We start from the raw sequence: 118,505 nt of genomic DNA on the forward strand, positions 1-118,505 counted from the left end.
TCACTGTGTTGTCGTCTGCCTTTCCCTTTGTCACCCATCACATTCCCTCTTCCTCCTTAAAAACCAGAGCTCCAGCCATACCAAGCCAGGGGACACTTCCTGGACACCCCGTGATATTTCACATCTATGATTCTGTGATTTTCATTCTATCTTATGCATCTGGAGTGGGCTCCCCAACCTGGCCGTGAACCCTTTAAAGGGAAGTATTGCAGTTTTTCACCTTTATAATTCCAGCACCTATCTCATTTCCTAGAACAACCTAGGCACTTAACAAATAATTGTTCAATTGAATTAACTACAGTGTGTGATAATGATCAATGTGAATAAAACTATACACTACCAAAGAAGAGAAAAGAGTGAGTCATTCTTCACAGGGAATGAATCACGGGAGTTTTCCCATGGGAGCTGATGGCTTAACGTGTGAGCTCTGAAGGCTAAATTCATCAGGGGACAGAGGTTTGGTGTGCACAGTGCTGTGGTTGGCTTAAGAAAAACAGGAGTGTGGTGTCTAATGTGAGACGTTGAACAGAGCGGGTGCCCTCTAAGCAGTGAGCTGGACAAAGGAAAAATGGAGGCACACGCTTGTTTTCTAAGCAACAGTCTTTTTCATGTGAAGAAAAAGCACAACCTGGATTGTTTGGCTTCATTTTAGCTTCTCCCCTGCATCAATAACATTATTCTTGTAAACTCGTGAGCAGAGAGGAAGGAAGTGGCCGTAGCCATTTCTCAGACTTTAATAGATGGATGGGCCAAAAGATAACAAACACTTCTCACTGCCACTGCATCTCACCCATTTTCCCAGCCTCCCTTGCCCCAGTGCCTTATTTTCCACGGCCATGGTGACCTCTTCTTCATTCCATCCATAACCCACACTTACCTACTGTACCACATCTTCAGGCCTGAGCTGGTGTGGAAGGCAACGTTAGCAACCTGGCGTGCAGAGAGAAGAGAATTTTTGCCAGAGTCACATCTTCAGAAAATGTCTACAAGACAGATCAGCTGTTTTCCATTTATCCATAGGCAACAAAATGTTCCCCTGGACGGTGCACGCAATACAAATCCTAAGCCAAGGCAATCAGCAAGCTCCCGTTAGGTCTGCCTCTGCAAGCATGACCAGTGGTTGGCCAGAAGATTTAAGGGTCTGAAGAAAGTGAGGAAGGGGCCCAAGCAGAAGGATTGGCTCATTCTAAGCCCTGCAGCAGGAGGTACATGGTGTGTTTGAGGAACATCAGGGAGACAGGGGAGAGTGAAGGGGGTGAGGGTGAGAGGAAGACGAAAGCAGAGAGGTCCAGGGCTGGTGGGGGAGGGGCCCCAGACCGTGCAGGGACTGGACGGCCATGGTAAAATCTTTGGATGCACAGGACAGACATACTCCCTTCCTTAGAGCGACAGTCAACCAGGGAAGAGAGACGTCTGAAAAAGAGTCATCATCAGCACGATAAGCACCATGGAATAAGAGGGCAGGAAGTGGAGGATCCTACAGTAAAGAGCTTTAGTGAGTCAGGTGGGTTTAGGAAACACTTCCCAGGTTCTTTAAGGAAAGGATCGGTCTGGCAGTAGAAGCCTTGGGGCAGGCGGTAGAGCATTCCAGGGAGAGGAAACAGAACAGCAAAGGCCCAGAGCCGAGAGTGTGGGGTGCATTGGAGGCAAAAAGCTCAGAGGAGCGAGCACTGAGTGTAAGGAGGAGAGCAGAACTGTGCAGTGAGACTGGACAGCAAGACAACGCTGCATCTGAGGAGCTCTCGGAAATCATGGCACAGGTTTTGGTCCCCGTCCTAAGAGCAAGAGGGAGCCACGGCAAGCACTGGAGCGATTTCATAGGATTGGAGTTTTAAGAAGGCCACGCTGGCAGATAATTTAGTGTGGCTGGCATAGAGTGTGGAAGGGAAGGGACAAAAGTCAACACTGAAGACGTTAGCTGGGGCCAGGTCATGCAGGAAGAGATCTAGAAAGGTTCTTCTCTCCAGAATTTCTTTGAAAAAGAAAAAGAAAAAAGAGAGGCAATCCTGCGTGCACTGAGGAAAGAATCGTGCATCTCTTGGGAAGTGTTCCTTCCTTTCCTACTAATGTCGTCCTTCTGCATCTTATTCTCAGCGTCACTGTAACTGCCAGCATATGGGCCACTTATACTAGGGCTTCTCACCTGAATGTGTGTAAGAATTTCCTGGTGACCTTATTAAAATGCACACTCTTATTCAGTATACTGGTCTGAGATTCTCCATTTCTAACATATTCCCAGGTAACGCCTAGGACACTGGTCCATGAACCATACTTGGAATAGCAAGGCCATATACAGTTCTAGAGCTAAACAGAAGGTATATTCTGGCTTTCTGATCACATACGCCATACCAGAACTGCAAAAGAAGCGAACAGAACCAGCATGCTATTGTCTCCAGTACTTTGCTGCCTGTTTTCAGAGAACTTGGATGTGACATGTTTTTCCACGAAGAGACTTTAGGAGATGTTCAGTGTGTAACATAATTGGAAGCAATTCAGCTCCAACAATATTCCTCTGGGAAGCGCAAGTCTGGAGCCTTCTGACTGTGACCCTACACCACACTGACACCTGCTGGTGAGTTGATGGATTACATTTTAAGCATATTTCTGTAAGGAGGCTTTGAAAACAATTGAGTCAAGCCAGAAAACGTTTCCACGCTTATTATGGCTTTGCCTGAAGTGCATCTTCTAGGTGTGAAAGAAAATAATAATATTACAATAATATATTTATAATATATTATAATTATATAATATATAATTATAATTTGTAATAATATATTATAAATAATATATACTGATGGCATAAATGGAGTTCCAAGATGAATGTTGGTTAACATTTCTGTTCCCATTAATGAGTAAGGCAACAGTGAAACAACAAAGACGTATGTTAGAGTCTCCTTCCTCCATCAATACATGGGCCTGACTTCTCTGTGGAACCGGCTAATAGTTTTAATCCTGGAAGACTGTTCCTCCAATTTGGGGGTCATCTGTAATATAACAGCTCAGCCACAACACAATTTTAAGTTTAATTCACATTAACATTTCTCTGTCATTTTCTTAAGTCTAGATAGTCAACAAAACAGTAAATCCAGCCCTTGTTTGTAGCATTTTTCCAACCTCCTTGTTATAAATACTTGCATTATGACCAGTTTCAAGCTACCAATGCGAAATCACTGAATGTGGAGTTGAGAGGACATACGGCAGCTCACCGTTCTACAGTGTTTCTACCATAACATACAATAGATAGAAATAACCTGAAGAGTACAGGTAATAGAAAACAGAGGTAAAATAATTGCAAAGTAATGAATCTTGAGTATTCTTAACCTTTGTTTTTAATATAATTGATTTAGTTATATGTTCATATTATTTAATTTCCAATCATGACTGATTTTAACAACTACTTCACAAAGTTTCTAAAATTTAACAATTGGCTCTCATGAGCCAGTAAGAGCCAGCTTCAGCACACCGCTGGGTCTGTGGGATGGGGAGGTTTGCGGATAACATAGAAAGCCTGGGGGGATACTGTAGGGATTTTGTCCTAAGAAAGGCCTATGCCATCTCTTGACCAGGTCGATAAAAAGTGGCAAGGTCAGTGAAATATAGAGGAACTGTTGACGAAAAGGGAAAGGAAGTAGGGAGGACAGACTCCTAGTGGAGGCACTCTCTCTAGACCCTCCCTTGCTCCTTTTATCAGGTTACAATAGGGTGACCAGAATGTTAGAAAAGGTCGGCAAACATGTTCAGCCCCCATAGCCTGTTGGCCAGCAGTGTAGAGAGAGAAAGAAAAAGGCAGATGGTAACCCCTGAACTCCACCACTAACCTAGAGCTCCTCTAAAGGGGGATAGGACAAGGAAGCCTCTGTCTTTAGTTTAACGTGACTTTTAATCCATTTACTCCCCACCTAAAGGGAAGAGTGGCTAAGTTTGTTTAATTAGGACTTGGTTGTTTTAAAGCTGGAAAATCTATAGACCAATGGACTAGGAAGGGATTTTTGAAATCATCTAATCCAGTCCTCACACTGCACAAACAACTAAAAATTAATTGAGACTTCTGCTCCTAGGAGGATAGAGAAGTAGTTTTTCATATTTCTTGTAAAAAGTACAAGATTTGCCCTTTATATTGTATATAAAACAAACATAAGGAGATGCTGAAAGATGAAAGGGAGGTAGACTGGGAAGGGAACTTAGTATCCGAAAACCGGCCCAGCGGAGAGTCCGCACGTTTCCTGTTTGCCTGGTGCACACCCGGGTTGGAGCTGAAGAAGCAGGGAACTAGGATAGGCCAAAGGACCAGGAAAGGCACCTTAGCAAGGCAGGAAACTGCTAGAGAATAACCCCTCTACTCTGTTCAACAACCACAGAAACTAAAATCAGAAATAAAAGGACACACTACTACCAATCTCACAGAAATAAAAATAAGTGAGTAATATGATCAATTGTAGGCCAATCAATTGGATAGCCTGGATGAAATGGATGAATTCCTAGAAATATACAACCTAACAACATTGAATTATAAGAAATAGAAAATCTGAATAGACCTGTGTATTAGCTTGCTAGGTCTGCCATAACCAGATATCACAGACTGGCTCGCATAACCAGTGGAAACTATTTTCTAACAGTTCGTAAGACTAGAAAGTCCAAGGTTAACGGATGTGTAGGTTTGGTTTCTTCTGAGGCCTCTCTCCTTTGCAGATGGCCACGTTCACACCGTGTCCTCACCTGGTCTTGTCTTTGTGCACACACATATCTGGCAACTCTGTTTATGTCCTAATCTCTTCTTAAAAAGGCAATAGCCATATTCAATTAGGGCCATCCCTAATAATCCCATTTTAGTTAATTACTGCTTTAAAAGCCTCATCTCCAGATACGTTCACATTCTGAGGTAGTGGAGATTAGAGCTTCAATATAAGAGTATGAATAGAGAGACAGACACAATTCAGCCCATAACAACCTATAACTAGTAAGGATACTAAATTGGTAATCAAAAACCCACATGGCTGCACTGGTGAATTCTACCAAGCATTAAAAAAAGATTAACACCAACACTTCTTATACTCTTTCAAAATATTGAAGAGGATTTTCACACTCCTTCTATGAGGCCAGCCTTACCCTGATAAAGCCAGAGAAAGAAACTACAAGAAAAGAAAACTGCAGACCAGTATCTCTGATAAAATAGTGATGTTCAACAAAATATAAGTAAACAGAATTCAGCAGCACATTAAAAAGATTGTACATCATAGCCAAGGAGATTTATTCTTGGAATGCAGGAATGCAAGATTTTTCTACTTCAACACACAAAAATCAATGTAATACACTATATTAGCAGAATGACGGGGAAAAACTACATGACCATCTCAATAAATGCAGAAAAAGTACTTCACAAAAAAAATCAACATCTTTTTGTTATTTAAAACACTCAACAAACTAGGAATAGAAGGAAGCCACCCCAACATCATAGAGGTCATATAGAAAAATCCACAGCTAACACCACATTCAAGGTAAAGAATGAAAGCTTTTCCCCTAAGACGAGGAATGAGATAAGGGTGCCCACTTTCACCACTTCTATTCACAGAGCATTGAAAGTTCTAGTCTATTTTATAGAGCAATTTGCTAAGAAAAAGAAGCAAAAGTCATCCAAATTGGAAAGAAAGAAGCAAAATTATCTCTGTTCAAAGATGACATGATCTATTTTTTTCTAAATTCAGTGTAAGTCAAAGACCTTTTTTTTACTGAAACATAATTGATAGTACATGTCTATGAGGTACAGGGCTGCATATCAATAACTATGTGCAATACATGACGTTCAAATCAGGATAATTAGTATATCTAATACTGCACAATGTTACCGTTTTTCATGACCCTTTTTCAGTACCTTCATTAACCACCCCTCCTCCTTTCCCACCTCTGGTAACCGCAGTTCTGTTCTCTCCTTTTCAATGTTCAATGTATGATTGTAATTATTATATCCTTCTTTCTTTTTTTTCCTTTTTCTTTTTTCTTTATTATTATTATTTTTTTTTAGCTTCCACTTATGAGTGAGGACATGTGGTATTTCTCTTTCTGTGCCTGGCTTAACATAATTTTCTCCAAGCCCGTCTGTGTTGCTGCAAATGGCAAGATTTCATTCTTTTTTATGGCAGAGTGGTATTCCATTTTGTAAATGTACCACATTTTCCTTGTCCAGTCATCTGATGACAGATATTTAGATTGGTTCCAACTTTTGACTATTGTAAATAGAGCTGCAGTAAATATAGGTAAGCAGGTACCCCTTTGACACGATAACTTCCATTCCTTTGGTATATACTCAGAAGCAGGATTGCTGGATCATATGGTAGTGCTATCTAGTTGTTTGAGGAACCTCTATAATAGCATTTTCCATAATGGCTGCACCAGTTTACAGTCCCACTAACAGTGTAGGAGGGTTCCCATTTCTCTGCGTCCTCACCAGTGTTTGCCATTCTCTGTCTTTTTAATAATAGCCAGTCTAACTGGGGTGAAATATCTCAATGTGGTTTTGATTTACATTTCCCTGATAAGTGATGCTGAGTATTTTTCATGTTCATGTGTCTGTAGGCCGTTTGCATATCTTCCTTTGAGAAATGCTTATTCAGCTCCTTTGCCCATTTTTTAACTTTTTTTCTTTTTTTTTTTAACTGTTAATTTGAGTTTCTTACATATTCTGGATATTAATCTTTTGCTGGATGCATAATTTGCAAATATTTTCAACTCCATACATTGTCTTTTACTCTGTTAATCTTTTCTTTTGCTGTGCAGAAGCTTTGTAGTTTGATATAACGCCATTTGTTTATTTTCCTTTTTGTTGCCTGTGCTTTTGGGGTCATATTCATAAAGTCTTTGCCCAGTCCCACTTCCTGAAGTGTTTCCCCTAAGTTTTTTCTTTTTTTTGAATGAGTTTTACGGTTTCAGGTCTACAAGACCTGAAATTTTACCAAAATTGTTTACCAGCTTTAAAAGGTTTTTCATACAGTCTTTAGGTTTCTGTCTATATAGGATCATGTCATCTATAAACAGGGACAATTTGACTTCATCTTTTCCAGTCTGGATGCTCTTTATTTCTTTTTTCTTGCCTAATTGCTCTGGCTAGTACTTCCAATACGATGTTAAATAGGAGTGGTGATAGTGGGCTTCCTTGTCTTTTTCCTGTTCTTAGGAACAAGATATTGGCAGTGGGTTTGTCATATATGACTCTTATTGTGTTGAGATACTTTCCTTCTGTACTTAATTTGCTGAGAGCCTTTATTATGAAGGGAAGTTGAAGTTTGTCAAATGCCTTTCCTGCCTTTATTGAGATAACCATAGGGTTTTTGTCCTTGATTTTGTTGGTGTGGTATATCACATTTATTGAATAGCATATGTTGAACCATCTTTGAATTCCATTTCATCATGATGTATAATTTTTTTGATGTGTTGCTGTATTCTGATTGATAGAATTTTGTTGCAGATTTTTGTGTCTATGTTCATCAGAGATATTGGCCTGTGGTTTTCTTTTTTTGTTGTATCTTTGTCTGGTTTTCATATTAAGGTGAAGTTGGCCTCATAGAATAAGTTTGGGAGAGTGTCCTCTATTTCAATATTTTGGAATAGTTTGAATAGAATTGGTATTCAGGGCCGACCCCGTGGCGCAATCAAGAGAGTGCGGCACTGGGAGTGCAGTGACGCTCCCGCCGCGGGTTCAGATCCTATATAGGAATGGCCGGTGCACTCACTGGCTGAGTGCCGGTCACGAAAAAAGACAAAAAAAAAAAAAAAAAAAAAAAAGAATGGGTATTCATTCCTCTTTAAAGGTTTGATAGAATTAAGCGGTGAAGCCATCCAGTCCTTGGCTTTTCTTTGTTGGGAGACTGCTGATTACTGCTTCAATCTCATTGTTTGTTATTGGTCTGTTCAAGTTTTCTATTTCTTCTTGGTTCATTCCTGGTAGTTTGCATGTGTCCAGAAATTTATCCATTTCCTCCAGGTTTTCAAATTTGTTAGTGTGTATTTGGTTATAATAGCTTCTAATGATTCTTTATATTTCTGTGGTATATGTTGCAATGTCTCCTTTTTCACTTCTGATTTGAATTTGGGTCTTCTCTATTTTTTTGTTAATTGAGCTAGTAGTTTGTCTATTTTGTTTAACTTCTCAAAAAACTAACATTTTGTTTCATTGATCTTTTGCATTGTTTGGGGAGTCTCTCTTTTTTTTTTTTTCTTTGTGAACGGTAAGGGGATCGCAACCCTTGGCTTGGTGTCGCCCGCACCGTGCTCAGCCAGTGAGGGGAGCCTCTAATTTAAGTCTGCTCTGATCTGAATTATTTTATTTCTTTCCATCTACTACTTTTAGGATTGGATTGTTCTTGTTTTTCTAGTTCTTTGAGGTATAATGTTGGGTTGTTTATTTGAAGCCTTTCTATTCTTTTGATGTAAGAGTTTATTGCAATAAACTTCCTTCTTAGTACTGCTTTTACAGTATCTCACAGGTTTTGGTGTGATGTGTCTTTATTTTCATTATTTCAAGAAAATTTTTGATTTCCTGTTTAATTTTTCCTTTGACCCACAGGTCATTCAGGAGCCTGTGGTTTAATATCCATGTATTCACATAGTTTCCAGATTTTCACTTATTATTGATTTCCAGTTTTAATCTTCTGTGGTCTGAAAAGATACTTGACATGATTTCAGTTTTTATAAACTTGTCAAAACTTGATTTGTGCTTAATATGTGGTCTATCCTAGAGAATGTTCCATGTGCTGACAAGAAGAATGTAAATTCTGTAGTTGTTGAATGAAGTGTTCTGTAGATACTGCCAAGTCCACTTGGTCTAAAGTGTGGTTTAAATCCTCTTTCTTTCTCTTCCCCTTCTGGAACACCCATGATTCAGATGCTGGTGTGCTTAAGGTGGTCTGCTTGTTCTCTTAGATATTCTTCATTTTTAGAAATTCTTTTTTCTTTTCATTTTTTGTTTGTTTGTTTTGTCTCCTTGGATTATTTCAAAAAGACTGTCTTCAAGATCAGAAATTCTTTCTTCTGCTTGCTCTAGCCTGCTGCTTATAATCTCAGTTGTAGTTTTTATTTCATTGAATGAGTCTTTCATTTCCAGGAGTTCTGTAGTATGTATCTCTTTGTAAATTTCTTCCTTCATGTCTTGGATTAACTTTCTCATTTCACTGTGTTGCCTACCTGAGTTTTCTTCTATTTCATTGAGTTTCTTTAAGATTGTTACTCAGAATTCCCTTTCAGACATATCAAAGGTTTCCTGTTATATGGGGTCTGGTATTTGAGAATTACAGCATTCCTTTTGTAGTGTCATATTTTCTTTTTTTTTTTTAAATTTCTCCTATCCCTATGTTGGTGCCTAGTCATCTGGCAGTTGATTCTTTTATTATTCTGGGGTGGCTTTTGAGGAGAAAGATTCCCTCCTATAGATTTGTTATATATTGCCTATTGGGTGGAGTGTTTTAGCTTTGGTTCTGGGTAGATGCAGTAGTTTCAGTAGTTCCAGGTAGACTCAGTTGTTCTGGGTAGACTCAGTATTTTCAGGGCATATATATCTGTGGTTGGGGGTACATGTATGGCTGGGCCCACACAGGAAGGTGGGGGTTGTGTGGGCAGCTGGGGAGGCTGGGGCCACACAGGCAGCTAGATAGCTGGGCCCATGTGTGTGAGTGGGGCCATGCAGGTGGCTCTAGTGGCTGGGACCATGTGAGCAACTGGATGTGTGAGGCCATGTGGGCAGTCAGGTTGGCTGGGATCACATGGGTGGCCAGGTGGCTGAGTCCACATGGATGGGTGGGACCACATGAGTGGCTGGGAGTTGGGGTCACCTGGGTGGCCAAGGCTGTGCAGATGGCTAGAAGGCTGGAGCTGTATAGGCACCCAGCACTGCATGGGCAACATGGGCCACACAATGAGGTGACGTGCACAGGATGAATTCCTGTTCTGAAAGAAGGGCCACAGCTCTGGGAACCACAATGGTGGAGGGGGCACGCTGGGGCAGGTGCAGGAGGAGGGTTACTACTGGGAAGTGCTCACTGTAGAGCAGATTATTCTTTCTACCACAAGAGAGAATTCCTTCTGGCTGGTCCTGGTTTGGAAGACATGGCAGCTAAAGCAGCTTGCCTCTTTCTCCTCTACACCACCGTGCTTGGTTTTTGTGCTCCACAGGGTCTTCACCAGGCTTCCCTTGCCCTTCCACACTCTCCTACTGATGCTTTCCCTCATACTTATCTGTCCTTTCCTTACTCTTGTTCCTTTCTGTGGGAGGATCGTGAACTGAGCACCTCTAGTCCACCATCTTGCCCTGCCTCAGTCTGACATGATCTTATGTATAGAAAACCCTAAAGATTTTACACACACACACACACACACACACACACACACACACACACACACACAACCTGTTAAAACTATTTAACAAATTCATCACAGCATGCAAAATCAACATGCAAAAATCAGTCATATTTTGATACAATAACAATGAACAATCCAAAGAGGAAATTTTTCTAAAAACTTTACTCAAAATAGCATCAAAAAAGAATACAATACTTAGGAATAAACTTAACCAAAGACATGAAAGTCTTGTACAATGAAAACTAGAAAACATTGCTGAAAGAAAGGAAAGAAGACATAAACAAATGGAAACACATCTCATGTTCATGGACTGGAAAATTTAATATTGTTAGGATGTCAATGCTTCCTAAAGTGACTACAGATTCTATGCTATCCCTACAAAAATCCCAATGGCATTTTTTTTTTGCAGAAATAGAAAAACTTATTCTAAAATTTATATGGAATTCCAAAAGACATCAAATAGCCAAAACAATCTTGGAAAATAAAAACAAAGCTGCAATGCTCACACTTCCTGATTTCAAAACTTACTACAAAGCTACAGTAACCAAAAACAGTGTGGAACTAGCATAAAGACAGATGGGTAGAATAAAAGAATGAAATGCTATAAATAATCCATCACATATATAGTCAAATGATTTTTGACAAGGATGCCAAGACCATTCAATGGAGAAAATCTAATATTTTCAATAAATGGTGTTGGGAAAACTGAATATCCATCCAAAAGAATGAAGTTGGACCCTTGTCTTACAACATATGAAAAAATTAACTCAAAATAAATTAAAGATAAACATAAGCTAAAACCATAAAAGTCTTAGAAGAAAACTTAGGAGAAAAGCTTCATTACATTGAATTTGGCAATGACTTCTTGGATATGACACGAAAAGCAGAGGCAACAAAAGAAAAAATAGGTAAATTAAACTTCATCAAAATAAAAACTTTTGTGCATCAAAGGGCACACTTAATAGAATGAAAAGGCAACCTCAAGAATGGAAGAAAATATATGCAAATCATATATCAATAAAGAATTAATATACAGAATATATAAAGAACACCTACAATTCAACAACAGAAAACAAGCAACCCAATTTAAAAATGGGCAAAGGACTTCAATAGACATTTCCCCAAAGAAGATATACAGATGGCCAATAAGCACATGAAAAGATACTCAACATCACTAATTACAGAAATGCACATCAAAAGTACAATGAGATACCACTTCACATCCATTAAGATGGCTATTGTTAAAAACACATACAGAAGATAAGTGTTAGTGAGGATGTGGAGAAATTGGGGTCCCCTACATTGCTGGTGGGAATGTAAAATGCAATAGCCACTACAGAAAACAGTATGGTAGTTCCTCGATATATTAAACATAGAATTATCATGTGATCCAGCAATTCCACTTCTGGGTATATACCCAAAATAAGTAAAAGCAAGGAGTTGAACCATTATGTTTACACAGATGTTTATATCACATTAGCTCCAAGGTGCAAGTAACTCAAATATTTATTCATAGATGAATGGCTAAAAAAAATATGATATACATGCAATGGAATGTATTCAGCCTTAAAAAGAAATAGAATACTGACACATACTACAACATGGATTAACTCCAAAGACATTATTGTCAGCAAAATAAGCCAAACACCAAAGGCAAATATTGTATGATTCCACTTATATCTAGAGTAGTCAAGTTCATAGAGACAGAAAATAGAATTGTGGTTCCCAGGTGCCAGGAAGAGGAAAGAATTGAGAGGTATTAGTTAGAGTTTCAGCTCAGAAAGATGAAAAATTTCTGGAGATGGATGGTGGTAATGTTGCATAACAATGTGAATGTACTTAATGTAACTAAATTATACACTTAAAAATGGTAAAGATGATAAGTTTTATGTTATGTATATTTTACCACAATAAAAATAAAATAAACTATGACAGAAAAAAAAATGTGGTCCCAGCCCTACTAATGTCAGAGGAATCCAATTGAGGAACCTAGACTTCCACCCTTGCAAGGCTGTTATGAGGTGTCCCAACATCCATGCCTGGATGGGGCTAGGAAAGGCAAAATAAGGATCTGGGACTTGCAGTCTCACTAGCTGGTAATATAACCCACCCTCCCACAGTATCAGTGGAGACCACATGGAAAATGTATACTTCCACCCCCATAGGCAAAAGTAAGACACCCTCTCTCTTCTTGCTGGGTATTTTTATTGCTCAGTAGTAATAAAACAACTCTAATGCAGTATCTTGGAGACCACATGGGAAGCTGAACTCCCACCCTACCCATCAGTAACAAGGAGTTCTCTCAAGGGTTGTCATCAGAAGCCAAGTGAGATGCCAGTATTTCACCTCCAACTGGCAGTAATAAGGCAGCACACAGCCATCCTTCCCCTGCTGGAGCAATGTTAGGAAAAACCAGTTAAACCGAAAGTCTTAAATAATATCCAGATCTTAAAACATAATTTTAAAATATTTTAGTTACTATAAAAATTTTTTCATCAGACCAAGAACCAGAAATTTCTCAAACTGAATGGGAAAAAGACAATCAAAGGATGTAACTACCAATGACAAACATGTTAGTATTTTTTGGAAAAAATTTTAAAGCAGTTATGGTTTTTTAAAAAATCCTCCAATGGGTGGTATGAACATGCTTGAAACAAGTAAAAAAATAGGAAGTTTCAACAAAGAAATAGAAAGTTTGGGGGGAAAATAGATGATATAAAGGAGAACCAAGTGAAAATTGTAAAACTAAAATATACACTAGCCAATATAAAAAGCTCAGTGAATGGGCTGACTGTAGGAATTAAGAGAACAAAGGAAAGAATCAGCAAACTAGAAGGTAGAATAATAGAAATTATTCAAATTACAACAGAGAAAATAGATTTTTAAAAATGTACAGAATCCTCAAGAACCTGTGGGAATATAATAAAAGATCTAACATTTATGTCCTGGAGTCCTGAATAAAAGAGTCAGGGCTGAAAAAATATTCAAAGAAATAATGGCTGAAAACTTCTCAAATCTGGAAAAAGACATAAATCAACAGATTCAAGATTACCAAACACCAAGCAAGATAAACTAAAAATAATCCACATCAATACATATCATAATTAAACTTCTTAAAACTAAAGAAAAAGGTAAAAATCTTGAAAGCACCATAGAAAAATGATACCTCACCTATATGGAAAAAATAATTCAAATGACAGTTGATTTCTCATCAAAAACCATGGTGGCTGGAAGGAAGCATCATAATATGTGTCAAGTGCTGAATGGAAAAAACTATCAACCCAAATGCTATACTCAGTAAAAATATCCTTTAGAAATGAAAGGGATATCAAGATATGTTCAGATGAAGAAACTAAAGGAATTTATTGCCAGAAAATCTACCCTAAAAGAATGTTTTTTAAAAGTTTTATAAAAGAAAGAAAATTATAAAAGACATGTTGGGAAATCAGGAAGAAGAAAAAACACACTAAGCAAGCAAACAAAAAAAATGTCAATTTTTCTAATTTATAGTTGAAGCAAACATTATAACACTGTCTGATGTGGTTCTAAATGTATGTTGAGGGAATATTTAAGATAATTATATTATAAATAGAGAAGGGTAAAAGGAAGTACAATTTTTATACCTCATTCAACCTGGTAAAATGACAACATCAGTAGATTGTGATTTATGTATATATAATGTAATATCTACAAAAACATTTAAAAACAATAAAAAGATACATTTTAAAACACTATAGGATAATTAAAATGGAATTCTAAAAAATGTTCACATACCCACAGAAGGCAGAAACAAAGAAAACAGATAAATGAAAATTAGAGAGAACAAGCCAAAAGCAAAAAATAAAATGACAGATTAAACATATACATAAATTAAGTTAATAATTAAATTATTCCTATAAAATTATATTAAATATAAATGATCTAAATACACCCCCTCCCAAAACCAGCATGTGGATTTAAAAACATGACCCAACTACATGTTGTCAAGAAATTGTATTAAAATATAATGATATAGGTAGATTAGATGTAAAAAGATGTAAAAATATATATCATACAGACATTAATCGAAAGAAAGGAGAGGTGGCTATTTTGATATGAGATAAAGTAGAATTCAGAGTCAAGAAAATTACTAGAGATAGAGACATTATATAATTATAAAAGGGGCAATACACCAAAAAGACTTAGTAATCCTAAATGAGTGTGCACCAAACAACAGAGGTACAAAACATGTGAAGTAAAAACTGATAGAATTGAAAGGAGAAATGGATAAATATACAATTACAGATGGAGACTTCAACACTTTTCTCTAAACAGGTGACAGAACAACTAGATAGAACTCTACATGCCATCAACCAATGGAACCTAATCAACATTTACAGAAAACTCTTCTCAACAACAGAAGAATACATATTCTTCCCAAGTGCTCAAGGAATAAATACTACATTACACCTTACCCTGGATCATTAAACAAAGTCAAAAAATCTAAAAATATTGAAATTATACAGAATGGGCTCACTGACCACAGTGGAGTCAAACTAGAAATCAATAACAGAAAGATAACAGGAAAATATCCAAACACTTGCAAACTAAACACCCTTATAAATAATCTCTGAGTAAAGAGGAAGGCTTGACAGAAGTAAAAAATACAAACTAAAGCAGTGCTGAGAGAGGAATTTATTGTATTAAATGTATACATTAGATTAAGGGAAAAGCCTAACATTAGTAATATAAGCTCCCCCTCAATAGAAAAAGAAGAGCAAAATAAATCCAAAGCATACGTAAGAAGGAAATAATAAAGATAAGACTGAAAATCAATGAAATTAAAAACAGAAAATCAATAAAGTCAATAAAATATCTAGTTTTTTGGAAAGATCAATAAAACTGACAAATCTCTAGCAAGACTGACAAAGAAGAAAAAAGTGAGAACACACAAATTACTAATATCAGGAATAAAACAAGGTAATCACAACAAATCCTACAGACATCATAAAGATAATAAGGGAATAATATAAATAACAACACAAATGAATTTGACAGCTTAAATGAAATTCACCAATTCCTCAAAAAACATAAACTACCACAATTCACTCAATATGAAATAATTTGAATAGATCCATAACTATTAAGAAAATTGGATTTGTAATTTTAAAACCCTCAGAAAAAAATCTCCAAGCCCAAATGTTAAAAGAGAATTAACATTAACTCTACACTATCTCTTCCAGAAAATAGATGGAACATTTTACCTTATAAAACTAGTATTATCTGATATCAAACTATACAAAAACAATACAAGAAATAAACAAGAAAACTACAGATCAATATTCCTTATGAATACAAGCACAAACATTTCTAACAAAATATTAGCATATAGAATTCATCAATACGTAAATTATATATCATGACTAAGTGGAGTTTAATTCAAGGATGTAGAATGGTTCAATATTTGAACATCAACCAATGTAATCCAGTGTATTAACATGCTAAAGAAGAAAAATCACATGATCATATCAATTAATGCATAAAAAAGTATTTGACAAAATTCAACACCTATTCATGATTTAAAAAAAAAAAACTCAGAAAAATAGAAAAAAGGGCAAACTTCTTCAACTTGATAAAGAGCATCTACAAAAAAATCTATAGCTAACACACTTAATGATTAAAGACTGACTACTTTCCCCCTAAGATCAGGAATAAGGCAAAGATATCTACTCTTACTGCTCTTATTCAGCAGAGTGTTGGAAGCACTAGCCAGTGTAATAAGGCAAGAAAAGAAAAGAAAAGACATACAGATCATAAAGGAAGAAATAAAATTGTCTCTATTAGCAGATCATGATTATCTACATAGAAAACTCCAAGGATCCCACAAAAAGAGCTCTGGGAACTAATAAGAAATCTTTGGGATCTAAGGCTAGGCAAAGAGTTCTTAGATTTGACACCAAACACAATTCATAAAAGAGAAAATAATATATTATTAAAATAAAGTCATAAGATGATAAATTGGACTTCAGAGTTAAAAATTTTTCTTCTACGAAAGTCACTTTTGAAAAGATGAGTAGACAAACTATGGAGAGTGAGAAAATATTTGAAAATGACTTATTCAACAAAAGACTAGTATCTAGACTATATAAAGATCTCTCAAAATTCGATAGTAAAAAGTGAATGATCCAATTAGAATATGGGCTAAAGACATAAAGAAGATTTCACAGAATATATACAGACAGCAAAGAAGCCCATGAAAAGATGTTCAACTTTGTTAGCCATTAGGGAAATGCAAATTAAATCCAGTAACAAATCACTACATAGGTATCAGGATGGCTAAAATTAAAAATAATGACAACACTAAATGTTGATGAAGATGCAGAAAATCTGGATGGCTCATATACTGTTAGTGGGAATGTTAACAGCCACTCTGAAAAACAATTTGTCAGTTTCTTTAAAAACTAAACATGTAACTACCATATGATCCAGAAATTACCCCTCTGGTCATTTACCCCAGAGACATAAAAACTTATTTTCACACAAAAATCTATATCAAGCTTAATTTTAAAACATCAAATTGATTTTGGGGGTTACACAGAGGTATAAAGACAGTCACAGGACCAGATCTCTGTCCTGTTCTCTGTCCTTCACTATATATCTGTCCCTCACATCTGGAATGGCATTTAAGTTTTTTCTTCATCTGATGGGTAATGGCTATCAAACTTCTGTGCTGAGAAGCATTCTAAATCCTTGGGATTCCAAGTTCAGCAGAAAAAGTTTTCACAATTGCTTAGAGGTGTCTGCCATGAATATAACCAGCAAGAATGGCAACATACAAGCTTAATATTTGCCAATCCTAAATTGAAATATGCTGCCTCTGCAATCATAGAATACTCAAACCAAAAGAGGTATTAGCAATTACTAAGTATACAACCTCTTTATTATACTGATAGGAAATGAAAGAAGTAAAATAAGAGAGAGCCAGACCCCAAGTTTACTATCTCATGCCTGCATTTTAACAAGTCCATCTTTGCTCTCAGGAGCAGTTGTCTACATATTTCAGATCAATGAGCTTTCTCTTGTGTGAAGGAATTTCACTGGTGCACTTATTTCTCACAAACAGCTTCTTGATGCTGGAGTTGTCCTAGAACTATGGAAGATAATCAGTCTAGAAGAGAAAATATCCAATTCCAAAATTTGGAGCAGAAACCCTTTCCCATTAATCTTGAAAGTCAAGCTGAAGTTTTCTAAGCCTGTCTGGTCTTTTTTGAAGAAGTAAATGTGCTCTTCTCTTGCACTGTAGGAAGTGGTAGAGTGGAAGCACACAGAATGGGGCATTAGGATCTCCAAGCCCTCCCTTCCTTATTGCCCTTTTGCTTATGCAAATCATCACCACATTGGGCTGGGAATGCACAGAAGTCTTTTCAGGATTCCAGGATGAACAGATTCCATTTTTCCCTGCTAGTTCCTTTGCCAGTTAAATATCAAAGAGATCACTGAGAATGTTAATAAATGAAGTCAAATTAAAAATTTCAGGTCTTGATATGTTTTTAAAAGAAGGAAAGAAGTCAGCTTCTTAAATGCTTTACCTCTTAGAACAAGCTATGCTAAGAGAGCTGAATTCATTACTGGCTACTTTGGTTCTGTGTGCCCTGAGCCCTTATAGTCTGAAGCCTCTGTATGAGCTCCCCGAGTAACCACATATCGATGGTTAATGAATATGTAAGGATGTGAGGATCAGGCTGGCGTGAGCAGGCCTGACACTTGATCTTTTGAGTGAAACTCATAATAACAGTTCACAGTGTGCCCCCTGAAAGCTTTCCATGGCCTTTGAGGCTGCCAGCCTTCTGCCTTATCAGCAGGCACCAAAAGCTTCAAATTACAGCAGCTAATTGGATGAAAATGGAAATGCATCCTTCTAATGGAGTGAGAGATTAATGCCCTGATCTTTTCCCTTCGCTTGCTGAGGCAAAACAAAAACACAGATGAAGGTTGTGATGCAGAAAAGTAAATTAGTTCACTTCAGAGCCATAATGAATGTTCCAGCTAAAATCTAAGGTGTCTTAGAAACTATAAACACATATCAAAAGGACAGAACACAACCCAAGATAGCAGTTGCCAAATTATCTGAGACAAACTGCCAAATTCCTTGCTCAGTAAAAGTCAGTACCACAATTTACCTTCATAAAAAGATAAGTTACTTTGTACCTAAAGATAATTTCATTTGTGGCCTGGCTTTATGACATTTTTTTAATTGTGTCACCCTATGTGAGTTAGGAATAAGTAGAGTTGACTAATAAGAGGCATCAAAATAAAGAGTTAATGTGAAATTATGTAATGCAATTGGGACTCATGATAGAGCCAATAGGGCATATTTTTCATGAGCATTCTGTTGCTCCAGTAGATTTCTTATGGACTGATATAGTTTGTGTTAAAAACACACTTGCAGTTGATTCAAGAGAGACTCCTGTGACATCAACCTATTTTATCTAAAGAGATGCAATTTAAAATGCATATGGAGCAATTTCATCTTTTTATTAAATTACACTGAAGAAAGGAGCAATGTTTCCATAGGGTGACCGAGAAACTAAAATTCAAAGGAGCTTGAGAGTGAGATAAATTGGATTTGCACCATTTAAAAGACAGATCTGAATCTGATGTATTCATTCAACCATTCATAGTTATACAATCAAACTCTATAGATAATGTAAAATGTGTCTTTTTTTAACCCTGAAACTTTATTTTCAGAAAGTTAACCAATAATGGATATATGCAAAGTAAGATGTAATATCGCTAACTGTGCAAAACACCTAACAAAAATAATGAATGAGATCCTGTTACTTATGAAATATTCATTGTATCTCGATATCATTTGACATGAGACATGTATTCAAGAGTATCTTTTGTATAGTGGATAGGAACAGAGGCAGAGGTAGCTCCTAGGGTTAGGAGCAAAACATCTGGGGGCTCTCCTGTCCGTTTTCCTATTTTAAAGATACCTTCAGATCTACTTCTGTGCTATTTCTTTGCCTCTTTCAAAATGATTTTACCATCCTGCTGATCCCACCATATATGGCCTCTTGGGAAAATGCTGGGAGCCTCCATGTGTGATCCTTCACAACTTGCATATTTGGACAGAATTATCGTATTGCCTCCATGCTGTGTATTGGACTCATGTGTGTATTGGACTGTGGGCAGCAGTTGTGTGAGATGATCTCTCCAGACCATTTGCCTAAAAACATCATGAAAACACTTTCCTCTGCTTGTTTTTTTTTTGTTGTTGTTGTTGTTTTCTTACTTTCTTGTAGTCTTAGGTTAGTGGTTAAGAACATAAGCTAAGGAACCAGACTCAAATCCTGGTTCCTGTACTTATTTGCTGTGGAAATGTGAGAAAGTTAAACTTCTCTGTGCTTCAGTTTTCCATTTGTAAAGTAGGAGAAATAGCAGTTTTATAGAATTTTTATGAGGATTAAGTGGAATAATGAATGAAAAGTAACTTACATCAGTGCCTGACATGTAATAAACAGGTAACAAATGTTAAATAAACAAACAAATAAATAAATAAAAGGTCTGAGATCAAGGCCTTGGGTGATTTTCTTCTGACAATTAATCACCACTGTGGTATATTTTAATATGTTTTTATACTTCATTTTGAAGGGATGGAATTTGTGAGTGCCTTAAGAAAGTACCATCGTAATGACAGGAGGAACAGTGGAGAGCAGAAAGAGGGAAGAAAATGGTAATAAGGCAATTAAAGAACTTGGTATTTATTATATTTTTAAATAATAGCCCACCACCCAGTGCAGGAAAAAGGAAAAAAAGGAAAAAAAAGAAAACCCTGGGAGAGACACTCAAATCACCTAACTGTGAGCTAAATTTCCTTAGTACTTTCCTTACTGCTTTGGATAAATGTCTAGATCAATGGATACCAACCAACTTCTGTTGTCTGAGGATTTGGTCCATAATGTCAGCCAACAAATCCATCTCTATTAAGCACCAATTAAAAGTTGAGCCTTGGATTACACACTTCATGAATGACCAACATGGGACAGGTATAATATCAAGTGACATGAGAAATAGACCAACTTTATGACTGGAAAATGCTGCTTCTCCATTGTATTTTGCCAGCTAAAGGACCACTAAGTATGTTTTTTGGAATAATTCTGTTTCATGAAAAAATATATTGCAGAATGATCATGAACCTTGGTCTAAATCGGGACTCTGCCACTTGTTTTCTGTGTATATTTGGATGTTATTTGATACTGTGCATCTGTTTTCCCATCTGCAAGAAATCGAAATGATAATATTTCCACCTTACAGAGTTATTTTGAGGCTCAAATCATATCATAGCCATATGGAAAAATGTTTGGAACATAGCAGATATGTACTGAGCTACAGAGAATTGCAAAGAAAACTATGAACCCCTAGGACGAGATAATGTAGTAGGCAAGATACAATTTGGGATTATTCTAAGGCATCATATAAACATACACAATATAAATATAGAGAATAAGGACAGCCCACATGAACATTACAGTTACTCAAAGCAGGCAAAGGGTCGTCATGAGGTAGGTTGGTTAGAGAAGACTTCCATGAGAGTTTAGCCTCTGAAGGGAATATATCTCTCCATAAAATCTAAAATTATAGTAAACTATTAGCATTTGTAAGGCATATATATCTCCAAAGGACTTTTTCAATGCTTTATCCAACTCTCTGACACTTAGCAACACAACCTATTCTTCAAAACATTTACCAAAAGCCAACTGATTTCCAGGTGTTCCTTCTCCTGTACCTGTCACTGTTTTCACAGAAACAAGAGAACTCCTCCAGAATCTTTCAATTTCTGAGGAAAACAAGCAGCCCCCGCTTGATCTCTGCAATCAACATTCTGAACTGATGGTTTCCTCTTTTAAAATTTCTAATGAAAAAAACCAAACACTGTTTGGTTGTATTTTCTCTGACAGTTTATTTTCTTCCTTTTTAATGTACCATAGGTTCTCTAAGTATTGCTTGTACCTATATATTATGTCTCTATGTCTACCACCAGCAATAAGACTCGGTTTTAATCTCTATTTTAAAGTGTAATGCATTGAATTAGAGGCATCAGTACATGAAAACATTGCCTATGCTTGTTGTTAATTTAAAATGGGAAAATGTTTTAAATTCAAACATATTTGTAGATATTCAAACACATTTTCATTTTCTTATGAACAGTTTTTTAATTGAGGCAGAACATGCTACTTAACATAAATAATTAATTTTAGTAATAGTATAGACAGGTTTTAAATTCATAAATTCATTCATTGATTGATTCTGCCAGGCACTGTGCTAGGTAGTAGGAATGCACAGAGAAAAAGATACCACCTGACCTTCAAGAAATCCAGTCTGCAAGAGACAAACATGTGAACGGATTCTAAAAATTACAATATAGTAAGTCCTTTTATAGACATTGCAGGATCAGTTTTTCTCTTCTCATCTTTCTCCTTTTGATGCCAGGTGCATACCAAAATAGCATAAGAGAAGGTAACAGGAGACAGGTGATCAAGATAATCCACAGAACACACCTATGGTATTGCAGATGGATGCTACATAGTCCAGAACATTGGAGACAAAGAACAACTATCCCCAAACCAGTGAAAGAAACTGGAAAAGAAGAGACTAAGGAAATGTGGTAGAAGAATCACTCCCAATGTTCCAAATTCTCATTAAAACTCTTCAAGAGCCAGAACGTAGAACATCAACCAAAAGTCAGAGAGTGTTATGTGCAGTTCTTCCGTGTTTCTTGCAGGTACGTGAATGTGCACACAAGTGAGCATGTACTCTTGAACTAACCAATTAACTGTTAAAACCATGTGGGGAATGGGTTGTACTGCCCCCTCCTTTTCCATGCAGGACTATAACCCGGCGATTACGTGGGAGAAATACACAATGTGTAATGAAAGAAAGGAAGAGAGAGCAATGGCCTTTAAGAATATCAGGGCAGACTTCACTGAGGAAATAGTGTGAGGTGAGTCTTGAAGGATAAATAGGGATCATCAAGCTGATATCCTGGGCAGAGGAAATAAAACAGGATATACAACGATGTAGAGGTATGAAGGAAGCATGGAGTGTTCAGGATCATGTAACTAGTTTGGTATAGCCAGAACACAGGGACGCAAACGGGAGAAGCAACAGGTGAGCCTGGAACTCAGAAAAGGGCCACATCAGAAAGTCTTTATCCTAAAGGTGATGAGTGGCTCTTAAAGGATATTAAGTTAGGGAGCGTTTGATTTACAAGAGAATGGTTTTGCTGAGAGAAAGGACCTGACAGGAATATAAAGTTCACACCATATACGTATATTGGGAAACGGATATACAAAGGTCAGCTGAGTTGGGAGCCAGAAAAATTGGGATATGACCACAGGAGAGAACTGGGGAGTCTAATATGTGTGTGTGCATCTAGGGAGACTTCACAGAAAGGAACGGTTCAGGTCCGAGTCTACCCACTCTGTTGGCAACCAGTGCCAGATCGCTGTAGGAGCTGAGCCAGTGGCCATAGGCCATTTGTGACCATTCATGAGAGTGGCTTTTTTCCTGGGAAAGTAGCCATGGCAGCTGTTCATCCCCCGCTTTTTAACAAGGGCGTCCCATCACTGGCTCCTGGAACATTGCCTCTGGAGTGCTCTAAATGTGAGATTCTTCCAGGCCTGAGGGTTTGTGGAGCCCCACCTGAAATGACCCATATGGCCACATCCTTTTCCAAGGCCCTATGTTCTCATATGCTGCCCAAAACAGAGGGTGGGGTACTGGACACCCAAAAGGACAGGAAAAAGTGGAAGTGAAAATCCACAACAGTCCTTTGGAGTGAATACACTAAGGGGGTAGACATTGAGTGGGATGGATTAACACGGGAAGAGAAGGCATGGAAGAACCATAGGCTGATCCTGAGATATGTAGTTGGTGATTAGACAGGTTAATAAGGAAACATCCTGATTTCCAGTTTGCTAAGGTCAGGGGGCCTGTGATGCATCTATGTCAGATTTCCCAATGGGTGGTTTCACATACATTTTTGGATCAAGATTAGAAGCATGGCTTTGAGGAGAAAAAATGTCTGGTATCAGAAAGCAGATCAGTGATTGTCTGGGGCCAGGAATGGGGGAGTTTTGACTATAAAGGGAACTAAGGGACTCACTGGAGTGAATAAATGTTCTAAGTCTTGAATGTGGTGGTGGATACACATCTGTATACATTTGAAATAACTCACTGTATCCAAAATGAGTGAGCTGTATTTCATGTAATTATAATGCAGTAAAGTTCATTTAAAAAATATTCTAAGTCATAAGTTTATTAATGAGAGTTGAAAATGTGAGATGAACAAGATAGGTGAGAAAAGTTACATAGAGAGTGAGATAAGGAAAGGATAGAGGTTAGAACCGTGTGCAATTGGCAGGAGATGAAAACCAGCAAAACCATTAGCCAGTGTTGCGCCACGACAGAAGGGTATTGCTTTAAAGCTCTGTGGGAGTGTATATGTCATCTAGTTCCTCTTATCGTCCATGTGGAGGAACTGGGGTTCATACTGAGGCCAAATGCTTTGCTCAAGGTCATAAAGGTAGTTAATAACAAAAGCAAAACTAGATACAAGCCAGGACTCCCGGCCCTAGGAGGGTTCTGTCTTGGACTGCTCTGTCAGCGGGACTCAGTTTTAAATGACACCCTGCCCCACAAAAAGAAGCTCCACTTGTGTCCCACTGAGGATGGGCCCTGAGTTACTGCTCTCTGTGTGTCATGTACATTAGACAGCCACGTGACCCTGTGAGCTTGTAAAAAGCCTTAGAAAGCAAACCACCTTAGGAGGAAGGACAGAAATACTCCCAGCTGCCACCACCTGAGATTATGGAGTTAGAAAGAAACAAGACGTGCACCACTAGGCCTGAGAATAAGGGGACCACTTTTTGTGACACAAATACCTACAAAGCAAGGGATTTTACCCCCCGTGATGATACATCTCTGCATATTGCACAGGCACTTTCTGACAAGTCCCGTAAGTGAGCATGTTCACGTGCCAGTGAAAATTAAGAAAAAGGAAGTGTGAAGAAAGTATTTAACAATTTATCAAGCCAAGTACCACATTTCAAGTTTTGTCTCATTGTTAAAAAACGAACTCACTTAAATGTATTCCCACTTATAATGAGAAAGGAGATGAAAAGTTGACTTCATCAGTGAATATCTAACAGATGGAACCAGAAATATCTCGGGGACAGGAAATAGACAAATATCGTTGTCATGGTTTCTTTGATATGCAGTAAACAAAGGGGCCCAAATGGAGAATGAAATCCCCCATTGGGAAGAGCCACATGTCACTCCTTCTTTCTTACTTAGGTAATTGCCAAGCTCGCTTTGAATGTCTGGAGTCAGTGGGAGATGAGAGGCTAGAGATACTGTCACTCACCGCTGGCTATTTTCAAATTAGATTTACCCTGGGACCTTCCTCTCCTCCTATATAACAGACATCAAACAATTAATGATTGCCTCAGATTAATCAATTATCCCCATGGGCAGTGCCCAGAGGAAACATGGGACATATGTAAACATGAGCAAAGCTGTGCACAGCCTGAGACCACGTTCTCTGCTTAATTGGGAAGCAGCAAGCTCGCATGAGAACAACATTTCAAGAGACTTGTAAATCCTGGTGGGCATGTTAGGTTCCCAGTCCCTAGTGCCACTTTCCAGTTATCTCCAAATTCATCTAAACCCACCTCCACTGTTATCTGGTTAAATACAGGAAGAGTACAAAAGCTCGATATATCTGTGTTGTCACATGTTTCCCCATAACCTGTTCCTGGAGGTGTTAGAAAAAGAGGAAATGGGGGTAGATAAAAACAAGCTTTTTTGAGAGTAAAACTGAAGCCCAGCATAATGAAGACTGTGCCTACATGATGCCAAACAGGCAAATGCTGGAAACACTCATTTTGGCTGAAACTGCACGTTTTGTCTAGAGGTTCTGATCAAGTTGACACAGACTAAAAGTCTTTTCTAAGGTCATCCCAGAGGCTGCCAGAGCTGAGATCACTGTTTAATAACCTCCTGGGCTCTTCAGCAGTACCCCCGCCCTGCCCCTTGACTACCGTCAAAACAGATTCTGTAGTCTGCACAAGATTAGGGGCTGTTTTCTCCTTGTCCTCGTGCCCCTCAGGAATGACCTTCCAGTCAGCTAAAGGATTGTGCAATTTCAGCGGAAGTCCCATGAGGATGTGGGGAATGCGGTCATGTTGTTGATGAACACCAGTTCTGGGATGATGGGTGGTGAGATCGTGGGCACTCGAGCCGGCTGCAGACACAGGGAGGAAGGGTGGCTTCACCTTGGCTCAGTTACATGTCCTCAGAAGCCGAGAAGTCACCGAGCAGTGTTTAGGTTGCTGAAATTTATCTCTCTCATGAGTCTGCCCCCAAAGCCCAAAGCTTGCAACATCTTATTTCCTGTTTGGGAATTTCCTGAAACTAAAACTAAGACTTTGCCTCTGTAAAGAAACTCATAGAAAGCCTCTTTTTCTGGAACTATGCCATGTGCCTCACCTTCACTGTGTAATTCTGCTTCACCAATTTAACACCATGTTTGTATCTCTTCAGAAAGTGCAGTTTTTACTTTTTATTTATTACCCATACTCCTCTGTTTCTTGGTATTGTCATCCCCCTAACTTTGTGAAAATTTGAATGCCTCTTATTATAATATAATAAAGTTTATTTGTGGTGTTGGTTTTTCAAACAATGGGGCAGAATATGAATTTTGGAGAGTCATGTCATATTAGGGAGGTCCAGAGAAACTGAACCAGTAAGACATAGGCATAAATACAGATATTGATGCTGATACAGATGAAGAGATTTATAATGGGAATTGGCTCATGTGATTACGGAGGCAAAGAAGTCCCACTCTCCTGTCTGCGGATAAAGGAACAGGAAAGCTGCTGATGTAACTTGCCCTGAGTCAAAAGCCTGAAGGACCAGGTGAGCCAATGGTATAAGGTCTGGTCTGGGTCCAAAGGCCTGCGAAAGGTGGGGGATGGAGAAGGGTGATAATTCCCAGTCTGAGCCCGAAGGCCCAAGAATCAGGAGCAGCAGTGTAGGAGGACAGGAGATCATGGGTGTTCCAGTTCAGGAAGACAGAGAGAACTTGCCCTTACTTGGCTTTTCTGTTCTGTTCAGGCCCTTGATGAACTGGTTGATGCCTGCCAACACTGGCAAGGGTTATTGTCTTTCCTCAGTCTACTGATTCAAATACTAATCTCTTCTAGAAACACTCTCACGGACATACTAAGAAATGTTTACCAGCTATCTGGGCATCCTTTAGCCCAGTCAAGTTGACAGTTAAATTAACTCTCACACATTATCCTCTATAACTGTAAAATTACAAGAAATTTTGGATAGGAATCAGATTAGAGGAAATAACAGTCTTAGATTTGGGACTTGTATGGGGAGGGGCATAATAAATAGGGCATGGGGTATGACATGATGTGCTATTCTCCTTTGAACTCTAAAGTCATTTTTCATAACCATGATCATGGCTTACCATAGCATTACTTCCAAAATCCCAACATTATTTTTTTCTGAGCTTTTGTTGTCCGCACAAATATATTATTATTACTTCACTGTCCTTTGTGAGCCTTGCTCTACCAGTACTCATAATGGGGATGTGAAACTACCCATGTATACAAAATGACATGGGCACCCTGCAAACAAATCAGGTGTGAAACCACCAAATCTAGACCTTCCCATCAATGGTATTATCTTTTAAGGCTAACACAGATGTTATGGGTTTTCCCAAGTGTTTAATACATGCATACTAAATTATTTATAATTCCAAGACCATATCAAAGTTTCTGAGGAAAGAAGAAATAAAATAATTTATAGGCACTGACACAGGCTACCCTCCATCCATAAAAAAATTTTATGTTTATTTTAAATGTTTAATGTGTGGAACTGGATTCTTTGATATCAGTGGGGAAAAATGGACACTTTTTCAAAGAATTGTAGAAACCTCTGCCTTTCCCCATGGGAGACAGTGATCTTTTTTACTCAGTCTCCTGATTCAAATTCTAATCTCTTCTGGAAACACCCCTACAGACACATTCAAAAATAGTGTTTTACCAGCTATCTGGGCACCCTTTAGCCTAGTCAGTTGACACATAAAATTAACCATCACACATTTCTGTGAAGAAACAATCTTGGGTTTGAAATTTGAACCTGTCATTTAATACTTATAAAACATTGGAAAAGTGCTCTGGGTTGAATTGTGTCCCACAAAGCTTACGTATTAGAAACTTAACCCCCACTGTGACAGTATTAAGAAGGGGAGTAATCTTATTACGGTAATTGGAAGGTGGGACCTTGAAGAGGTGATTGGATTGTGAGGACTGTACCCTTATGAATGGATTGATCCATTCTTGGAGTAATGGGAGTGCTTCTGGTGGTTTTAAAAGGAGAATGAATGAGGAAGTTAGCTCTCTCTCTGATTCTGCCATTTTGCCACGTGATACCCTGAATCATTGTAGAGATACCAACAAGAAAAGGCACTCACCAGATGTGTTCCCTGGAACTCAGACTTCCCAGCCTCTTAAATTATAAGCAATAAATATTTTTTCTTTATAAATTGCCTAGTTTCAGGTGTTTCTGTAATAAGCAACAGAAATGGATTAATATAATAAGTTATGTATATAACTGATACGTCCCACTTCATCATCACAGATAATAAAATAAATTCATATTTATTTTAATGTGAGTTTTCATCTTCTCTATCTCAAAAAGGTTTTTATCTAATAAGTCTAAGAACTAATTCTAATACATCTAGGAACTTTAAGGGCTTATTAGTCCAAGGAGTCATTCTTGGTTATAATTGCCTTACAGAGATAAAATGGGAAAAATTAATCTGTGTACCGGTAAGCCCCATTCTCTACCACCAATTACTCTCTTGATGTCATATATGCCTGTATATAGCTCTTTAGTTTTTTTTTCTTGCTCCTGCTCCTTTTCCTCTGAATTAATTTCCTTCTTCTCATTCTATCAATCTCAGACACTCATCACACACACACACACACACACACACACACACACACACACACACATCACTGCATAAAAACATCTGTCTTCTAGACCTAGGTATCAAGCCTGAGCCACCACCCTGGACTACCTTTTCCCATATAGTCTCCACTTGGGGCCACTGTGTCTTCTCTGACAGGTGGCCTCAATCAGAGTCTCTTCAGTCCATCAGAGACATTTTAATAATGTTAAACCTCAAAAGAGAAGAGGGCTATGAATCTAATCATGAGAAAGCAATCAGATAAATCAAATTATGGGACACTGTACAAGACTCTTCAAATATGTCAGTGTCAATAAGACCAAAAGCAAAGCAAAACAAAACTAAGTAAAATAGGAGAACTGTCCTAGATTAAAAGAAATTAAGGATATATAAAAAATAAATACAACGTGCAACCTCAACTGGATAGATCTTGGATTGGAAAGAAAAAAGAAACAGCTGTAATAATCTATCATTGGGCCAATTGAGAAACTGTGAATTAAATAATTTTATTGTATAGGTGCTCAGTTTCTTGGGTGTGATAATGATATTGATTACTTAGAAAAATGCTACCATGGTCTGAACATCTGTACCCCTTCCCCAAATTTCCATGCTGTAATACTCACCCCCAAGATGATGGTATTAGAAGGTGGGCCTTTAGGAGGTGACTACATCATGAGGGTGGAGCCCTCATGAATAGGATTAGTGCCCTTATAAAAGAGACCCCAGAAAGATCCTCACCCCTCCTACCATGTGAGGTTACAGTGAGAAGACAGCTATTTAGGAACCAGGAAGTTGGTCCTCACAAAACGCTGAATCTGCTGGCACCTTGATTTTGGACTTCCCTGCCTCCAGACCTGCGAGAAATAGATTTCTGTTGTTTGTAAGTCTATGGCACTCCATTACAGCAGCCTGGATGGACTAAGACAAACACCCTTCAGAGAAGATGGAGCGGTGAAGAGTCTCAATGTCTGTAGCTTACTTTTGAATGGCAAAAAAAGTAAAAGAGAAAGTAAAAGAGATAAAGCAAATTTTGCAAAATGTTATCAACTGGTGAATCTAACTGAAGAATATTCAAGTCTGAATTATATTATTCTTACATCGTATTTGTAATTCTAAAACTTTTTCAAAACAAGATGTTATATGGGAAAACAGGTTCTGTAAGGTGAGGAAAAGGTCTCTGAGTCTCAATAATTCTCCTCCCAAGAGAGTCCATAGCACCTATTCTACTCAAACTTCTACTCCTTCCAGTAACTGGCCTCTTACTTTTTCATACTAAGGCATTTGGTGAAAGCACTATATGTTCCAAGCACAAAAAAGTACTCCCTCCTTCCAGAACAAAGGGATTCCAAGCACTTTATACTGCCATGCACAAAGGGTCTGCTCAAGAAGGTCTTGCTGGACAGAGCATCTCCACTCAGAGTACCTGGGGATCTCTACCACTAGAAAAAGAAGCTATCGGCAAATCTTAAATAATGGCTTCTTTCAATTAAAAAAAAATGTTTAAAATTTTACCCCATCATGGTTAAATTATTTGAGTTTTATTTTGTTTTGTATTATAAAAGCAGGGAAAAACAAAACTATCTACCTTAAATGGTTATTGTGACAATTGTCATTATACATGACAGCATCTAGTAGAAGTGCCCAGCACCCAAGAGACCCTTAGTAAACATTAGTAACTTTTCCTTATTAGAGTAACCCGTCCTCAGAGACTCTTTCTGAACACAGTGGTGCTGAAACAGCCTGTTCTCGCTTACACCTCCTATAGCTTGGGTGACCACACATCCCAGTTTAGGCCTGTTGTTCTGGCTTAATCAAGTGTCCCCTTTCACTCTCAAAGTGTCCCAGTTTGGATGATAAATTTTAAGCTCACCCTACCTTTTGTCATTGTCTTTCCAGAAAATGTTTCCTGCTAAAGGGCACAGAGAGCTGCACTGTCTTTCTGAATAAAGGTTACCAAAATGTGCTTTCAGGGGCAGCCTTAAGGCTACTGCAAAAACAAACAAATAGGGAGGGGACGCCACAGCAGGTGTGTTTCGTTTCCATCGTGCTCCATCACTTTCACACTACTATATACTTGAGGCCCACAAGTATATTTTAGAACATGAGTACAGGAAGTAGAAGATGTCTGTGATTAAACTTCAACACTTAAAGATGCTAATCTAAGTGACCCATAGTCCCTGAGACTAGCAGATTATTCCAGTGGTGGAGTCGTCTTATTAATGGTGTGTGAACTATACACACGATGACTGAATGCAGCCTTTAAGATAAAACTCTTCACCCTTTCTGAAGCTAAGTAAATATTGACTCTCCTGGCCTCTGTACTTAAGGTGCATAGATGTAGACTGGACAAAGCAGAACGGCTTGCCCTGGTGGGCTGACGGTGTTATTTCCATTCCCCGAGTCAGAGTTCTTATTCCCGCCAAAAACCACCCTGTGTTGATAGAAGAAATGCCTCCTCTCCTGGGGAACAGGAGTAAAGAATGAAAAAAAAAAAAGTATTTGCTTCTAGATTTGTGAACTCACTTCAAATTTGAACTTTTAGTACTTTTAACACATCTTGTTATTAATACAGCCCACTTAACACACTCTATAAATATAACCTATTTGTGTCACTTTTCATGTTTCAAATAGAGTTGTAGGGACTCAGGAGGTAAATCCCATCTCATGGGGCTCTTACAAAATAAAGAAATAAAAGCTTCCTCAGAGTGCCTTACACTGATATTTTGCTAAAGCATTTCATTTTTCATTTCCTGCTGGAAGTAGAATGCTGAGGTTTTGTGTGTTCCATTCACCGTGTATCCCCTTAGCTCAGAATAATTCCTGGCATGTGGTAAGTGCTCAATAAAAATACATGGACTACATTAATAAATTCCAGGCAGCTTGACATTCTGAGTGACCCTAAATAATTATAATTTCTTTGATATATTTTAAAAATATTTTTCTTGTCCCTTAATACATTTTCCTTGTTTCCCAACTGAAAAAACAAAAGGCTTCTTTTCCCTCAATGATGACTCTTTTATCTTACCCCAATTTTCAGATGATCAATAATTTTTAAAACTTTCACTTATGATACTCTTCAACTAAAAAAAATTAACTTTAAAAAATTGCTCTTTAGTACATAACACTATCTCTTCCTTTCTTAGAATTACAAAAACAAATGATAAACTAAATATGTTCTTATACATCATCATCTTTGCTATTATTGTGTCAAAAGTAATATTTGTTAATATTACCCCCAATCTCAACAGGAAAGTCTTTAAATATCAGGAAATTGTCAAGCTGAAAGTGGTGGATATTCGTTTTCCAAAATTTTAATTTTCATGTGAAAGCTGAAATTTTGTCATCGGCAGCAAACTCTATCAGTTTTATTACAGTGACAGGCTCACTGTTTTCACAAAAATGACTGACAAAAACCCAAGACTGAATAAACACAGTTTGCAAAATGTTCTTTTGAGTAAAAGTGGTGTTTCTTGGAAAAAGCAGCTAGTCCAGCTCACAACACAAACAATCATACCAGTGTTTTTCCTCTCGTACTTTGGTGAACATACATCTTGTCATGCAGAATGTAAAACAGACATGTACTCAGAGGTCAAGCTTTAACAAAACTAATCATTTTTATTGCTTCATCAAGGACATTAAGTAAAACTGGCTTTTTTTCTGAGTGTGATTCATCAGATGAGTTTATGCTGTATGTATAAGAAGCAACTTAACACATTCTAAAGTCTCTTGGGATAATGCCCCTGCCTCAAAACAATTAATGTCACCCCCTACCTACAGTGACAGCCTTTAAGCTAATTTAATTACCTCCTCAATCAGTCTATTAAAAAAAAATTAAGGAGTTCACTCATGATAGTAAAATTTCAAATATTCATAATGACCTGTTTGGGCGGTCTGTATAATATGCTCTGGTGAGCTGAGCTGGATAATGTGGTCATGGCTGCATGGGAAATAAAATAAAGAACAAATGTTTAGCCTAATGCTCATAATGCCCTTGGAGGCATTGTTTTGCCCTGCAAAATCCATGCCTGGAATCGCCCAAAAAGTGGTGATGGGAATTCCCACCAGGGAGTACCCCAAACTGCCTTGAGATGGGGAGGGTTGGGATTCCCAACAAAGAAGTACTAAGTGCCAGGGTGATAAGTCCGAAGTGTTTATTAGAGGAACTTATGTACAGAGTGCTTCAGTGTTTCCTTGCAGTGGAGAGAAGAGAGAGAGATTTTACCCAGATGTGTCCACATCGAGGGAGTCAGATATGGAGTTTATACGAGGGCTCAAGGAATTTGGCCCACCAGTTTCTTTCAGTGTTTTGGCCTACAACCTAGACACCTCTATCAGTGTTTGAAAATGTTCAAGGCCATGGTTCTATTTAAACTCTGCTGGGAGAATCCTGCAGCTGTCACAAAAGAGTAAAGGTGCTTTGTGATTTTTGGTCAGGATACAGAAAGCAAGCGAGGGGATCTGGGGGACTCTATAGGCATTAGTCAACGTCCACTTCTGACTCATTGCAGAAGCTTCAGAGACAATAATTAAACTGCTCATGTCACTGTTCCAGGGGCATACAAAGACAAGAGTGGATACCAGGGAAGAAGCCCCAGGAAGATGAAAGAACGTCACTGTTGGTCACAACTTGTGATTTCCTCTCAAGGATACAGCCACACCTCTGATTGACTACAGGCTTGGCTGTTAAGTCCAGTGAGTTCAGAGGACAAAACCTCTGGAGAATCATCTCTGCTCCTCCCCACGCCACTGCTTCTGGTCCATCTCCTCACCAAGTCCCACGACCAGCACCAGTGGGGCTGCTAATTTAATGGTTTAGCTCCCAGAATATTGATGGGGCCACAGTTTGCTAGTTAGAGAGGTTAATATGACTTAAAAGTAAGCTCCCACTCATCGTACCTCATATTCTTGCATCCACATCATGTAGACAACAAAATTGGCTTGTTTCCTCGAAGTTCTGCTCAAGTTCTGCTTTTCTTCCTTCTTTGATTGATCTTCAGTTAATGAGTGCTATGGTCTGAATGTCTCCCAAAATTCATGTGTTGAAACTTAATCTCCATTGTGGTGGTATGAAAAGGTAGGGCCTTTCAGAAAGTAATTAAGTCATGAGTGCTTCATCCTCATGTATGAATTAGTGCCATATAAGAAGGCTGGAGGGAACTAGCTTAGTTAGGCCCTTTTAGCCCTTCTGCCTTCTGCCAAGTCAGGATACAGTCTTCACCCCTCCTGCCATGTGAGAATGCAGCAAGGAGGTCCTTACCGGGCATTGAATACCAGTGCCTTGATCTTGAACTTGCCAACTTCTACACCTACTGAGAAATAAATTTCTATATTTATAAAAATTATCTAGTCTGTGGTATTTTGTTATAGCAGCACAAATGGACTAAGACAATGAGTAAGCAGGATCAGGACTTACAGACCCAGTCATTTTCCTGCTCTCTTTCTTGGTATAAGCACATTGAACAGGCTGGTCCCAAGACTTAGAACTGGGAAATGGAAAGGCAGTAAAAGATACTACTTAGGCTTCAAGTCTAAATCATATGCTCAAAACCAGCTTTTACCAGAGATCAGTACACTGGGTTTATTTGGATTTGCACAATTAATATAAAGAGGTTGTTTGAGTCTCATTATGCTACTGGGAACTTTGTAAAAACTCCATCAGAAATCCCATAGAAGGGAGGGGGGTCAGAGAACAACTCCACATTCCTCAGTCCCTGGTTTTAATATGATCATAATATCACAAAGCCCTACTCAGAACCCTTCACACCTCTCTCTCCCATGTCTTATTCGTATCAGCTATGGTGCCTAGCACAATGCCTATTTCATAACACTCAATAAATATGTACGGAAAAACTACATAAAGAACAAAAGGGTACCACCCTGGTACTATCATTAGTCATGCCCTTCCTCTGGACAAGTCTTAATCAAGGTCTTCAGAAACAAAAGGGCAATGTCTACAGATAGCTGTAACCACCACAGCCAGCATTTATTTAGTTATGTATCAATATTAGCTTATTTAATTAACAGAATAATTTCACAGAAGATTGGATATTATAATAGATATTATAATATTCATTTTATAGATGAGCAAACTAAAGCTTAGAAATGTTTAATAACTTGTCCAAGGTAATAAAGACAGCATATTTCAAAGTGGGGACTAAATTAGGTTTTTCTTACCCTAGAGTCATAGCTCATAAGTCTATATTCCCTCAGTTTTTCAAGCATTTTAAAAATTTCTTTCATCAGAAGAAAATAAGATATATGTTGATATTAGAATTATGCTGTAAAGCTATTATCACTAATGACAACAAGAACAAAAATTAAAACAAAAGACAAATTTCCTAAAGAAAGTGGGAAAGGTCTTTATAAAATATTCAGGATTGCAGTTACTTGAAACATAAACTAACTACTATTATTTTTGGTCTGTGAACTTCTACATTGTATACTTTGAAGATTCCAAGGAAACATACATACATCACTTATGCTCAGTTGTACCCATCTTACTTTTGGATAATCAACATCATTCACTGAAAATTAACTCTACACTGTTGCTATAGACTAAATGCTTGTATCCCCCCAAAATTCGTACGTTGAAATCCCAACCCCCAATGTGATGACCCTAGGAGGTGGGGTCTTTGAGAGGTGATTAGGTCATAAGTGTGGAGCCCTCATGAATGAGATTATGCCCTTATAAAAGAGACCTGAGAGAGCTCCCTCACCCCTTCTGCCATGTGAGGATATAGCAAGAAGATGGCCATCTATTAACAGAAGTGAGCTCTCCCCAGACACCAAATCTGCTGGCTCCTTGATCTCAGACTTCCCCATCTCTAAAACTGGGAGAAATAAATTTTTATGGTATTCTGTTATAGCAGCCCAGTCAGACTAGGACAGATATTGGTACCAGTAATGGGGTTCTGCTATACAAATACCTAAGAATGTGGAAGTGGCTGTGGAACTAGGTAATGAGTAGAGGCTGAAGGAGTGTTAGGTGCATGCTAGAAAAAGCTGACATTCCCATGAATGGACAATTAAGGACAATTCTGGTGAAGGTCCCAAAAGAAAAGAGGAGAGCTGTAGAAAAATCTCAATCTTCTTAGAAAATTCCTCAGTAATCCTGAACAGAATGTTGTTTAGGAAAATGGACAGTAAAGGCTATTCTGATGAGGTCTCAGATGGAAATGAGAAACATGTTACTGGAAAATGAAGAAAAGGTGATCCTTGTTATAAAGTGGCAAAGAACTTGCCTGAATTGCGTTTGTGTTCCAATGTTTTGTGGAAGGTAGAACTTGTGAGCTATAAAATTGGATATTTAGCTCAAGCTATTTTTAAGCAAAGCATTGAAGGTGCAGTTTGGCTACTTCTGATTAATTATACTAAAATGCAAGAAGAGAGAAAAGACTTAAAGATGAAATTGTTAAGCAAAAAAAAAAAAAAAGAATGTAGGTTTTTGGAAATTTTGCAGCTTATCCATATTGCAAAAAATGAGGATACTAAGGGTGTAACCAAGCAACCTTTTGATAAGGATATTAGTATGGATTAGCCATTTTAACAGAAGTCAGGAACTATTATCCATAACAACAGAAGAATGACCCCAAAGTTGGTTCAGAGATCATTGGAACTGCCACTGCCATCACAGACCCAGAGTGCAAGGGCCCAGTGGGCACAGAAAGTTTCAAAGGAGAGGACACTGGCACCTGTGGAATCTCAGCATGCCTTGCTCAGCACCACCTCACATCACAGGCTCTGATTCCTGCACTTCAGCACCACATTCTTTAGCTATTCCAGGTGCAGCTCCAGCGGACCCCAGGGAGCATAAGACATAGTGGCTGCTCCTCCAAGGAGCACAGGCATCAAATTTTGGTGGCATCTGAGCAATGCAGTTTCCACTGGCATGCAGAGTGCACAAGACTAGCGTGCACAGCTGCTTCCTCCTAGGTTTCAAAGGACAGAGCCACCCAGGGCCACCCAGAGCTGCAAGTGCATGACCCCAGCCTGGGACAACTACAGCATGGGGCAGAGGAGACCAGTAAAGAGCTGCTACAGGGGCAGGTCCTGGCACAGCCCTCGCAGGTGTGGGACTCAAGCAGAGAGATACTGTGGAGCTGTCCCACCAAGACATAGGGGTGACATTGCCACAGTGGGCCTGAAAAGCACAGCAAAGAGTCAAAGAGAATTATTTTCAAGTCTCAAGTTCTAATGAAATTTTTCCCATTAGATTTTGGACGTACTGGGATTTGTCATTCCTTTCTTCTTTCCCATTTTTTCCCTTTTGAAATGGGAATGTCTATCCTATGCCTGTTCTATCATTTTATTTTGGAAGCACATACTTGTTTAGTTTCAAAACTGGAGAGTAATTTGCATCAGGATGCACTGTACCTTCAGACTAACCCATATCTGATGTAGATGAGATTTAGACAAGACTTTGGATTTTAGACTTTACAGTTGATGCTGGGATGAATTAAGACTTTGGGGATTGCTGGAATGTAATGAATATACTTTTCATGTGAGAAAGACATGAATTTTGGGGGGTCAGGGGTGGAATGTTAAGGACTGAACATGCCTGCCAATATTCATATGTTGAAATCCTAACACCCAAGGTGGTGGTATTAGGAGGAGAGCAAGTAATTAGGTCACGAGGGCTCTGCCCTTGGAATTAGTGCCTTTATAAAAGAGAACCCAGACAGCCGCCACTGCCACATGAGGACACAGCAAAAAGACAACTGTCTGTGAAAGCCTTCGTCTAACACCAGATCTGCTGACAAATTGATTGCGGACTCCTCAGCCTCCAGAACTATGAGAAATAAGTTTCTAGAGTTTATAAGCCACCCTATTTATGGTATTCTGTTGTAGCAGCCTGAGCAGACTAAGACAACTGGATTCCCCTAATGAACTGCCACCTTTAGCAGGAATTCTGTGTTACTAGTGATGTTTTAAAGCACATAATGCCACACTGGGTATTTCAAGTTCACATCTGTACTGTGCTTGGATTCATAGTGTTCTATGAATATTAAGCTGGTTCTGATACATGTAACATAAAACTTGTTACTCTGAAGGACTGTTGCCATTTTTACTTATGTCTTTTATTCCTGAGTAGTGCACAGAAAACTGTATGCATCTGTTACTAATAATGATCATGATCTCAATTGATATTCGTGTTACTAGAACCTAGTCCTTAACCACAACAAGTAAGCCAGTCCGCATTCAGGTTCTGAAATATTATATTTGCTACATGATCAAAGGTCAACATTGCCTCCATTTTTAGGCGAAGAAGTGAGGACTGTTGACTAACATAAGTAATCATTTTCTCCAACATTCTGAAAAGGTTTCTGTCCATCTTGCCATATTGCTTTGAAAATTAGTCCCTGAGAACAATCCACGTAAAATGCACTGAAGCACTGAGAGGATGCGGCACTGTACTGACTCCTGCCCAGCCATGAGTCATTCCCACTGCAGCCCTGGGAGGGAGGCCACTTTCTTAATCATATTTCACAAATGGAGACAGCGAGGCAAAGAGGAAAGTGTGCCATGATGGGATCAACACACATAAAATGAGGACCTCACATGGAACTCAAAAAGGACAGCTCCCATTTTGCAGATAAGAATCCTGCTACAGTGGGGACATACCTCTCAGTCCATGACAGTGATTGTCAGAAACAAGACAGCATCGTCTTATTAGTGAAAACCTCATTACAGAAGAATAGTATGCTAAGCAAAAAACTAAGTCTCAAATCTGTGGATACTCAGAGTCTCAAAGAACCCCTAATTTATTTTATTTGAAATACACTCCATTCTCAATCCCATAGAATTCCTTCTTCCCCATCCTTCTCCAACATTAAATTTTTATACTGCACTAAATTATCAATGATTTTATTTCACTATTTGCTCAGGGCTATGTACTCCAGAAAAGTTGAGAGAGAATTTTATCTGTGAAAACCAAGCTGCACGAAATGTTGAGTTTAAGGCATACAGGCAGATATAAGCACTGGATACTCGTGTCAGGCATTTCTGGAAGACATCTGAAGTTACCATGACAATATCCTGCCAGAGGCATAAATCATCTCATAGACTTCCTTTGAAGGTTCAAAAAAAAACTTCATTTAATATACATTTTAAAATCTCGCCTTTAACAAACAATCCCCCTTTCCAACCCTTACTTCTTTGATATTATCAGACAAAATGGCAGAGAGATAAATTCCTCTCCCTCCCCAATACTACCCAACAAGTATGCTCCTTCCTCCAAAGAAGAGCATGTTTCCCTTGAATAATACACAGTGGTTCTAAAACAGTTTGTTGCCTTCTTAGTAAACTACAAAATTAAACTTCTTAAATATTGATAAACAGTTAAAGAATATTACACAGAAGAAAAACTTCAAAGACCAGTCCAATCGTTTCTTTTTAGATGCAAAAACTAAGGTCCATGGAGGTTAAGAGATCTGTCCAAGCTCATATTTTGTTAAGGACAGAAATGGGATTGGAAAGAACCCAGCTATGGACACCTTCTCCCACCCACCCATGTGAACCTTCTTGCTTCTAAAAGGTGGCACTGGTTCCAGTCATCACATCCTACATGCTGGCTGGCAAGGCAAGAGAGCTACGTAAGGAAGATGGCAGTACAAGGGCGGCTGGTGCCACGGCACTCTCCTGAGACTCCCCTTCTGCCATGTCATAGACATGAATATTAGAGACTCCTCCTGTGCTCTGGGTGCCCTCGGAGGCTTATTTCCTTCTATAATAGAGAATACAGAAGCCATGATACATCAGTGGCAATGGGCTTTATCATCAGCTAGAAGTCTCCCCACCCTCACATGGGAAGAAAATGCAAGCCAGTGTTGTTTCTCCTCATCTTTTGTGGAGCTCCAATAGATGTTCCCGACAAGACCGCTGACCCTTTCCCATGGCAGGATCAGAAATAACAGGAAATGCTACACACCAAACGCTGTGGCTGCCCACCACGACTGGCTGTGCCTCGCCCTAAGAAAAGACAAATCAGTTTCAGCACAACTGCAGTGCCCAGGGGGCTTTCACTTCTACTCTTCCATCGATCAAACCCTACCGCCTGTCCAGCCCGCATCTTACAATTCCTGTTCTTATTCTGCTCAGCAGTTTAAGGGACCATTGGTAACATCTTACTGATCAAAACACAGAAGTCGTCATGTCTTTATAAGACATTCTATTTCAGAGGGGAGATGCGGGGAGGCCACAGGGCAGGGTGTAAATAAAAGAAGTTAGAGAGGTGTCTGAGGATATGGTGAAGAAAGTAGACGTGTGAATATTCTATTGACTTGAAGAGCAGATCATGGGAAAACTTGACATAGCTTTTACTATCACTTACATCCCTGGAAACCAGCAGATGGAATCTGTCATTGCCAAGTTCTAATGCATTTCATGTTCATGCTCAGCATTAGGACACTGGGCTTGCCAAATACCAATAAACTGCTGATGGTGAGGTGAGTATCAGACATCCGTGAGGAGAACATCACTCTGCCCTAGGAGAATTTCCACAAAAGGCAGCAGGTGCATGGGTCTAGACATGTAAACTGAAGATGAGCAATGTCCATAAGAAATATTTTTTTTTAGTATAAAAAAATATAGAGACAACCCCTAAGGGTAATTCATATCTATTCTTTGATAGGGCTCATTACGAGAACTGCAGCAATGAATTCTTATCCTAAAGGATAGTCAACAGAATAGCTATTACATTCAGATATTAAGGCAAACCATAAAATAAACCTCAAGAAGCCTCTAGTCTGTGTCATTCTGATGCTTTCTGAAATGAGTCCTTGAATACTAAGGACCAAAACTCTTGAACTGAAAAATTTTGATTCCTATCAACCAGCCACCTTAAGGCCTGGGCTTCTTTCTTAGATTGTTCAAAGCTTGGTATCCACATCTCTCGCATAGAGCTCCGACGCGGAGCCCAAGATGAGAAAGCAAACACCGTAGGCTCTGGGCAACTCAGGTGGATGTCTTCTGCCTTCCATGCTTTGGGTGGTAAGCCCTGCATTAAGAGAAGGGAGGAATAAATTAAAAACACATGGTAAGAAAGTACAATTCCCGTGTTCCCATCTCACAATAACAGAATGCAGCAATGACTTCCCTAAATCAAACACCTCCACCCCATAGAGTCTCGTTACACTGTTAAATATTTAAAGGGGAAAGAAAGTATCTCACATTAATTGAGAATATTCTGTGCACTAGATACTCTGCAGGGCACTTGGCATGATTGTCTCATTTAATTCTTATGGTAAGCATATTAAATGGGTACTACTACCTCACTTTACAAAGGTGGAAACTAAGGCACAAAAAGTTATGTAAATTGTCCCAAACAATGTACCTAAAATTAACTCAGTTACCTCCAGATACTAAAGCTTTCTCCTCTTTTTGTTATCTGTTTATCTGTTTCTCCCTTTCCCCCCCTATATCCTACTGTCACTACCCTTCTCCCCATAGGCAGATATTTTAACGTGGTTAATACATTTCTTTGTATTCAAATGTCTTTTCACAAAATGTGTTCTCATTTTCTTAGCATTTATTTAGAGTTTACTTATATGTTGTTATATATCTCATTCTGTTTGCTACTTTTTCACCAAGCATTGTTTTTACATCTATGTTGTCACACATAAATCTAGTCTCTTGTTTTTAATGTATTTCCACTGCACTCCACTGTCCCCTACACTAAGATGTTTCTACAAAACAATAATACCTGACATTTGCACAGTATCTCCCAGTGTTGAAATGCTTTCATATGGACCTCTGCTTCAACAAGCTTGGTCCATACTCTGTCGTGGTTTATTTCCACAGCCTCCTAACTAGTCCCCCTGATCCCATGCCTGATCCACTGCAGGCTACACTCAGCAGCTCTTCTCTCTTCTAAAGTCCAAGTCCTTCCAATGTCTTACAAGTTCAGGATTTGGCCCTCCAATAATTTTCTAAGAGAGGAAGGAAGGAAGGAAGGAAGGAAGGGAGAGAGAGAGAGACTGAGAGAGAAAGAGAGGAAGACAGACAGACAAAATTCAGAATGGCAGACTGAACACACACATCTCATTTTATTCTCTCTTGAACACCATTACAATGAGAGTAAAAGTGCTGTTCTCAAAAGGTACTAACCTGTAAGAGTTGGGAGAATGGAGGAGGACAGAAAAGTAATGATAAAACGCTGGAGACTGGAAAGCAGGTGGAAAAGTAGCAAATCATTTAACATGTTCTTAAAAACCTGAGTAGAAAGGCAGCAGTAGGGTGAGCTGAAAAGCAGCCTATTTTAAGTTGTTGGTACCCCAAGACTAAGAGGTACCAGACACCCCTGGAAGTGAGAGAGGGTCAATAAATAAAAAAGAATGAATAGGAAGTCTGTTTAAGGAGCATTCAGACACCCAGATCTCTTCATCTACTCCTCATGCCTTACCTGACAATAGACTAGAGGTTTGTTCTCTGGTGAAATAAAACACAAGTTCTGTGACCTAGAGAAACGAGTCAAAGTGGAGGGCAGGGGCATGGTACCAAACACAGAAAGACTCAGTGAGCACATGGACGCTGGATAGCGGGACTCTCATGCCCTCTTCCTGCAATCCACTCCCACAATGAGGGCAGCAACGGCTCGCAATCCAGGCAGGAAAACGAAGGGCCCTTCTCTGAAGAATGTCATGGGTCTGGGGGCCATAAGTAAGATACCCCCTAAGGAAACAACCTCGCCAGATCACTCTACAATGAAACTCACTCACACTCAGGACTCCAATCAAACCACCCTAATATGAGCAGGTTACCAAGATTACAAAACGTCCGAGAAAAGTTACCAACATGAAAAATAGACACGAAGCAAAGAAAAGAAAATTTTAGTGAACTTCAAAAGAAAAGATCAATGAAAAAAAAAAAAAAAAAAGATTCAGACACCAGGAAAAAAAAAATCAGAGAACATATACTCACATAAAATGAGATCCTAAATATTAGAGATATAATAGCAGAAATGAAACAGTCAATAGAAGCGTTGAAAGAGAGAGTTGAAAAATATTCCATAAAATAGAAGAAAAAGATAAAGAAACAGAAAAAGCGTTTGAATATTGAACCTCCTGGACTGGGTCTCTAACATTGAAAGACCAGTCCTGCAGATCCAATATACAAATATTAAGAGTTCCAGAAAAGAGAGAGGAAAGGAACATCCAAGAAAATCATTTTTTTAATTTCTCCAAACTGAAGAACTTCAGTTTCAGATAGAAAAGACCCACTGAGAGTCCAGCACAATGAACACAAATAGTCTCTTCCCAAAGTTCATTTTTATAAAATTTCAAAACACAAGAAGAAGACATTCTACAACTTTCTTGAAAGGAAAAGTCTAATTTAAGGATCAGAAGTTAGAATGGCTTTGCATTTCGTAACAGCAGTACTGGGAGTTAAAAAGCAATGATGAGATTCACTGATGAACATTAACATTATTGGGTAAAACTTTAAGGAGAAAAAGGACATTTGCACACCCTCAAAATCTCCCCCCTACCCCTACCAAATATTTATTAATTACTTTGGTAGTTCTAACATATGTTCACTAATTATTTAATATTCCTCCCCCAAGGAGGTGAGGCTGAATTTCTCTCTTTGAGTGTGGGCTGGACTTACTAACTTGCTTAGTGGAAAAAGAAAAATAGCAACTTCACAGTGGAAAAACCTAGCAGACACCACCCTGACCAAGCAATCAAAGTTGCCATCACCAGTAATGCCATGCCAATATCACGCAGCCCTCACATGACGCAATGAGGACACTTCCACCTCTGTGGTACTATTCCCTGAAATCCGTAACCCAAGTCAACATGAGATAACATCAGACAAGGCATATGAAAAGACATTTTACAAAATACTGACCGGTACTCTTCAAAAATTATTAAAAATAAGGAAATATTAAGCAACTTTCACAGACTGGAGGAGATTAAGGAGACAGAATGGCTAAATACAACCCAGTAATCTGGAACAGACAAGCATGTTAGTGAAATATGGTAAAACATGACTAAGGCCTTTAGTTAACAGTATTGTACCAATACTAATTTGTTAGTGTTGACAAATGTACCCAGTGATGCAAAATGCTGACATTACTGGAAGCCAGGTGAAGAGCATACAGAACTCTTAGCTATCTTTCTAACTCTTCTGTAAACAAAATTATCTCAAAATTAAAAGTTTTTTTAAAAGGCAATGGCAAAATGCCTTCAAAATTCTAAGAAAAACTGATGTACGTTCTAGTAGTTTCCACAGCTAAACAATTGCTTAAATGTTGGAGCAGAATGAGGACGTTTTCATATGTTCTCCCATGCACCTGTTTTCTGGAAGCTATTAGGGTCTGGTCAATCAAAACAAGAGAGTAAACTAAGAAAATGAAAGATAAAGCATGGAGAAAACAGAGATGTCAACACGAGAGAAAATGAAAAGAAAGGAAATCTCAGCATGCTGGGGAAAGGAGCTCTCAGGCTGATGCTCTACACTAAGTACAGAGGGAATAAGTACAGAGGGTGACCAGGGAATTTGGGGGTAGTCAGAGGTCCCAGAAGAGGCCTCTTTGACAAAATGAAATGAACTGGAAGCCTGGTATCCATGAAAGTCTGCAGAGGGAATTTAAACAGTCAACAAAGATTGAATCAGTGACAAGTACATAGAAAAATAATCAAATAAGAAGTGAGACAGTTACTAATAAGAAGGAAATAAAAAGCTGTACAGGTAAAGGAAAAACTCATAGTATACTACATGGCTCATCTCTGAATCAGTTACACAGTCATAATCACATAAACACTGAATATTAACAAGAAGTATATAAACATGTTATTTAGGGACATTGAGTAAATATCAAAATGATTAAATAATTAGCTAAATATTGTAGTTGCTTCTGGAGAGGAGGGAAAGGGAAAAGAAGTGGAAGACTGATGTTTGTAGTAACTTTGTAGAACTACCTGATTCTTTAACCTATGTGCATGTATATCTTTTTCTAAAAACACAAAATGTTTAATGGGAAGACAGCAATGTTAATGCACTGGGTTTATAATGATTAGAATTTTCATCCATCCAAATTTAGAAAGCCGAGCAGAACAACCAATTTGTAAATATAACGATTTGGGTACTACCTATGGTTGAATTCAACATATTCTGTTTTCCTTAAAACTCCCAAAGGAAACATAAGATGCAAGGGGTTTTTAGCCTGAAAAAGAGATGACTTTGAGTGAACACAGAGCTTATCTTCAAGCATCAGAAGGGACTATAAGTGGAATTGTGGATTAACTTGTTTAGTAGAGTGTGAAGGACAGAGATTCCCAACCCTCCCTTCTCTTGGGAACCACTGACTGACAGATAATCACGGCATTTGGCTTCCAAGGGCCTGGAACTAGAGCAGGGATTATTTACCAAGACAACATAGAGCACAGAGAACCAGCCTGAAAATCCAAATTGCAGACCATTAGGAATTGCTAAGGCTTAAAATCTGGGAAGTCTCAGATGTCTTAAAAAATAACGAAATTGCCAATGCTGGAAATGTTCCAACACAAATTAGCAGACAACTTGCTCATGATAATTGAGTCACCAGTCAGCTGGTAGTTGTACAGATCATATAACCTTCAATAGCCTTCTCAACTCTGACCTTGCATAAGTGTTTATATGAGAAAGTCAATAATAATACTCTTTTTCCTTATGGGCCCACTCAAGAGAAGAGTCCATTCAACAGTGTAGGATAGAATTCCATCTGAAGGTGACATCACAGAGAAAAGAATCTTATAAAATGGACTCGTTCACTCTAATGTTCCGCCAGAAATATTTCATAGTACGATCTGAAGGAAGTGTGTCTGATAGAATAGTTATGACATTTTTAGAAGTAACTAAGTTTCAGCATTCTTTTCCAGCTAAGGTCTTGGGCAGTAAAACAGGCTGTTCCTAAAATATGATTTTAAAAGATTTTTCTTCCAAAGAGAACATGGGAAAAAGACAGACAATCCTCAAATTCATAGCTGTTTTTGTGCCCAATGAATTCCAAAGAGTGGTAAGCCCCTCCAAGGAGAGGTGGAAATATGATCTGTTTCTCCTTTGGCAGAACACAGGAGAAAGAGGTGTCTACCGTACAAACAAGTAACAAGAAATCAGTTAAAATTTTAAGAAACACTTAATGGTGAAGGATGGACTATCATGTTAGTTTGGAATAGCTGAGAGACCCCAGACACAAAAGGAGAGTTCAAACTCACTCAAAAGTTCTTTTCCATGGACTTCCTTCAAATGTCCAGAAAGAAGACTAGGGCAGGGCAGGAGACTAGAGAGAGTTCCTCTCCTTGGTTTAGACAGGGAGGGTGATCAGCTTCCACTGAGGGAATTCAAGAAGTCCCTCCAACCCCCCCAGATCCTTTCCTCACAAAGAGAAAATGTTTTAAGCCATTAAGGGAGCAGTAGCAAACCCTTCTGCACCAGATCCAAAGGAAAAGGATATTACTTCTGGGGGAGGAGGAGAAATAAAACTCCCTGTCTTGTGGTTGGGGGCAGGTTGAAAACTATTGTGGGCCTAGAATTCTACAATATCATCGGTCACCTACCACTGGGGAAGGACACAAAACTCTCCCATCCAAACTAACCACAGGTATGAGGCAAAGTTTGGCTGCCATGGAGAGGCAGAAACACTGAAAAAGCTTCATCCTTGAGACCCAGGAGTTCAGAGCCTGCCTTAGCCTGAGGCTGCCAAGACAGTGAAGAAGCCACCCCCCCCCCAATGTAGGCCTTCTACTAAGTATCAGGGTGTAGCAGTTTACCGCCATAGCAGGAGCAAGAGCATTGAGAGGACCTCATCTGTGACACAGCAGTGCAGGAAATGATAACAGCTGAGGGTGGAGGAGAAATACTGAGAAACATTCCTTAGCACCCTAGCCTCACTGTGAGCACAGGTAACAGCACTAATTACAGGATAATTATCATTACTAGAAAAACTTGAAGCCTGTGGAGCACTAAAGGTAATAGCAGCACAAAACCCAAATCTCCTAACTAGACTGACTCAACCCCACACACACTAACAGCTTGACAGAAGAGGCATGCCTATTTCCTCATGTAATAGTTAATCACCTCAGTCTCTGTACTTTTGAACATGATGTCCAGCAACCAATCAAAAATCACAAGACACATAAAAAAGAAAAAAAAAAGGTCAAGAGATAAAGCGATCAACAGAACCAGACTCCAGAGATGACTGTGATGTTGGAATTATCAGGCAGGAACTTTGAAATACCTACCATTAATATGTTAAAGAATGTAGTGGAAAAGGTAGACAATGTTCATGAACATAAAGGGAATTTTAGCACTGAGATATAACATAAGACAAGAGTCAATGGAAATGCTAGGTTTCAGCAGCTGAAAGGATGCTGAATGAGGTGACCTCTAAGCTACTTTCAAGTCTAACATTCTATGATTCTAAGACCATGACTTAAGGAGGGTAAGACAAGAAAAATCAAAGTAAGGAAAAGGATGGTTTATATGTAGAGCACATGAGGTTAATAATCTCCAACCTGGAATTGTTCTCTCTGCAATTTAAAATATACAAAGCAATGAGAAATTACTACATGTAATTCAAATTAGAAGGTAAATTCTATTAACCTTAAGACAGATTGTCCACTCTGTCCAGTTTAAATATAAATAGGAAATCTCTAAATTGTCTGGTTTTTTAGAGTCATGTCCTACTGAATCCTTCTTTTTTTCCTACAAATTCTCCCCATTTGCATACCTTACCTATCATTATAACTCCAAAAATTATTCGAACTACTTACAACATCATGTTTAGTCTTTACAAACAAAAATTTTGACCCAAGATATGTCTCTTGGATAGCTTTTAAAACTGACATCTGTGATACAGGTAGAATAAGATCTTAAACTTAGTAGATATTAGATAAAAGTTTGCTCAAAGACAATACTCTCTGTGTTCATTAAACTGTGGTCCTTACATGAAACTGTACTCCAAATAGCTAGACTAGACAGTAATAGGAACCAAGCAGTTCAAGTGGGATCGATTAATCTCAACACCATTCCCAGAGACCCATTTGCTCATTTTGTGCTTCTCATCCCTGCAACCTTAGGCTTTCCTAGGTTTCTGGTTCCTGGTTAATTGGGGAAGGAGGATTCTTTTCCACTAGGGGCATAGGAAGGTTCCACTGAACTTGAGTCTACAGAAGTACAAATGCTACTTGGTCACTTTGAGTTCTTCATGCCACTTCTTGTACTTGTGGAGGTGATGGGACTAATGTGGAGCTAACATTACTGCCATGCAGTGGAGGCAAACAAGGCATGTCCAGGACTGTGCAGTGTCCACGCACAGTGAGGAACATGGAAGTTCGCTTGCCATAACACAGCCTGGGAGGGGCAGGGCGGCTACACACTCCCAAAGGAAGACGGTCTGGGTCACCCCACCAGGCAAACAACCCAAGCCAGTCAAGTCACTGGCCAAGAGTGAAGGAAACAGAAACTGGGTTGCAGAGGTGGAAGAGGATGTGTATCGTTACTGAAGTTGGATGAGCTGTAGCAGGGTTGTCTAGAATTTGTTTTGCTAACCCTCCCATCCGAAGTTGTTCAGAGATTGGGGTTGATCAACATTTTCAAGAGAATTCTGCAACTACCTGAACTTGTACTTCCTCTCTTAGGGAAGAAATGATGGTGTCCCTCTCATAATTGTTAAGTACTGTAGTATGAGACCTGGATATAATAGGAAGACAAGGGAATCTGAGTGGTGTAAGGGATGGACTACATCAGACACCTTTCATTTCATCATTTCAGATCCTCTCAGCATGGTCTCTTGTTCTAGCACTGCATGGACTGAAAGACTCTATAAGACATAACCTACAGAACATCACATCCTGCCTGCACCTGTGCCTTTCATCTTCTGCCCTAAAGCTTCCATACTGATGTTGCTCTGAGACCCCACAGGAAGCTGACATGCACACATCCACATCCCAGAAGTGAAGCGGCAGTTAACACCTCATGGGATAAACCAATGACCAATAGGAGACAGAAACCAGTGGATAAATTCTTCCTACTTCCTTCCTACAGAGAAAGAGACATTAAGAAAGTTTACATAGCTTTGTGGGCATGCAGGCCCATAGATAAATGATGAGTCGCACTCAGCAGTGGCCAGCACAATAACACGTCCTAGTGTGGGCTGTCCTTCCTCCCCTGCTTCACTGTCCCTGTCCCTCACTCTGCCTTGCTGAGACTGTACTTCGGGATTACATGCAACTACAAATACTGAATACTGACTCAGTTTTCTTCTTCCACTGAACAAACACAACACTCGCAACCAAGTCAACATGTCCCTTGAAGGAGACTGGAAGGGCAAACTGATAAATAGGTCAAGTCACCAAAAGAGACACTTCATCAAAAAAGGTCTTGATGGCAAATCAGCAATTAAAAAATGCTCAGCATTATTAGTCATTAGAGAGATATAAATTAAACCACAGTGAGATACCACTATTCACCCACTAGAATGTCAGAAATTAAAAGACTGACCACACCAAGTGTTAGTGAACAGAACTCTCATACAATACTGGTGAGAGTGGAAGATGGAACAACCTTGGAAACCGTTTGGAAGTTCTGCAAAATGTTACGTACACATCTACACACAGACTAGCCATTACACTCCTAGATATGAACTGAAAGCGTTATGTCCATATAAAGACTTGTACATACAGACTTTGCATGAATGTTCATAATATTTCCATTTATAATAGTCAAAAACTGGAAACAACTCAAATGTCCATCAACAGGTGGGTGGACAAGCAATTTTGGTATATCCATTGTTCAGAAATGCACTATCAAGACACACATTGTGGATGAATGCTGACATTATTACAACATTACATACCATATGATTCCATTTATATAAAATTCTAGAAAATTTTCTGCGCTTCTTTTCACAGGTGACAAAAAACAGATGGGTAATTGAGAAAGGGTGTGTAAGAGGAACAGATGACAAAGAGACATGAAGAAATTTGGGGAGTATTATAGAAATGTTTGCTATCTTGATTATGGTGATGGTTTCACAGGTGCATGCACATATCATAATCAAATTGTACACTTTTAAATATTTATTATGTGAAATTTATTGTCCATCAATTATACCTCAATAAAACTAATTTTAAAAAATTTATCCCAATTCTGTAAAGTCATATTTCTGATGATTACAAGTTATCACCCCTATAAACAACCTCTTTGAGGACAGGATCATTTATCAATAAATACTCTTTAACTGACTATAATTAACTCCTGGGGTGACCTTTTCAACACTGAGAGTCTTTCCCCTACACAATGAAAGCACAGAAAGTAGAGAATAAGCCTACTCAGACTCACTAGGCATGGCAGACAGACTCAAGCTGGCTCTGTGACCCCCACTCCTGGTACTAACGCCCTTGTGGAATCCCCTCCCCTGTGACTTAGTCTCTTCAGGCTGCTATAACAAAATACTATGAACTGTATGGCTTCAATAACAAACATTTATTTCTTACAGTTCTGGAGGCCACGGAGTCCAAGATCAAAGCACTAGCATATTCAAGGTCCATTGAGGACCTGCTTCCTGGTTTACAGACGACCACCTTCTTGCTGTGTCCTCCTCCATGGTGGAAAGAGGTGAGAGAGCTCTCCGGGGTCTCTTTTCTAAGGGCGCTAATCTCATTCATGAGGACTCCATCCTCATGACCTACTTACCTCCCAAACACCCTGTCTCCAAATACCGTCACGTTGGGGTTGGGGTTCCAACATATGAATTTCAGGAGTCACAAACATTCAGTCTATAGCAAGCACCTGGAGTGTGGGCATTACTTCTCACTTGCCTCTAGCCAATAGAACATGGCACAGGTGACAGGGTGTGTGTGATTACAGGTATGACACTGCAGCACTGGTCTTGCTGGAGTCTTTGGCTTCCTTGCTGGTTTGAGGAATGAAGCAGCCTTGTTGGGGAGCACACATGACAGGGCACTGTGGGTGGCCTCCAGCTTCCTATCAGCAAGAAGCTACAGCCCTCAGTTCTATAACCTCAAGAAACTTAATCTGCCAAAAAGCATGTGAGCCTAAGAGCAAACCTTCCCCCAGCTGAGCTTCCAGATGAGAATCAAGCCCTGACTGACACCTTGACTGTGGCCTTGCAAAATGCCCAGCTAAGCTATGAACAGAATCCTGACCCACAGAAACTTTATGTTGCTTTAAGCCATTATATTTGGTGGTAATGTTGTTATACAGCAATAGAAATAACTAATACAGTAAGTCCACATACTCATGAGAGTAAGAGAAGGAAAGAAGCAGAGTAGAAAAATGGGAAATACACTGCAGATTCCAACAGTATTTTCCACATCCAAACACAGCAATTTTAACTATTACGAATTGTAAGATAAAAATAATCAGAGTTACGGGAAATCATATTTCTTTCAGCTTCTCTTTGGCTGAAAGAGAAAAAGTGAAGAAACGTATTTAAATAGCTTACTTTAAGGCATGGCATACATAAGCTGTAACAAATCTTGTAAAATAAATGCAAAAGAAAACAACTGGTTTCATAGCCTTTAATTTTCTTTTGTGGTATGTTTTGTTCTGCTTTTCATTAACGAGAACGAGAACGTTACCATTTTAGAATTGTAACTAACATTCACTGAAATGCACGCAGAACCTTCTAATCACCCTCACTGACCACCTCTCTGGGAGAAATAAGAGCATGCTGGAGGTGAGCCTACTCTACTGATTTTTCCTCAATGAGTCCACAGAAAATGGCATTCAATTATACCACCTTCAGGCACTCTGAAACACCAAAATCCGTTAGCTATTTCTGTTGCAATGCAGAAACGTATGTATTCTCCCACATCTTTTTAAAAAACTGTTTACCAATATCATTATACCTTTTCTTCCAGTCCCCAATAATCATTCTAATAGGGCTTCTGGGAGGCGCAGGAGCAGGTGGGTTTTGCATAGTTCTTTCAATTTCCTGTGAATATAACTTCCAAGCCTTGAAAAGTTCTTGAAAACTAGCCTTGGCAAATCGTCACCCTCACAAGTTCATCGATATATTGTGAGAATAAATAATTGGTATAGCATGGGCAATTAATGTGGTCTCTACTCTCTCAGGTGTTTTCACAGTTGTGTGTATGTCTGCATGTATGTGGGTGTGTGTGTCTGTGTGTTGTGTATTTTATTTTTTTCTGTAATGTGGCCCTATAAATTAGACTGTAAAGGAAGTCATCAGAAATCAGGATGCATTCTCTGAGAAGAATGATTCAGTGTTCCTGTTGCTGACCAAGGCACTCAGCATAAAATAAATAATTGAGTTGGAATCTGTTATATAAAATCAGATAGAAGAATTAAAATTCTCATAATTGTTCAAATCAGGAAAATAATGTTTAGAATATTTTATAATTGTCTAAACATACAATACTTGGTATATGAAAGCCCCACATAGCGTACATAAAATAGATAAAAATAATTTCACACACTGTTTAGGCTGATGTTTGACCTGAAACTATTATGATAGCTAAAATAAATATTTAAACATTTAACAAAAATAATTTGCCTTCATAGCATTTAGATAAAACATTAGGGGTACATGGGAGTCAGTCAAGGGGATGATGGGTGACAGGCAAGTGTGGGCCACAGCATTGTTTAAAAATTTCAAGAGAAGTTGAAGCTAATCTTCTTTTTTCTTTCAACAAATTTCCTTTTAACAAATTTGGTTGCACATAAAGTGGAACCATTCCCACCATAAATAAAGTAAAGCAAACAAAGGCCAAGAGCAATCTAGAAATTTGAAGACATTACTAAGAACTTTAAAATAATTTAAGAAAAGGAAGTCTTTAAATTTGATGCCCATCAGTATTTGACTATAGTCTCTCTGTACATAAATAGGCATGTATTTGTGCCAGAAAGAGCGAGAGAGAGAAGTTAGCTGTGTATGTGAAATAAAAATGAGTTTCAATCAACACACTGTACTTCACAAATATGTACATATAAATGTTAAAATAAAATAAACGAGTTTCAAAACTGCAGCCCACGGCGAGAGTGTAGGGGCTGGCAGAAGTCATCATACTCCTTTGCCATAGCACTGATGGGGAGGTGAGAGGACTGAGCACGTGGATGATATGCAGAACTCTCAGATTTTTTGTTTCGGGGCAATCTCCCCTCCTTCTGCAGCCTCCTTATGTCACTGCCCAGCACCTGCAACAGGGATGTCCTCCAGAGAAACAACAGAGGAGAGCTGAAGACCTTCGGGAAGAAGGACGTGACTTGTAAACATCATGTCAATCCCAAAGGATAGGAATAAAAATTCAAGCTTCTTGCACAGCTCAGCCTCTGCCTAGAATGAAGAGCAGAGCTGAGGGGGCCGCGACAGACAAGCGTAGCGCCTGTGCAGGATGGCAGAGACCCTCCAGACGGCCAGCCCAGCACCCCTGCTGACCCGGACTCACTTACCCTCTCCTGAAGCCTGATGTTCTCCCACACCTTGCTGCACACCATGCACTCAAATGCATCGATGTAATTGTCCTGGTTGATGTCTTGCACTCCCCATTTCCGTTCCTTGAGAGCTTTCAGAAGTCGCTGGTTAGAGATCTCACCCTTCAGCTTCCATTCTATGTAGGCCTCATACAATCTGTCATCATAATCCAGTCGTCTGATGTAACTTGCCAGTTCTCGGGGGTGAGAAAATTCTGACACGAGAATAGCACTTCTGTTACTGGGAAGCCAGTCTGTGATGCTGGGGGATCCATAATACACAGGGACTACCCCCAGTTTCAGTGGTCTCCAGAGCTTCTCAGTGACGTAGTCATCACAAACTGCATTCTCAAAAGCAAGAATAAACTTGTACTGTGCAATGATCCTGTAAAAGTCATCAGCGTCCATAGAGGCTGGATTTTTCAGCTGCTGAGGGAGATCTTTGTTTCGTAAACACTCACCGTAGGAATCAACCTCGATGTGAGTCATCAGCTCACGAACATAGCTGTCCCTATCTGATGGCGGGTCACAGTCTGACTGTACATACACCAGTGGAGCAAGTCTTTTTCTAAGGTTGTTTTTGGACTGTAAAGGAACTAGGTATTGGAGTGACTTCAGGACTTCTATTCCCTCCAAGTACTGGGTAGTTAGTGGCAAGTGGGAATGCCTGCTGAATGTGGCAGTATAGTTGAATAAGGTGATGACCGGCTTATGAAAGAGCCTGTAATTGTTTTTGGGGGACTCTTCATGAAAAAGAGCCCAGTCGTGATGGGCTTTCCGAGGCAGAGGTAAGCTATCTATGTTAAAGTCAGTACCTAAGAAAAGAGATAAAATATTAATTAGTATGCCCTAAAGAATTTCGGTGTCTGAATTTGAGTCCACAAGATTAGAATGCAGAACCGTTGGAGGCTGCAGCATGCTACAGTGTCACTGCAAAGTGCCTTGCAGCCAATCATGACGTTTTCACCCCAGAAACTGGTCAGGAAGAGGATCACCACGTAGAGGGAATATCTTTCTCATTTTATAAAAAGGAAGTGGGAGTAGCCTCTGGCCAGGTTCTAAAGAGAATTTATTCCACTGCCTCCTGCAATTGGCTTTTCTCCCCAGAGGTGTTGTCTACAAGAAATAGGGCAGGAGAAATAAAGAGATAAAGATAGACAGTTCTTAAAAAAGAAAAGAGGAAGGGAAAGGAAGCCAAAAAGGGAAAAGAAACCAGGCTGGTAGATTGATTAATTGAAAAAAAAAGTGAAATCATGCAAAAATAGCCAGAAAAAATATACAGGATAGATTTCTTTAATACAAAATGATCGATTTCAACAAAGTGCAGTTAATCAGTCTTAGTCAGAATGGTAGACAAGAGGCTTTTAAAGAGGAAAGAGCTGATAGCACTGTGTTACAGGCCGCTGCAGGATGGACAGAAATCAACAAGCACATCAAGAAATAAAGAGAAAGCATAACAGAATTATAATTACAAGGGATTCCAGCTTCCACAGGATTAACTGGAAAACCTTTGAAAGATGATAATGTGCAGACAGAAGAGATGGATGTGGTAAGCAAGTGTTTCTTGGCTGTGTGGGTGGAGATCCAACCAGAAAGAACTTATTTCTATAACTGAGAAAGAAGAATTAAGACAATATCACAATATGTAATACAGAATTTTTGAAGTGTTTGTGACACCAATGATTTTGTGGACTCTGGTTTCAGTTTTTAAAAATAAATGAGGAAATTAAGTAAAGAAATGGCCAAAAAACAACAACAAAAAAGTCCATCTTCTAGCATCCACTGGAAAAAAAAAATCCCAAAACAAAAAACTACCAAATAAACACTTCCAGCAGAATAAAACATATTCTCTGTTAGAGTTCATAAAAATTAATTATTTAACGACAGTGCACAATAAATATAAATTCTTTGGTGCCAATAGTACATCAATGAGAAATCAATTAATCAGGAAAGGCTTTTAAACAATTAAAGATCAAATAAGATTACAGCAGAGTACATAGACTAAGCACAGTGAAGTTGCCGAAGAAAGTAATTCTTTTGATAACAGGCTTTTATTTTCAATCAGCAGCAATGAATTACTAACATGTAAAAATAGCTATATGCTTGCTTACTTGGAATTTGCTACATTTGACCTTTGGCATCACAAAAAATACTCATCCACACACCTGAAATTTAATGGCAATAGAATCAGACGGTTGGCAAAGGATAATAACATTAATAAAGAGAATATGAGGACATGAAAAGAATTTGAGAAGAAAGGAAACATTGAAGTCGGTGCTGCTCAGGAAGGGTCTAGGATGGTCAAGTGGCCAATGATGGGAAATGGAACCCATAAAATTGAGGGAGAACATAAGGTTTGCATCTAAGGTGTTACAGAGAGTCAAGGCTGTTTACATGGGAGAAAAAGTACTAGAGTCCCATCCACAGGAACCAGAGGCAGGGATCAAAGTTGGTAAGATTAGAGACAAAGAGGATATGATTAAAATAAAAGTAGATCCAGAATTGATTGGGGCGGGGGGGCGGAGATCAGGCACAGGGGTTTTGAGTAAGTGACTCGAATGCCAGTGGCTGTCAGCTGCTAATTGCTAGGAGTCTCATCTGTGGTTCTTCATCTGGTTCACTGTGAGTGCAAAACAGCAAACACCCAAAAGGGAGAGTAGAGAAGCAGAAGGCATGGAGCCACTGCTTCAGAGTGGAGAGGGCCTGGCTTTCCTCTCTGCTCAGTAAAGTGTAGGAGTAACCAAAAATGGCTGTGTCTAGACTCTTCTGTGGCCGCTGTGTAGGTCCGCTCACATTGTGTTGGTAATAGGAATGGAACTTGAATCCTGCACCAGTTATAATGAGCCTATCACTCATGATAACCAGATGCAGGTTTACAGGTTAATTCTACTACCTCCAGCCAAGCTGCTATTAGAAGCTCAATGTTGAAAGGTAAGGGAGAAAAGGGTGAGGTTCCTCACACATGCAATCTGCAGGAGCAAAAAAAGCCTGCAGAACGTAAGCAAGAAATATCAATAGTCGTGTATTAAGAAGTAACAAACCCTTTCATAAATCAGAGTGAGAAACTCTCATACAACCATCTTTCTGTTTATTTTGCAGGGGGGAGGCTGTCTTTAATAGTGGGGGCTGCCTCTTTAATAGAGAGAAAGTCAAAGGGACCTAATTCCTCAGAAATATTTCCCATAGTTGCTATTTAAAAAAGCATTTCCTAGTAACTTCCCTGAGATACACACCTGAAACACAACCACACACACACACACACATACACACACACACACACACGATTACATTAAAATAGGTTTTCTGTTAAATTCTTTCAAACTAAAATTATCTGGGAAAAATTTAAAAATATGTCCTTTTGCCTTGTGAGCTTCTCTCCTAAGCCTAGAGCTTCAGATGGTAAACACTCAAGAATAGTGAAATTAGAACCATGACAGACCTAAACTACTTCACTGGGGATATCATGGCCAGAAATATGAGTGTCAATAGTGAGCAATTTATAAAAGGCATTGGATGTGCTCAGGACACAATGGAGTGATTTAGCTCTCCCCAACTCCAGGGCAATGCCTACTATAACAGGAGTTGGAACTGGGGTCTTTAAAGAAATGAAAACCAATTAACCTATGATAAACCCGTGAAAATGTGATGAACTTGCATGCGACTAGTTGACTAGTTTTACACAGTCATCATCACTCCCATCTTCACGTCAACTTACATTCAACAACTTTGGATTCAAGCTTTCATTCTTCTGGGTCATTGTGTGTTTACTAAATACTGACACATGTACTCGTTCCTTTAAGCAACAGCTGACAAATGCATCTTAGGCACTAACTGTACCATAGAGAGAATTGCAGCTTGGAATACAAACAGAAGGAAACTACTGCTGCAGGTGATGCCAGATCGCTGGCTGGGGACGGTTTGGGAAGAGCCCAGGAGCAGAGGAGAGGCAGATGCTCTGAGACGGGCTCAGACGCCCCCTCCTCCTGCAGGCCATGGCTCTTCTTTCCAAATCCCACACAAACTGGTGAAAACAGAAGGCAATATGAATTATTAACCCCACTTTACCAACAAAGTTTGAATCACTTATTCAGAGATAAAAACCCCAGATGGGGACCAGAATTTCAGACTGGCTAATTGCAAAGGACCGGAGCACTCCCTGGCCTCGCTGCAGCGTTGCTTCTGTTGAATGAGCGACTTGCTCCTGGACTCCCACGTGCTCCCACCTAGCCAGCTGCTCATGAAGACCGCATGCTTTAATCTGGAAAAGAGATGTGCTCCCACAAAATGTGCTGCAAAGGTAAAGCTCTGCTTTAAAAAAAAGAAGAACCTCTACCATATAACTGTGTGTCCTATAAAATGTCCCACCAAAAATACTCCAACAGAGAGAATTAAAACTTTCAAGGAAAAACGATTTGGGCCAAAGGGTGGCCTCCTATATTATCATCTAGTATCTGCATAGTTCATTGCTATTTTTAAAGTCTTTTCACAAGAATTTTCTTGACGTATCCACACAACTCCACCAGATCATGTATTTTCTCCAAACTTCTGAGGGGTAACTAAAAAAGTGAAAGAATAGTGCTGGTAACTGGAAAGGCTAAATTCTAAACAAAGGAGTGAGCCACACAGGCACCTCTGCAGATGTCCTGGCTCTAGCCAGTTCAGAGGGACTCTGACAGGCCACTTGACCCAAAGAGCTTTCCTATTAACTTCTGGACCCAGATTCCTCCCTTTCCTCCCAAAGGGAGATTCCTCTCTTTCCTCCTTCCAAGAGTCCTTTTGCCTGCGCCTCGATCAACCCTGTGTCATGCAGCCTCTCTCTGTGATACGTGCTCAGTGAGGTATGCCCACTGTAGACCTGGAAATGGAGATTTTTCAAGCCCCTTTATTGTGCCCGCCCGCACTGCAGGCCAGTCAGTAAATTTGCAGTCCCTTTCCTAACACACACAGGGCCCAAGGCTAGAGTACAGAAAGAGTCCTGAGTGCCACAGGCCTAAACATTTAAAAGCTATAAACAAACCTAACAAGCTGTTAAGTGTTTTATCCTTCCACCTCCGCATATATACCCTCGTGATAAATATATATGTGTGTAAAGCAAGAGTTCACACCAAAATTGTAGATAACACGTATTAAAAATTAACATCATTTTCTGCAAAGATAACAATTCTCTTTAGGGCCATGCATGGGGTGAAAAGATGTGAATTGAGAGGATCCTCCCTAAGTGCCCAAGCCTTCCCCTCCATTCTCAGGGCCACCGCAGGGGACAGGCATTTTCACTTCATCTTTGCAAGGTTCCTTCGTGTCTTGTTCTGGGTCCTGCCCCCCGCCCCGACCCCACCATCCGGAGGCCTCCAGAAGCACCTGAAGACAAGCTCTGCCCTTGTCCACACTGGCATCAGCCTCTCGAATTCCTCAAAGGAACGTGTGGCTGGAAGGCCAGGTACAAATTCAGAACTCTCAGATCCCTCTGAGTTCTCAGCCAGAACGTGGTGGTGCCTGGCCCCCTCTCCTTCCATGCCTGGCACTGCCCACACTGTGGGGATCCTGTGTCTATGGATATGGACACCCCAACTTGCAAATACAAGCTCCATCCCAGCAAGACTCCCTTCTTCACCAAAATTTAGTCAGACTCCTCTGAGCCTCCTTCTCACCTAGGCCTTGACATTGGCCTGCTGAGCCCTGTTTTAGCAAAGAACGCTGCTATGCCAGTTTAGCAAGAATCCCCACCCTGGATATATGATCAAATTCTTCATCTCCTACACTTGATATCTAAGTCCTTGGCCTGCCTTTAGCAAGAATCCCCCTACCCTTGATGTCCTCTTAGTAATTTTCCATCCACTCACCCCTCTCACTCTGCCGGTTGACTTATAAGTCTCCAGCTATCTTTGCTGTATTTGTATGTAGAGTTAAGCTCAGGAGTTGAGCTCAGTTTTGTGCTGAAGTCTCTCTCCCCTACTGCAGTGGCATGAATAAAATGTCTTGCTGCTTTTAACAAGTGACTGGTGCAAAACTTTTCTTTTACAGCCCACAGCACTGCAGTCACCCTTGGCCAACCAGCAAGCCTGGGGTATGTGCTTGTAGTCCAGTTGGCCCTTGGGAGAATAAACCATGGAAGAGGCCAGTACGGGCTCTGGAAGTGGACTCCAGGCCTTTGGAGCAGGGGATTCTAGGAGCCTGGTACCTAGATGGGGTATCTTCCTCTGAGGAGGAGGCATGGGCTCTGTGGCCACAAGTGGGCATGGGACCCTGGTCTGTGGACTTCTCCCCCTGTGTGAAGGGGCACAGCTGGAGGAAGGCCAGAGCAGACTCCCCTTGGCCAAGTCTAAGGGTTCCATCGTCCAAATGTGAGTTGCCAATCACCCTCCCCAGTATAATCACTTGGCAGTTGGAATTCATGCTTTGAACTAAACAGGGTCCTGATGTACAGCTGTAATTCCTTAAACCAATAGCACGAATCCAGATTTAAAACCTCTGAGCAACTACATACAATATGACTGGGCAAGGAGAGGAGCAAGACAGATGATTACTTCTCTTTAGTACATTCCCCAAAGTGACACCTTTTCATTGATTTATTCTCAAGCAATACTGACAACATGACGATCATTCCACTCCCACTCAGGTGTGAACTAAATCTAGTTACTGATAGATCCCAAATTTAACTTCCATTTAGACCGTTCCCTGGAGCTTCAACCAGATACCTAACAGCTTGCTAGTAATGTTCACATGGATATCCCACAGATAAGCACAAATAATTATTACTATTTTAGTCATCTTACCCCCAAACCCACTGATATCACCACCAAGTTGGCTTGAACTTGTTAAAGTAAGCTAGGTACTCTGCCTTCGTGCGTACCCCTTCTTTTGTTTTTCCTTTTTAAAGAATAGATCACTGATGCACAGAATTGAGGTAATCACAATCTTTGGTAGATGACATATGCACTTCAGTGAAGCAAGTATAAACCTATAGGAACTCTTACCAGGCACCTCTTCTTAACTCCTCCACACGACTCTAGAACATATAGAGAATCGGCCACTTAGAGCACATTGTCCCAGAGATCTGAGGAGTCCCTTAAGTGTTCACAGCTAGAACAACACTATGTGATCAGATAAAGTTCCTTTTTACATTCATTTTTTTTCCCCCTTAGAATGACTTGAAATGTACTAATACCAAATTCCTATAAGGAACAAAACATCATGTACATGGAATATTTTGCTCTTTTATTAAAAAAAACCAAAAACCAATCTCTACCACAATGAATCCATGGGTCAATGTTTTATATAAATTCATCGCTAAAGCAAAAAATTTAAGCTCAGCCCTTTCTGGTGGAGACTAATTTCTTCCAAATATACCACTGTCTCCCAACACACTTTCCCTTGGGATTTCAAACACCAAGTTTAGTATTACAATGGTCTTTTGCCCAAGATTACAGTACTCTCTACTAAATTTGGGTTTATGAAGAGCACAGAGTGACCTTTGCTCTTTTTCCTAAAAGGAGGCTGCGTTAGTCATTGGCTTGTCAGTTGCCCAGCTCAATTCCCACCTTTTGTACTGTGCTCTGTACCGTACAGGGCTGAGACCCAGAAAACTCCATTTCTCAGGCTCCCTGGACAAGTGGTTCGCAATTGTGTCCTGCCAATGGGAGCACCGTAGGGCAACTGGAAGGTGGAGTGAGAGAGAAGGAACCTCTTCTAAAGGTTTCTCGTGCAGCAGAGAGAACAGTGGTACTGGTGGATAGCATCAGCTGCGATAGCATCAGCTGCAGCAGTGAGAGTGGTGGTGGTGGCGATGGGGACAGTGGTGACAAAGGCCATGTAGGCAGTGCTGTCTTTCCTTTGCAGTGACAGTGACCTAAGAGCACCAGCCGGCCTGCACGCTTGGCAAAGCTCCTTCTCCCTGAGTTACTCCAGCCCAGGGGTGGCAGCAGTGTCCTGCAGGTACTTATTTGGTATAACCTTCTCCTCCCTTCTTTTGCTCCACCAGCTCTTCAACTCTTTTGTAATCAATTCCTATAATAAATTCCTGCTATTTGAAATATCCAGAGTAATTTGTTTTCCTATCAGATGATGATTAATAAATATAGAGGCCCATTTTAAAAGCCTGGGACTTTCATCTGATTACAACTTATTATTCCATGTTCTGTTGCAAGTTTTCTCTTGCGCTCTTGCTCCTTGATTTTTCCAAAAATACTATGTTTCTTCATGATTCTACCCCCTTGTTATCACTATCCTAGGCTTCTATTTTCCTTTCTGCAAATCACCTTCCAGTTTATTTCTCTCTTAGTCCATCTGGTAAGAATGTGGAAGCAGACAAATGCAAGCTTCCTATTTAAAAAGGGAAAACATAAAATCGGAAAATAAGACTCCCTTTAAAAAAGGAAGTATCAAATTACTTTAAACCAAAAACATTCCTCATTCAGGTACTATGTTATAAATTCCTTCTGTGAGCTGCTAATTAAAATATATAGAATTCTGATAGTGTATGCCTCCAGCTTTATTTATTTACTTATTCATTTATTTATTTGCTCAGGATTGCTTTGGCTATATACAGGGTCTGTTGTTGTTCAATATGAATGTTAGGATTGCTTTTCTATTTCTGTGAAGAACGTCATCGGTATTTTAAGAGGGGTTGCATTGATCGCTTTGGGTAGTATGGACATTTTCACAATGCTGATTTTTCCAATTCAAGAACATGGAATGTCTTTCCACCTTGTTGTGTCTTCTTTAATTTATTTTAGTAGTGATTTATAGTTCTCCTTATAGAGATCTTTCACTTCCTTGGTTAAATTGATACCTAGGTATTTTATTTTCTTGGTGACTATTGTATTTTTTTTTTTTGAAAGTGCTAATGATTTTTTATTTTTATTTATTATTTTTTTTATTTTTTTTTTAATTTTATTTTGTCGATATACATTGTAGCTGATTATTGCTCCCCATCACCAAGACCTCCCTCCCTTCTCCCTCCCCTCCTCCCCCCCAACAATGTCCTTTCTGTTTGCTTGTCGTATCAACTTCAAATAATTGTGGTTGTTATATCTTCTCCCCCCCCCCCCGGTTTTTTTTTTGTGTGTGTGTGTGTGAGTGTGTGTGTGAATTTATATATTAATTTTTAGCTCCCACCAATAAGTGAGAACATGTGGTATTTCTCTTTCTGTGCCTGACTTGTTTCACTTAATATAATTCTCTCAAGGTCCATCCATGTTGTTGCAAATGGCAGTATTTCATTCGTTTTTATAGCTGAGTAGTATTCCATTGTGTAGATGTACCACATTTTCCATATCCACTCATCCGATGATGGGCATTTGGGCTGGTTCCAACTCTTGGCTATTGTAAAGAGTGCTGCGATAAACATTGGGGAACAGGTATACCTTCGACTTGATGATTTCCATTCCTCTGGGTATATTCCCAACAGTGGGATAGCTGGGTCGTATGGTAGATCTATCTGCAATTGTTTGAGGAACCTCCATACCATTTTCCATAGAGGCTGCACCATTTTGCAGTCCCACCAACAATGTATGAGAGTTCCTTTTGCTCCGCAGCCTCGCCAGCATTTATCGTTCAGAGTCTTTTGGATTTTAGCCATCCTAACTGGGGTTAGATGGTATCTCAATGTGGTTTTGATTTGCATTTCCCGGATGCTGAGTGATGTTGAGCATTTTTTCATATGTCTGTTGGCCATTTGTATATCTTCCTTAGAGAAATGCCTGCTTAGCTCTTTTGCCCATTTTTTAATTGGGTTGCTTGTTTTCTTCTTGTAAAGTTGTTTGAGTTCCTTATATATTCTGGATGTTAATCCTTTGTCAGATGTATATTTTGCAAATATTTTCTCCCACTCTGTTGGTTGTCTTTTAACTCTTTTAATTGTTTCTTTTGCTGTGCAGAAGCTTTTTAGTTTGATATAATCCCATTTGTTTATTTTTCCTTTGGTTGCCCGTGCTTTTGGTGTCGTATTCATGAAGTCTGTGCCCAGTCCTATTTCCTGAAGTGTTTCTCCTATGTTTTCTTAAGAAGTTTTATTGTTTCAGGGTGTATATTTAAATCCTTAATCCATTTTGAGTTGATTTTAGTATACGGTGAGAGGTATGGATCTAGTTTCATTCTCCTGCATATGGATATCCAGTTCTCCCAGCACCATTTGCTGAAGAGGCAGTCCCTTCCCCAGTGAATAGGCTTGGTGCCTTTGTCAAAGATCAGATGGCAGTAAGTGTGTGGGTTGATTTCTGGATTCTCTATTCTATTCCATTGGTGACTATTGTAAATAGGTTTACTTTCTTGTTTTTTTCCTGCTAGTTCATTATTGGAGAATAAAAATGCTATGGATATTGGGATGTTGATTTTGTATTCTGAAACATTACTGAAATTGTTTTTCAGCTCTAAGAGTTTTTTGGTAAGAGTCTTTAGGTTTTTCTATATATAGGATCATGCCATCTGCAAACAGGGGGAGTTTGAATTCATCTTTTCCAATCTGGATGTCCATCATTTTTTTCTCTTGCCTGATAGCTCTGGGGAGTACTTCTAATACTATGTTAACTACAAAGCTATAGTAACCAAAACAGCATGGTACTGGCATAAAAAATAGACACTCAGACCAATGGAACAGAATAGAGAACCCAGAAATCAACCCACAGACTTACAGCCAACTGATGTCTGACAAAGGTAACAAGAACATATATTGGGGAAAAGACTGCCTCTTCAAAAACGATGCTGGGAAAATTGGACTCCATATACAGAAGAATGAAAATAGACGTGTATCTCTCACCATATACCAAAATCAACTCAAAATAGATTAAAGACTCAAGTATAAGACCTGAAACTATAAAGCTACTAAAGGAAAACAGAGGGGAAACACTTCAGGAAGTAGAACTGGGCAAAGACTTTATGAGTAAGAACCCAAAAGCACAAGCAACCCTCCAAAAAATAAATAAATGGGATTACATCAAACTAAAAAGCTTCTGTGCAACAAAGGAAATGATCAAGACAGTGAAAGATAACCTATAGAATGGGAGAAAATATTTGCAAACCATACACGAAAAAAAGGGATTAACATCCAGAACATACAAGGAACTCAAACAACTACACAGTAAAAAATCAAATAATCCAATTAAAAATGGGCAAAGGAGCTGAATAGGCATTTTCCAAAGGAAGACATACAAATGGCCAACAGGTATATGGAAAAATCCTCAACATCAGTAATCATCAGGGAAATGCAAATTAAAACCACATTGAGATATCATCTCACCCCAGTTAGACTGGTTATAATAAAAAAGACTGAGAATAACAAATGCTGGCAAGGATGTAGAGAAAGAGGAACTCTCCTACACTGTTGGTGGGAGTGTAAATTAGTATAACTATTATGGAAAACAGTATGGAGTTTCTCAAACAACTGCAGATAGATCTACCATATGATCCAGCAATCCCACTTCTGGGTATATACCCAAAGGAATGGAAATCATCATGTCGAAGGGATACCTGCACTCCCATGTTCACTGCAGCTCTATTTACAATAGTCAAGATATGGAACCAACCTAAATGTCCATCAACAGACAACTGGATAAGGAAAACGTGGTGTATGTACACAATGGAATATGACTCTGCTATAAAAAAAAGAATAAAATTCTGCCATTTGCAGCAACATGGATGAGCTTGGAGAAAATTGTGTTAAATGAAATAAGCCAGGCACAGAAGGAAAAACACTACATGTCCTCACTTGTAGGTGGAAGCTAAGAGAGAAAGAAGGAAGGAAAGAAAGACCACAGTGGTGTGTTGGACTTTAGAGGGAGAGAACACACCTAGGGTTGCCCAGGGTATAGGGGGGGAGAAGTAAGGAGGTTGGGTGGGGGACATGGAAAATGGAAATTAATTAATTAATTAATTAATTAATTAATTAATATAGAATACTGAGACCCAGGTAGCTATAAAGAATAATCACGTGGAAGTGAAATCTCCAGTAAAACTGTGTTTGACAAATTACAAATCCTCTCCGCTTAAGTGTTTCCCGACACGTAATGTAAAGAGAGATAAAGACTTCCTTGCTGCTAAAAGATATTACGAGAGGGCCTTTGACCAATCTCAAATGAAAACTTCTATGGTCAAAAGACGTTAAAGCTTATGAAACAATTGGCAAAACATGATTATTGTAGGAGACAGCAATAACTCAAATTATACCTATTGTTAATCACCTCAGATGTAACTAAACTCACAGGGAGCTCACTGAGTTTTTTCCCATTACCAGCCTTGGATTAAATCATTTGTTTCATAAAGCTCAAACAACTTCTAGTGTCTTAGATAACAATTAAAAGTGCTACCTCACGGGCCGAGCCCGTGGCACAAAAAAAAAAAAAAAAAAAAAAAAAAAAAAAAAAAAAAAAAAAAAAAGCGCTACCTCACTGTTATAGCTGTCTACAAAAAGCTTAAAGCAAATTAGAGTATTCCTGACAGCTTCTAAATCCAAGCATAAAATGAAATTGTTTCTTCCAATAGCTGGAAAAAGTGAGAATTAGGTGCTGTGAAGAGGAAAGTTTTGGGGAAGAACAAGCTGAAGATAGAGCAGGAGTGATAACAGCCTGCAGTGCAGCCTCAGGCACTGTCCTCCACTCGGGAGGCAGAAGCTGAGATGGCATTACGGGTTAGCAAAGCCACTTCAGAGTCCCACCTGGTTCTGCTGAACTCAGATATGAAATGTTCATAACAAGGTTACATAACTGCAGAGGGTTTGCGAATATCTCTAAAGGCATGTGAAGAATTTATCCTTACTTATTAAAAGCCAAGTTAAAGTGTTTCTATGTCTCATTCCGATTACTGTGTGCTGTAGCCAACAAACCTGGTGACAGGAGACATCGCCACTAACTCAGAGAAGTATAGCCAGTCCTAAAAGGCAAGGTTATACTGTGTTCCACTGCTGGGAAAGCATTAGGGTGGGAATTCTGGGACTTCAAAGATAAACAAAATAAGCCCCAAGGGATCTTATAATTTTTTGAACATAAGTGTTAAGCCATTAGCTGAAATTCAAACTAGACTAACACAAATACAAATAGCCATGGCAGGAGAAAGAAAGGAGTAATTATTCTGACTGGTCAAAGATTTGGGGGCTGAGTTATTATAAGCACATAGAAAACCCAGCAATTACAAAAAATAAGATTCAGTTATTAAGTAAAGGCAAACAAGAAGTAATCAGTACACTCTCTGGTTCACCCATGAATATCATTTATATAGTCATAATAATGAAAAAAAGTGAATGTTGATCTATCATAACTGCAAGTGGAGAGTGGGATGCAGGAAGGGTGGATATGCGTGTGATGCACAGGAGCGGGTAGAAGAGTGAACCCTCGTCCTCCAAGACGGGGGAGTCAACAGACAGTGCTTAATACTGAAAAATCATGAAATAGTAACACCAACATGTTACTTGTAGATCTGGACAGCACAACCAAGAGAGTCTGATAAAAGTCCTGAATGTGGTAACCTCAGGAGACAACCATTTGTTATTTAAATTTGGAATATGTATTGCTTTGATAAAAATAAACAAATGAATAGGGTTAGCCTGTGGCTCACTTGGGAGAGTGTGGTGCTGACAACACCAAGTCAAGGGTTAAGATCCCCTTACCAGTCGTCTTTTAAAAAAATAAATAAATAAAATAAAAAATAAACAAATGATTATATGGGAAAAATAAGTGTCCCTCACCATACCCAAGTCAACCAGGTCCCTTCCCTCTGTTAGTAGCTTCTTGTATGCTCTGCATGTTTTAAAAAAATGATGAATAGATGGAAGAAATGAGGGAGGGACGGAGGGAGGAAGGAAGGAAGGAAGGAAGGGATTTCCAATTACAGTGTGATATAATGCTTTCTTACACCTAATTTTTTATTTATACTTTTCTAAAGAGCTCTTTTAGATTTACTTAGATATAGATTTTTATCATTTATCACTCTTGTGAATACCTAGAAAAATATAAGTTAAATTGGTATAAAATATTAAAATTTCTTCAGAGTCCAATTCTTCTGAATCACTTTTTGATTTTTTAATGTCTATGATTTTCAGTACAGTATTTTGCTCAGTAACATTAAGACTTGGCAATCCACATTGCTTAAAAGAGTGCTCCACTATCAACTCTGAGATTTTTTTCCAAGACACTGACAACCATCTCCAAGTTTTAATGTTGAAGCTTTCCTGACATTACCAAAAGTTTTCAAAGAAAGTTTGCAGATACCAACTAGACTCATATTCTTTCCTTAAATGGTCCTTAAATGGTTTATTGATGGGAACATCAAAGGGCTGCAGTTGTCCCATCATGCCAGATGGAAGCACAACCCAGGGGGTGCCCATGCAGGCGTTCATAACCACCTCACCGCTGCTGCCCACTGACAAACGCTGGCGGGAGGCTACCCACTGCAAAGACATGTAGATTTTAGAGATATTAAAATTTGAAAAGAAAAAAAAAATCTTTTTGGAATTAATGAAGAGTTTTTCATATAAATGAAAATATACACACTGTTATGAACCTGGCATTATCCACGTGACTACCCTGGAGACATTTCCATACCGGTGCATAGAGAGCTACCCTGTTCTTTTGAATGATCACATGCTATTACTCCATTGGGCATATGCAGTCATTTCAATATTCTCCCAATTTTTCCACTTTGTGAAGCAAAATACAAACCATGAAAAGTGGGTCAAGAAACACCTATTTTCATAAGTTAAGTGCACTGTGCCCTAAGGCATCTGGTCCTACTGATATCTGTAATAGCAACTAAAAGTTCAGTGCACACTGACCATGTGTCTGCCTTAGACCCTTGGCTAGAGCGACATTTTACAGAAGTCAATACTGAAATACAGCAATCGGTCTTAAATTAATTAAATCAAAAATTTATCCTCTGAAACTAATGATCAAGATGCCAACGAGTGCTTTTTTTCCAAGCCAGCCTATCCACCAGGTAGATATGGAAACTGCCGAATTATTTCACTCCACTTGGCCTTTGGGGCACATTTGACCTCAGCTGGAAGCTATGACCTGAAGAAATAAACTTGCTTTATTCTCAAAACCTGCAGTGTTCCACTCCATTTAATCCTCTTAGAGTCTCTCTCTACCCAAGAGAGAAAAGTGCAGAATAAAGCACTGTCCTCCAAAGTCGATCATGTCTAGGATACTCCCACTTGATTTTCTAACGTCCATGTCTCATCACTGAAACAACAAAACAACAACAAATGTGGTCAAGGATTTTAGGTCCACATTAAGAATCCCTAGTAATACAATGCATAAAGTGTATTTTACAAGCCCGGGACCAATACTATAAACAAATAGCCAACTCTCCTTCGGCAGTCAAAAAAGAGTGAGACATTAAAAGCATAAAGCAAAGGACATAAACACTTTCCAGTAAATTTTCTTTTATTTAAATTTTTTTCATCAAAGTTCTAGTAATTTCTATTGAAGTCAAAAAACATAAAAAAAGGAAGAGGGATAGAAGAAAGGTGGAAGAAGAGGAAAAGAAATAGAAGCATCAGTCCTATTCCAAAAGAAAAGCAACATTCAACACCGAGATGTTTTTTCCATGTGTTTGTATGGGGGGTGAGGGATGTGAGCATGTGTATGTAGGATTTATTTATTTTTTTTATTTTTTATTTTTTTGTCTTTTTCGTGACCGGCACTCAGCCAGTGAGTACACTGGCCATTCCTACATAGGATCCAAACCCGCGGCGGGAGTGTCGCTGCGCTCCCAGCGCCGCACTCTCCCGAGTGTGCCACGGGCTCGGCCCATGTGTATGTAGGATTAAATGAGAACATCATGACTTTAAATCACCAGTGGAGTCACTACCGACAGGTCTTCAGAAAGAGAATATAGAGAGATTAGTTTATAGTGAGATTAATTTATTGCATATTACTTATACCTAAGGCAAGATGAAATTTGTCCCAAACACCCTACTCTGTAGAGACTACAGCTTAAAGAAAGGACAGAATAGTCCCCAATATAAGAAATGAAAATCCCCACATATCCTGTAATCATGAACAGGGAATCCTAATGCACAAGTCTCCTTGCTTTGTGCCTCAATTTACCCTATCCTCGAAAGCTGCCATACATGTGTGATGTGTGCTGCTATTATCTGTCCTGCACACAGCAGACAGCCAACAGGCAAGCAAGTGCGTGGCAGTAACAGTACCTGACGGGGTGAGAGAAATGAGAGCTCTCTGAGAGGGATCTCATCGCACAAAATCTGGGAGTTGCTGGATGTGCCTGGATAGGGGAGATCACAGAGCTTTCAAGCTGCTACGGTCACCATATGACCATGTGGAAAGACCTCACCAACATAGGGAGAAATGGCAGAGTAGAAGGATGTCTTCAATGACATGATGAATTGCTGAACAAAACAGGTCTACCTGCCCCAGACTTCTAGCTAATTCAATAAACAAACGCCTTTACTGCTTAGCCACTTTTGGTCAGGTGTTTGATACTTGCAGCCTAATGCATCTGAACAGTGATGACGTTAGTCTGTGGCCTGGTTGGGAGTTCTGCATGTTGGTGTTTAAGCACTGTTGTAGATGAGACCTTCCCTGCTTGCTTTCTAAACAGGATAAATTGCTACTGCCAGTGGGATCCTTTTGCAGGAAGAGCTCTCCAAGTTGCCCAACACCTCGTGTTCGTTGTTCCCTACTCAGTTGTCTCATGGCTTTTTGTATGGACCTGAACTACAGCACTCACCAGACTCAATTGCAATTACTGTGCACCTGATTGGAGCCCCCCCAAGGAACCCATGTCTTTGCCCCAGAACCTAACATAGTGCCTGCAATGTAGTAGGTGTTCATAGATAGTAGGAGAATAAATAAATGTATTTTTAGGTCTTATTTTGTAAAAGTCGGGCCTTAGCTTATTCTCACAGTAGGAGGTAGAGAATAAGCAAGAAGTAAAAGTAGAAATTGTGTGCTAACAGCAAGTGTCAGTCAGATGAATAGAGTTCAACTGTGGAACCAACAGGAATTCTAAAAACATCTTAAAATTAAGTTAAAACATTGAAATACAGGATAGCCCTTCATACAAGTGCCATCTGAAAGTTGTATCCCTCCTATCACTAGCAAACAAATTTCAGTTCACATTCCTAGCTGTTAATCACATTTCGTAACTTGCATCTCCACCCAATGAGGTCAACAGGCTTGTGTGAACATAAAAGGATATATTAAGTTAGGGACAAACAGGTACGACAAATTGATGAGAAAACCGCATCGTCTTATGAACTCTGTCCTGCCTCGTTTACTCTGACACGTACCGAAGTTTTATTTTAATTACTTACGATAATAAGTTACAGTACGCTAGTAAGTGACACTACGACTTCATTAAAAAAAGATAAAGTCTTAGTGACACTTTGGCAACCCATTATTAATTCTTTTGCAAAAGAACTTTTTTGACAGAGTCAATGATTTGAGAAAGAATGAGTAAGTTATAAGAATGGAAAGTGAGATATTAAGGAAATGCTAAAGAACCTGAACTTTGGTATGGAAGATCTTTTAGTTGGATGTAATTTCTTGATTATTCCACGCTGACCACATTTTCATTAGTGTTTATCGTGTGTAGACATCTTAGCAGTCAGTTATGGGGAAGCACTAAGATCCATTCTAACTCTGTGCTCATGTGACATCTGTGAAATTATAACCAGCAAATAAATCAGTAAGACATGTATCTTAAGCTTTTCTGAGACATTCTATACAAAAATAAATGTACAAATAAACAATAAACAAAATTTTGTTAAAAGCAGAGCAAATTCCTAATTTGCTATGTGAGCTTGCAAAATTTAATTATACATTTTTATTTTGTTTCAAATTCTTCATGTTAAAAAAATTCAGACTTAGAGTTGAAATTCAGAGATCACTTTAGCAGTATGTACCAAAATTTTAATTTAATTTATCCATTGACACCATAACTAAGATATCTAAAGAAATAAAAGCACATATGGGCAGAGACATACAAGTATGTTCATGGCAACTTATCAAAAAAAAAAAAAATAGAAATAACCTAGAAAAGCATTGAAAGAGGAACGGTCAAATAAATTTAGTTATGTACATACTACAGAGTCAACAGAGCTTTGAAAATAATACAGTAAATTGATATATTCTAATATGAAAAAATATTTAAAACATGCTTAAATGGAAAAAACAATATATAACTATGGTATGATTCAGTTTAAGAAAAAAATAGACAAAACCACAGGCTGAATTCAACTATACATAAAAATTCCGGAAGGATAGCCACGGATCTGACTGGGATGGGGCTTGAAACAGTAATGATGAAATTTCATTTTTTGCCTGGTAGACTACTTTATTATCTAAATTTTGCCGCAGTCCTATATATTCACGCATTTTTTTAACCTTTAAGAATCAAAAAATTAAAGAAAAAACAGAGACATCTCTCTGAAGAGAAGCATTAAAAAGCCTCACGAACTTTGTACAATATGTAAAGGCTCACAAAACTGCCACTTCATCTCCAGTGATACTCAGGAAATACTGCCCTTGGAATCCAGTCTCTTTATAAGAGTATCATATTTCAGAATTTATGTGGGAAATTATGTGGCACAGTAAAATGCAAAGGATTTCATCCACCCCAAAAGGAAATCTGGCAGATTATAGTTTCCTTGAACATTAACAGGTGAATGTATTCTGCTAACATCCAGCTAATAAATAATTTCAGATGTAAATGAGAGATTAGCACACATTCGCTGAGAAGCCCTGTTAGAACAGTGCCTTGTAATTCAGCTGAGAATTTGGCTGGATTTTAAAAACTAAACTGACATCAGAGTAACCAAACTGGAGTCCATCAAACCAAGCACCCTGAAATAATAATAATTATTAATTTAATTTGTTAATCTTAGTGCTTTCAAATATGTACTTCATAATCTTGATTACATTTAAAAACATTAAATGTTGGCAACGTTAAATCTCTTAAAATAGTATTCTGGAAGGAAAAAAAGTAATAAAACATAATATGTCCTTAATAAAATAAGAAACCAAACTATAAAGACTATATTTCAAAAAAAATTTTTAAACTCAGTTGAAATCAGGTCAGCGATGGAAGCCTTCCGCACACCCTCCAGTTGAGCCTGGCTTGCAGTGGGATTCTCCCAGAGTTGGGTCCCTTGTAGCCAACAGCCCCAAGGTAAAGAAACATAAAATGCCCATTTTTCACGTCCTTCCTCTATTGATGAGAAGCTCCTACCCCCGGTGCCTTAAGTTCTTTAAAAGTACTTCCTGGAGAGGGCTAGAGTGACCAATTTGGTCTCAATTTACCTGGGACTTGTCTGGTTGGCCACTGAAAATCCCATATCTGAGCAACTCCCTGAGTCCTGGGCAACTCAGGATGGTTACTTCCTTCCCAGGCCACACAACTATTAAAGGAAAAAAATGTTCAGCCTGTCCATCGCCTCCCCATGGGCAGAAGAGCATGCAATTATGCTAACAAGTCTCCTTGTCATATAAGTTGACAACATAGGCTGAAAATCAGAGTTGAGTCTCCTGATTGGAAAATAGGGAAATCTCAAAAACATGCTGTGCAAAAGAAACCAGAGCACATAGTGTACAGAAGCCTTTAAACTGGCAAAACTAACCTATAGTGATAGAAATCTGAGCAGTGGTTGCCTGGGGCGGTGGGAGTCAGAGGAGATGGACTTACAGAGAGGAAGGAACAAGGGAACTTTCTGGAGTAAGGGAAATGCTCTGTGTATTCATTGGGGTAGTGATTACATGATACATTTGTTAAACTCACCAACTGCAGACTTAAAATGTATGCATTTATTATGTGTGAACGTCACGTGGAAAGAGTTGATTTTTAAAAAGAGGAGTGAGATCCTCCACCACAAAAGATTTCAGACAGACTGGAATTTTAGCAATGCCACTGGTGGGATTCCTGAGCTAGACAGAAGCTTGAAGCAGGTCAAAGAATTACAGTCACTTTTGACTCTTATTTATAGGATTCTAAAGGTGCAGCACATTCCCCCACTTCCTTATCTAAAACAAATTCAAAATTCATTCAGAATGTGAGCAGTCCTTCATCACAGGAAATTGTACAGATTCCTTCTCTGTAAATATCTAAAGAAAAGTGCTCTAATGTTCCTCCATTTCATGTTGTTTTGTTATTGTTATAACTATGAACTCATTGAAAGACTAGAAGACCAGAGGCACAATAGAAAGAGAGGTGGTACAGATTTCAGTGTCTTTGATACACGCAACAGAGCAGCCCAACATAAATAGCTTCTAGTACAAAGATAATCCCCGCTGTGGGAACCTAATCTAATAAAAGTGTGCAAAGTGGCTTTGGTTCAGGGGGTGGTCTTTGTTCTGATCTTGATGCCCTATTCACTTACTTCAAGGAAACATCTGAGAGTTGGCTAGATACTAGAAAATACGCATAGAGGCACAGACTTCCAAGATGGAAGGATGGAAGAACGCAGGAGGGTACCAGATGACTCAAACACATCATTCAATGCATCAAGTACTCTTCCATAGGGAAACAGTCCTTGACTATTTGATTTTTAGAGTGTTAGCTTGCCCTGATCCTAGGAAACCACCACTTTCAGTTCCCTGCCTCTTCTGTGATTCTAACACTGCCGAGAGGATTAGTATATACTGCAAATAGTTGGCATCTGAGGCTGGAAATGATGGAATTGACTTTGTTGCTAAGCAGCCTTGAGATAGGAGTGTAGCACCCAGGGGAGAGGAGGTGCTGCCTACTGATGGTGACTGTGGGAGGGGAAAGCAGCCCAATCCTTAAACAACCCATGGGAACCTTCTACAAACTTACACTGAACATTCCTCAAGTGAAAAGCCAGCAGTCTCCCACTTGATACATACTTGGCACGGGATGAGGCTCATGAGCCTTCGAGTGTGTGCATGCGTATACATTTCTACATGCCAAATGTCTGCTGGTTGCTGTCAGCCAGTAAAGCGGCTCTTTGCACTGCACCAATAGAGCCAAATACCTTCCCAGAATTATTTCCCAGTTGGGAAATGGAAAGTTATCGGGTTGGCTCTTCCATCTGATGGTATGTAATGAAGTCTAGCACAGGGCTGAGATCCTGGCCCAGCAAAACAGTGGAGCCAATTATATACTCTACATTCCGAGAGCTGAGCTGACATGCAGGGGCCCCAATGCAGCACCATCTGCCCAGGCCAGACCCCTCAGGAAAGCTGCCTGTCACTGATGACCATCTCTAGCAGCCATTTCACTCACGTTTCCTACCAAATAGTCAAGTCCCCTCTGCCTAATAATGAGCAGTGGATAGGTGCCGGGTGTTATGGACCGGGCCATTCAGATGCCAAACACTGAAAATAAATCCTCCCCCAATAACTTGGACCTAGTGCTCAGGAAAAATAATGGCACCACAGAGATATCGTTGAGCTTGCATGAAAGGAGTAAGAGGATTAGAATTAATAAATGACGTTATGAGAAAAATAGCACATTCACTGATCCAAAGTACATAAGAAAATTAAGATAGAAAAATACAAAATCAGGACGAAGGGGTGAGACAGGGAAATGCTAAAGCAGTTTTAATCTAAGCACAGCTGAAACTAGGCCAAAATGAACCCTGGAGTCATATCTTTTATGTTCTATTAATCTGTTCTCTAGCAGATATGCTGAAGTGGATGTGCTGGTTTCAACTTTACTGAATGATTCTATCTTAAAAGGAAAAATCACATAGCACCATTAGTTGATAAGAAAATCAATTGTAAATTTCAAAAAAAATCTTCATTTTGAATCTAAAACAACAATATGACAAACTAAGAGGGAGTAATTCAGAACACCATCTCAGGACCAGCTCTATATGAAGCACCCGTGAATTTCATCAGGCAGCATCAGAGGGTTCTGAAACACGAAAGCTCTGCATGGTACTTACCCAGGCACTCACCACTAGCAGCTCAGAACAGGCACCTGACAATCGTTGAGCTCTCATGCATGGGTTGGATATCGAGTCACGTCTCCTCATGCACATCACAAAAGCAACGCAAACCATTTGACAGTGCTAGCATAGGACCGACCGTGCATTTTACTCAAAGCCCATCCTCCCTGAATACACATTTTCATCTTTTTTAGTATAAAGAACTGGGATAGTAAAATCCTCATTAGTGAAATTCCCAGCCTCTGAAGTCAACATTACTAAGTCAGTTTTTGAATAAATCCTCAAAATGTCTTCAAAGACATTAAATATAGGGCCAAGGAAAATGAAAGGGAAGCATGGGGAATTAATAGTAAGTAAACGATGAAAACTCGAAAGGCCTCAAAAGCTGACATTCAGTAATGGCCATAAACTAGAAATGAAATTTGATCCATTCAGTTCATTCTTCAACTACAGAGCCACACAGGAGGCAAGAGCCTGAAATTCCTGGCCCTGTCATTCACAGGGCATCAGCCCAGCTGCAACAGCACAGCATCAAAAGCTGCCCAGGCCGGAGCCATTATTTTTGCTCTGGGTCTGAGTAGACCCACTGGTATGAAGCCTGGCAAACTAACCACTAGGAAGCATCTTCATTCAAGTGAAAATCTCCTCTCGTATCACCCATCATCATTCCATCTCTCCCTTGCCTTCCCAGGAGACCCGGGGCACTGAGGCACTGCAGTAAGGGGTCCATGCATAAGGGAATAGGAAAGCACAGAACAAAAATATTTCCCTTCCTAGGTGTATAAGACCATGACAGTTTTATTTTTTTCATTTGTTTATTCATTTATATTTGCTTTTGAAAAAAAAAAAATGCTTGCACTCTGCTATGGACTAAATGTCTGCATTCCCCCAAAATTCATACGTTGAATCCTTAATGTGATGGTATTGGAGGGTGTGGCCTCTGGCAGGTAATTAGGTTTAGATGAGGTCAGTGGGATAGAGTCCCCATGCTGGAATTAGTGTCCTTATATGAAGGGGAAGAGACTAGAGCTCTCTCTTTCTTATCCACATGAGGACACAGCAAGAGAGTGGCCATCTGCAAGGCAGGAAGAGGGGCCTCACCAGACACTGGATCTGCAGGAACCTTGATCTTGGACCTCCCAGCCTCCAGAACTGTGAGAAATAAATGTTTGTTGCTCCAGCCACCCAGTCTATGGTAATTTGTTATAGCAGCCAGAACAAAGACATACTCATCCTGAAAAACTATCAAATGTCTTTCTTCTCCTCCTCCGTCATCTCTGTCCTTCTCTAGTCACTCCAGCAAATGTCCTTATTGCACTAAATAAACCAGCAAGAATTTAAGTGACCAATGTGACAGTGACGCTAAAGAAGGGTATTAGTGCACTCTGCCAAAATAAAGCCGATCCAATATATGTAATGAATGTACATATACCACGAGTACATCTCATCCTTTAAAATGAGCTAAACAGAAGTTCCAGTCAAGATGGCAGAATAGACAGTCCCTAGCATCACTCTCTCCCACAAATCAACCAATTTACAACTATAAAAATGTCATGTCAGCCAAGATGGGGCTGCTGGAGCTCAGGGAAAGAGAAGAGACCTACGGAGTATATGAAGGCAGGAGAAACCATGATGAGAGAATGAAAAAACTGCTTGGAGTGTTTCGGGCCGTGGCTGCTTTAAGGCTAGCGCTACTGAGTGCATGGAGCAGGAGCCAGCAGAAGCCGCAGCTGTGCCCTTCAGATGGAGTTACTTGGAGGCAGCAGGGAAGAAGAGGACCTTGGTGACCCCCAGGGCAGCAAGACCACAAATAGGGTTCCCATGGACACACACAGGAGCGAGGAGCCAGAACAGCTGAAAAAAGGGAGCCATTCAGAGGCCAGTGAGTCAATGCAAGGGACCAGTGCAGGGCCCATCCCATGGGAAGTGTTTGGAGCACAGGTGGTGGGGGAGACGGGCCCACTGGGAGAACACTGGGACACAGCAAGGACAGCGGATCCGCCCCTCAGTCAGCACAGGTCCACTCAGAGGAGACTGGTTGAGAATGCAGAATTGTATGGGGTGCAGTTTGATGAAAAAACTCAGGCCCAGATCAGAGTTTCTATACAACCCAGGTGCTCGGAGTCTCTGGGAAGCCAGAAGTACTTATAAGGTCAACCATTAAATCCTGAGCTGCACAAAAAGCTTTCCCTAGGGAAACAGCAGGAAAGTAGCAATTTACCTCAACCACAGAGTTCAAGTACTGGTTCCCACAGGAAGTTCTCCTGTGTTAGAAGTAAGCAAAGGACAAAAAATTAGTTCCAGTCCAGGCACACCACCAGTGCCTCAGGCCCGCCAGCAGACATGAGGCATGGAGCTGGGGAGAGGACCCCACTCCCACAACCAGGCATACCACGCCAGCGCCTCGGGGCCCACCCGGGGACCCAAGGCATGAATCTGGGGACCAGACACTCCCTACAACCAGGCTCATCGCCAGCACCAAGGAGCATGCCAAAAACATCACCTTCATGTGGGTGGCCCACCACAACCACCACAATAACCATGGCTGCTGCAAAAGCGGCTAGACGCCACAACCACCACGCAGATGGTCCGCCAGTCACTGGAGTGCATTCACACAAGGAGAGTCACCAGCAGAGATAAAGAAAAGAAGAGGATGTCTTTCTCCACAAAGCCCGTTACAGAGTGACAGAAGAAGCATCTGCTCTACAATAATATTGGGGGACCTGATCACGCCTCTCAGCATTGGACAGACCATCTAGGCAACAAATCAACAGAGTAACCATTATTCTTTCAGAAGGAGAGAAGAAATCTAGGGTTATTAGAGGAGGGAAAGGTGGAGGGAGAGGGGGATGGGGAGGGACTGGACAAGGGGTATAAAGAATAATTACGATTTGTAACAATATATATGCTAGTAATATTGATTTGATCAATATATCTCAATGTTGAACCCCCAAAATATGTATAATCAATTTTGATTCAACAAAAATTAAATAAATAAAATAAAATAAAAGCCAAGAATGGCTGAAAAGTGAACTGAGCAGATGGGGAACAATGAGCCCTGGAATTCCATCAGTGTATAGAGGAGCAGGAGAGTTACAGTCACCAAAGAAAGACCGGCCTTGGATCGGAGGGGCCTTCTATGACATGTTCATCTCCTATTATGATTGTATTTCTCGTGGTCTTTATTTTTGTAAAGTTTTCTTTATACATTTGATGTTATGTAATTAGGTGCATGTGAATTTAGAATTATTACATCTTCTGGATGACCCTACTGTCGTGAAATATGCCTCTTTATGTCTAATAATACTTCTTACCTTAAAGTCTATATTAGATGATATTGGTATAGCTACACCAAAATTCTTCTGTTGAGTTTTTGCATAGTTCATCTTTTTAAATTCCTTTACTTTTAACTTTTCTGTGTCTTTATATTTAAGGTGTATCACATGTAAGAACATATAGATTTTTTTCTAGTCTGAAAATAAAATAAAATAAAATGAGCTAAACAGAAAAATTATTCTGGGATAATTTTGGGGATAGAATCTTTCCTTCAAAGGGCATAGAGCTCTGTAGTTATTAACCAAAATCTAACAATCTAATCTCCCTCAATTTAGCTATACTCTCGCTTCTTTTATTCCCAAACAACACATTGCCTGCCTTCCTTCTCTATTTAAAAAAAAAAAAAAATCCCCCAATGTTGACTTGGACACCCAAACTCAGAAGCAGGGTAGTTAAAGCACTGACCTCAAAGCCCGGCTCATGCCAAGCATTCTTCAGTCTCCTACCTAAATACAAGATCATCTCTTTCCTCAACCTAAACCCCACTAAAATTATCATAAAGAAAAAATAGATACAAGAACAAAGAATTGGAGGAAAGATTGAATCAGATGAGGGATTTAAATTCACTTTTGAAAGATGTGCAGCTGGCAGACCCAATGGTGGAAGATGTTCTGAAGGGGGAAGGAAGGGGACAACTGAGCCCAGGGGATGCTTGAACAGTGAGGGACCAGGCAGTGACACAGACTTGGAAAAGGCAAGGATGAGAGGCAAAAACATTAGCATCAATGAAAAATCTAATTATGAACCAAATACCAGGTCCCCTCCCTCTTTCATGTAGCCTGGGACTAATACATTTTCAACCAGGAGAAAGGTTTTATTCTCTCCATAATTTTAAGATGAAAATCTCCAGACCTGGTTGCATGACGTACAACAGAGGGTAGATAGAAGATAGAATGAGATCCTGAACTATAAATAGGAGGATCAAGGGAAAATGTGGGAATTAAAGTCCTAGCACCTATCTCCACCAGCTCCCAGGTTGCTGACAGCCAAGACTATGTTACTCAAACACTTTGCTTCAGAAACTGAGGAGCCCAGACAAGTGACCCACGTTAACTGTGCTAATGTTTAATGGTCCCCAAAGAGGAAAGCAGGTTTAGCCTCCTCTAAAGGCCAAGTGTCTATAAGCTTCTCTTCCTCACAGCTTCCAATCAGCTTTTTTAAGGCTTTACTCTAAAATAAAAACAATAGAAGACCATTAGATAATGTAAGATAAACCTCCAACACAAACTAGAGAGAATTAAACAAACAAAAAAGGAACTTAAAAAAATAGGAATGTAGGACATTTTTAAGTATTATAACCTGTTTCATTGAAGAGATGTTGCACCCACAAAACAAAAACAGTAAAAGAAACAAATGAAATTAAAAGCAGTATAATAAAATTGTTAAGTGTAATAGAAGAGTTGGAAAATAAAATAGAAATCTCTTGGAAAGCAGAATAAAATGGCAAAGTATGGAAAAAAAAATTAATGCAGAGAATTAATCCTGGAAACCCAAAATCCACTTAATGGTAGTTTCAAAAATAGAGATCAGAGAAGAGGAAATGATTAAGAGAATCATGTAGGAGATGCACTTTCAGAGGTGAGTGACACAGCTCCCCTAAACTGGAGGGGTCTACCAAGTGTCTGTCCCACAAAAGAAAAAGACCTATGCCAAGCCACATCGCCATGAATTTTCACAAAACTGGTTATTTATAAAGGGGAAGCAAAATACTACCAGATACAAAGAATAATCACCTGATATAAAGATTAACCCAATTCCAGACAGTCTACAGTGTTCTTCAGTTACTATACATGGTACTTGCTAGGCTCTGAATGTTTGTGTTCCCCCAAAATTCATATGTTGAAACCTGATACCCAATGTAATAGGGGTGGGGCTTTGGGGAAGTGATTAAGTCATGAGGACTCCACCTCATGAATGAGATTAGTGCGCTTATAAAAGAGACTCCAGCAAACTCCCTTGCCCCCTCCTCCATGTGGAGACACAGCAAGAAGGTGCCATCGTGGGAGCAGAGAGCATCCCTCACCAGACAGCAAATCTGCTGGCACTTGATCTTAGACTTCTCAGATGCTACATCTGTGAGCAATGAGTTTCTGTTGTTTATGAATTACCCAGTCTGAGGTGTGCTGTTGCAACAGCAGGACTGGACTAAGACAGGACGTGCCCTTCAAAGACAGAAAGCAGTATAGTAACCAATCAAAATCAACAATGTAATATCCCTTAATTAAACTGGCCTGTGTGACTTAAGCAGTCACAGAGAAAAGGAATCAGAATGACATCTGACTTTTAGAAGACAACGGAGCAAAGCCTTCAGGATTCTGAGGGAAGATGATCTACAGCCTCAAGTGCCAAATGCCCCTTAGAGCCTTCCTAGAGAGCAATTAGAAGACGGCTACAGCCACTCAACGGAGTAACCCGAGAAAGCAGAAAATGCAGGACCTGGGACATAGGGGATCCATCATAAAGCAGCAAAAAGTAAAAAAAAAATGCAATAAAGTTACTCAGGCTATTTGAAGCTCTAGGACGAGAATATTCAACAGGGCTAGAGAGCAACAAACCCAGTTTAAAGGAGGGGGGAGCAGAACAGTGTTCTCTGGAGGAAAAATAAAATCGGTAGATTACGGAGTATGCTCAATCTTTTATTTAAATTTCATTGATTTATTTATAATATATTGATATAGGCATTTGATATATTTGATGAAACACTGTTAAAATAAAATTAATGACAACTAATTAATAAAAACTAAGAAAACTTTAAGAGACAATTAGCTTTAGGTGAATAAAATATACAAAAAAAGAAAATGTAATCATGGTCTATGTTGAGTAATATTTTCATAGTCATAATAATGTAAAAAACTTGGTGAAATGATACAATGTTTAGAAGTTATTTAAAATAATTGGGAGACGGAGGAGGTGCATGGGAATTATCAAACACAAGCAAGAGCAAATCGATGGTGCTGAAGCTGGGTGCAGAGTGCACAGACACTCCTCAGACCATGCCACCTACTTGTGTTTGCACATGAAAATTACCACGATGAATAATTAAAATTACAACAATTTTATTGTAAAAAATGATTTATGATGCAATAAAATTTAACCCTATTAGACAGATGTGGGGGGAGCAGAAATATATGTGTCTGGGGAAATTCATTAAAAAAAACCAAATATTTGCCTCAAGAAATATAAGTCTGTACATATTATACAGAAGTATAAACATAAATTCAAAAAGAAACTACAGAGAGGTATGGAGAATAAGGGAAAAGAACTTTTTTAAATAAAAAAATTGTAATACTATTTGATTTTTAAATTGTTACTTTGATAAAAATTAAATTAACAAAATTCATCCTCTTAAGATATGTCTATGATGATATATAATTTAAATATCTTATTTCCTTTATTTATATAATAAAATGAAAAGAATTAAGGGGTGGTCTTTGAACATAAAAAAAGCATAAGTGCCAAGTCAGTAGCCTGCTGCATGACAAGGTTTTACTGTACGTACTGCCCTCTAGTGTCACCTCATTGGAAAGCATCTTGAATTTTGTAAATTAGAAATTTACCTAAATCTTCAAATATTCTCTCTTCTTGAATCTTCTATCCTTTCAGTTTCCTATTACTAAGGCCCAGAACTCAGGCTAGGACTACTAGATTTATAGTACGGCATAATTAGGGACTCAAGAGGTTTTGATGGGAGGGCCTTGTAACCTGATTATGATTAATGCGGAAATGCGTCCTGAGTTCTAAACACCTGTAATTCAGCTGGAGAAAAGAACAACACATTTGTCTGATGTCAGCTCCTTGAGAGTATATGCCTCTGGAATCAAATACAATACTGGATAGAAGTTTGACATGTGGTAGATGTTCAAAGAACATTAAGTCTGGCAGGTGACTGATTTCAGAACTCGTTTTATTATTTGTAGGCAATCTGAAGTATTCTTTTAACTGCCATATAGGAAAGTGATCATTGTTATCATTAATAACTGCTTAAACCAAATTATCTAACAAATACAGACAAGGCAACACAGATGATGGTATCATCTAAATCATTCCTGAAGGGGCAGATGGAAAGATTAAATGATAAAAGGTCCACCTCAGTGACTTCTATCTCCTCCTGAAAGGAAAAAAAGAACAAAAGAAAAAAGCCCTGCTTTTCACCACCCCCTTTTCTTTGCAATGAAAAGAATGTATTTTCTTCCTAAGCATTATTTGCTATTTGATAAAATCACATATTTCTCCCTGCCAAAATGTTGACACATGCTTAGTTCCAAGACTTTTTTCCTGTGCTGGTAGATAACAGAGGGAGTGCATGCACCCTGTGCCTCCCCTTGACCCCAATGGTTCCCAGTTTCCAGAGCTGTCGTTCCACTAGACGCCTGACGCCCGATGCCTGACACCTCCTGTCCCCTGACACCTCCCATCCCACACTTCCTTCACTAGTCATGAAGAAACTGGCTCGGCCTGGAGTGCTCAAGGCATGCCACAGTCAATCAATACCTACCTACAATAAGGGTGAATTTGTTTTCTACTGAGAAGTGCTCTCATAGAAGATTTCACAAGAATTCTCCTTCTCTAGTAGTTAGAGTCAAGGTCAGAAATTCTTTAGCTCTAAGGTAATTCTGATTTTGGCTCATGATCTGTGAGCACAGATGTATTCCTTACGTTGGTATTCACTTGATTAACACTTTGACTAAGAAAATCTCACAAGTTTGTATCCTTGGATGTAAAATCAAGATGACAATTCTTGCAATTTTTGACCCTCACGAACTTGGCATATAGAACTTGGACGTTTTAAATTCCGAGTCTTTATTGACAATCAGAGATTATAAACTGTCAGAGTAACATGCAATATCTTATATTTATGGTGCACATAACTTCCTCAGAGCCAACAAGTTAACACACAAGGATAATAGGTCCTAATGTAAAAGTTGAATCTACCAATATGGAACATAACTAAAAAGCATATAGTTTTCTTTAGGCACAAGTAAAAATAGCCATTACCAAAATCTTTAAGAAGTCACCATAGTATATGAGAAAGAACATGAGCTTTTGATTCAAGGGAGGCAGAGTTAAGAACTCACTTCAGCCACATGAATATGATATGGAGCATATTACTGTAATTTTCTGCAATTACTGAACCACAGTACCCTCACCTTTCAAATAAGAAAAATATAGACCTTATTTCATGCCTGTGACACAGAGGGTACTTAGGAAATGTTGGTTTCCACCCCTCTTCGTTCTTCTTTCCTGTGTTCCACAGCCCACCTTGTTAGTCCCAGATCCCATGCCAGGGACAGAACTACCACCACCTGCCATGCCATAAGTTTCCAAAACAAGGCTGCTGCCAGCAAGAAGAAACGGGTCTCTCTCCTTATTGTACTACCACTGTCTGCATCTCCATGGCTCTCAAGAACACTGGGGCAGGATTCTTCCCAACCCTAGAAAGGCCTCGTGAGAAGCAGGACGCCCAGCCACAGACTACTGCCAATGACCCGCTGCTGAGATGCCCTTCCAGCCCCCTCCACCTAACTCTGGCTAGAAGTTCCTCACCCTCACTCTGCTTTTCCTCTGGATAATCTGTTCTTTTGCTTCTCAGTTTCCACTTTGACATTTCTCCCTCCCCTTCATTCCTGATAAAACAGCCTGACAAACTGGATTTACTGACCCTTTAGGACAAACCGGAGGCCCTATTCTGGCAGCTCTCTGCTGCCCCCTTTTGTCACCAAATGGAATATGTCACTGCTCTTGTCACAAAAATTTCATTTCATGTTTCAAGGATGCACAGCATTCACGGTGTGTGCCAGGCACTGCGCTAGGTGCTGGAGATACAATAGTGAGCAAAATCATTAAATCCCCCTGCTCTTGTGGAGTTTACAGTACAATGGAAAAGACAGCCATCAGTCAAATGATCACATAAGTGTAATACCAGAACTCACATGTGTTATGACACGCTATGAGAGCCTATGACAGGTGATTTGACCTTGTCAGAGATGTCACAGAAGGCTTCCTGGATGTGCTGACATCCAGGCTGAGACTGCAGGATGAGTGGCATGTACAGAATGAAGAAGGAGAAGGAAAGTTCCATAGGGGAAGCAGCATGTGTTTAAGGTCTGGGGTAGAGGGCAGTGTGGTCACTACGAGACACCAGAAGAAAATCAGTGTGGCCAGAGGAAGACGAGAGTGGATGGAGAGGCAGCAGCAGTGGCTGAGGGCATGCAGGTGGCTGGTTAGAAGCTACCATGGCCAGCCAGGTAAGAGGTTATGGTCATTTAGATTAAACATGTTAAGGTAGAGCTTGAGAGAAGTAAAGAGATTTGAAAAAAAATTAAGAAATACTTTCAGTATTTAGAAAATACAATACAAAGAATTTTTTGATGGGCTGCATACCCATAGAGGGTAAAGGAGAGGACGGCTCTAAAGATGTCTCCTAGTTTCCTGACCTGCATAAACAGACGGACGCCGCAACCGCTGCCTTAGTTTGGAGGTGACTGTGCGATCATAACGTGAGTGGCAAGCAGACGCAGGCCATTCAGATGTGGGCTCAGAAAAACGGTCTGGGCAGAAGACGGAAGTGTGTGTGCTCCTGCACGTGGGCCACCAGCCTGGTCACGGAGGAGACCACCTGGGACAGCAGTCCTGGACACCGGGTAGGACCCCAAGGGGGCTTTTGGAATTTTGAGGCGTGGGGGATGGGGGTAGGTGTCTTACGGTGATTTGGGATTGCTACCGCCATTCAGTGCGAGGAGACCAGGGATGCCGGACGTCTTGCAAAGCACAGCGCAGTTCACAGAGGAGAAACGCGCAGCGTCCTACATGTCATGAAAGTTAGAATCCTGTTTGTAATTTTCTGTACTGGAATCTAACTTCATCTTACATATACACAAAGCTTGTATTTCTTGTCTAGTTTCAACTTATACTGAATTTTCCAGGAACGTAGAAGCAATGTAAATTAAGGGAAAAGTGGACTATTGTTTAGTATTTACCCAGAGCTACTCAACATTTCAGAAATTGCATCAGTGCTCATGGTAACAGTGCCTGCAATGTTCCTCTGTCAGTCTACAGTGTAGACGCTAGGTACAGAGCTCGCACTTCACAGTCAATGAATCTACATGGAGGTACAAGCCACTGGCTACTTCATTACGCCTCGATGTGCCCAAGCATGTCATACACATTGAAATACTTATTAACACAAATGATTTACCATTATATTACCGATAGGGCACTATGTACACATTGTTATAAGCAGCAGGCATTTAGGCTGACGGGACTGTGAACCACCACCCTGGGGAGAGAGTCTCGAGTAAGAAACAGAGAGTGGCTTGGACTGAGTCATGAATTCCAACATCCAATGGCCAGCTGGAGAGGGCAGACAAAGGAGAAAAACCAAAAATGCTGGGTTGGAGAAGCAAGGAAAAAATTTTCAGGAAGGAAGACTTAGTTAACAATGTCAGATATTGCTAAGAAGACAAATGGGATGAGGACTGGAAAACGCCTTCATCTAATTTAGCACTATGGAGGATTTGGCAACCGGTTTGCCATTGGTAATTTAGCAAGAGCTGGTTCAGTGGAGGGATGTGCCCAAGCCAGAGAGGACAGTGGAGACGTGGGTGAGGGATGGGGTGAGAAGACGGAGATGGTTATGAAACACCTTTTGGGGAACTTAGGTTGTAAAGGAGGAGTGAAAGGAGTTTAAAAAAAAAAAAAAAAAAAAAAAAAGGTGAGTAGAAGGTTGTTTTTTGTGTAGGGAAGGATTTGTCCGCAAGTTACCATCATCTCTCCAGTGGAAACTGATGACCGGGGCCCCCTCCATTCAGAGGAGTTCAGGTTGGCTGAAGTTGGCAAGAGAAGAAGAAAAGAAGGTGGGGTCAAGGGCAGCACCTGGAGCTGGAGCCCAGGCTCAGACTGGCCCTCCACTCACGGAATGCAACGTTTTAGAGAGCCCATGCAAACCAGCTTATTGCATGTTATGAAATTAAGTTCAAGCCTGTGAATTCTGAATTAATCACTCACATTCTAGCTTCCTATGAGCAGGTGAACAGGGAAGGGGGAAGTAGAGACTGCCCCAACTCACCCTGTCATCGAGACAGAAAGGAGTGCTTGCTTGGGCAGCACATATACTAAAATTAGAACAATAAAGGGAAGATTAGCATGGCCCCTGTGCAAGGATGACACACAAATTTGTGAAGCATTCCATATTTTTAAAGAAAAGGCAAAAAGAAGGTTGTGAAAAAGCACTATATAGAAATTCACTGTGAAATTTATGAATGTTATATCTCAATTTAAAAGTTAAAAACCCCACTATCTATAAGAATTTCCCAACTTTGGATACAATGTGTCCCTGAAGGTCCCTTCTTAAAGAGACTACAGATATAAAGTGGACTCTGACCATATAAATGAAGTATTGTCTATGTCTGTGGATGGTATTGAATGAGTGGGAAAATGTCCACCTAACACCATCACATTGGGGGTGAGGATTTCAACATATGAACTTGGGGGAGATACAAACATTCATACCATGATAAGTGACAAGGAGGTCTGGGGAAGATATACGTAGACAGACCTTGCCAGATGGACACAGAATGTCACAATATTTGCATCCCATGAAAATGGTCACCAAAGAGTGACCTCAGCAGAGGATGATCTTAATATCAGATGGATGAGATGACTCATCCTGTGGACATCACTTCCCTCAGTGACTGTCGCAGCCTGATGGGCTCATGGCAATGGCTGTAGAGATGGGCTCAAGGCACGGAATCCATTTCCCACCACGGCCACTGCTGAGTGCATAGCCTGCCAGCAGCAAATATGTCAACATTTCCTGGGGGCACCTGCCAGCTACCTGGTGGCAGTTACTGCTTGAGCCACTTCCATCACAGAAGGAGCAGTGCCTTGATCTCACCGAACAGATGTATTCTGGATACAGACTCACCTCCCTGCCCACAAAGCCTCTGCCCAAACCACCATTCCTGGGCTGAAGGAATGCCTTCATCACTGTCATGGAGCCCCACACAGCTTCCCTTCCGGCCAAAACTCATGTCAGAGCAGGTGAAGGGGCAGGAACAGGCTCACACTCATGGAATTCACAGGCTTGCCATGTTCACAGCATCCTGAAGCACTGACCTGATGGAATGGAGGAATGCTCTCCTGCAGACCCAGTCACTGTAGCCACTGGGGACAATACCTTGGGGGCCAGGGCAATGTCCTCCGGGATGTTGTATATGCTGTAAATCAGCATGCAGCATACGGTACTTTCTCTCCTACAGCCAGGATTCGGGAGTCTGAGAATCAAGGGGCAGAAATGGGAGTGGCTCCTCTCATTATTACCCCTCATAATCCACTAGAAAAAGTTTGCCTCCCATTTCTGCAACTTTAGGCTCTGCTGGAATAGATGTCATAGTTTTCAAGGAAGGAGTGCTTCCAACAGGGACACAACAATGGTTGCATTACACTGGAAATGAAGACTGCCACCAGCTACCTAGGACTCCTTATGCAAGGGGTTGGTAGGTGGGGTGATTGATCCCAACTGTCAAGGGGCAACTAGGTTGCTCTATAACACACTCTGCAATATGGAGTGTTTCTAGAATGCAAGAGATCTCAGGGTACTTCTCAGTGCTCCCATTCTTTGTGCTCCCACCTAAGAAGTCACCTAGAAGCTGTTCCCAACACTTCTCAACAGACTGGCCACACCATTACTTCCTGGCAAGCTTGCTAAAGAACATTCCCAGCAATGCTGATTTGGTATTCATAGGAAACAAATGCTGTCTAATTTTCCTAGGTGATTCTGGTGTGCATTTGGACTTGGGAACCGCTACTCTAGATTGGTTACGTGAATTGCTCAAGGTTACGTGACTAGTGTCAGTTGGACCTCAAACTTGAATCTTCTGATTTCCAGATGCTCTTTCCACATCACAGTGCTTGCTCTACAGAAATCCTAAATATGTCGCTACACAAAAGCCTTGACATACTAAAAATTGTAGTACCAAAATACATTAAAAAGGGCAACTTATTATGAAGTTGCCCTAGTCATAATTTAGCCATCATAAACACAAATTAAAATATTTTAACTAATTCCATTTGCATTTTTTAAAGTATAAAAGGATTTTCAGAACGATAAATAGGATAACCAAGATCTCTAAATAAGCCCTTCAGAGGACATTCACACCGCTCCTTTAAATTCTGATAAATGTCCTCGTAGCATACCTTGCAGCACAGAAGCATTTAAAATCACTCGAGATCCTGAATTTTTTGTTTCAAAAACAGCCCTGCGGCAGGTCCACATTAAGCACTTTATTTACAGGAGCTGCTTGAATCTGCTGCCCTTATTCAGCTTCTTGTCTTTGCTCTTCCTGGTTATTTTTTCTCTCCACCCCTAAACAAGGCACCCTTGCCACCCGCATCATCCCAAAACCATCAAGGGTGGCCACAGAGAAGACAGGAAGCCACAGAGGGCAGCGTGTGGGGTGAGGGAAGGCAGGGAGGCCCGCTGGGAAGGCATTTCAATTCTTCTCTGGTGACACTGCTAACTGTGGCATGATGTTTAATTCAGCTCCATGCGTTCCTTGAATGCAAAACCAAATAAACATAAAAGCTATTTAATCACCTCTTTTTTTCTTCCCATCGCCTCTCATGCCCACTTGTAGAAACTGTAGAGAGCCCTGGAGGAGGCACCAGATCTGGGCTTTCTGATGGGTGTTGCTGATGACCCCAGGAAGACCACCCAGTACCAGCACATTCACACAGACCCTAGACAGGAGGCTGCTGGACATCCGTCTCCACTTTCCACAGCAATGTTCCTCCTGCCAGGCTGCCCAGGGCCGCTGCAGAGCTGCTCCTTTCCCCCCTGGAGCTCACACACAAGCTGAAGAGCTATGCCTCCATCCAGGGCCTCCCGCTGCTGCTGAGGAGCCAAGATCTGGTTCGGCCACTCGCTCCCACACCAGCTGCTGGACCAAGCTGCAGATGCTGTCGCTGGATCTGGTTTCCCCAAGGGCTGCCCAAGGGACCAAATAACATGACCCAAAGTGCCAGGGCCAACTCTGACCATTGAAAGACAGGAAGGAGATAGGAAAGAACTGGAAAGTCGATTTTTCTCACCCCTTCCTCCTAGTTCCAAGGCATATGTTTGCATATGGCCTCTCCAGGGACTTCTCACAGCTGTGCTTTTTGATGGAATCGTACCATCTTGTATCCCCTTCCTTCTCTCCTGGCATCACTCCCCGTCCCCCTCGTCTTGCTTCCCGGGACTATATCCCCAAGGAAGCGCTAGCTCTAAGGAACCCAGGCTAACGCAAAGAGCAAGCTGAAGCGTCAGTCACAGAGTAGGAAGATTCACTCAAAACAAAACAAAACAAAACAAAAGAGAAGACTGCTTGCTTTCAAAAGACTGTTACTGGGGGAAAAAATCCATGTAAATGACTCTGGATGTTTTTCTCCTAGATTTACTGACTCAATGCCAATGACTTCAGTTAACTAAGAAGTCTGAGGAATTTGTATTTACATTTTTAGATGTGAAAGTTTTTGGCAATGAATTATATGACTGCCTACCAGTAGTCCAATGTTCTACTCTTTGACCTATTTAAATTGCTATCTTCGGCCTAATGACCACTGTTTCTTAAAACACTTGACTTTGTCTTCTTTTCCATTATTAGCACTAGTAGTTGACTTACGTCAGAGGGGTTATTTTTTCACTAATAAAAAATTTTTAGTATCTCAAGGGAGTTCCAGTATAGAACACAAAACCAGTGAGAGACAGACACTGGCTGACCTTGCCCAACAGGCAGGTGACTCTCCCAAGCTCCTCTCAAAGGCCAAGACACTGGAGTCTGTGCCCTCAAGCAATCTAGATGGGCTGGACAAAACTGTGGATGCAAAATCTGTGAAGACAAAGGTTCTTCTGTTTTTACTCTTCAGTTCAAGTTGTTCTGTTTTAATTTTTAAGAGCAAAGAGAAACACATCAATTAAAGCTGCATGGTTTTATTTTGCATGCCCATGAGAGATGTGGTTGGCTGCTCTGAAGAAGGGAGCTGCCAGCTTGCCTGGAGGATTTCTGTGTGTCAGAGAATTTGCCTAGAACCGGATGGGTGCCAGCATTTCCACCACCGCAAATTGCTGAAACTGCAGCAATGAAATGTGTCCACTGCCTCCTCATGCCATCCAGAAGGGAAGTGCCTGACTTTTGGCAGTGCACATTTCTGGGCTTCCTTTCAGATTTTTAAGGTTAACCTGAGCAATGCTGTCAGATTTTAAGACACTTTTGCTCTTCCTTTTATCTTTGTGTTACCACATCCTATAAAAGAACAAAGAGGGTATAGAAAGGAAGAGAGAGGCTGGGTCAGAGACAAGGCTAAGAACTAGCTCTGACTGAACAACCCTTAAAGCTAAACATTACGAGGCTCAATAAAGTCCTTTATCCTTATATCGAACTAAATCGAGCAAAACTCCATTGATTTATTTTTTAACTGTTAAGATTGAAAAACAAGTGATATTAATATGTAGTCTTTTCATGGAAGGAAATGAGTATCTTAGCTGTAAGAAATATCATTGTCTGTAACTAATTAACATTTTTCCCAAAAGATATCTTATAAAGCAAAAAAGCCAAGGAATTGTATAATTTATTGATAATTTTTGTTACTGCCTTTGTGCTTAACTATGTACTAAAACAAAATGTCTTTGTGAATTAAATTTTTATTTATATCAAATTAATACCTTCACAGAGCTTTAAAAGTGAAATCGATGTATCAGGTCAATAACAAGACAGCAGTGTCCTGCCCTATCCCCAATCCCTATTTCCACATGCCAGAGATCAACACTGCAATTCTTTCAGGTGTTCCTTCTGTACTGATACTTCAGAAATATCTCAATAAGACGCTTACCATGCTATTTCTTCATTTCTCAGTTTTCGATAACACATACCTATTGTCTTGCAGCTCTGGAAGACATAGATTTAACTCTCATTTATTACCCTTTCCCCCACACAGTTGTCTTCTCCCACATCCATTTTTGATTAAGTCTATATCCAGTGCTTTCATTATTACAAGCATAAATATTGTTTGCTGCTGAGCCATTTTCTTTCTTGACATTTTGTTTTGTTTTGTTTTCAACTCCCTGGCCAAGTCTTCCCACACCTTCCAAAGGCTCTGCAAAACGCTTTGCTAACCATAATTTCCTGCATGGATGAATTGACATATACCTAAGAGACTAAGAGACTTCAACACCAGAGACTCTGAATAAGTAAGTTTGGAGTGGGCCAGGGAATTAAGTTTTTTTTTGTTTTTAGCCTATGGATCTTAGGAAGAGGTAGGTTTGGGAACCACTCATCTATAGCAAAATTATTAATCTAATAAACTCTCAAGTTTTAGACATTTAAATGGCAGAGGATTTTGGTTCAGTTCTCTACCATTCTAGTATCACTTGCAGAAACTTTCTAGAGATGGAAATGAATTTTCCAAATTGAAGGAATGACATTGAACAATCAACAAAACTCATAACAACTCCATTAAAAGAACCAAAGTTTGGGCCAATGTTTTGATTTTTTTCACTTTCCCATCAAATACCTTGACACTTAAATGAATACTGTATTTACATCTGCTTCTTTTTGGACACAGATTATATACTTCTGTTCTCATGATAGCTTTTTCTTCATGTTGTTCAACTTGGCTGCCAAATCTTATCTTGTTAAAGTGATAATCAATCATATCCAGCTGATATATCAGAGGTTGCTACACAACTGTCCCCCAAGAGGTCACGCTGGCTTTCTGCTGCCCAGTGCCAGGTGTGTGGCATCCATGCTGTGGATCCAGATCGGGAGGCAGCCTGAGTGTATTTTCTTCCTCTTTTTCCAAGACTTAAGATGAGTCAATTCATATTTTCTTGGCTCTCTTCTTTGTCAAACAAAACATGAAAAAACATAGGTTTGGACCTAAGGATGGTGCATTAACTATTCCCTAAACTGATAGTAAAGAGATTTCTATGTTTTTCTTAGGGCATAAACCTAAAGAGACAGAGAGAATTAAATGGTGATCACTATGGCAAACACAGTGATGAGAGTTACTGACTTACAAACTCAAGAAGTAGGAAACTAACACCTGCACTGGAGAAGGCTGACAAGCAACCTAATCTACCCAACAGCCCCCCAAAATGCTTAGGAATCTGATAGCATTAGGTGCATCCAAAAGTAGAGTTGAAACTAGAACTAAACGCAGAGGGTTACTTAATAAAGTCGGCTTAAGAGATAGTCAAGGACCCAGATCCCTTTATTCCATGAAACTGAGCAACTGTCCCTTTCCCACCCCGACAGAGTCCTGAAGGTTTTTACTTTTAGGAGGCAAAAAAAAAAAAAAGAGCCTCTGGACTGTATGTACAAGGCCTAGTTGAGGTCAAGACTATCATACTGAAAAAAGAAGAATTAAGTGATAGTTTACAGTCTAGATATTGAGAAGCTCAGTCATCCTTCCCCCATTCAGCTCCCTGTTATACACCCCATGTTGAGAACTGAAAGAATACTCCCTGGGAAATCTAAACAGCCCAAGAGAAATCCCCCAAAAATACTGACATGGAAGGTAATCACACTACATAGCTGAGCTGTGAGTTGCAATTATGTGAGTTATAATAAGTAAACACTAAATAACAACCAAACCAAATTCCTCATCTTCCTTCTTGAGAAGTCAATGGATACTGCCTACACTAAAAAATTGTGAAATTACAAAATCAAGAAGTAACAATATAAGCATGTTATTTATTTATTTATTTATTTATTTATTTTTTTTTTGTCGTTTTTTCGTGACCGGCACTCAGCCAGTGAGTGCACCGGTCAGTCCTATATAGGATCTGAACCCGCGGCGGGAGGGTCGCCGCGCTCCCAGCGCAGCACCCTACCAAGTGCGCCACGGGCTCGGCCCATAAGCATGTTATTTAGAAAATAGAGAACTAAAAGAGCTGAAAGTGATTGCTTCTAGGGATTGAAAAATGCGGACAGATTCTTCTGTTTCCTTGAAATAAGTCTTATACCCAAATGTATACTCAACTATGTACATGAATAAATTTGATAAAATATAATTTAAATAAAACAGGGTTTTAGTCATAAGGTCTAATGAACTCATTCGAGAAAAATGCCAGGCACATGGATAAGTGATATAACATCTCAGAAAGACCACAGCAGCCTTCCAGCATGAAAGGGGTCCGAGCTGGGGATTGCAAAAAGGATACAACCAGGCATGTTCAGAGTGTGGATTCTACATGGGACTGAACATCCCATTTGCTAAGTCTGCAACTGTGTTTGCAACTTAAAAGTGACCATAAGACTGTCATTCCCTAAGAGTGAGGACTAAAGCAGATCTGCCAGAGTTTTCATTTAGGGGATGATAAAATTTAACCCCCTGAATAAAATTTTAAAGGGCCAGTAAGAAGCATAATGTGTGTTGATCTCATTCTGCACATCATGCTTATTTATCATAGAGGCTATGAATGAATGAATGAATGAAATGTCTAAATAGGAATGAGTAAACAAGAGTAAATGCTTGCATGAAACTCAGAAAAGGGAGCGATGGATGGTAATTGTTTATCTAGCACTTCCAAAGGAGAAGATGCTGGACCTGGCATGCATGCTATTGCCTCTGGTGCAGACAGTGTGGTAAAACATTAATCACTTTTTTTTCTTTCTTTTTTTTTGGCAGCTAGCTGGTACAGGGATTTGAACCCTTGACCTTGGTGTTATATCATTGCACTCTAACTAACTGAGCTATCTGGCCAGCCTAAAATATTAATGAACAGAGCAAGAGTTGTAGAATCAGATGTTCATGATGGGTACTTACTCAGGCACCTACCATTGTGTGGCCTTGGGCAAGTCACTCACATTCTCTGTAAATCACTTTCCTCCTCTCTAAAATGGTCGTCATACCTGGCGTAATACACAGTGCTATAGTAACTTTCAATAAGAGATACATGCAGTGTGTCTCTTTGGGGCCTGGCACAGAGTAGGTACCAATTAATGACAGTGATCATTATAACTACTCCCCCGTTAGGGACAGAGGAAGCTGAGCAGGCTTTCTCATTTCTTGGATGATCATGAGAGTGTTTATCATAATTCTAAACTCACTAAGCAACCTAATGATTCTAATTCCACTTTCTATCTAACTTGATCATTGGGAGTTGGTAGCCTGAGCAATGAACATCAGTATTCCTGTTACTGTGCAGACACATCAATAAACCAGCATTTTGTTATAAGCATGAATCTTCTATCTAGATCAATGCCATTCAGTTCATTAAAGTCTCACTGATTCTTGGTGAACTGAAAAATCTAACTAGAGAGGAGAGTTCCACCGAGGACTCACCCCTGAGGCCCTGTCTGAACAGCCAGGCTCCCCTTCCTTCACCCTCTTAACTAGACATGATTGCACTAAGACACTGAGAAACCCCAAGTGTCGTCTGAAGTAGAGAAAGCATCTGCTGTGTCTGCTGTCATTTGTTCTAGACATGTTTCCCCACAACTCTGAGAACCGGTAATCCACACCTGGTGGACAGAGACACCTTTCCCACTCTGGAGACCTTGCTCCCCAGAACACCTCGTTCATTCTCCTGTCAGGTCACAGAGCTTACTACAGCGCTCTGCTCACGGTAATTCCAGGCTGAGTCCAGGCTCGCCTCTGGGATCCACAACTTCTTTTCTACAACTCTTCCTCACAGCTCAGGTCCTTCCAGAAGTCTTCCTGAATGATGCTACCCAGTTCTGAGTACCCCTGCCTCGAAGTCTTCTCCAAGGTTACAAATATCTTTTGGACTATATTATCTCACACATTTCTGTCAGGAGAAAGTTCGAGTTCCTACCACCCACATAAATGACCTAGGCCACGACCTTTCGTTTCCTCTATGTTAAAATAGGTACGATAATTCCTCCCCATGAGGCTGTTTTGAAAAGCAAATGAGATCACACTTAAGAAAGTGCCTTGAAAGCCACGGAAGAGGAGGACAAAGGCCGCGTGGGGGCTTCACCGAGGTGCACTGCTACCCACGTCTGAGGAAGCCCCTCAGCGGCCTCCTTCCCGTTCTCTCCATGAGCTCATGTTCACTAAAGCTTCTATTTAGAGAGTCACCAAAGACAAAAGCAGTTTCCCGCTCTAACAACCCCCACTCAGACCAAGGATAATCCAACCTCCTTCCCAAGGGACACCTTTCAAAGGAACTGTTTAAAAATGCAGCTATGTTTTGAAATCACTACAATTAGTTTCTAAGACGAATTTCAGAAACTCTATCGACTTTAGGTTAAAAAAATAATTTATTCACGTGCGACTGCTTAATTTTTGGTTCAGAGAATTGTTAATGTAGCTAAATCCTTGCATCTCTCAAATGGCTCAAACCAGACACAGTATCCATTATATTTCACTGGTTAGAGTCTTTAACTATTACTTCCAAAAACATGTTTCTTTTAAATGAATCATCTCAAGGAAGAATAAAAAGGAGGTTACAAAGGTAACAAACAAAAATAAAAAACGTTCTGGTTTATGAAGCTTTCAGGTCACGTAATCCATCGAATTTCCTTTTCCCTTAACTAGGTCAGCTTTTGAAACCTCAGTCATTTTTTTCTGCCTTTTCTTTTTCAATCCTGCTGCACCAGAGTCCCATTTGCAGTTTTAAGTGACCTATTTAATTAGAATTTGGAACCCTCAGACAGAAAAGTGAGTTGTCTTCATTCTATTTTCTCAATCTTATTAATTGAATTTCTAAATCAGTTTGTTAAAAAACCATGCACCTTAAGCAATCCCAAAACCCAAATAACCAGGTTTAATTATGCTCATGAGTGTCCATTCAAACATGGTCCAGGTGAAAGAGCCCTCAATCAGGTGTCAGGACACCTTGGTTCTCCACCCAGCTCTGCTGCTAGCTGCTGCACAATCCTGGGAACATACCTAAGCCCCCTGAGCCTCAGTCTTCTCACCTTTGCAGAGAGGAGATTAGTCTCTCAGGTCCTTTATGGCTCTAAGTCTCTGTGAATATTTTCTGAGCACCTACTATGTACAAAGCACTGTGCTAGACACAAGGGGTAGGGAGAGGTACAAAGATGGACTGCTGTTGCCGTCTCATCAAGAACTTTACACTCTACTATGGAAAAGAAAATCATATAGTACAAGACCAAATGCCAAAGTCACCTTATGTATCCTCTCTATTCCCATGATTGGCATTGTGCTTGATACTTAGTAGATGCTCAATTAAATGACATAAAGGATATATAAAATGGCCTATGGGCATGAGAGAAGAGAGGCTTCGCCTGATGGAGAGAAATCAGAAATGTTCATAGGTATTGTATTTCAGATGACTTTCAAAAGACTGCTCAACTTTCAGCGACTCTCCAACACTACCCTCTAATTGCATGTAAAATCTTAAGCCAACAGTCAAGGTTCTTCATGCTCTTGTCCCAATATATCCTTTAATCCTTATCTCTCCCTTACACAGAACTATGCTAAAGCCACCAATCTCCTTGCCGTACCTCAGTTTTACTCATCATTCTCTTTCTCTATGCCCCCTTCACCTGTTCTTCAACTAGGATGTCTGCCAACCCCAACATAATCCAATCCCATTATCCTTCAAGGCCCCCTTCAAACTTCTCCTACTTTATGAAAGAAGGCTTACGAAGCCCTTCCCCATCCCCTTCCAATCATATGTACAGTCACCCATCTTTGAACCCGCACAAGATTTATTGACATTTCTCTTGTGGTGCATATGCCTGCATTACAGTTGGGTAATATCTCTGCCTCAAGATGACAATCTTTGGCATCAGCAACTGTATTATTCATCTGCAATGCCAAACAAATGGAAGATATTCAGCAGATTATTCTGATGGGACAAACAAAACAACAACAACAGCAACAACAACAACAACAATAAAAACAAAAAACACTCCAGGACATAGAAACTGAATGAACAACGGTGCTAAGTTAGGAATATTTATGGTTAATTGCCGGAGACCAGCTCCGCAGGACTCACTGGACCTGAATAGGTGGGTGGCGTTGGCGAGGAAAAAAAGAGAAAGGTGGACCACAAATGTCTAGTGCAAGTGTGGACAACAACCACATGGATCTTGCTTTATTTATACCCCTTTACTTATTTTTTACATAATGATTTATCTTTTAATCAAAACATTTTTCATTTCCTCTCTATTAAAAAGAAAAATCAAAATGTTCCAAAGCACTCATGTTCTGACAAAAACATCTACTCATGCATCAGTAGTTCACCCCAAAGCCTGTGGCTTGTGGCCAGGAAACTATACAATAGCAACATGCTTGGCTTTAAAATGTCAGACTTTTGGTCTGAATCATAAACCTTAACCTTCTGAGCTTACAATTTAACCCTTTTTAAATCTTACTTATACTTATTACACTTAATTTTAATAACATTGATTAGTTATGGTTAACAATTTAATATTGCTTATACTCTATATTGATCATTCTAATTTATAATCAAAATTACAATGTTTATAACATGAATATTATAATAAACTTTAACTATAAATCTCTATTAAATTTCTATATTATTGTTACAGGTTTTGTGTTACAAACTGATTTAAACAAAACCTATTAATATCAAAATTTGTTTGTGTTTCTCTACTATCTAACTTATTTATCTTACAACGAAACCTTTTATTTCCCTGCCAATAGACTCCGGGAACAGCACAGGGGATAAAGTGAAAAGTTAAATGACCCTTTTCAAGTTTGTTAAGGTACACTGCATCATTCCAATCCCAGAATGATATGTTCTTGGTGAGTCAAGTGAAGCAATAGGAGTGGAGAAGGAACAAAGAAATCTGTAACTGGTTGTGATCAATTAGTTGTAAACACCACCGTTCTCAGACCCACCGACTCCCTGGGGGACGTGGATAAAATTCCAACATAACAACTTCATTCCACACATACAAAAGCATGACCACAGCCACAACGGGTCCATGCATACATCATTAATAGGAAAGATCAATGACAAAGTTAAATCGAGCTAACCCATACTGGGAATATACATCAAAAACACCTTTAGTAATGCCTTTTAAATAAACCAGTTAATTTTTATATATTATTAACATGTCCTTTGAGAAACATTCGGGCCCTCGGAACCTCCCAAAGCCCAACTAAGCCAAAAGGTGAGGCCATCTAATTCTGGGAAGCCCTGTCAAGTAACCAAAGGTGAACAAACAGGAAATTCCACACAGCCATGTCACACACGCGGGATCCCCCTGCGGCCTAGCTGAACAAGGGGTGTCGTTCCTCAGGCTCCCAAGCCATTCCCTATAGCAGGATAGCTCTCGACAGCTAATGCCTAAAATGGCAACTATTCTAGTTTGATTTTTGAACATGGGGTTGAGTTGGTGGAATCAGAAGGATTAAGCTTGGAAAGCAGATTGGAGTCTGATTACCAGAGCCTCGACGGCCAAGCTAATAAAAACGGTATATATTCAGTTCTCAATGAGAGTCACTGATGGTTTTGGACACTGGACAGTAACAGGGCCTGAGGCATGAAAATCAACCCAGAAGCACTCTGGTTAACATGTCAGTCTCCTAAGAATTTGGGTTGAGATGAGTCTATCCTGAGAGAAAAATGGACTCTTACTGTGCTGACAAAACTGTGTGAACCTGTAGATCTGTGGGTCTTGGAACAATCACCAAGGTGAACACTGCTTTGTAGGCTTCCTGGCAAACGACATTTGGGTTCCCACCTCAGTAAAAGGAAATAGATCCACACCAAAGCAATCATTACTAAATTTCCAAATTGGTGAAAAGAAAAGATTCTATTTGCTTCCAGAGGAAGGGAGAAGGGAAGAAAAAAGCACACGACACACAAGGATGTATATGTGTGTATACGGATATGCATGCGTGCATGTGTGCATATGTATACATAGGTATGTGTGTGTGTGTGTATATATACACACACACATATATAGTGTACCAAAACGAAGGCTGTAGAGGCAGAAATAATTTTATGAAGGTTTACTGAGAGCCAAAAGTGAGGATCAACTCGGGAAACACAAACCAACAAAGCTGGGAAGTGCTTGGAAGTCTATTACAAGATGAAAGATTTTATGGGAAAGTTTGGAAAAGTTTGAACTCCCCATACCAGATTTGTCCCATTTTTACTGGTGGGTAAAATACATAAGTTACAAACACTGGTTACAGATTACAGCACATAAGCAAAAATGTGTATGTGCAAGACAAGTGTCCACATGTAAGACGATGCTTCAGCTAATTTTTTAAAAATTGAATCATAATTGATTACATGTATTTTGGGGGTTCAACATTGACATATGTTGATCAAATCAATATTATTAGCATATATATCATTACAAATCATACTTATTCTTTATGCCTCTTATCCAATCTCTTCCCAAACTCCTCTCCCTCCCACCTCCCACCTCTGATAACCCTAGATGTCTTCTCTACTTCTGAAAGAGTAATGGTTACTTTGCTGATTTGTTGCCTAGATGATCTGTCCAGAGATGAGAGAGGTGTGTTCAGGTCCCCCACTATTGCTGTACAGCAGATGCTTCTTCTGTCACTCTGGAACAGGCTTTGTGGAGAGAGACATCCAGTTCTTTTCTTTGATCTTTGCTGGTGACCCTCCTTGTGTCAATGTACTCGAGCAGCTAGCAGGTCATCTGCGCGGTGGTTGTGGCATCTAGCCGCTTTTGCAGCAGACATGGTTATTGTGGTGTCTGTGGTGGGCTACCCTCATGGAAGTGGTATTTTTGGCATGCTCCTTGCCTGGATGTAGGAGGAGGGGTTGTCCCCACTCCATACCTCAGGACCCCGGGCGGGTCGCGTGGCAGTGGCAGCATGACTGGATGTAGGAGAGAGGGTCAGTACCCAACTCCATCTGTTTTTACATTCTAACTTGTTGTTCTGACCATTTGGCTGGGAGGGGGAGAAGGGAAGAGGGAAGGAAATAGGGTGGGAGAAGGAGGAAGGAATGGGGGCATGGTTGAGGGCCATGGCACAGCCCCTCATTCCTTCAGGGGAGACCAGGGGGCTTCCAGTGGTGTCTTGGTCATTGCTGGGCTGAATGCAGATGTCAGGGTGGTGTGGCTGGAGCCGTCGGTCCTCCACCGCCCTGGCTTGGGAGACAAGGGGGCTTCCAATGGTGGTTCAGCGGTCATCACTGGGCTGGTTGCAGATATCAAGGGGGGATGTGGATGAAGCCCTCAGTCCCCGAATGCCCTGGCACAGGAGTCTGGGGTGTTTCCTGTGGTGGCTCAGTGGTCATCGCTGGGTGGGTTGCAGGTGTCGGGGGGATGGCTGAGGCATCAGCCCTCCCCCATCCCTGGCTTGGGAGCCCACAGGGTTCCAGTCGTTCTAGGTTTTATTAGGTGTTCTTTGGTGATTTGAGACCTTTATTAGTTAATATCAAATTTTGTCACTGGTCTGTGGGTATTTTATTTCTTCTTTCAGGTCTATGTTGGATTATTGCTGCTCCCACCACTTAAAGTCTGCACTGGAACTAATTTGTTGTCCTTTGGTTACTTCTAAAATGGGGGAACTTCCTGTGGGGCCAGAACTTGAGTCCTTGGTTGAGCTAAATTGCTGCTTTGCCACTAATTCCCTGGAGAAGACTTTTTGTGCAGCTCAGATTTTAATGGTTGACCTTGTATGTACTTCTGGGTCTTGTGAGATCCAGTGTACCCGGGTTGTGTGGACACTGGTGTGGGCCTGAGTCTTTTCAGCAAACTGCTCCCCTTGCAGTTCTATATTCCAGGCCAGTCTACACAGAGTGGGCCTGTGCTGATTGAAGAGCAGATCAGCTGTCCATGCTGTGCCTCAATATTTCCCCGGTGTGCCCTTCTCCCCTACTGCCCACACTGCAAACACTTCCCATGGGACAGGCTGTGCACCGGTCCCTTGCAATGACTCACTGGCCTCTCAGTGGCTCCTTTTTTCTGTTGCTGTGTCTCCTTGATCCTATATGGGTCCACGGGAACCCTGTTAGTGGTCCTGCTGGCCTGGGGGCCACTAAGGCCCTCTTCTCCCCTGCCACCTCCAAGCATCTTCATAGGAAGAGCACAGCTGTGGCTTTTGCCAGCTCTTGCTCTGTGCACCCACCAATTCCAGCCTTGAAGTGGCTGGGATTTGAAATGGTAGGAGCAGTCCTTTCTTTCTCTTACCGTGGTTTCTCCTACATTCATGAACTCCGCAAGTATCTCCTCCTCTTCCCCTGAGCTCTAGCAGCCCCAGCTTGGCTGTTGTTACTTTTTAATAGCTTTTAATTGGTTGATTTGTGGGAGAGAGCGATGCCAGGGACCATCTATTCTGCCATTTTGACCGGAAGCCTCTTCAGCTAATCTTAAAGATAACCTGGAACTTACATGAATTCTTTAAGAATAGGATGTCTCACCCAAGTTATAAGGCTCCTCTTCAAGGCAATTGATATTTTTCAGAGAACTGCCTGTGCAATCGAGTCAGCTACAGGTCATCTATATGTGTGCATGTGTGTGTGTGTGTGTGTATGCACTCTACTAGAAATTTTTCTCAATAACATAAACAATATATAGTTTTACTTTCTATGTTCTAAAAATTGCATAATAGTATGATATGGTAACTTTCTATCTGTAACTTAGTTTTTGAGCTTTATCTAATTGGTATGCTTAAAGCTCTAGTTCCTCCATTTTTGCCACTGTATAGTATTCCATTGTACTTATATATCATACTTCATTTAACCATTTTCCTATTGTTGGAAATTCAGTTTATCTTAAAAGCCTTACTTATGACAAACAATGCTACAATAAACAACCCATGCACATGTATGAGATTACCTGAGCTTATATACCTAGGAGTGTAATTATTTGGTATGAAGTTACATTTACTAGATACTGCCCAACCAATATCTAAAGTGGTTGTACCACAGTCACTATCTTCCAAACATTTAAAATTTTTAACATGTTACACACATACATATAATTCCTGTATGTTTAAATAACATAATTATATATATATAAACACGCACATATATATAACCACACATACACACACACAGCAACCTCAGAATCATGATTCCCTCTGGGGTAGGAGAGAGGAAATGGGTTGGGGGAGGAAGGGCTTCAATTATAATTGTAATATTTTATTTCTCAAGCTATGTGGTAGGTACATAAGTGCCCATTACATTATCTATAATTTTATATATAACAGAAATATTTCTAGGGGCTTCTGTTAAAATTAAACTCAGCATTTAATTTTGCTTCATTTCAAAGAACAACTAGAGGATCATAATCCCTCATCCCAACTTTCAGAGCCATGTGTTTGAGAATTCAGAATTTCTTGTACTTTAGGAGGGTATCATGATACACCACCATATATTACATCACATCTTCAGTGGCACCTGTAATCAAATGATGTTGAAAATAAGCATTCAGTGCTATTCCAGCTGTCACCCTCCTCTCAGGACCAATAAGCCACCAGCCTGACCCTGTACACATGGCCCTCACTTCTCAAACCTATGCTGATTCCTTTTCAAGAGTATAGGTGGAAAGCAAGTGTATGAGAATAGCAGGAGGCCTTTGGGGCAACTAAGCCAGGATCTGGAGTTTTAAGTACCTGGAATTTCCCTGAATGCTCACCAGGGCACCAGTGCCCATAGCTCTGCAGCCCTGACCAACCAGTAGGGCATGTACACCTCCTGATTCCTGCCAAACCCATTTTCTGCTTTATTTAAGATCCTGTTAGTAATTACAATGAGACTGACCCAGCTCTATATCCTAATCTCAGTTCTGTCTCCTCAAAGTCAGCATTAAACACACACACACACACACACACACACACACACACACACACACACACACACACACACACACACAGATATACATATTCATACCACTCTAAAGCAGATTTCCCTTCACAGACTTCCTAACTTAAGTGATTAACCCTGGCTATATTTGGTCAGTGTGCTAATCTGTCCCCCTGCACCCCACCGTTCATCCCCCGAGAGCCCTGTATTTCTAACTGCTGCTGGCATTGTGCCTACTCCACTACCCGGGCTTGGGTGACCTTCAATCCCAGCATAAAACATAATCAGCCTCACAAAATGATGAATACCAACCTGTTCTTGAAAGCTGAAGCTGAACAAGCTTTTTTTAATTTCTGATTAATCTGACATTAAGGAAGTAAAGAACATCATGCTTGGCTTATGTCCAATCAAACATCTGTTATAGTCATCAAAATCTCTTGCCTATTATCATAAGTGACATTCTGAACTGATGTCAGCAGTATAGGCAATACCCAATTCCCTGAATATCAAATTCAGTAAGCACAACCTAACCATGAAAAGGTGAGAAGAAATCTCTGTTCTCCTTCATAAATACCCAGTGGCCCAGCAAACCACCTCTGTTGGTCAGGCTTGTTTGTTTCTTGTTTCTTTATTATATTTGCTAAATGCGCAGGCCCTCCGTAGAGCCAATGCAAAGGATATCAGGTGTGCCCAAGTATTTTCATGGGCAGCCACACCAGCTTTCTTGGGAGTTACACGGTAACTCAGCATTGGAGTAAGACAGCAGCAAACAAAGAAAGAAAGGCAAAAGCCCTACTCACCATAGAAGAGGAAAGCTCTGGTCCTGTGATGATGTAGGTAGGTCCGGTTGATGGTGAAGAAACAAGTGTCCGCTCCACACTGGCCTAGCCTTCCGGTTTCCCCAGTCAGTGGGGACCACCAAAGCATGACGGGGTAGCTATCCATTTCCAATTGTTTTCTCCTATTCAAGGTCAGTGCTTCTTTCTTAAGGAATGGGTTGAGAGCTCTGGGCTCTTCCTCCATTTCTGCATGTCCATCATGCAAATTAGAATGTTTAAACTTCTTCCTTTCAAATTTCCCCAGCTCAACCACTACCTACAAGAGAAGACAATCATTACCAGAGTCCAACTATTTCATTTCTTTTTGCACATCTCCTATTCATCTTGACGTTTTAGCCTCTTAGCTTTCTATTGCTGCTGTAGCAAATTACCATGAACTTAGAAAACAACACACATGTATTACTGTACAGTTCTGTAGGTCCCAAGTCTGAAATGGGTCTCACTGGGCTGAAATCAAGAGATCATCATGATTACGTTCCTTTTTGGAGACTCCAGGGGAGAATCCCTGTTCTTGTCTTTTCTACCTCTCAGGGCCACCCACCACTCCCAGCTCATGCCCCCTCCTCCATCTTCAAAGCCTGAAACATTGCATCTCTTGCCTCTTCTTATGTCACCCTTCTCTCTGACCATAGCCACGAAAGTCTCTGTGCTTCTAAGGACGCGTGATTACATTGGGACCACATGGATAATTCAGAATAATCTCTCACCTCAAGACAGGTCAAATAAATCCCATCCTTAAAGTCCCTTTGCCATGTAGAGTAAGATATTCACAGGTTCCAGGGATCAGGGTGTAGACACAGCCTCCAAAATATCTACTAACAGGATGCTTCATAATTCTACTGAACACCTATAGCAGATACATTTCCCCTCCATTTTATAAACACATATAGTACCCAGAAATAGTTTTGCCTTTTAATGAAACTTATCATAAGGTTATTACCTGACTACTACTAGAGATTATACTCTAAGAAAAATGAGTTATAAATCACCAACTGGTTTCTTCTTATTATAATTAAAGGAGTCATAACATAGGTGTTATGTTTCTAGTAATAGCCACTATAGCATTGAAATGGCAAAGTAATATCCATCGTCAAAACTCCCTGGAGTCTATGTTATCCACACAGCAGATCATGAGTGTGGGCTTCCACTAACTCCCCCTTAACACCATGTTTTTTACCTATTTCAGGATAGTCTAAGGCTGGGTCACTAGGCAGCTAGGCTATCCTATCAGTGCTCAGGAGGGCCGGGAGGGTGCTGCTGACGCTGAGGGCAGTTGTTCTCCAAAACTGCTGCCATTTCATCAAACTTTAAGATTTGCTAATGATATGGCATTACAAAAATCTGTTAGAGAAAGGGCTGATCTGTGTCAGATGTAACATATTAGGAGTCAAACTATGAAATAAAGCAGTGGAACAGTGGCACATGTACACCTTTATGTGTTAACTCCTGCACCGGTCAGCCACAGAGGGTACTCCATGTATGGCCCGCAGCCCCACTCCTAGCAGCCAAGGGTAGGGCCTGTTCTATGTACTTGTTACCCCAATGGTAGCAAAGGGACATTGACCACTGACATGTCCCATGGAGTCTGTAGCTCCCTGGGCAGGGTCCATAACATTCATTAGATTCTCAAAGATACCCGAGGCAAAAAAATATTAAGAACCACTGAGGGAAAGCCATGTGGTACTCCAAAAGGAGTAAAGAATTATATTAGCTTTAAAGAATCATGGATTAACCGTGACAGCAAAGTCAGCATTAGAATAGAAAAACAGTCACTGAAAACTAGCCTAACTCTTGCCAACAGCTTTCTCAGCATTTTGGTAATATAATAATGTGGCTCTTCCCCAATAGCTTGATGGGATAGAACTGACTGGTAGCAGCAAACTCTCTTATCTTTTTATCCAACCTCCTATGCAAACGTACAACCAGTAACTTAAAAGAAAAGTTTTTACAAGGCCATGGGGTATAACTTCAAAGGTAAAATTTGCTTCACATTTCTGATCAATGTCTACTACGTGAGCTGTGAGTTCATTTACAAATAATAAAGATTGCTTTAAGGAGAGATTTTTCCGGCAAACAGCTTTAAAAAAAATACTTAGCTTCAGATATCACTACCAGGTTGTACAAACATGTGGGAATAAAGGAACATATTACAAAACTACAAGGATAAAGTCAGCCAAATCCACTGTCTGAGAAATTCAAAAAACAAATGACCCAGTTTCTTCAACAAAAGATGAGGCAAGAGAAATTTTTTAAGTTAATAAATAAATAAATAAAATGAAGTTAAGATACACCAACTAAAAGCATGTGTGAGATTTGTTTATTACAGATTCAAACCAACCCATTATAAAATGACTTTCTAAAGAAAATTGAGAAAATGTAATATGGCCTAGTATGTAGAGGGTATTGAATAATTACTGTTAATTTTGTTGAGTGTGACAGTAATAATATGACTATATTAAATTTTAAATAGTTCCTATCTGTTAGAGAATCATACTACTGTGCCATACATCCAGGTGTAATTCTGTTATGTCTGAGATTTGCTTTAAAATATTCTAAATGTATTCATGAATTATTTGTGCAACTAAAAAGTAAGTAAAATTCAAAAATAAATAAAGGTAAGCATTTACACCCAAAGCATTTACAGATAGTATATGCAAAATATAATTAAATGTGAGTAGAAAATAATATCTAAGATGAATGATTTCCTCCAGAGAACCAAATAACTTAAGTTATAGAATCTGTTATGGGCTGAATTGCATACCCCAAAATTTGTGTGTTGATGTTCTAACCTCAGCACCTCTCCCTACCTTAGGAGATAGGGTCTTTAAAGAAGAAATTAAACTAAAATGAGATCATTAGGTCATAATCCAATAACTGGTGTCCTTATAAAAAGGGGAAATTTGGACACAGACAAGTACAGAGCAAACATGAGGTGAAGACACAGGGAGAAGACAGCTATCTACAAGTCAAAAAGAGAGGCCTCAGAGGAAACAGCCCTGCGGATGCCTTGATCTTAGACTTCCAGCCTCCAGAACCATGAGAAAATACATTTCTATTGTTTAAGCCACCCAGTCTGTGGTATTTTGTTACAGCAGCCCTAGCAGACTACTACAGGATCTATGACATGAGTTTTTTTCATTTATCCTTCCTTTACCCTACACACGTGGCAAATTATTTCATCTGAGTAGCCCTATGAAATAATTAACTTCTACAGTAAAAACTGTACTTTTACAGTAAAAACAGGAATGATTCTGAATGCATAGGCATTATATTTTTAATTTATAGTGTGTTTTTTTTTAAAAAAAATAGCATTACCACAACTCTGAACACTGAAGCTTTCGATGTACCAGTGAGAACTGGGAAACAGCCCAAACCACACTATTGATGGCAAAACTGAAACTGTGAGCCAGATGAAGGATTAGCTCTAATAATCACACCACCTCTCAAGCTCTGGAAACTCAGAAATGACACGCATATCAGAAACACAGCAATTGGTTCTGACATCAAAAGGAAAGCTCTTAGCTTACATGCAGGCAGAACAGGAAAAAGTGCCAAAGTAAATGCCTAGTAAGATCAAAGCTCTCTGACAACCTCCCACAGAAAGGAGCAGAAAACTCCAGCCCTTCCTGAACAGCAGGTCCTGGATACTTCCAGCACCTACAAGGAGAGAGTCAAATATTTCCTCTGACCAGAATCCCAATCCGGCAGCAGAAGGTAGTGGATGCACCAGTGCCAGTGTCCACCAACGTGCTTTTATAAGCATTACCTCCTTCAATTCTAGTCAGGAGAAAGAAGATCCTGTACAGCATAAAGGCCCAGAGAACACTTTAGTTTCCATCAATCCCACGCCTGAACTACTCACATCCACAAATAATCTTTAAAAGTCCTTTGGATTTTGAAATGGGCAGTTGGTACCTGAATAGGGGCAAAATATATCTGAGCTCTTATCTATCCTTTTACTATCATTATGCAATTTTTATTTTAATTTGAAATCAGCAAAGTTCAGAATAACTGACTAAAGGAAATAAGTGCAGGACTAAAGAAATGTTTCAGTTCCTAGCAGCATATGCCAAGAATGACAAATTTATTAATGCACGTTTTACGCTGCATCTACTAGAAGGTACAGACTGTTTTGTTCTCAGAATAGTCCTTGCTTCTTCAAGAATGATGACAATAGCAGACTTTGAGGAAGCTGTCAGCTTTGGCCCAGTAAGACAGATTGAGCTTTACTTTCTGGTTATCTAAAACCAGGACCGTATAAGAGTCACAGACTGACCCTCTGTCTCAATGATTTTGCTTCTACATACACACGCATTCACTAAACCTGTTTCACCTGATTTAAAAAAAAGAAAGAAAGAAAAAAGTGTTTCTCCCACCTTACACTGTAAAAAATCCCAATCCTGAAAAATTAAGCAAAAAGTAAAGTACTTGGAGTTCTGAGAGAATGAAGGGTGGGGGAGGAAGGCAAAGGCCCAAGAATCAACACTACACCACCCAAATTCCTGGTACCTGGAGTGTGACAAGCAGAAAGATGGTAGCTGTGATGCACAGGCAAGATGCCAAAAGCTTCCTCCTCTGAATCCGCACCATGCTGCCCTGCCCCGGGCGACTGACAGAGGGCTAGTCTGGTTACCAGGTGTGCTCACGTCAGCTCATAGCCCAAGACAGCTTCACGTGGAGCATCCATCTGGGTGCCAATTTCCTGCACTGCCATTCCTGCTGGGATCTGGTCTCCATGAAGGACTGAGATGCGAGGTTCCGGGTGGGCCTGGCGTGGCATTTAGAGGACATGGCATGCAGTCTTCTTAAGCTATCATCAAAGCAGCTAGATTCTCCAAACAAGAAGCACCCAAAAATTCTGAAACAAATGAACAGATCACCTTTTAGCCACAGTGCGGAAGATTCAATAGATGCGTTGTTGCAGGGTTATTATATAGAAATCCAAAATTTTTAACCTAAAAGGAAGCTTTGAAATCATGCAATCCTAATACCTCCCCCACAGATAAGGACACCAAGACCAGAGAGGCTCAAGGCCACAGAGCCTATTAGAAGAGGGTGCCAAATCTACAATCAGGTCCCAAATCTAAAATTCTGTTTTCACTTAAATTTCTCTGCCATCAGAAGACTGAATTCCAGAAGTCATTTACACGTAGTCACATCCTTCTATCTAGGTTCCAAAGCAGTACAGAAGTGAGTAGAGTTTTTTGGAACTGTCTACTCAGTTCTATTAAAACTTAGAGAAAAATAAATTAAAAGTTCAGGCTTTGATCAAAAATGAATAATGATCAACTGGCCCCAGCATCCCCTAAGGAAACCAGTTTCAACCACAACATGAGGTATTCTGGTTACTGATTTATTTGTTAAGTCTTTTATGGCAAGTGCAATAAAGCAGTGGGTTGTTCGGACAATATGATTCTCTGGAAGTTTCAAAGTAAGATTTCCATCTATCTGAAATGAATGATCATTTCAAAAAGTTTAAAAAAGGAACTAAATGGCCCCATAGAAAGCTTTTCTCCCCAAGATTCTATGTGAGGACTGTGCCCTCATGAGTGGATTAATGCATTCATGGAGTGACGGGGCGATGGTAATGAGTTACCATGGTGTGGACTGATGGCTTGATGAGGAGAGCAAATGAGAAGGTTAGCTCTCTTGATCAGCTCATTTCTCTCACCATGTGACACCCTGCATTGCTATGGGACCCTGAGAGAGTTCTCACCTAGAAGAAGACCCTCAACAGGTGTGTCCCCTGGACCTTAGACTTCTCAGCCTCCAAAACTGTAAGAAATAAATTTCATTTCTTTATAAATTACCCAGTTTGAGGTATCCCGTTATAAGAAACAGAAACAGACTAATACAACTCCCCAGTTGGCTTAACCTAGCCTTTCCATAATTCAGTTTCCAAAAGTAGACAATAAAGGTACCTAATCAGAGAGTTATTGTGAGAATTATATGACTATTAAAACACTTATTTCAGAACCTGGCACATAATAAATGTCCAATAAACGTTTGTTTTCTATAATTATATTTAAATATTATTATAATTTTTATTATACCTTTAGGTGGAAAATGAAGTGGAATTCATATAAAATATGTTGCTGCCTCATCAATTGGAACTTCAAATGGAGAAACGTTCACTTTGCCAAAGAAAAGGAGCCCACTAGTATTTGCTGAGGAACCCACGATGAGCGAGACCTTTTTTCATAAGTGCTCAGCATGCGGGAGCTCATTCAATCCTCCCGACAACTCCAAGCAGCAGCTACCACTATCCTCATTTTTAAAGGTGAGAAAATCAAATTTGGAGGAAGTAAAATAACTTGCCCAAGACTATAACTTTGATAAGTACTACAACCAGAAACTAGTCTGACTTTGAAGTTCATGTGTTCTTCCACACATTTTTAACATTAATACTAATAAAATTCCCACTAGATAATGCTAACACTCACAGGTTACCTGCCTGAAGTACAGAAAAAAGCCTGTGTAGAACAGCTGTCTGTCAGCTGGTACATCAGAGAAAAAAGGAACAAAACTCTGTAAGAACATGAAAAGTGCCTTTCCTCTACTCAGTGGATGCCAGTAGCTACAAACTACATAAAATGTGGAGCTAGCACTTTGGGTTCCAATCCTGGTTCTGTCACTTATACATAATATAAATTTGGACAAGTTATCAAATCTTTCTAAGCCTCCATTTCTTTACAGTAAATAACAAAAGCTATCATTATTTCTTACCCTTGTATAACAAACAGAAAGATGAACAAACTTTGATTTTATGTGTAAAAGTAATTTATTATAGCTATAATCAATGTAACCCAGATTAGGTAATAAAATAATATTACTACTTTAAATGAGAATAAAATTATATCATTTTCAAAAGATTTTTAGATATATCACTCTCTTTAATTTTATTTACAACCACTTTGTAAAGCAGGCAAGGTAGGTATTATTATTCCCAGTTTCCACAAATAAGAAAACTGAGCCTTGGCAAGTTTAAGTGATTTGCCAAGGATCCTATTCCTTAAAGGCAGAAAGTGGGCCTAGAAACCAGGTCACCTGACTCCAAGCTCAGTGGGAAGGACAGAAATGGGAAAAACAGTGGCAGCTTGTGGAGAGTACAAAACGGCTGGGAATAGGGGAAAACAAAAGATGGAAAGAGAATTCAAGGACATGTTTGGGATATTTTTACAGCCACCACATAGCTCAGGTCTGTCCTAGAGCCTTTTTAAGATTTCTACATGGCTGTTTGTACTATGATGGAAGAATTTCAGGTTACAAATTCCCTTGCACCCAAAGAATCTCAAGTTAGGTTGTATTCCCAAAGCCAGAAGTGTAATGGGGTCTCAGGGACCAGGCTGAGGTTGCATGCTCTCCACTAAAGAATTGAGCCCAGCCAGGGTAGACAGTATTTTGATTCATAGCATCAAAATATATGATTGATAGCAGCAATCAACCAGGCCTCAGGGTACACTTACAACAATAACAGTCGATCTAATCCATGGGATTAGCTACCCAGCCTGTCATCAAGTCAGCAGTCCCCCAACTGGTGGGACAGATGGGCTTGCAAAGAGTACCATGAAGGCCAGAAAGCTCCAGTTCAGTAGGACTCTGAAAGGAAAGCTCCCTTCTGTTTCACCATTGCCTGCAGGGTGAATCTGACAGTGCCCCAGAATACTCCTTTCTGGGACAGAACAATGTGTTTGTTCAGGCAACCATGGCAGATAACATCTGAAATGGACTCTCAGGAGCTGAGCTCTTGAAATGCACCCCATGCAGGTGTGCGCTGCCCAGGGCTGGCCATCTGCTGCCCCAAGTCGGGTGTGGGGCTGAATGTGAGTACCTCATACTCCTGCAAGTGCTAGTCCATCAAAACCAGCAACACTTTCAACCTAGAATAAATTCAAATTTTCTACTTTATTTTGAATGATGATGAACAGAAGAGAGATTGAATATCTTAGTGCCAGCTTCAAATTCTGGCCATGCAGGGTCAGCTGAGGTGTAGGCTAAGAGTTTCAGAAATGGAAAGAAGAGATGATTTCTGTCCTGTGTCTCTGCCTGTAAAATGAGAAACCAACCCTAGGTGACACAGGGAATGTTCCACCCCTACCAGTCTGTGTCCCCGCCCCCCCGTCCCCACCGGCAGGAGAGAGAAGTGAGACAAAAGTCAGGAGCTCTGGGAAGCCCCCTCGCTTGTCTCTCCGCTAGTGACTGGAAAGTCAATTGGGTTAATAAGCAACTCTCTTAACTGAGCTAAAGGTAATACCAGGGAGGGATTTCAGAAGGAATACATCTAATCATCAAACTTAAATTATTCACACTAAAGTGTAATTTCTCAAATAGGTTTGACTACCCAAGAGGTGTTTTCACTTTATAAGGTATAAATCTCCAGAACACCCCTTAAATGGAGGCTGTCCTCAGAAAGAGATGAGGTGGTAGGCTGATGGGGAGATGTCGGAGAGCCCTTGGACAACTAACTCTTCAGGCACTTTTAACTACCTCCTTCCAACTCTACCTCAACATTCCTCATTCATTCCTACCTGTTTACTCCGAATGCCCAATAACTGGTGTTCTTCCCAGTCTGGCCCTCTTATATTCTCCGCTCAACCATAAGAGATGTCTCTAGAATGCTGATTGGACATCTTTCCTCTGATTGAAATTCTTCTGTGGCTTGCCAAAGATCACAAGATAAAGATCGAACTCTTAGAAAAGATGACGTGGACCCTGCCCTACTTCTCTAGCTTCCTTTCTTGGTCTCCACTGCACACACGCTATTTGTTCCAGCTAACACAGGAGGCTCTCGGCCTACTGAGGACATCCACACCTCTCCCAGTCCTAGCCATTCTCCGAGACTTTCAAGGCTACCTCCTTAGGGAGGCCTTATCCCTCCCTATACTAAGTCCGTTTATAGACCCATATCATCGTATGCTTGTTTCTATCGTAGCCATCCAGAGAATGCAGCAAGCTGGGGATTTTAGGAAACTTTTGAAAGCCGCTTTATTGGATGCACAGAATACAGCTGTTGAACACTGAAAAATTGGCCTGTTCTGTTAATGAGCAGACTTCCTTAGTGCAACCGTGCCCTGGGCACCTGATGAACATGGTGTGACGGTCTCAGTTTCCACTTTTTCCCAATTTTTCTTCATCCACATTTGTGTTAATGTGTTCCTCAATCTTTTTTTTAATGGACTTCATATTTGTTTTTACGAGCATTTATCTTTATGTATAGAGAGCTTTGGGTTACAGGTTTCTATTTGGGAAGGTCAGCCTCTTCAGCCAAGCACACACTTCAGGCAACACCAATAGAGAATAGTAAGGGAGGAAGGGACACTGGCAGCCATGTGAATCAAGGCTGGTGATTAATGGGGGAACAGGAGGTGTAGCCAGAGCACCTGCACATTTCTATTGCAGAAATGAAGGTAATGCCACTCTTAAATTCTAAAATTCCATACACATACTGAAGCACTCAAATTATGCAGTGTAAATAATACCACCTCACCAAAATGGGTACTCAGTGGGTCTATTTAATGTGCTAAATAAAAACAAACCCAGACCTAGAGAGAGAGAGACATATACAAAGCCCTAATTAGAAGCACAGATATTAAAAGTGGGGGTGGGAGCACAAGACTGTGAAATTTCTGTATCACACTAAGGACTGAAAGGATTCCTCAAAACGACACACTTTTCATCTTTATTTTTCACAGGAGGTCTTCTTAGTAACTATTCTTTCTCCAAGAAGGTCTTACAGATGATTTTTTACAGGACAATTTTCATTCCTGGTAGAAGATCTGAATTAAAATACCTCATCTGCTTTTATCATTTATGTAATCATAGATGAGGAACTGGTTAAACAACACTCAGGAAACATGGCTTATAATTCATGTGCCCAAAGGCAAAAGATTTGATTCCCAAATTAAGCTCTCTGATCCCGTAAGTTTTGTCCACGAGCAAAAACTCTCCGTAGAAGAAAGATTATTCAAGTAAAGAGACAGTAATCAAGACAATCTGAGTCATCACAAATTAAGACTTCTAGAAATATAAAACAAAAAGTATTTGTATTTAACAAGTTTAGAATTACTTCTACTAATTCAACATAACCTTTTGAAAACTCAAATTTTATTCTAAAATAAAAGTGTGTGAAAAACATTGCAAATAAAAATAAACTCATTTTTCTTTTAATTTTCTTTACAAAAAAAAAAAAAAAAAGATGACCAGTAAGGGGATCCGAACCCTTGGCCTCAGCACCACACTCTCCCAAGTAAGCTACGGGCCAGCCCATTTTTTTTTTAATTTTCAAAAACTCATGTCTAGGAACACTGTAAGAAATGCTTATTGTAGAATTCTGGTAATTAAATTAGATATTAAATTTCTTGCTGAAATCAGCACTTTACATTTCATATATGAAAGCCTTTAAATATGGATTGGAAAGGTCTGCATAGTGAGCAGTATTTATACATATATGAATAACATTATTGTTTGTCCAAACTATATTTTTTCTTTATTTCCTAAATTTAACCCTAGTTTGAATTTCTTTTTCAAAAATGATGTCTGTGAGATAAAACTTACTTTTTTTCTTACTGAAGAATAAAAGATGAGCAATACTAACACAGTAACAGGTGAGACCGTGTATTTAATTCACTGTCACACACTGCCACCTAGCAGGAAGCGAGCACATGAGAAGTTATTACGGCAATTTCAAAATTGGAGCAGACCTTACTGATCATCTGATGGCACAACATTGCCTCCAGCTCGGAGGCAGGAGAAGGAGAAAGTTGTAAAACTGAGGGAGACCCGGGTGCTGTCTGGACTCGTGGTTTCGAAACTTTAGTGTGCAAACACCGGGGCTGCTTATTCAATGCAGACAGCCAGGCCCCTCTTTAAAGACCTCCATGTGAGACCCTGATGGACCACGGAGAAGCAATGTGACTTCAGTAGCAAGTCCAAGATTGGTCCTAAGCTCCTGGGGTGTCTCACTGGAGAGAAGGAGGCAGGTATGAGGGGAATAAGTTCCTGCAGACCAACTTGCCTCACTCAGAATCGTACCCAGCCAGAGTTGCATGCCTCCTGCAAGTAAAATTCACCGCTCAAGTCACTCATCCACAGAACACCCGACCCAGCTGTTTGAGGGGCTGCGGCAATAAGCAGGGGCAGCCTACTGGAGCTGCCGTGTTAAGAAAAACAGTTATTTCGCGTGGCATCTGCTATACGTGTACTAAAGAATCATTCGAAGATCCCCGGGAAATGTCTTAACATCCCAGCAATGTTATTCTAAATCTTACACAAAACCAGCTCTATCCTGAGGGCGCTAATGCGGTCAAAAACACCTAGGCCGTGGCTTGCCTGTGGGTGACCAAGGCTGCCCCTGGGTGCTCCCGCGGCGGCCTCCCCGCCACACACGGGGCTCCCTACGGCTGGGCACGTCGGCCTCGCTACCACTGCCGCACAACGTCCCAGCAACAGGTGCTACTCAGTGAAGACCCGGGAAGAGGGAAGCCGTTCCCAAGCCACGGAGGCAGAGTCAGGCTCTGATGGGCAGGATCGATGGCGGCAGGCGGCGGAGGCCAGGACCGCGCGGGGGGCGCGCTCCGCTCGGGGCGCCCGCAGTGGGGCCCGGCCCCGACCCGCCGACCCCGGGCTCCTCCTAATCTGGAGCCGGTGGAGTCTGCAGCAGCGCCAGCCGGGGTGTCCGCGCCGCCCGCCCCGGGGTCGCGCTCGGCGGGCGCCTCGTCCCCATGGCGCACACGCCCGCCCGGCACAGAAGGCGCGGCGCGGCCTGCAGGCGCGGGCACGGGAGGCGCGCTCTCCGCTTCTCGGCATCGAGGTCCTGCCCCGCCGCCATCGCTCCGGCCGGAGAAGGCCCGGCTCTTCCCACTCACCTGCCCGGCCAGGGGCTCGCCCGCCAGGGCCGGCGGCGGCGCGGCCACTTCCGCTCGGCGCCGCCAGCTGGGCCGGGCCGGCTTTGCACGGACGCCCCGTGGAAGCCGGCGGGACCCCGCTTCAGAGGACCCCGGCCCGCCCGGAGCCCAGGCCCCTCCCAAAGGTTCTGCCGAGGCTCCTGCGCCCCCCTCTTCTCGTCGCCGGGAGCTTCCCGCTTCTCCGGCTGCTCTGCTGGGATTGGCGCGCGGCCAGAGGCTCCGGGTCAGGAAACTGAGAGGCTCACGAGCTAAGCCAAGCCTGGGTTCCTTTAACCGGTCTCCTCAGTGTTCGGTGGACCGTACAGGATTGCCGTTGAGTTCGCTTTTACTGCTTGCTGTGGTCCGCATGCTTGCGTCCCGCCCTCATTCATGTTGGAATCGAATCCCCAGTGCATTGGTGTTGGGAGTGGGGCGTCTCGAAGGTGAATTGGCCACGACGGCTGAGCCCTCATGGGTGGGATTAGTGCCTTTATACGAGAGGCCAGGAAGAGCTTCCACCACCTGAGCCCACCTAGAAGGTGCCCTCTGTGAGTCACTGACTCTAAAGACACCAAGTCTGCTGGCGCCTTGATCTGGGACTTCCCAGCCTTCAGTGTGAGGTATTTGTTACAGCCGCGCAAACACAACAACGCGGGTAAAAGAAAACTGACTTCGAGCTACTCGGTTTCAAATCCAGATGACCCAAATAAAATTATTTTGCTCTCGTCTAGGAGGTGATAAGCCTAGGGAAGTAATTCAAGACTTTGGGAGGGCTGGGACTAGGGCCGGCAAGTGAGGGCCTAGGGCTCAGAATTTGAGAAGGCACTGGCTCTATGGCCTGCCAGTGCTGAGTGTGCTTGCAGAATCTGACGGTGATTTGCTGTCTGGGCCAGTAAATGTGGGAGAAGATGCAGTCTGCAGGCTGAAGATGACTTCTTCAGTCATCAGGGAAATGCAAACGAACACGACAATGACATGCTACTACACACCCACCAAAATGGGGACGAATTTTAAAACTGATAATACAAAGCAAAAGCAAGACTGTGTAGCACATGGAACTCTTAAGCCGTGTTGGTGGCGGTGTAATTGTGACTGCCAGTTTGCAAAACTATTAGGATCTACTAGAGCTTGCTTTGTGAACCCAAAATTCCGAAGTATATGCTTAATATATGTGCATATATATATGTACATCAAAAGACATTTATACTGTGCCATAAAACACACCTTAACAAACTTAATAGACATGATAAAAAGTATGCTCTCAGACCAAAATGGAATTAAACTTAAAATCAGTAACAGAAAGATAACTGGAAAATCCCAAAATACATAGAGATTAAACAACGTGCTTCTATATAACACATGGGTCAAAGAAGAAAACTCAAGGCTGGCTTTTCAACTTGCTTTGACCACAGAGTATGGCAGGAGTGACATGGTGCCAGTTCTGAGCCCAAGCCTCTAGAGGTCTTGTATACTTCCATTTCTTTTCATGGCACTTGGCCAGCCACTATGAGAACAATCCCAGATTAGCCTTCTGGACAATAACGGACAATGGCCTGTTGCCCCAGCCAATAGCCAGCCAACTCTAAAATATGAGTGCGGACATCCTAGACCAGTCAGCCTCAAGCCAATCCACCAGCTGACTGCAGATACATGAGCGAGCTCAGCAAGCAAGGGTCAGCAGAACTACCCACCTGACTTGGGTCACTCAACTAGCAAAGCAGAGTTAAGATTTGAACATGGCTGTGTAAGCACCAGATTCTCCACTCTTACCTTCTGTGCTTACTCCTCCAGGTACAAATCAGTATCATCAAAGCACCTAGTTTTGCAACTCCAGGTTTCCCTAACAGAGTTAAAGGGAAGATTTCATAATCAACCAGTTTCATTGACTGGTGTTCCTGGGCTGCTGAGGGTTGGAGAGGATACAGAGTTTGTGCAGTCTGAAGCTTATATAATTTAAAGAACTATCTTTAAGAAAAATGTAGAAAATTACAAATTACAAACACAAAATTGAGTATAAAATTGAATATTTATTTAGAGCAAGAAAATAAGAGGCCCTGGAAAGGGCCTGTACAAGTGAGGGATCCTGAACCTTGGGCTTTGTCAGCTGCAGAGGAAACCTGACTCTGCACAGGTTTAGTTCTGAGAGAAGCTGTTTGTAGAAGGGGCTGCAGGTGGCAGAAGCAGGGAAGGCAGGAAAATTATTAGAGGAGCCTCCCGACCTTCTTTACACAGCTTCTGTTTTTGCATTCCTGTTTCCTTTTTGTTTGTTTGTTTTTATGAGGGTACTTCAAAAAGTTCATAGAAAAATGAAATTAAAAGAGGCTATGCATCTTTCTATGAGCTTTTTTTTAGACTTTATTTTTGTAGCAGTTTTAGGTTTACAGAAAACTGATCAGAAAGTACAGACAGTTCCCATACCCACCCCCACCCACATATACAGTTTCTTCAATTATTAACAAGTTACATGAATGTAGCATATTTGTTACAACTGTGCATTTGGGGGGCAGTTCCTATTTTTATTTATTTAATAATTTCATTTAATAATATAGAAATGTATTATGATGAACTCTTGAAAACAAAATTATCCTTAACAATATGATTTAGAAAATTCAAAGCTGTCATAAGGAAGAAATGCAGAAAAAAAATAAAGGAAAAAAACTTAGATCATAATGAGAAATGAGTTTTGAGCTTGATTCATTCATTCTAATCATCCATTTTTACTGCTAAATAATTTTCCCCTGCATGTCCATAATACAATTGACAACCATTTTTCTGCTGATGAACTTTTTAGGTTGTCTACGTTTTTGTTTAAGCAATTTCTTTAAACATTTCTGTGCATACCTTCTTATAGATATGTGTGAAAATTTCTCTAGGGTATATATCTAGAAGTAGAGTTACTGGGTCACAGGATATAAGGACATATTTAAAGGATATTGTTAAATTACCTTCTAAAGTGGGCCTGCCAATTTGCACACACTCCATCAGATGATGAGAGTCGTTAGTGATCTACATCCTTGCCAATACTACTAATAATAATTAT

At 40.2% G+C, this 118,505-nt stretch overlaps 1 protein-coding gene and 1 non-coding gene across 3 annotated transcripts; one reads left to right on the forward strand and one right to left on the reverse strand.

Moving 5' to 3' along the window:
- Positions 1-38,485: 38,485 nt before the first annotated feature.
- FUT10 (fucosyltransferase 10) lies at positions 38,486-115,573 on the reverse strand. Of its 2 annotated transcripts, none has more exons than XM_063077224.1 (5): positions 115,448-115,573; positions 108,093-108,441; positions 103,545-103,839; positions 52,790-53,625; positions 38,486-40,370 (listed from the first exon to the last, which is right to left on the reverse strand). In XM_063077224.1, the coding sequence occupies exons 2-5, from the start codon at positions 108,171-108,173 to the stop codon at positions 40,125-40,127; spliced, it is 1,458 nt and encodes a 485-aa protein (XP_062933294.1). In that variant the 5' UTR covers positions 108,174-108,441; positions 115,448-115,573; the 3' UTR covers positions 38,486-40,124. The 2 variants fall into 2 exon arrangements, with proteins under 2 accessions (XP_062933294.1, XP_062933295.1); XM_063077225.1 differs by lacking the exon at positions 38,486-40,370 and adding an exon at positions 52,334-52,582.
- LOC134362357 (U6 spliceosomal RNA) lies at positions 86,093-86,199 on the forward strand. Its single transcript, XR_010021615.1, has one exon. It is a non-coding gene; the product is annotated as a U6 spliceosomal RNA (small nuclear RNA).
- Positions 115,574-118,505: the final 2,932 nt, after the last annotated feature.

Source organism: Cynocephalus volans, chromosome 13, assembly GCF_027409185.1.
Source record: "Cynocephalus volans isolate mCynVol1 chromosome 13, mCynVol1.pri, whole genome shotgun sequence".
NCBI lineage: Eukaryota > Metazoa > Chordata > Mammalia > Dermoptera > Cynocephalidae > Cynocephalus > Cynocephalus volans.

Coding starts and splice junctions, on each gene's coding strand:
- FUT10 (XM_063077224.1), bottom strand. CDS start 108,173: ATGGTGCGGATTCAGAGGAGGAAGCTTTTGGCATCTTGCCTGTGCATC. Junction 53,626..103,544: donor CAGAGCTTTCCTCTTCTATG/GTGAGTAGGGCT, acceptor CTCTTTTCTTAG/GTACTGACTTTAACATAGAT. Junction 40,371..52,789: donor ACATCAGGCTTCAGGAGAGG/GTAAGTGAGTCC, acceptor CTCTTAATGCAG/GGCTTACCACCCAAAGCATG.